This window comes from Bombina bombina, chromosome 1, assembly GCF_027579735.1.
Source record: "Bombina bombina isolate aBomBom1 chromosome 1, aBomBom1.pri, whole genome shotgun sequence".
NCBI lineage: Eukaryota > Metazoa > Chordata > Amphibia > Anura > Bombinatoridae > Bombina > Bombina bombina.
This window is the reverse complement of record NC_069499.1, coordinates 632,596,985-632,741,163: the sequence shown is the minus strand read 5'-3', so window position 1 is coordinate 632,741,163 and position 144,179 is coordinate 632,596,985.

The following is a 144,179-nucleotide window of genomic DNA, read 5'->3' as shown; positions in this document are numbered from 1 at the left end:
CCCCTAACAATATACAAACCCCCACCCCCCAAACACACACAATAAAGTAAAACCTAATCTACCCATTGCCCTGAAAAGGGGATTTGTACGGGTATTGCCCTTAAAAGGGCATTCAGCTCTTTTTCCTGCCCTTAAAAGGGCATACAGCTATTTTATGAAATGCCCAACCCTTAATCTAAAAATAAAAACCCACCCCAAAACAAAATAAAAACATTGCACAAAATAAAAAACGAATTATCAAAAATAATAAAAAATATTCTTATTCTAATACCCATTTAAAAAAAACACCCCAAAATAAAAAACCTAATCTAGAATAAACTAACAATAGCCCTTACAAGGGCCGTTTGTAGGGCATTGCCCTAAGTTAAACAGCTCTTTTACCTGAAAAAAAATTACAAAGACCCACTAACATTACAACCCCCCACCCCCCCAAACCCACAAAATAAAAAAAACTCTTAAAAAAACCTAATCTACCCATTGCCCTGAACATGACATTTGTATGGTCATTGCCCTTAAAAGGGCATTTAGGTCTTTTGCATTGCCCTGAAAAGGGCATTTAGCTCTTTTACAAAAAGCCTAAACTAAAAAAAAACCTTAAAAAATCCTAACACTAACCCCCGAAGATCCACTTACAGTTGCTGAAGTCCTGGCGGCTCCATCTTCATCCAGACGGCTCCATCTTCATCCAGGCGGCATCTTCTATCTTCATCCTGGCGGCATCTTCTATCTTCATCCCGGCGGTGCGGAGCGAGTCCATCCTGAAGACATCTGGCGTGGAGCATCCTCTTCATACGGTCGCCGCTGTATACTGAATCTTCAATGCAAGGTACGCAATTAAAAATGGCGTCCCTTGCATTCCTATTGGCTGATTTGATTTTGGAAATTCAAATCAGCCAATAGAATGAGATTTACTGAAATCCTATTGGCTGTTCAAATCAGCCAATAGGATGAGAGCTACTAAAATTCTATTGGCTGATTTGAATAGTAATGCAAAAGAGCTCACCCATACAAATGCCCTTTTCAGGGCAATGGGTATCTTAGGTTTTTGTTAGAGTAAGGTTTTTTTATTTTGGGGGGTTGGTTGGTTGGTTGGTGGGTTTTACTGTTGGGGGGTCTTTGTATTTTTTTTACAGATAAAAGAGCTGTTCAACTTTGGGCAATGCCCTACAAAAGGCCCTTTTAAGGGCTATTGGTAGTTTATTGTAGGCTAGGTTTTTTTTTTATTTTGGGAGGACTTTTTTATTTTTATAGGGCTATTAGATTAGGTGTAATTCTTTTTTAGGTTTGATAATTTCCACCTAGATTACGAGTCTTGCGTTAGCCTTTAAAAGCAGCGTTGAGAGGTCCCAACGCTGCTTTTTAACGCCCGCTGGTATTGCGAGTCTTGAAATGACAGGCTCACCGCTCACTTTTTTGGCCAGACTCGAAAATGCCGCAAATCCACTTACGTCAATTGCGTGTCCTATATTTTCAATGGGACTTGTATAGCGCCAGTATTACGAGTCTTCCAAAAAGTGAGCGGTAGACCCTCTCCTGTCAAGCCTGGTACCGCATTTAAAAGTCAGTAGTTAGTAGTTTTATGGTCTAACGCCGTAGCATAAAACTCTTAACTAAAGTGCTAAAAAGTACACTAACACCCATAAACTACCTATTAACCCCTAAACCAAGGCCCCCCCCACATCGCAAACACGAAAATAAATTTTATTAACCCCTAATCTGCCGTCCCTAACATCGCCGCCACCTACATAATACTTATTAACCCCTAATCTGACATCCCCAACGTCGCCGCCACTATATTAAATGTATTAACCCCTAAACCTAAGTCTAACCCTAACACCCCCTAACTTAAATATAATTTAAATAAATGTAAATAAAATTACTATGATTAACTAAATTATTCCTATTTAAAACTAAATACTTACCTATAAAATAAACCCTAAGCTAGCTATAATATAACTAATAGTTACATTGTAGCTAGCTTAGGGTTTATTTTTATTTTACAGGCAAGTTTGTATTTATTTTAACTAGGTAGAATAGTTATTAAATAGTTATTAACTATTTAATAACTACCTAGCTAAAATAAATACAAATTGACTTGTAAAATAAAACCTAACCTAAGTTACACTAACACTTAACACTACACTATAATTAAATAAATTAACTAAATTAAAAACAATTAAATAAATTAAATTAGCTAAATCACAAAAAACACTAAATTACAGAAAAAAAAAAAAAAATTACAGATCTTTAAACTAATTACACCTAATCTAATAGTCCTGTCAAAATAAAAAAAGCCCCCCCAAAATAAAAAAAACCCTAGCCTAAACTAAACTATCAATAGCCCTTAAAAGGGCCTTTTACGGGCATTGCCCCAAAGTAATCAGCTCTTTTACCTGTAAAAAAAATACAAACAACCCGCCCAACAGTAAAATCCACCACCCACACAACCAATCCCCCAAATAAAATACTAACTAAAAATACCTAAGCTCTCCATTGCCCTGAAAAGGGCATTTGGATGGGCATTGCCCTTAAAAGGGCATTTAGCTCTATTGCAGCCCAAAGCCCTAACCTAAAAAATAAACCCACCCAATAGACCCTTACAAAACCTAACACTAACCCCCTGAAGATCGACTTACTGTTCTGAAGACCGGACATTCATCCTCAAGGAAGCGGCAGAAGTCTTCATCCAACCGGGCCGAAGTCCTCAACGAAGCCGAGAGAAGTCTTCATCTAAGCCGGGCGAAGTGGTCCTCCAGACGGGCAGAAGTTTTCATCCAGACGGCATCTTCTATCTTCATCCATCCGACACGGAGCGGGTCCATCTTCATCCGGAGTCTTCTTACTGAATGAAGGTTCCTTTAAATGACGTCATCCAAGATGGCATCCCTTAGATTCCGATTGGCTGATAGAATTCTATCAGCCAATCGGAATTAAGGTAGAAAAAATCCTATTGGCTAATGCAATCAGCCAATAGAATGCAAGCTCAATCCTATTGGCTGATTGCATCAGCCAATAGGATTTTTCTACCTTAATTCCGATTGACTGATAGAATTCTATCAGCCAATTGGAATCTAAGGGAAGCCATCTTGGATGACGTCATTTAAAGGAACCTTCATTCAGTAAGAAGACTCCGGATGAAGAGGATGCTCCGCGTCGGATGTCTTGAAGATGGACCCGATCCGCGTCGGATGGATGAAGATAGAAGATGCCGTCTGGATGAAGACTTCTGCTCGTCTGGAGGACCACTTCGCCCCGGCTTGGATGAAGACTTCTGACTTCTTCCTAGATACAAGGTAATCACAGAGGTAAAAAGTATATTAATATAACTGTGTTGGTTATGCAAAATGAGGAATGGGTAATAAAGGGATTATCTATCTTTTAAAACAATAACAATTCTATGGTAGACTGTCCCTTTAATTGTAGTGTAGTGTTAGGTGTTAGTGTAACTTAGGTTAGGTTTTATTTTAAAAGTCAATTTGTATTTATTTTAGCTAGGTAGTTATTAAATAGTTAATAACTATTTAATAACTATTCTACCTAGTTAAAATAAATACAAACTTTCCTGTAAAATAAAAATAAACCCTAAGCTAGCTACAATGTAACTATTAGTTATATTGTAGCTATCTTAGGGTTTATTTTATAGGTACAGTAAGTATTTAGTTTTAAATAGGAATAATGTAGTTAATGATAGTAATTTTATTTATATTTATTTAAATTATATTTAAGTTAGGGGATGTTAGGGTTAGACTTAGGTTTAGGGGTTAATAAATTTAATATAGTGGCAGCGATGTTGGGGGCGGCAGATTAGGGGTTAATAAGTGTAGGTAGGTTGCGGCGACATTGGGGACGGCAGATTAGGGATTAATAAATATAATGTAGGTGGTGGCGGTATTGGGGGCAGCAGATTAGGGGTTAATAAGTATAATGTAGGTGGCGGCGGTGTCCGGAGCGGCAGATTAGGGATTAATAAGAATAATGTAGGTGGTGGCGATTAGGGGTTAATAAGTGTAAGATTATGGGTGTTTAGACTCGGGGTTCATGTTAGGGTGTTAGGTGTAAACATAACTTTAGTTTCCCCATAGGAATCAATGGGGCTGCGTTACTGAGTTTTACGCTGCTTTTTGGCAGGTGTTAGACTTTTTCTCAGCTGGCTCTCCCCATTGATGTCTATGGGGAAATCATGTACGACCAGCTCACCGCTGACTTAAGCAGCGCTGGTATTGAAGTGCGGTATGGAGCACAATTTTGCTCTACGCTCACTTTTTGACTTTTAACGCCGGGTTTGCAAAAATCTGTAATACCAGCGCTGCAGGTAAGTGAGCGGTGAGAGAAAACTGCTTGTTAGCACCGCATAGCTCCTAACGCAAAACTCGTAATCTGGCCGTATATTTCCTATTCAAACTAATTTCATTTAGGTATTCATGGAAAATAAGGAAATGTCTAAGTGACCCCAAACTTTTGAACACCAGTGTATATCTATCTATCTATGTAGTGGGTCCAAGTAGATTGTAGTAGCTGTATTAGTCCAGTAGTCAAATATTAAAATAACACGAGTGTTGCAGTAATACCTTTTTTTAATGGACTAACATTACATAGTAAAAGACAAGCTTTTGAGAGGGGAAACTGGACAAAAACTGCACCTTAGGATATATCTGCATAGACACTTGATTAAAAACCACAGAAAAGCATGTTTTTTTTCTTTTTCTTTTTTTTCTTACTTTGCTGTTGTTTATAATGTAAAATGTTACAAGACAATTCCTAAGTCATAACCCCCAGAGAAACCAACCATGAAATACCATCATCTTCTACTTATGGACTGTTATCTCAAGAAAGAAGAATTAAGACTAGCTGGGGTTAATCACCATATTATTGTTCACACTTAATTTGAGAAAACCAACCAACAACTGTAAATTATAAACCGTGGAGCTGCGATTCTTAAAGTTGTACCAACAAATTTACTAATAAAGTTGGTTAGGTTTTAAAAAAAAAAAACACACACAAAGAAAGCAAATACTGTACCCCAGTTGGACACAATTTCTTACAGAGTAGTCACTCCATTATAAACCTCACAATTTAAATACTGAAGGGGAACTTTAAAGGCACACAGGAACAGAAAAAATATGAAATGAGAATGGTGACATAGTTCAAAACAATAAAAACAGGACTGAATAAAGATTCCAGCTTTTTGTGATATTACCAAAACTTTATATAGTAAGTCCCCTAACATCTGTTTTTGGCTTGTATATATATAGTACATGTTGACATCAGTGACTGCCTGTGCATTCTATGTGAATATGTTATGTACATACAGTATATCCCAGCATGCATTTCTCTAAGTTTAGCCAGCATTTACACTGCTAGTGTGTGTTTTTCATGTCATTCTCAACCCCACTCCTGCATTTTTCACCGTCAGACTAATCTTCTGCTATTTACGACACCCTGCTTCTTCTTTCCCTCATCTCATATAAGTCCACCTTCTGTCTCCATAGTCCCCCTTTTTTCCAAGACATCATTGAGCAATTCTATCATATTGATCAAACGTGCTTCAGGCCTGAGGAAGAGAGGAAGCTACCAAAAGCTTATCTTTTACTATGTAATGTCAAATAAAAAAAGGTAGGTAATACTTCAATACTCTTGTTATATATATATATATAGTATGCACATTTATGGTAACTATCCTATTCTATCTGTACGCAAAACAGGTTTGTGTTTTTTTATCTTCTCTTTTCCATGTCTAGTACAATTATAATCCATATTAAAAGGGGGCAATTCCATCTTCCTGTTGTTTTATGCTGTAACAACTGACTTCTGTAAGTGTTAGCCACCTCCTAACAAACTTTCTCAGTATCCTTAACCCCTTGAGCCGCCACTAGCACTCTCCCACCTTAACCCCTTAGTGACCAGACCACTTTTCAATTTGTTGACCATCTGGGACCAAGGCTATTTTTACATTTCTGCGGTGTTTGTGTTTAACTGTAATTTTCCTCTTACTCATTTATTGTACCCACACATATTATATACTGTTTTTCTCGCCATTAAATGGACTTTCTAAAGATACCATTATTTTCATCATATCATCATTTACTATAAAAAATATATAAAATATGAGGAAAAAATGAAAAAAAAACGCACTTTTTCTAACTTTGAGCCCCAAAATCTCTTACACATCTACAACCACCATAAAATACCAATGCTAAACAGTTTCTAAATTTTGTCTTGAGTTTAGAAATACCCAATGTTTACATGTTCTTTGCTTTTTTTGCAAGTTATAGGGCAATAAGTACAAGTAGCACTTTGCTATTTCAAAACCATGTTTTTTCAAAATTGGCGATAGTTACATTGTAACACCAATATCTGTCAGGAATCCCTGAATAACCCTTCAAATGTATATATTTTTTAAAAGAAGACAACCTAAGGTATTAAACTTGGGGTATTTTGACTTTTTTCATGCAACCATTTTACCACCAATCTATGCCAAAGTTTGGGGGGGAAAAAAAAATAATTAGATTTTTTGACAAAATAGCAATTTAAGAATACATTTACTGATAATGTTAAGGGTTACTGCCAAATAACACCCTAATATGTCTTCAGCAGCATCTCCTGGGTACAGTGATACCACCCATGTATAGGTGTGTCGGGTTCTCGTGGGGCTAAAAGCCCTTATTTTTAGAGAGCGCATTCCAGTTTTTCAACTTGGAATTTTCACATCGGTCATCATGCACCCATGTCCTATTTGGGACATTTCTGAAGCTGGCCAATGGAATTTACCCCCATCAAACCATATATTTTTGAAAAGTAGACACCCTAGGGTATTTCAAATGGTGGTATTTTCACACTTTCCATGCACTAATTCAACCACCAGTCTTTGTCAAACTTTTGGGTAGTCATTTTTTTGTGTTATTTTTCACACACATTGTACTTTAGGCGTGGATTCTCAGTTCCTGTTATGTGTTACTGCCAAAAAACACCTCAATATGTGTTCAGCAACATCTCCTGAGTTCAGTGATACCACCCATGTATAGGTGTGTCGGGTTCTCTGGGGGCTAAAAGGCCTTAATTTTAGGAAGCGCATTCCAGTTTTTCAACTTGGAATTTTCACATCGGTCATCATGCACCCATGTCCTATTTGTGACATTTCTGAAGCTGGCCAATGGAATTTACCCCCATCAAACCATATATTTTTGAAAAGTAGACACCCTAGGGTATTTCAAATGCTGGTATTTTAACACTTTACATGCACTAATTCAACCACCAGTCTTTGTCAAACTTTTGGGTAGTCATTTTTTTGTGTTATTTTTCACACACATTGTACTTTAGGCATGGATTCTCAGTTCCTGTTATGTGTTACTGCCAAAAAACACCTCAATATGTGTTCAACAACATCTCCTGAGTTCAGTGATACCACCCATGTATAGGTGTGTCGGGTTCTCTGGGGGCTAAAAGGCCTTAATTTTAGGAAGCGCATTCCAGTTTTTCAACTTGGAATTTTCACATCGGTCATCATGCACCCATGTCCTATTTGGGACATTTCTGAAGCCGGCCAATGAAATTTACCCCCATCAAACCATATATTTTTGAGAAGTAGTCCCCCTAGGGTATTTGAAATGCTGGTATTTTCACACTTTCCATGAACTTATTTAACCACCAGTCTTTGTCAAACTTTTGGGTAGTCATTTTTTTGTGTTATTTTTCACACACATTGTACTTTAGGCGTGGATTCTCAGTTCCTGTTATGTGTTACTGCCAAAAAACACCTCAATATGTGTTCAGCAACATCTCCTGAGTACATTGATACCACCCATGTATAGGTGTGTTGGGTTCTCTGGGGGCTAAAAGGCGTTCTTTTTAGGAAGTGCATTCCAGTTTTTCAACTTGGAATTTTCACATCGGTCATCATGCACCCATGTCCTATTTGGGACATTTCTGAAGCCGGCCAATGAAATTTACCCCCATCAAACCATATATTTTTGAGAAGTAGTCCCCCTAGGGTATTTGAAATGCTGGTATTTTCACACTTTCCATGAACTTATTTAACCACCAGTCTTTGTCAAACTTTTGGGTAGTCATTTTTTTGTGTTATTTTTCACACACATTGTACTTTAGGCGTGGATTCTCAGTTCCTGTTATGTGTTACTGCCAAAAAACACCTCAATATGTGTTCAGCAACATCTCCTGAGTACAGTGATACCACCCATGTATAGGTGTGTCGGGTTCTCTGGGGGCTAAAAGGCCTTATTTTTAGGAAGCGCATTCCAGTTTTTCAACTTGGAATTTTCACATCGGTCATCATGCACCCATGTCCTATTTGGGACATTTCTGAAGCCGGCCAATTAAATTTACCCCCATCAAACCATATATTTTTGAAATGTAGACATCCTAGGGTATTTCAGATGCAGGTATTTTAAAACTTTCCATACACTAATTCAACCACTAGTCTTTGTCAAACTATTGGGCATTCATTTTTTTGTGTTATTTTTCACATACATTGTACTTTAGACATGGATTCACAGCTCCTGTTATGTGTTACTACCAAAGAAGACACCAATATGTGGTCACCAACATCTCCTGAGTTCAGTGATACCACCTATGCATAGGTTTGGTGGCTTGTTTGGGCGGTGCAATGCCAAATGTCTGACATGTGTTTATGATTTTTTTTCACATTTAACATATTTTCTTTGCCTATCGTCTTTTTTGGGGTTCTTTTAACATACCCCAATTTATTTGTTTTCCATAAATGTGATTATATTTAAAAAGTTGACACCCCAAGGTATTATACATGGAGTGGTTTGATTACTTTGATGCAACCGTTTTAGCCCAAAAAATTGGAGAAAGTATATGGTAGTAATTTTTCAATTTTCATTGTTACAGACACATTGCTTTTTTACTATGATTTAGGAGAGACTGTTGTAAGTTATTGCAAAAGAATACTTCAGGTTGTTTTCTGCAAGGCACCCTGAGTACACCTATGCCCCCCATGCATAGGTTTGCCAGGATTTTGGGAAGGTTATGTTACATGATTTTAGTTATTAAAAATGAGAGTATTTCTTCTGATAGGCCTATCTTTAGTTTGGGGCCTATCGCATACCCCACTTTTATTTATTGCATTCAAAGTGTATATTTTTTAAATGTTGACACCCCAAGGTATTGTATATGGTGTGCTTTGATGCCTTTGAAGCAACCGTTTTAGCCCAAAAAATTGGAGAAAGTGTATGGTGGTAATTTTTCAATTTTCATTTTTACAGACACATTGCTTTTTGACTATGATTTAGGAGAGACTGTTGTAAGTTATTGCAAAAGAATACTTCAGGTTGTTTTCTGCAAGGCACCCTGAGTACACCTATGCCCCCCATGCATAGGTTTGCCAGGATTTTGGGAAGGTTATGTTACATGATTTTAGTTATTAAAAATTAGAGTATTTCTTCTGATAGGCCTATCTTTAGTTTGGGGCCTATCGCATACCCCACTTTTATTTATTGCATTCAAAGTGTATATTTTTTAAATGTTGACACGCCAAGGTATTGTATATGGTGTGCTTTGATGCCTTTGAAGCAACCGTTTTAGCCCAAAAAATTGGAGAAAATGTATGGTGGTAATTTTTCAATTTTCATTTTTACAGACACATTGCTTTTTGACTATGATTTAGGAGAGACTGTTGTAAGTTATTACAAAAACATACTTCAGGTTGTTTTCTGCAAGGCACCCTGAGAACACCTATGTCCCCCATGCATAGGTTTGACAGGGGTTTTGGTTAAAAAAAAAAACCAATTTTAGAAAAAATAGAGTAGTGAAATGTAAAAATCTGGCACAGTTAAAATAAAAAAACAAAAAAACATCTAACAGTAAACATAACCAAAAAAAATATATATATATATATATATATATATATAAAACAGCAAATGTATTTATTTTTTTAAAAATTGACCATTGTATGGTACTGCTTGAAGTAGTCCCCAATGCAGAGTGCAGGCTGTCCAGGGCAATCAGGACAGTGATATATGGTGTCCCTTCTCTTCCCCCTCTTGGTACAGACTCTGCATTTTTTTGTGGTTTCTGCTTTGCGGCAGTAGGGGGGATTTTAAAAATAAAATGGGTAGCCCCAACTCTGCTCTCTCCCATCACCGCCCGGGGAGCAGGCGCATCATGGTACAAAATCCCCGTAATAATCTGGAGCAGAAACTGTAAAAAAGTCTTTTTAACTCTGGGGTTTGCTTTTTTGAACAACAAAAAAGCGTTGTGGGTTGCAATCTGCATTAGGTAAATTGCAACCTTTTTGTACCAGGCCCTTGTCTTCCGCATAATTAGGTAGGGCTGCAGCAGCTGATCAGCCAGATCAACCCCACCCATATGCCGGTTATAAGACTTGATGCACACTGGCTTCCTTATGATCTCAGCTCTGCCACGTACAGAAACTGCCACGTCCTCTCTGTGTGGATGGTGGTAAGAAGGTATACATCCTTCTTGTCTCTGTACTTAAGTGCTAACAGCTCCTCTTGGTGCAAAGCTGAGGTCTCCCCCCTTTGTAGCCGGGTGCGTACAAGCTGTCCTGGGAAACCTGCGCGGTTCTTTTTAATTGTACCGCAAGCTACTGTATCAAAGCAATACAGTAGCTTGAACAAAAGGACACTTGTATAAAAATTGTCTAAAGTACAAGTGATACCCTTTGTTCATTAGGGGTAATATCAGGTCCCAGACAATCTTGCCAGTGGTTCCCATATGTTCTGGGCAACCTGGAGGGTCAAGGTGGCTATCCTTTCCCTCATACACCCGGAAGGCCTGAGTATACCCATTCTCGCTGTCACAGAGCTTTTACACCTTTACCCCATATCTGGAGCGCTTGGAAGGAATAAACTGCTTTAATCCCAGCCTTCCCTTATACTTCATTACGGATTCATCAACGCATATATTCCTTCCAGGTGTATAAGCCTCTGCAAACCTGGCAGAAAAGTGGGTTATCAGGGGGCGGATTTTATACAGCCTGTCAAATTGGGGATGCTCCCTAGGGGGGCACAGGCTGTTGTCGCTGAAGTGCATGAAATGCAGAATCATTTCATACCTCTTCCTCGACATAGTCTGGGAGAAAATGGGGGTAGAGCAGATGGGGCTACTACTCCAGTAGGAGCGAATGGAAGGTTTCTTTATGATGCCCATCAGCATGGTCAATGCCCAGAATTTTTTTAATTCTGGCACATTGATGGGGGCCCATTGCTGCTTTGCCAAATATGTTCCAGGCTTTGCAGCATGGAACTGATGTGCATATAAATTAGTTTTTGGTGACAATGTTCCCCAATACATCATCACCCAGAGACACTTCCAGAAACTGCTGGGGGCTAAAACCTGTCACATCTATATTTATGCCAGCATTTGCTGTGAAGGGTGGGATATCTGGCCTCTGGAGATGAGGTGTTACCCACTCTTCAGCAGCAATGGCAGCAACACACCTCCTTCTGGCATGGGGGCTAGCAGGTGGGCTGGTAGGGGGGGGTAGCAGGGGGTCTAGCAGCCACAGATACATCACTATCAGTTGAGACTGCATCTAGTGATGTATCTGAGCATATGGCAGGGTCAAAATTGGGGTCTGAGTCAGACATCTGACGCAAGGATGGCATACGCCTTCTCAGCACTATATATTTTCTGTGACATTTTTGTATCTGTCACAGAAAAAAATTACTATTTTTTTTTAAATTAAATTAATTAACTAAATTAATTAACTAAATTAACTAGCAAAAAAGTACAGCTATGCTACTGCCAGTGATTTATAGCGATCACTGGCAAGCTAGGGGTTAATGGCTCTGAAAATTAAATTAAATTAACTAAATGGTTCTGAAAAGAGCCTCTGGATTTTTAAAAAATTACAACAACAAAATTAACCCCTAAAAAAATGCACAGACAGCAAAAAAGTACAGCTATGCTACTGCCAGTGATTTATAGCGATCACTGGCAAGCTAGGGGTTAATGACTCTGGAAATTAAATTAAATTAGCTAAATGGCTCTGAAAAGAGCCTTTGGGTTTTAAAATAAAAATACAACAAAAAAAAATTAACCCCTAAAAAAATGCACAGACAGCAAAAAAAGTGCAGCTATGCTACTGCCAGTGATTTATAGTGATCACTGGCAAGCTAGGGATTAATGGCTCTGAAAAGAGCCTTTGGTTCTATATTTTTTAACAAATAAAAGAATTAAATCTCTCTCTGCAAAAAAACAGGTCTCTCTCTCTCTCCAACAAAATCGCAAGTGAGGAGAGGGAGGGAGATCCAGACTGATCAGTGTCAATATTTACAAATATTGACATGATCAGAGAAATGGGGTATTTTATTTATTTTTTATTTTTTTGGGTGGGAGGCTCAGATTGGGTGACCCTAGCTTGTCCCTATGATGAGGCAGGCTAGGGACACCCCCAGAGGCCCCATGATGCACTGGGCATCGCCATATTGGATGCCTAATGAAGGGGGAGGGGGGGCTATTTAGGGCTTTTTTTTATTTTTTTTACGTTTTTTTTTTTTTATAATTTTTTATTATTATTTTATAACTAAGTGCCTCGACCCACCGAGGCACTTAGCACACAAGCAGAGCATCGGAAGCGTGTCCGATCGCTTCCGATGCTCTGAAACACTGCCGGGCTCCACGTGGAGCAAAACCGGAAGTGATCACTCGTGGGGGAGTGATCAATCTGGTCCCGGCACTCGGGAACAGTATTGCAGGATGCCTAGACATCAAGGCAAGCCTGCAATACTGTTAGAGCAGCTGGAAGCGATTTCGATCGCTTCCAGTGCTCTGTTTAACCAACGACGTATGCCATACGTCCTCGGTCGTTAAGTGCTTTTTTTTTGAGGACGTATGGCATACGTCGTCGGTCGTTAAGGGGTTAAGGGAGGTCTGGGGGCTCCTACCCGCTCCTACCCCGGCAATTGAGCCTGTATAGTGACAGGCATCGCCAGCGCTTCACGTTACGCATGGTGACGTCAAGTGCAATAACATGATGAAGTCACCACGCAACTTTATTTATGCATAACAATGTTAAGTATAGGAGCAGGGGGCATGCTGCTTAGAAGCCTGTATCTTAGACATCTAAGCAGCTACAGACCCCCAAGACCTACCATTGGAAAGGTAATCTTGGGGGTCTGAAAAAAAACTGGAAAAAAAATTGTTCAAAGAAAAAAAAAAAACTTAAAAAATCTTAGCACCCACGTGGGAAAGTGCTTAGCACTCAAAGCGTTAATGATATTACCCCTTTTGAGAAACATAGCTATTCATATCTCACCAGTGTCCCCTGTTTACAAGCACATATATCTATTCTTCTGTTTGTAAGAGTGAGAAAGGAGTCATTAAAAGTGGATGAACTATGCCTGATAATAGATCATCATTACATAGGAGGGAAGAATAAGAAAATGATAAAAACAGGCAGATTTGAGAAACCCAAAGAACAGTTGGGTAATAAGCCAAAGGTCAGCACCAAGTTAGCATTCAGGAACCAGTCGTCACAGCAAAAGGGAGTAGCAGCAGGGTTAAACAGAATACAGTTCCAGGGGTCTTTAGCCAATTAATCAGTCTGTAATTCAGGGTACAAGCAGGAGTTTAACAATAGACATGTGCCAGCAAACACGCTATGTCAGGACCAAAAGGGCAGGCCTAAATCTCCATAAGAATAACCAAACACTGAATAGGTGTCAGTGATGACCTTTTAACATCTCCCCATCAGTCTCTGTGCCAAGGAAACTGCAGCTATCATCACTTTAAACACTCATAAAGAGCTCTATCCTTAGCAGGTTTGCTTCAAATGTGCAAACACCAATCAGCAAATAGCACGCAGGTGTTGAGCCTACCTAATTATGCCTTTTAACAAAGGATACTTAAATAGAAGCAAAGTCAATAATAGAAGTAAATTGGAAAGCTGTTTAAAATGTTAGCTCTATCTGAATAATGGAAGAAAAAAAATGGGTTTCCTGTCCATTTAACCCCTTAACGACAGAGGACGTGCAGGGTACAGCCTAAAAAAAAAGACAGTTAACGCCTGAGGACGTACCCTGCATGCCTTGGTGTGGAAAGCAACTGGAAGCGATCCTGCTCGCTTCCAGCTGCTTTCCGGTTATTGCAGTGATGCCTCGATATGGAGGCATCCTGCCATAAACTTGCATGGCCATCCGATGCAGAGAGAGCCACTCTGTGGCCCTCTCTGCACTGGACATCGATGGCCGGTATCGTTGGTGGGTGGGAACCAACTTGGGAGGCGGGTGGCGGCCATCGATGGCTCTGCTGATGTGGAGGGGGGCGGGATTGTGGGCAGGGATGGCCAGGGGCGTGCACGGACGCGCACGTGCATGGGAATGTGGGTGCGGGCGTGTGCATAGGCAGGGAGCGGGAGGGAACCACTACATTACAGAAAAATGTGTAATAAAATTTGGTAAAAAGGGGGCTAAAAAGTTTTAAAAAAAGATATCAGTCAGGTGGTGGGGGTTGGTCTGTGGGAGGGGGAAGCTACACTACAGATAAACAAAACAAAAAAACAAAAAAAACACATTTTTTTTTGCAAACTGGGTACTGGCAGACAGCTGCCAGTACCCAAGATGGCCCCCAATAAGGCAGAGGGGGATGGTTAGAGAGCTGTTTTGGTGGGGATCAGGGAGGCTGGGGGCTAAGGGGGGATCCTACACAGCAGCATATGTAAATATGCTAAAAAAAATATTATTTAAAAAAAAAAAAAAAAAATTTATTTTAGTACTGGCAGACTTTCTGCCAGTACTTAAGATGACGGGGACAATTGTGGGGTGGGGGAGGGAAGGGAGCTGTTTGGGAGGGATCAGGGGGTGGGATGTGTCAGGTGGGAGACTGATCTCTACACTAAAGCTAAAATTAACCCTGCAAGCTCCCTACAAACTACCTAATTAACCCCTTCACTGCTAGCCATAATACACCTGCTGCATGCACAGCAGCATTTTGCGGCCTTCTAATTACCAAAAAGCAACGCCAAAGTCATATATGTCTGCTATTTCTGAACAAAGGGGATCCCAGAGAAGCATTTACAACCATTTGTGCCATAATTGCACAAGCTGTTTGTAAATAATTTCAGTGAGAAACCTAAAATTGTGAAAAAATGAACGTTTTTTTTTCTTTGATTGCATTTTTGTGAAATGGTGGCATGAAATATACCAAAATGGGCCTAGATCAATACTTGGGGTTGTCTACTACACTACACGAAAGCTAAAATTAACCCTAGAAGCTCCCTACATGCTCCCTAATTAACCCCTTCACTGCTGGGCATAATACACGTGTGGTGCGCAGTGGCATTTAGCAGTCTTCTAATTACCAAAAAGCAAAGCCAAAGCCATATATGTCTGCTATTTATGAACAAAGGGGATCCCAGAGAAGCATTTACAACAATTTATGCTATAATTGCATAAGTTGTTTGTGAATAATTTCAGTAAGAAACCTAAAGTTTGTGAAAAAATTTGTGAAAAAGTGAACAATTTTTTTTATTTGATCGCATTTGGTGGTTCAATGGTGGCATAAAATATAACAAAATGGGCCTAGATCAATACTTTGGGATGTCTTCTAAAAAAAAAATATATACATGTCAATGGAGATTCAGGGATTCCTGAAAGATATTAGTGTTCCAATGTAACTAGTGCTAATTTTGAAAAAAAAGTGGTTTGGAAATAGCAAAGTGCTACTTGTATTTATGGCCCTATAACTTGCAAAAAAAGCAAAGAACATGTAAACATTGGGTATTTCTAAACTCAGGACTAAATTTAGAAACTATTTAGCATGGTTTTTTTTGGTGGTTGTAGATGTGTAACAGATTTTGGGGGTCAAAGTTACAAAAACTGTGTTTTTTTCATTTTTTTCCTCATATTTTATAAAAAAAATTTATAGTAAGTTATAAGATATGATGAAAATATTGGTATCCTTTGAAAGTCCATTTAATGGCAAGAAAAACAGTATATAATATGTGTGTGTACAGTAAACGAGTAAGAGGAAAATTACAGCTAAACACAAACACCACAAAAATGTAAAAATAGCCTTGGTCCCAAACGGACAGAAAATGGAAAAGTGCTGTGGTCATTAAGGGGTTAAAGGGCCATGATACCCAAATGTTGAAACACTTGAAAGTGATGCAGCATAGCTGTAAAAAGCTGACTAGAAAATATCACCTGAACATCTCTATGTAAAAAAGAAAAATATTTTACCTAAAAAAATTCCTCAGTAGCCACATCCCATTGTAAAGGACTTCTAAGTAGCAAATCAGTATGTCTGTCCCGGGACAGCTAAGGGAGTGAGCTTACGTGCACACTCATCTTATTTCCCTGTTCAGTTTAAGGAAGTTTACTATGAAATCTCATGAGAGTTAAGTCAAATCTCATGAGATCACAGTAAAAGAGTTTATGACCTCAGCACTGCTGATGCTGATTGGGTGCTGTTCATTTCTTAATTTATTTATTTTTTACCTGCAGCTGAGCAACAGCTGAAGTATAACTTTTTACACAGAACTTACTCTGCTGAGCTGAGGAAATTGTGATGTAAAATATCATCTTTATTTTACATAGAGATGTTCAGGTGATATTTTCCTGTCAGCTTTTTACAGTTATACTGAATCAGTTTCAAGTGGTTTAGCCTATAAGTATTATGTCAATTTAAGGCTTCTAGACATATCAAACTGTTATATAATGGCTCACACTTGAATTCTTTAAATAAACTCAGAGATACTTGGTTCTTTCTTTTTTTCCAAAGTGTGAAAATCATCTGTCTACCACACAAAATTGCAGTGTTAATTGATCTCTCATCTATTACTCTAATTGCACTTTCAGCTTTTTAGTTTGTAAAATAAACTTATAATTTACTATTTTATTGAGCCAAAAATGAACTGTTTTACTCTTAGGACAGTCCCATAACGTATGAGATGAATCAGCCCCAGGAAAACTACAACAAGCACAAGAGATTTGAGACTCTGCTCCAATTTATTCATTTGAGTCAGAGTTAGATAATACTTAGTAACTAGTTTAGTATGAGATTCACGCCAAGATGCAGATAAAGAGGCGTTAGCTACTCTATAAAAGTTATGTTTAATAGAAAATGCTTCTATGTCAGTAAACTTATTGCAAAACATTTGTTAACGTCTACAGATAATTTCCCCTTCTTTCTGTAGTATATTTTTGTACCAGTAAGAAACAAGCGGCTAGATTAAGAGTTTTTGTCGGTAATGGTGTGCGGGGCTAATGAGCATTTTTTTTCTCACCGCTCACTTAAGACAACGCTGGTATTACAGGTTTTTTTTTAGCCGCAAAAAAGTGAGAGGAGAGCAAAATTTAGCTCCACATCTCACTGTAATACCAGCGCTGCTTACGGTAGCGGTGAGCTGGCTAATCGTGCTTGTGCACGATTTCCCCATAGGAATCAATGGGGCAGAGCCGGCTGAAAAAAAACCTGCAAAAAAGCAGCGTTCAGCTTCTAACGCAGCCCCATTGATTCCTATGGGGAAATACATTTTATGTCTACACCTAACACCCTAACATGAAACCCGAGTCTAAACACCCCTAATCTTACACTTATAAGTCCCTAATCTGCCGCCCCTGACATCGCCAACACCTATATTATACTTATTAACCCCTAATCTGCCACTCAGGACACTGCCGCCACCTACATTATACTTATGAACCCCTAATCTGATGCCCCCAACATCGCCGACACCTACATTATATTTCTTAACCCCTAATCTGCCACCCCCAATGTCGCCGCCACCTAACTACACTTATTAACCCCTAATCTGCCGCCGCCAACGTCACCGCCACTATATTAAAGTTATTAAACCCTAAATCTAAGTCTAACTCTAACCCTAACACCCCCTAACTTAAATATAATTTAAATACATCTAAATAAAATTACTATTATTAACTAAATTATTCCTATTTAAAACTAAATACTTACCTATAAAATAAAATAAACCCTAAGCTAGCTACAATATAACTAATAGTTATATTGTAGCTATCTCAGGGTTTATTTTTATTTTACAAGCAACTTTGTATTTATTTTAACTAGGTACAATAGTTATTAAATAGTTATTAACTATATAATAACTTCCTAGTTAAAATAACCTAAGTTACAATTACACCTAACACTACACTATCATTAAATAAATTACAATTAAATTCAATAAACTAAATTATTAAAAACGAACACTAAATTACAGAAAATAATAAAATAATTACAAATGTTTTAAACTAATTACACCTAATCTAATCCCCCTAATAAAATAAAAAGCCCCCCAAAATAAAAAAAAATCCCTACCCTACACTAAATTACAAATAGTCCTTAAAAGGGCTTTTTGCAGGGCATTGCCCCAAAGTAATCAGCTCTTTTACCTGTAAAAAAAAAAACAATACCCACCAACATTACAACCCACACACCCAACCCTACGCTAAAACCCACCCAATCCCCCCTTAATAAAACCTAACACTACTAACAATGGATGAAGATAGAAGATGCCACCTGGATGAAGACTTCTGCCCATCTGGAGGTCCTCTTCTGCCCAGATCGGATGAAGACTTCTGCTCGTCTGGAGGACCACTTCTGCCCGGTTGGGTGAAGACGTCTCAAGGTAGGGTGATCTTCAAGGGGGTAGTGTTAGGTTTTATTAAGGGGGGATTGAGTGGGTTTTAGAGTAGGGTTGGGTGTGTGGGTTGTAATGTTGGGGGGGTATTTTTTTTTACAGGTAAAAGAGCTGATTACTTTGGGGCAATGTCCCGCAAAAAGCCCTTTTAAGGGCTATTTGTAATTTAGTGTAGGGTAGGGATTTTTATTATTTTGGGGGGCTTTTTTATTTTATTAGGGGGATTAGATTAGGTGTAATTAGTTTAAAAACGTGTAATTATTTTATTATTTTCTGTAATTTAGTGTTTGTTTTTTTTGTACTTTAGTTTATTGAATTTAATTGTAATTAATTGTAGTTAATTTAGGTAATTTATTTAATGATAGTGTAGTGTTAGGTTAGGATTTATTTTACAGGTAAATTTGTACTTATTTTAACTAGGAAGTTATTAAATAGTTAATAAATATTTATTAACTATTGTACCTAGTTAAAATAAATACAAAGTTGCCTGTAAAATAAAAATAAACCCTGAGATAGCTACAATGATGTAACTATTAATTATATTGTAGCAAGCTTAGGGTTTATTTTATAGGTAAGTATTTAGTTTTAAATAGGAATAATTTAGTTAATAATAGTAATTTTATTTAGATGTATTTAAATTATATTTACTTTGGGGGGGGGTGTGTTAGGGTCAGGGTTAGTACATTTACTATAGTTGCAGCGACGTTGGAGGCGGCAGATTAGGGGTTAATAAATGCAGGTAGGTGTCGGCGCTGTTAGGGACGACAGACTAGGGGTTAATAAAATGTAACTAATGTTTGCGAGGCGGGAGTGCGGCGGTTTAAGGGTTAATATATTTATTATAGTGGCGGCGATGTCCAGTCGGCAGATTAGGGGTTAAAAAATGTATTTAAGTGTTTGCGATGTGGGGGGGGGCTCATTTTAGGGGTTAATAGGTAGTTTATGGGTGTTAGTGTACTTTTTAGCACTTTATTTAAGAGTTTTATGTTACAGCGTAAGCCCATAAAACTCTTAACTACTGACTTTTAAATGCGGTAGGAGTCTTGACAGGAGAGGCTGTACCACTCACTTTTTTCAACACTTGTAATACCGGCGTTAGGCAAATCCCATTAAAAAGATAGGATACGCAATTGATGTAAGTGGATTTGCGGTATACTCGAGTCGCGGAAAAAAAGTGAGTGGTACATCTGTACCTGCCAGACTCGTAATACCAGCGGGCTTTAAGGCTAACGCAAGACTCGTAATCTAGGCGTATTTACAGTTTTTCTCTAAATCAAAACCATGATTGCCTTTTTTATGATGCCACTGAGTCCCATGAACCTGAATTAAATTTTATACCCAGTGTTGAACTTGCAAAAAAGCATAGAAATCCCCATTTTGGGCATTTTGTCCTTTTGACAGTGTAGAAGGGCTTTCAGTTAGAAGGTACTTACTAGCTTCTCTTCTATTTTGGATATTGAAACATAATTGACTTCTGTAATCCAGTCAACCGTTATCTTATCTAGAGAAACAACATTGTATGTTAAGGGAAGAGAAAGAAAACCCCTTGAAAACTCTAGGGTAAATTACGCCTAGATTACAAGTTTTTGTCGGTAATGGTGTGCGGGGCTAATGAGCATTTTTTTCTCACCGCTCACTTAAGACAACGCTGGTATTACGGGTTTTTATAAACCCGGCGTTAGCCTCAGAAAAGTGAGCGTAGAGCAAAATTTTGCTCCACATCTCACTGTAATACCAGCGCTGCTTACGGTAGCGATGAGCTGGCTAAACGTGCTCGTGCACGATTTCCTCATAGGAATCAATGGGGGAGAGCCGGCTGAAAAAAAGTCTAACACCTGCAAAAAAGCAGCGTTCAGCTTCTAAGGCAGCCCCATTGATTCCTATGGGGAAATACATTTTATGTCTACACCTAACACCCTAACATGAACCCCGAGTCTAAACACCCCCAATCTTACACTTATTAACCCCTAATCTGCCGTCCCCGACATCGCAGACCCCTGCTTTATATTATTAACCCCTAATCTGCCGCTCCGGACACCGCCGCCACCTACATTATCCCTATGAACCCCTAATCTGCTGCCCCCAACATCGCCGACACCTACTTTTATTTATTAACCCCTACTCTGCTGCCCCAATGTTGTCACCACCTAACTACACTTATTGACCCCTAATCTGCCGCCGCCAACGTCGCTGACACTATAATAAATATATTAACCCCTAAATCTAAGTCTAACCCTAACCCTAACACCCCCCCTAAAGTAAATATAATTTAAATACATCTAAATAAAATTACTATTATTAACTAAATTATTCCTATTTAAAACTAAATACTTACCTATAAAATAAACCCTAAAATAGCTACAATATAACCAATAATTACATTGTAGCTATCTCAGGGTTTATTTTTATTTTACAGGCAACTTTGTATTTATTTTAACTAGGTACAATAGTTATTAAATAGTTATTAACTATTTAATAACTTCCTAGTTAAAATAAATACAAATATACCTGTAAAATAAATCCTAACCTAAGTTACAATTACACCTAACACTACACTATAATTAAATAAATTACCTAAACTAACTACAATTAATTACAATAAAATAAAATAAACTAAAGTACGAAAAAAAAACACTAAATTACAGAAAATAATAAAATAATTACAAGAATTTTAAACTAATTACACCTAATCTAATCCCCCTAATAAAATAAAAAAGCCCCCCAAAATAATAAAAATCCCTACCCTACACTAAATAATAAATAGCCCTTAAAAGGGCTTTTTGCTGGGCATTTCCCCAAAGTAATCAGCTCTTTTACCTGTAAAAAAAAAGACCATACCCCCCACATTACAACCCACCACCCACACACCCAACCCTACTCTAAAACCCACCCAATCTCCCCTTAATAAAAGCTAACACTAACCCCTTGAAGATCACCCTACCTTGAGACGTCTTCACCCAACCGGGCAGAAGTGGTCCTCCAGACGGCCAGAAGTCTTCATCCGATCCAGGCAGAAGAGGTCCTCCAAACGGATCAGCCAGTCAGAATTAAGGTAGAAAAAATCCTATTGGCTGATCCAATCAGCCAATAGGATTGAGCTTGCAAATCTATTGGCTGTTCCAATCAGCCAATATAATGCAAGCTCAATCCTATTGGCTGATTGGATCAACCAATAGGATTGAACTTCAATCCTATTGGCTGATTGCATCAGCCAATAGGATTTTTTCTACCTTAATTCCGATTGGCTGATCGAATTCGATCAGCCAATCAGAATTGAATGGACGCCATCTTGGATGACGTCACTTAAAGGTACCGTCATTTAGTGTTTAGTCATCGGATGGAAGAGGATGCTCCGCGTCGGATGGCTTGAAGATGGACCTGCTCCGCTCCGGATGGATGAAGATAGAAGATGCCGTCTGGAGGTCCTCTTCTGCCCGGATCGGATGAAGACTTCTGCCCGTCTGGAGGACCACTTCTGCCCGGTTGGGTGAAGACGTCTCAAGGTAGGGTGATCTTCAAGGGGGTAGTGTTAGGTTTTATTAAGGGGGGATTGGGTTGGTTTTAGAGTAGGGTTGGGTGTGTAGGTGGTGGGTTTTAATGTTGGGGGGTATTGTATTTTTTTTACAGGTAAAAGAGATGATTACATTGGGGCAATGTACTGATGGGGTAAAGCAACTAGCGCCTAGGATCGTATACCTGCTAACTATTAGGAAGACCCCCTAATAGGTCTAGATGAAGAGTACAGTTTTGGGTATATAGGAGTGCCAATGGCTAAGATATACCACAGGAAGTTAAATGCTGCTACTGAATCTGATAGTGTGTCAGAGGATTGGATATAATCCACAAGTCATGAATCATTGTAAATAACAATTCATTACATATTTATTAAAATACATATAATAAAACAAAAAAAATACAAATAGTACTAGGTGAACAGATAAAAATGAGATGAGTAAACCATTAATTGGAAAACTGTGTAAACTGAACCTGTAGCAACAGATACGCCTTCCAGCTTAGAGTGTACTTCAATGTGATTAAACACTTCAGTAAGCTTGGGGAATGAGGAATAGGCTAAATCTAACCATGGGGAACAAAATGAGTGACTAGGTTAGTCGCAGATACGTGTTCCACATATACTGACCTAGATCTTACAGAAAATACATAGGTTTTAAATGAAATGCTAAATTTCCCAAAATTGGTGGATAAAAATAGTTGCTAACAATATGTGTTCACATATATGAATAACAAATCAAAATAAATATACATAAAATAGGAAATCGTTCTAATTGAGTCAATACCGATATGTCCGTGAAAATATTGTGAATGAGATGGGGAGGAAAAAATATAAAGGTGAAAGTGTGCAATACACAAATAACACAATAGGTGGGGTGGTATAATAATATATATATATCAAAACCGAAATTGGAAAAAAAAATGCAAAAAATATCAGTGTGGTGATCAACTCAGTGAGTGATACAATGAAAACTGAGATAAAACAATGTTTGTCCCACAATCCTAATACAGTTAGACTGGTACCAGCAAATTCTTATCCAATATAACAATGTTTTTAGCAATTGGTTGACATTTCAGCAAAAAGGACTCAGAGGTCCAAGTGAAGTCCCAAACTCCACTGATTAATCACAAAAATAGGTTAAAAAAATACATATAAAACAGTCAATGAAAAGTCAATGGTAATCCCATTATAAAGTCTTAGGAACAACTGTCCTTTGGTGTGCAATAGTAATCCAGTGTCCTAGTCCGTTTTATCTCAGTTTTCATTGTATCACTCACTGAGTTGATCACCACACTGATATTTTTTGCATTTTTTTTCCAATTTCGGTTTTGAGATATATATATATATATATATATATATATATATATATATATATATATATATATATTATTATATCACCCCACCTATTGTGTTATTTGTGTATTGCACACTTTCACCTTTATATTTTTTCCTCCCCATTTCATTCACGATATTTTCACGGACATATCGGTATTGACTCAATTAGAACAATTTCCTATTTTATGTATATTTATTTTGATTTGTTATTCATATATGTGAACACATATTGTTAGCAACTATTTTTATCCACCAATTTTGGGAAATTTAGCATTTCATTTAAAACCTATGCATTTTCTGTAAGATCTAGGTCAGTATATGTGGAACACGTATCTGCGACTAACCTAGTCACTCATTTTGTTCCCCATGGTTAGATATAGCCTATTCCTCATTCCCCAAGCTTACTGAAGTGTTTAATCACATCGAAGTCCACTCTAAGGTGGAAGGTGTATCTGTTCCTACTGGTTCAGTTTACACAGTTTTCCAATTAATGGTTTACTCATCTCATTTTTATCTGTTCACCAAGTATTATTTGATTTTTTTTTGTTTTATTATATGTATTTTAATAAATATGTAATGAATTCTTATTAACTTAATGATTCGTGACTTGTGGATTATATCCAATCCTCTGACACACTATCAGATTCAGTAGCAGTATTTAACTTCCTGTGATATATCTTAGCCATTGGCGCTCCTATATACTCAAAACTGTACATTGTGGCAATGCCCCGCAAAAAGCTCTTTTAAGGGCTATTTGTAATTTAGTATAGGGTAGGGATTTTTATTATTTTGGGAGGCTTTTTTATTATTTTTAGGGGGATTAGATTAGGTGTAATTAGTTTAAAATTCTTGTAATTATTTTATTATTTTCTGTAATTTAGTGTGTTTTTTTTTCTCGTACTTTAGTTTATTTAATTTAATTGTAATTAATTGTAGTTAGTTTAAGTCATTAATTTAATTATAGTGTAGTGTTAGGTGTAATTGTAACTTAGGTTAGGGTTTATTTTACAGGTAAATTTGCACTTATTTTAACTAGGAAGTTATTAAATAGTTAATAACTATTTAATTACTATTGTACCTAGTTAAAATAAATACAAAGTTGCCTGTAAAATAAAAATAAACCATGAGATAGCTACAATGTAACTATTAGTTATATTGTAGCTAGCTTAGGGTTTATTTTATAGGTAAGAATTTAGTTTTAAATAGGAATTATTTAGTTAATTGTAGTAATTTTTTTCCGATTATTTTAAATTATATTTAAGTTAGGGGGGGTAAGGGTTAGACTTAGGTTTAGGGGTTAATACATTTAGTATAGTGGTGGCGACATTGGGGTCGGCAGATTAGGGGTTAATTAATGTAGGTAGGTGTCGGCGATGTTATGGATGGCAGATTAGGGTTTAATAAAATTAAACTAGTGTTTGCGATGCAGGAGTGCGGTGGTTTAGGGGTTAATATATTTATTACAGTGGTGGCGATGTCCGGTCGGCAGATTAGGAATTAAACAATGTATTTAAGTGTTTGCGATGTGGGGGGGGGGGGGGGGGCCTCGGTTTAGGGGTTAATGGGTGTTAGTGCACTTTTTAGCACTTTAGTTAAGAGTTTTTTGTTACGGCGTTAGCCCATAAAACTCTTAACTACTGACTTTTAAATGCGTTAGGAGTCTTGACAGGAGAGGGTCTACCGCTCACTTTTTCCAAGACTCGTAATACCGGTGTTAGGCAAATCCCATGCAAAAGATAGGATAAGCAATTGACCTTAGTGGATTTACGGTATGCTCGAGTTGCGGAAAAAAAGTGAGCGGTGAGCCTGTACCTGCCAGACTCGTAATACCAGCGGGCGTTAAAAAGCAGCGTTGGGACCTCTCAATGCTGCTTTTTAACCCTAACGCAAGACACCCATTTGAACCAAAGTAGACACAAATTCTAAACTCTATAATCTGAGATATATAAATATATATATATATATATATATATACAGATATACACTAAACAAAAATGCACAAAAAACATAACAATAGTTCCCTTTTCCGACTCAATTAAAGGGACGGTCTTGTCAAAATCAGATAGGGCTTTTATCATCAAATTTGCTTTCTGGTTACTAAAAAAAAACTAGCAAAACCTATACCCCAGCACTTAAACTTTCTATATATTAAGCAAGTATTACAGAACTAGATAGGTATCCTTATATTGCTAACTAATAAAGGAGCACATTAGTCATTTCAAATCAGTTTAAACATGAAAGTCAACAGATGCAGTAGAATAGCAGAGGAATAGAAGAAGTCCAGTAAAAGAAGAGTTAAATCAGTTGAGCAGTAAAAGACAGCAGTGTTTATATTCATAAACAAATGCCCATCAAAATAAAATGCCATCAAGCAGGATTTTATAAATGCAATCATGCAGTCAAAATAGCAAACCTTGCATGCTGTTATAAAGAAGGCATTCAGTAAATTAGGATAACCTTGCCACTCTTATGAACTTGTTGCCATAAATCAACCACCTCAGCTCACAAACACCAAAGTAATCATACAAACACTTCAAAGGAAAATACCGGCACTGTTCCTCTGGACTTGGCAACTTGATTCTAAATCCTTCTTTATCAGCACAACACTTAACACTGCTGACACTGCACACCAAAATAGTTTAGGGGGGAGTTGGACATAGTTTCTCTATGTCCAAACCTGCTTGTTAACAATACTAAAACAATAATATTGGGCTGGAAAAATTAACTCCTAATGGCAGCTCACCGTCTGTATTGATACTACAGCTCTCTGCTATGGATGAGATTTTGATTGATTTTCAGATTCTATAGTCGGCCCACCAGGTGCTGCTGTGCTGTCAGCATACCTCCCAACATTTCCAGCAAAAAAGTGTGATTTGTGGTGGACAGGAGCAGGGATGGGGTGTGGCTTTAAAAAAATCACGAGACATTAGAACAATAAAATTAAATTCTAAATATAAAAATACCCATATCATCTACATATAAAAAGATATCCTGTAAATCCTGTGTCATAAATATATATTTAAATACTGAGACTGGAAGTCTGTCCCTAAATACTGGCACACCCAGCAACACATACTACACAGCGTACACACTGTCTCAAATACACAACAACACACACATACTACAGAGCAAATAAACATGCACATACACTTACTGTACATACATACAGATGCACAGCATACACACACTACACAGCATACACATGTACATGTACGTACAGTCATTAATACACAGCAGCATACACACACACAGCAGAGCTTAGAAATCAGCATACACACACAGCATACACATATATGTGCAGACACACAACATGCACACTACACTGCAAACACACTACACAGCATACACATACATGCAGACAGACAACATACACACACCACATACATCCAGACAGACAACATACACACACCACATACATCCAGACAGACAACATACACACACCATCCATACATCCAGACAGACAACATACACACACACCACATACATCCAGACAGACAACATACACACACCACATACATCCAGACAGACAACATACACACACCACATACATCCAGACAGACAACATACACACACACACCACATACATCCAAACAGAAAACACACACACCACATACATCCAGACAGACAACATACACACACACCACATACATCCAGACAGACAACATACACACACCACATACATCTAGACAGACAACATACACACACCACATACACATACATGCAGAGAGACAACATACACAAAGCACATCCAGACATACAACATACACATACCACATAGACATACATGCAGAGAGACAACATACACACACCACATACACAATTCATCAAGGGTAGCATAGCACATTTTTAGAAACAGCATTTGTGTTAATATTTATTACTTATGTTATTTATTTGCACACAAATAAATCCTTAGCTTGTTTTTATCCATAAGGAATATTAAATATTACACAGTTTTACACTTGCGAGTACATGAGGGATTATTATCCCTGGCTCTCAGCCTCAGTGCTAGCAAGTGAAACTAAGGCCAAAGAGCTGGTAGTAAGCAAGTGAAACTAAGGCCAAAGAGCTGGTAGTAAAAACTACTCAGCTCAGTGACAGTCAATCAAGGTGGATGCTGGTGAATATGAAGTGTTGCGGTCTGCAGTGGTAATCTAATTAATCCTGCTGAGTGATTGAGCCAGAGCAGTCTTCCTGAACTACCTAACTGCTGTACCCAACTGAGCTCAGGCATGCACAGTCCTTTAGGTCACGAATCAAGCGTTGGTTTCAGCCAGTTAAAAAAGTGATTACCGGCTTCAAAGTAAACTCACACATAAAATAGCCTTGGTTTGAATGCTAAAATAATGAAAAAGGTTTGGTATGGCGTTCGATATCCTCAGAGATTCTCTCACAGCAGCATGGCTACACACACACACCGGCCGCTCAGAGAGACAGAGTGTCACTGGCTCACTCGACTCGCACCACCACAACTTAAACACTAACGATTTAGAGTTTTGTCGGTAACGACCCGCGTAGCTAACGCTGGCTTTTTTCTGGCCGCTCCTTTAAAATAACTCTGGTATTGAGGGTCCATATAATGTCAGCGTTAGGCTCCAAAAAAGGAGCGTAGAGCATATTTAACGCAAATGCAACTCTCGATACCAGAGTTGCTTACGGACGCGGCCAGCCTAAAAAACGTGCTCGTGCACGATTCCCCCATAGGAAACAATGGGGCTGTTTGAGCTGAAAAAAAACCTAACACCTGCAAAAAAGCCGCATTTAGCTCCTAACGCAGCCCCATTGTTTGCTATGGGGAAACACTTCCTACGTCTGCACCTAACACTCTAACATGTACCCCGAGTCTAAACACCCCTAACCTTACACTTATTAACCCCTATTCTGCCGCCCCCGCTATCGCTGACCCCTGTATATTATTTTTAACCCCTAATCTGCCGCTCCGTAAACCGCTGCTACTTACATTATCCCTATGTACCCCTAATCTGCTGCCCCTAACACCGCCGACCCCTATATTATATTTATTAACCCCTAATCTGCCCCCCACAACGTCGCCTCCACCTGCCTACACTTATTAACCCCTAATCTGCCGACCGGACCGCAACGCTATTATAATAAAGTTATTAACCCCTAATCCGCCTCACTAACCCTATAATAAATAGTATTAACCCCTAATCTGCCCTCCCTAACATCGCCAACACCTAACTTCAAACATTAACCCCTAAACTGCCGACTGGAGCTCACCGCTATTCTAATAAATGTATTAACCCCTAAAGCTAAGTCTAACCCTAACCCTAACACCCCCCTAAGTTAAATATAATTTAAATCTAACGAAATAAATGAACTCTTCTTAAATAAATTATTCCTATTTAAAGCTAAATACTTACCTGTAAAATAAATCCTAATATAGCTACAATATAAATTATAATGATATTATAGCTATTTTAGGATTTATATTTATTTTACAGGTAACTTTGTATTTATTTTAACCAGGTACAATAGCTATTAAATAGTTAAGAACTATTTAATAGCTAAAATAATTACAAATTTACCTGTAAAATAAATCCTAACCTAAGTTACAATTAAACCTAACACTAGACTATCAATAAATTAATTAAATAAAATACCTACAATTAAACCTAACACTACACTATCAATACATTAATTAAATACAATATTTACAAATAAATACAATGAAATAAACTAACTAAAGTACAAAAAATAAAAAAGAACTAAGTTACAAAAAATAAAAAAATATTTACAAACATTAGAAATATATTACAACAATTTTAAACTAATTACACCTACTCTAAGCCCCCTAATAAAATAACAAAGCCCCCCAAAATAAAAAAATGCCCTACCCTATTCTAAATTACTAAAGTTCAAAGCTCTTTTACCTTACCAGCCCTGAACAGGGCCCTTTGCGGGGCATGCTCCAAGAAGTTCAGCTCTTTTGCCTGTAAAAAAAAACATACAATACCCCCCCAACATTACAACCCACCACCCACATACCCCTAATCTAACCCAAACCCCCCTTAAATAAACCTAACACTAAGCCCCTGAAGATCTCCCTACCTTGAGTCGTCTTCACCCAGCCGAGCCAAATTCTTCATCCAAGCGGATCAAGAAGAGGTCCTCCATCCGGTAGAAGTCTTCATCCAAGCGGGGCAGAAGAGGTCTGCCATCCGATTGAAGTCTTCATCCAAGCGGGATCTTCTATCGTCATCCATCCGGAGCGGAGCGGCAGCATCCTGAAGACCTCCGACGCGGAACATCCATCCTGGCCGACGACTGAATGACGAATGACGGTTCCTTTAAATGACGTCATCCAAGATGGCGTCCCTCGAATTCCGATTGGCTGATAGGATTCTATCAGCCAATCGGAATTAAGGTAGGAATATTCTGATTGGCTGATGGAATCAGCCAATCAGAATCAAGTTCAATCCGATATCAGATTGAGCTCGCATTCTATTGGCTGTTCCGATCAGCCAATAGAATGCAAGCTCAATCTGATTGGCTGATTGGATCAGCCAATCTGATTGAACTTGAATCTGATTGGCTGATTCCATCAGCCAATCAGAATATTCCTACCTTAATTCCGATTGGCTGATAGAATCCTATCAGCCAATCGAAATTCGAGGGACGCCATCTTGGATGACGTCATTTAAAGGAATCGTCATTCGTCGTCTAGTCATCGGAGAAGAAGGATGGATCCGCGATGGAGGTCTTCAAGATGGAGCCGGTCCTCATCGGATGAAGATAGAAGATGCCGCTTTGAAGAAGATGGTTGCCGGTCCGGATCTACTCTTCTTCCCGGATAGGATGAAGACTTTGGACCCTCTTCTGGACTTCTTCAGCCGTCGGATGATGGATGTCTAGCCCCCGCTTGGGCTTGGATGAAGATTTTGGAGCCAGGACGGATCGGTGATACCTGGTTAGGTGAAGATAAGGTAGGAAGATCTTCAGGGGCTTAGTGTTAGGTTTATTTAAGGGGGTTTTGGGTTAGATTAGGGGTATGTGGGTGGTGGGTTGTAATGTTGGGGGGGGGGGTATTGTATGTTTTTTTTTACAGGCAAAAGAGCTGAACTTCTTAGGGTATGCCCCGCAAAGGGCCCTGTTCAGGGCTGGTAAGGTAAAAGAGCTTTGAACTTTAGTAATTTAGAATAGGGTAGGGCATTTTTTTATTTTGGGGGGCTTTGTTATTTTATTAGGGGGCTTAGAGTAGGTGTAATTAGTTTAAAATTGTTGTAATATATTTCTAATGTTTGTAAATATTTTTTTATTTTTTGTAACTTAGTTCTTTTTTATTTTTTGTACTTTAGTTAGTTTATTTCATTGTATTTATTTGTAGATATTGTATTTAATTAATGTATTGATAGTGTAGTGTTAGGTTTAATTGTAGGTAATTGTAGGTATTTTATTTAATTAATTTATTGATAGTCTAGTGTTAGGTTTAATTGTAACTTAGGTTAGGATTTATTTTACAGGTAAATTTGTAATTATTTTAACTATTTTAGCTATTAAATAGTTCTTAACTATTTAATAGCTATTGTACCTGGTTAAAATAAATACAAAGTTACCTGTAAAATAAATATAAATCCTAAAATAGCTATAATATCATTATAATTTATATTGTAGCTATATTAGGATTTATTTTACAGGTAAGTATTTAGCTTTAAATAGGAATAATTTATTTAAGAAGAGTTAATTAATTTCGTTAGATTAAAATTATATTTAACTTAGGGGGGTGTTAGGGTTAGGGTTAGACTTAGCTTTAGGGGTTAATACATTTATTAGAATAGCGGTGAGCTCCAGTCGGCAGATTAGGGGTTAATAATTGAAGTTAGGTGTCGGCGATGTTAGGGAGGGCAGATTAGGAGTTAATACTATTTATTATAGGGTTAGTGAGGCGGATTAGGGGTTAATAACTTTATTATAGTAGCGCTCAGGTCCGCTCGGCAGATTAGGGGTTAATAAGTGTAGGCAGGTGGAGGCGACGTTGAGGGGGGCAGATTAGGGGTTAATAAATATAATATAGGGGTCGGTGGTGTTAAGGGCAGCAGATTAGGGGTACATAGCTATAATGTAGGTGGCGGCTCTTTGCGGTCGGCAGATTAGGGGTTAATTATTGTAGGTAGCTGGCTGCGACGTTGTGGGGGGCAGGTTAGGGGTTAATAAATATAATATAGGGGTCGGCGGTGTTAGGGGCAGCAGATTAGGGGTACATAAGGATAACGTAGGTGGCGGTCGGCAGATTAGGGGTTAAAAAAATTTAATTGAATGGCGGCGATGTGGGGGGGCCTCAGTTTAGGGGTACATAGGTAGTTTATGGGTGTTAGTGTACTTTAGAGTACAGTAGTTAAGAGCTTTATGAACCGGCGTTAGCCCAGAAAGCTCTTAACTACTGACTTTTTTCTGCGGCTGGAGTTTTGTCGTTAGAATTCTAACGCTCACTTCAGACACGACTCTAAATACCGGAGTTAGAAAAATCCCATTGAAAAGATAGGATACACAATTGACGTAAGGGGATCTGCGGTATGGAAAAGTCGCGGCTGAAAAGTGAGCGTTAGACCCTTTTTTGACTGACTCCAAATACCGGAGGTAGCCTAAAACCAGCGTTAGGAGCCTCTAACGCTGGTTTTCACGGCTACCGCCAAACTCCAAATCTAGGCCAGAGAAAGTAGACTGACACTCAGTCACAGGGAGCACTCACAGTCACTCTGACTCACTTGAAGTTGTCAAAAGTCGTTAAGTCCTGTCTTCCTTGAGACAGCACACGAGGAATAGTAGTGCAGCACGCAGAGTTGTGGTCACGTGATAACCTATGTGACCAATTATATTGCTTAAAAAAAAATAACAAACAAAAAAAAATAAAAAAAATTGCAGAACAGCCAGGGGGATGTGGGGCAATGCGGGACAGACAAGAATCTACCCGGGACAGACCCCTAAACAGTTGGTGGGTATATGTCAGTCTGTTACATGGATCCAATCATGCCTGACTTAGAGCGGCAGGAAGAGGATATGACAAGGCGCCCTTCTAAAGACAGTTTTATAGCGTTTCTATTTAAAATCAGTGACACATTAAATTAAAGAGCGCATATTTACCGCGCCCTGGAGAGCCTCTTCTCATTGTTTCTTGTCCCTCCCTTACCTCTACTACATTTTTTTTTAAATATAATTTTTATTAGTTTCACAAGAGGAAAAAAAGGAAATACAGCATAAAAAAAGAAAAAAGAAAAATATACATACAGTATCTTCATTAAATTCAAAGAGACGAAAACAACAAAACAAACAAGCAAAACAAAAAATGTATATATAAACATCAAATCTGAGCTCATAGGCTAACGAAAATAATCATAGGCTATCTTCAACCGAAAATAAAGTCGTCATCATTCACAATGAATACATTTCATAGCCACCAGAACCTGTTAAGTATCTGCATTGGCCTTCTGCAGAGTAGTATCTGTTTGTGTTTATCAGAGAAAAAAAAAAAGGGGAATTCTCTACCCCTCCCACCCCCCACTCTCCCATCAGATATAAATATCAACAGATATTAGTTGGGAGACCAACACTCTGGGAAATATCCTGACATAATATTGGTGAGTACATATTCTGTATTACTGAGCAGGCCTACCAATTGGGTTTGGAGATTACTAGGTAAGGAGGAGATAAATGCCCATCCATTTACGAAAAAATCTTTCCAATTGCGGTATGGATGAACTCTGTACCAGATGTTCTGTTGTACATTGTGCGATGACGGCTTTTTTACACACTTCAAATTTAGGGACTTTAGGGGATTTCCAACTCTTGAGGATTAAGTATCTGGTGATTAGTATAATTGTATTAATCAAATCATTCTGTTTGTGTGCCTCCGAGTATTTCATTAGAAAAAAAACATGGAATTCTTGAATATCGTAATTTATAAATAATTTCCTCTTAAGCCAGTAATTGATTTGCAACAATAATTGACAAACTTTTGGGCACAACCAGAAATAATGTAGGATATCTTAACAACCAAATAGAGGGGGCGCTAAAAGCAGCATTTTGGGCAAGTTTGTTTAGTTCCATACAATTTATTTAGACTAGCATTAGTTATATAGGTCTTATTTATTAATTTTAGGTGTGATTCTCTCCAGCTGGTTAGAACCCAGCCTTTGTTACTTAAGAGCCTTTTGTATATCACCTATCTCTAATCTTGGAATTTTTTTCTGCCATTTACTTATAATTTCACTCAGATGGTTTACATTCTGGGATGAATTGATCAACTTATAGATTATCAAGATAGAGCAACTGCCTGCCTTATATACTCTAATCATCTCTTTCAGAGGTCCTAAATACCAGTCTGGACTGTATCTCATTTGCAGATCAGCAATATAATGTCTGATCTGCAAGAAAGCAAAGAAGTCCCTCTTAGGTAAGTCATATTTTCTGGCAATATTAGCAAATATGTCAATAGAAGAATCATCCAGTAATAATTGAACAATATGTATCAAACCTTTATTCTCCCATTAGTTAAAAACTCCCTTGGATATCCCTGGAGTGAATTCTGGATTGCCTTTAATGGTGAGTAAATCGGTACAATGAGTATTTTCACAGTGATATTGCCAAGGGTTCTAAGGCTACATTAAATAATAATGGAGAGAGGGGACATCATTTATGGGTCTCTCTCTGTAAATTAAATCTGTTTGACTTAGATCCGTTGACAATAACTGTCGATTGTGGGTTAGTGTATAAACTCTTAATGAAATTTATGAAATTGCCCTGGAAACCGAATTTGTCTAAGGTTACAAATAAGTGATCCCAACTTATATAATCAAACGTTTTTCAGCATCAACTGATATAGAAACATTTTTATTGAGAATTTGGTTCAAATATATAACAAAACATTACCAAGATATGACATACTGTATAGAGTACAAACGTACAGTTAGCAATGAAGGTTAACAGTCTTGGTTGGTCTATAAGCCAGAACCCAGTACCTCAATGGTTTTTTGTATCCAGTGAAAATTGAAAACTGTAAATGTTAGAAGCAGCTGAATCAGGTGATACATAATTAAGGGGAGAAAATGTGGGAAAGTGTACAGAGATAATGTCCTATTACAGAGAAAAATCCTATTGGCTGATGCAATCAGCCAATAGAATTGAGCTCGCATTCTATTGGCTTATTGGAACAGCCAATAGAATGCAAGCTCAATCCTATTGGCTGATTGGATCAACCAATAGGATTGAACTGCAATTCTATTGGCTGATTGCATCAGCCAATAGGATTTTCCTACCTTAATTCCGATTGGCTGATAGAACCCTATCAGCCAATCGGAATTCAAGGGACGCCATCTTGGATGACGTCATTTAAAGGAACCTTCATTCGTCGGGAGTCGTCGGAAGAAGAGGATGCTCCATGTCGGTTGGCTTGGAGATGGACCCACTCCGCTCCGGATGGATGAAGATAGAAGATGCCGTCTGGATGAAGACTTCTGCCCGTCTGGAGGTCCTCTTCTGCCTGGATAGGATGAAGATTTCGGCCCGTCTGGAGGACCACTTGTGCCTGGTTGGGTGAAGACGTCTCAAGGTAGGGTGATCTTCAAGTGGTTAGTGTTAGGTTTTATTAAGGGGGGATTGGGTGGGTTTTAGAGTAGGGTTGGGTGTGTGGGTGATGGGTTTTAATGTTGGGGGGTATTGTATTTTTTTTTTTTTTTCAGGTAAAAGAGCTGATTACTTTGGGGCAATGCCCCGCAAAAAGCCCTTTTAAGGGCTATTTGTAATTTAGTATAGGGTAGGGATTTTTATTATTTTGGGTGGATTTTTTATTTTATTAGGGTGATTAGATTAGGTGTAATTAGTTTAAAAATTTGTAATTATTTTTTTATTTTCTGTAATTTACTGTTTTTTTTGTACTTTAGTTAATTTTATTTAATTTTATTTAATTGTAGTTAATTTATTTACGCCTAGATTTAGAGTTCTGTGTTAGCCGTCAAAGCAGCGTTAAGGGGTCCTAACGCTGCTTTTGGCCGCCCCTGGCATATAGAGTCAGGCAGGAAAGGATCTAATGCTCACTTTCAAGCCACGACTTTTCCATACCGCAGATCCCCTTACGCCAATTGCGTATCCTATCTTTTCAATGGGATCTTCCTAACACTGGTATTAAGAGTCTTGGCTGAAGTGAGCGGTACATCCTCTACCAACAAGACTCCTACCGCCCATGGAAAGGCTGTAGTTAAGAGCTTCATGGGCTAACGCCGGTTTATAAAGCTCTTAACTACAGTGCTCTAAAGTACACTAACACCCATAAACTACCTATGAACCCCTAAACCAAGGTCCCCTCACATCGCCGCCACTATAATAAATTTTTTTAACCCCTAATCTGCCGACCGCACATTGCCGCCACCTACATTATCCCTATGAACCCCTAATCTGCTGCCCCTAACATCGCCGACATCTATATTATATTTATTAACCCCTAATCTGCCCCCCAACGTCGCAGCTACCTTACCCACACTTATTAACCCCTAATCTGCCGACCGGACCTCGCCCCCACTAAAATAAATGTAATAACCCCTAAATCACCACACTCCTGCCTCGCAAACACTAGAATAAATAGTATTAACCCCTAATCTGCCCTCCCTAACATCGCCACCACCTAACTTCAAGTATTAACCCCTAATCTGCCGACCGGACCTCACCGCTACTATAATAAATGTATTAACCCCTAAAGCTAAGTCTAACCCTAACACCCCCTAAGTTAAATATAATTTTAATCTAACGAAATAAATTAAATCTTATTAACTAAAGTATTCCTATTTAAAACTAAATACTTACCTGTAAAATAAACCCTAATATAGCTACAATATAACGAATAATTATATTGTAGCTATTTTAGGATTTATATTTATTTTACAGGCAACTTTGTATTTATTTTAACTAGGTACAATAGCTATTAAATAGTTATTTACTATTTAATAGCTACCTAGTTAAAATAAGTACAAAATTACCTGTAAAATAAATCCTAACCTAAGTTACAATTAAACCTAACACTACACTATCAATAAATTAATTAAATATATTACCTACAATTACATACAATTAAATAAACTAAACTAAATTACAAATAAAAACAAAAAAGAATAAACTACAAAACATAAAAAAAGGTTACAAGAATATTAGGCTAATTACACCTACTCTAAGCCCCCTAATAAAATAAAAAAGCCCCCCAAAATAATAAAGGTCCCTACCCTATTCTAAATTAAAAAGTAATCAGCTCTTTTACGAGCCCTTAAAAGGGCTTTTTGCAGGGCATGCCCCAAAGTAATCAGCTATTTTGCCTGTAAAAAAAAATACAACCCCCCCAACATTAAAACCCACCACCCACATACCCCTACTCTAACCCAAACCCCCCTTAAATAAACCTAACACTACCCCCCTGAAGATCTCCCTACCTTGAGTCGTCTTCACCCAGCCGGGCCGAAGTCTTCCTCTGATGGGGCAGAAGAGGACATCCAGACCGGCAGAAGTCTTCATCCTATCCGGGCAGAAGAGGACATCCAGACCGGCAGACATCTTCATCCAAGCTAAACAAATAAAGGTCAGAGAACATCAAGAATGGGGTTTATTAGCACTCATTCCTACTTTAAAGTAAAGATTTTAAAAAATTTAATTTTTAATTAGTCAAAGTTAAAAATTATTATTTAACATGGCGGCCTTATTTACAGATAATACCCAATAAACTTAACAAACTAAAGTCACCTTGCCCCCCTGTTTTCTGGCCGATAACTGCTCCCTCGGCTTCAGGTGACAGGGACAAGAGACAAACTATAAAGTTAAGAAGTTAAAACCAAAGACTGCACCGAGGTGCTTACATATTACACACAAACGCATTTCAGCTGTTAGTAGCAGCCTTTTTCAATGTGGCAAAGACAAGCCGAGGCCCGGGTGCCACCCCTTCTTATAGCACCTTGCTACCGGTTCACTGGCCAATCATAAGCAAGGGGCGAGAACCGCCCCGTAGAACACCAATGACTACATTGTAATTGTGGGCTTGTGCATAACAGATCATCTGATTGGTTTTTATGTCCGGAGGTGTCAGGAACCAATATATGGAGTCTTTAAGTGAGCATTTCAATGTAGTTACTAAACTCCAAGTATTGCAAAATATTGCCTTTTATTATTTCGCCATGAAACATGTAAACGAACATCCCATTATTAGTAGACTAAGCGGACTCGAAGTTTACCCGTTTCTAATCTGCATCCACGAAAACAGAGTTTATTTTTTCATTGGTTGTTTATGTCTCAATCTCTCCCAAAAGGGAAAACGAGAATTGTCATCGTCTGTTATACTTAACATCGATCCTGTATGTTTATAAGTCTCCACTGGTTCCGATGAAAGGTTCTGTTTTGACAACTGGCACTGTTGTTCGTAGATCAGATCACTAATGTCTACACTGCTAGCGTGAGCCCAAGCGTCACAGGCAATCTGACAGGTCTGCATTACACACGTTGTCAGTGATCGATACACAAATACCAGGAGATGCACACTAGGATATGATTGATTATACTTAAAGTATAGCGAGAAATCACCAGTTATTGTTCAACCTTAAAATATAGGTGCAATCATTCTTAATAAAAAAAGGTTAGATGTACACAAGCTTCTAATCTTTTAATGTAATAGCAGATTGTTTTCTATTATGCATTAAGTATTTGAGTGAAGTAGAGAATCTTTATCATCTATCAGAAAGATAAGATTTCACATCAACCCTTTATGTATATAAACTTCTAATTGCTTCTGTTATGACGGCTGTCACTAATATTCATAAATCATAAGTGAGATCAGAAGTTATACACTATGTTTATATTATCAAATATTGATGGCTATTACATTTAGGAGACATTAGCTTTCAAATAGTGGATGAACAACTGTAATTAATGATGGTCGATATGGACTCATTTATAATTTGACTTATTTCTTAGTCAAAATTATAGGAGATCATATATCTTCCCATAAATAAATAAGGCCTATTGATCTCTAATCCATACATTTTGATTTCTTAAGCAGATACTTGTATAAGCTCATATTATAAGCACTTTTATTACAAATAATTTCAGTCACAGGTCAATTACATAATGCTGATATGTTTATCCACGGTCTTGGGTATGGTCACTAATATGGGATCAGCTGAAGTAATACCACAAAATTAGTATGAAAATACATATAAGTGTGGCATAACATTTGAACAATATATATGATTCCTATATAGTGAAGTATTACAACCTAGGACCTATCTAATTATCATTATGTATTGCAGGCAGCTATGGTAGAATTAAATGTGCTATGGGCGGCACAGAGACTATAATTCCAATCTATGTATTTATTAATAATATTAAACTATACATTCGTTCTCATATGTCATTAAGTATATGGGCAGAAATTCCTAACAAATGTGATAATAATTCTATCACTTTCACACTCGAATCTAGATGCCCTTAAAATAGCATATGGATATTAATTTCCATTAGTTAAACATTATTGTAGAGTGGAATTATACTCAGGTCCAATAAGATATCATATGACATACAGAGACTCGGCCATAAATATGACCTTATAGAAATACCCAATAGTTATTGGCTTCATTCATTCCATGAGGGGTAACTGAATTTAGCCTAAAGATTCAACCTGTTTCTTTTTTTTAATAAAACATTTTCAATATTACCACCTCTTTACGTACCAGAATTACAGAACATTTAAGTAACATACGAAATGCAGAAAAAGATCAACAAGATGGGAAACAGATTACTAGTGTGGCAAAACATTTTTTGTTGAAACACGCTGGCAAGACCACCTCCTTTAAGTGCTGGGGCCTAGAAAGGGTTAAGCCAGGTATTAGAGGTGGTAATATTGAAAATGTTTTATTAAAAAAAAGAAACAGGTTGGATCTTTAGGCTAAATTCAGTTACCCCTCATGGAATGAATGAAGCCAATAACTATTGGGTATTTCTATAAGGTCATATTTATGGCCGAGTCTCTGTATGTCATATGATATCTTATTGGACCTGAGTATAATTCCACTCTACAATAATGTTTAACTAATGGAAATTAATATCCATATGCTATTTTCAGGGCATCTAGATTCGAGTGTGAATGTCACAGAATTATTATCACATTTGTTAGGAATTTCTGCCCATATACTTAATGACATATAAGAACGAATGTATAGTTTAATATTATTAATAAATACATAGATTGGAATTATAGTCTCTGTGCCGCCCATAGCACATTTAATTCTACCATAGCTGCCTGCAATACATAATGATAATTAGATAGGTCCTAGGTTGTAATTCTTCACTATATAGGAATCATATATATTGTTCAAATGTTATGCCACACTTATATGTATTTTCATACTAATTTTGTGGTATTACTTCAGCTGATCCCATATTAGTGACCATACCCAAGACCGTGGATAAACATATCAGCATTATGTAATTGACCTGTGACTGAAATTATTTGTAATAAAAGTGCTTATAATATGAGCTTATACAAGTATCTGCTTAAGAAATCAAAATGTATGGATTAGATATCAATAGGCCTTATTTATTTATGGGAAGATATATGATCTCCTATAATTTTGACTAAGAAATAAGTCAAATTATAAATGAGTCCATATCGACCATCATTAATTACAGTTGTTCATCCACTATTTGAAAGCTGTCTCCTAAATGTAATAGCCATCAATATTTGATTATATAAATATAGTGTATAACTTTTGATCTCACTTATGATTTATGAATATTAGTGACAGCCGTCATAACAAAAGCAATTAGAAGTTTATATACATAAAGGGTTGATGTGAAATCTTATCTTTCTGATAGATGATAAAGATTCTCTACTTCACTCAAATACTTAATGCATAATAGAAAACAATCTGCTATTACATTAAAAGATTAGAAGCTTGTGTACATCTAACCTTTTTTATTAAGAATGATTGCACCTATATTTTAAGGTTGAACAATAACTGGTGATTTCTCGCTATACTTTAAGTATAATCAATCATATCCTAGTGTGCATCTCCTGGTATTTGTGTATCGATCACTGACAACGTGTGTAATGCAGACCTGTCAGATTGCCTGTGATGCTTGGGCTCACGCTAGCAGTGTAGACATTAGTGATCTGATCTACGAACAACAGTGCCAGTTGTCAAAACAGAACCTTTCATCGGAACCAGTGGAGACTTATAAACATACAGGGTCGATGTTAAGTATAACAGACGATGACAATTCTCGTTTTCCCTTTTGGGAGAGATTGAGCCATAAACAACCAATGTACAAATAAACTCCGTTTTCGTGGATGCAGATTAGAAACGGGTAAACTTCAAGTCCACTTAGTCTACTAATAATGGGATGTTCGTTTACATGTTTCATGGCGAAATAATAAAAGGCAATATTTTGCAATACTTGGAGTTTAGTAAGTACATTGAAATGCTCACTTAAAGACTCCATATATTGGTTCCTGACACCTCCGGACATAAAAACCAATCAGATGATCTGTTATGCACAAGCCCACAATTACAATGTAGTCATTGGTGTTCTATGGGGCGGTTCTCGCCCCTTGCTTATGATTGGTCAGCGAACCGGTAGCAAGGTGCTATAAGAAGGGGTGGCACTCGGGCGCCTCGGCTTGTCTTTGCCACATTGAAAAAGGCTGCTACTAACAGCCAAAATGCGTTTGTGTGTAATAAGTAAGCAACTCGGTGCACTCTTTGGTTTTAACTTCTTAATTTTATAGTTTGTCTCTTGTCCCTGTCACCTGAAGCCGAGGGAGCAGTTATCGGCCAGGAAACAGGGGGACAAGGTGACTTTAGTTTGTTAAGTTTATTGGGTATTATCTGTAAATAAGGCCGTCATGTTAAATAATAATTTTTAACTTTGACTAATTAAAAATTAAATTTTTTAAAATCTTTACTTTAAAGTAGGAATGAGTGCTAATAAACCCCATTCTTGAGGTTCTCTGACCTTTATTTGTTTAGCTTATCTTGTGGGGCTAGCACCGGATTGATAATCTCCATATTCCACTATACTAAACTGTATCTAGTGCCAGTTCTCTACCCCCCTAATCTTCATCCAAGCGGTATCTTCTATCTTCATCCATCCGGAGCGGAGTAGAGCGGAGCCATCTTCTTTCCAGCCAACGCGGATCCATCCTTCTTCACCGACGCCTACTCGCCGAATGAAGGTTCCTTTAAATGACGTCATCCAAGATGGCGTCCCTCGAATTCCGATTGGCTGATAGGATTCTATCAGCCAATCGGAATTAAGGTAGGAAAAATCTGATTGGCTGATTGAATCAGCCAATCAGATTCAAGTTCAATTTGACTGGCTAATCCAATCAGCCAATCAGATTGAGCTTGCATTCTATTGGCTGTTCCGATTGGCTGCTCCGCTCCGGATGGATGAAGATAGAAGATGCCGCTTGGATGAAGATGTCTGCCGGTCCGGATGTCCTCTTCTGCCTGGATAGGATAAAGACTTCTGCTGGTCTGGATATCCTCTTCTGCCCCATTCGGCCCGGCTGGGTGAAGACGACTCAAAGTAGGGAGATCTTCAGGGCTGTAGTGTTAGGTTTATTTAAGGGGGGTTTGGGTTAGAGTAGGGGTATGTGGGTGGTGGGTTTTAATGTTGGGGGGGTTGTATATTTTTTTACAGGCAAAAGAGCTGATTACTTTGGGGCATGCCCCACAAAAAGCCCTTTTAAAGGCTGGTAAAAGAGCTGATTACTTTTTAATTTAGAATAGGGTAGGGACCTTTATTATTTTGGGGGGCTTTTTATTTTATTAGGGGGCTTAGAGTAGGTGTAATTAGCCTAATATTCTTGTAATCTTTTTTTATGTTTTGTAATTTAGTGTTTTGTTTTTTTTGTAATTTAGTTTAGTTTATTTAATTGTATGTAATTGTAGGTAATTTATTTAATTAATTTATTGATAGTGTATTGTTAGGTTTAATTGTAACTTAGGTTAGGATTTATTTTACAGGTAATTTTGTACTTATTTTAACTAGGTAGCTATTAAATAGTAAATAACTATTTAATACCTATTTTACCTAGTTAAAATAAATACAAAGTTGCCTGTAAAATAAATATAAATCCTAAAATAGCTACAACATAATTATTCGTTATATTGTAGCTATATTAGGGTTTATTTTACAGTTAAGTATTTAGTTTTAAATAGGAATACTTTAGTTAATAAAATTTAATTTATTTCGTTAGATTAAAATTATATTTAATTTAGGGGGGTGTTAGGGTTAGGGCTAGCTTTAGGGGTTAATACATTTAATATAGTAGCAGCGAGGTCCGGTTGGCAGATTAGGGGTTAATACTTGAAGTTAGGTGGCGGTGATGCTAGGGAGGGCAGATTAGGGGTTAATACTATTTATTCTAGTGTTTGCGAGGCGGGAGTGCAGCGGTTTAGGGGTTAATACATTTATTATAGTGGCGGCGAGGTCCGGTCGGCAGATTAGGGGTTAATAAGTGTAGGTAAGATAGCGGCGACGTTGGGGGGGCAGATTAGGGGGTAATAAATATAATATAAGGGTCGGCGGGCGGTGTTAGGGGCAGCAGATTAGGGGTTCATAGGGATAATGTAAGTGGCGGCAGTGTCCGGAGCGGAAGATTAGGGGTTATTAATATAATGCAGGTGTCAGCGATAGCGGGGGTGGCAGACTAGGGGTTAATAAATGTAAGGTATGGGGTGTTTAGACACGGGGTACATGTTAGGGTGTTAGGTGCAGACTTAGAAAGTGTTTCCCCATAGGAAACAATGGGGCTGCGTTGGGAGCTTAACGCTGCTTTTTTGCAGGTGTTAGGTTTTTTTTCATCTCAAACTGTCCCATTCTTTCCTATGGGGAAATCGTGCACGAGCACGTTTTGTCAGCTTACCGCTACCGTAAGCAACGCTGGTATTGAGAGTTGAAGTGGCGGTAAATTTGGCTCAACGCACCCTTTTTGAAGCCTAACGCAGCCCTTCAGACAACTCTAAATACCAGCGTTGTTTAAAGGGTGCGTTGGGAAAAAAGCTGCGTTAGCTACACGGGTCTTTACCGACAAAACTCTAAATCTAGGCGTTAATTTAATTATAGTGTAGTGTTAGGTGTAATTGTAACTTAGGTTAGGATTTATTTTACAGGTAAATTTTTATTTATTTTAGCTAAGTAGTTAGTAAATAGTTAATAACTATTTAATAACTATTGTACCTAGTTAAAATAAATACAAAGTTGCCTGTAAATTAAAAATAAATCCTAAAATAGATACAATGTAACTATTAATTATATTGTAGCTATCTTAGGCCTAGATTTGAAGTTTGGCGGTAGCCGTGAAAACCAGCGTTAGAGGCTCCTAACGCTGGTTTTAGGTTACCTCCGGTATTTGGAGTCAGTCAAAAAAGGGTCTAACGCTCACTTTTCAGCCGCAACTTTTCCATACCACAGATCCCCTTACGTCAATTGCGTATCCTATCTTTTCAATGGGATTTTTCTTACTCCGGTATTTAGAGTCGTGTCTGAAGTGAGCATTAGAATTCTAACGACAAAACTCCAGCTGCAGAAAAAAGTCAGTAGTTAAGAGCTTTCTGGGCTAACGCCGGTTCATAAAGCTCTTAACTACTGTGCTCTAAAGTACACTAACACCCATAAACTACCTATGCACCCCTAAACCGAGGCCCCCCCACATCGCCGACACTCGATTAAATTTTTGTAACCTCTAATCTGCTGACCGCCACCTACGTTATCCTTATGTACCCCTAATCTGCTGCCCCAAACACCGCCGACCCCTATATTATATTTAGTAACCCCTAACCTGCCCCCCACAACGTCGCAGCCAGCTACCTACAATAATTAACCCCTAATCTGCCGACCGCAAAGCGCCGCTACTTAAGTTATCCTTATGTACCCCTAATCTGCTGCCCCTAACACCGCCGACCCCTATATTATATTTATTAACCCCTAATCTGCCCCCCTTAACGTCGCCTCCACCTGCCTACACTTATTAACCCCTAATATGCCGAGCGGACCACACCGCTACTATAATAAAGTTATTAACCCCTAATCCGCCTCACTAACCCTATAATAAATAGTATTAAACCCTAATCTGCCCTCCCTAACATCGCCGACACCTAACTTCAATTATTAACCCCTAATCTGCCGACCGGAGCTCACCGCTATTCTAATAAATGTATTAACCCCTAAAGCTAAGTCTAACCCTAACACTAACACCCCCCTAAATTAAATATAATTTTAATCTAACGAAATTAATTAACTCTTATTAAATAAATTATTCCTATTTAAAGCTAAATACTTACCTGTAAAATAAATCCTAATATAGCTACAATATAAATTATAATTACATTGTAGCTATTTTAGGATTAATATTTATTTTACAGGCAACTTTGTAATTATTTTAACCATGTAGAATAGCTATTAAATAGTTAAGAACTATTTAATAGTTACCTAGTTAAAATAATAACAAAATTACCTGTAAAATAAATCCTAACCTAAGTTATAATTAAACCTAACACTACACTATCATTAAATTAATTAAATACAATATCTACAATTATCTACAATTAAACCTAACACTACACTATCAATACATTAATTAAATACAATATCTACAAATAACTACAATGAAATAAACTAACTAAAGTACAAAAAATAAAAAAGAACTAAGTTACAAAAAATAAAAAAATATTTACAAACATAAGAAAAATCTTACAACAATTTTAAACTAATTACACCTACTCTAAGCCCCCTAATAAAATAACAAAGCCCCCCAAAATAAAAAAATGCCCTACCCTATTCTAAATTACTAAAGTTCAAAGCTCTTTTACCTTACCAGCCCTGAACAGGGCCCTTTGCGGGGCATGCCCCAAGAAGTTCAGCTCTTTTGCCTGTAAAAAAAAACATACAATACCCCCCCCCAACATTACAACCCACCACCCACATACCCCTAATCTAACCCAAACCCCCCTTAAATAAACCTAACACTAAGCCCCTGAAGATCATCCTACCTTGTCTTCACCATACCAGGTTCACTGATCGGTCCTGGCTCCAAAATCTTCATCCAACCCAAGCGGGGGCTGGCGATCCATCATCCGGTGGCTGAAGAGGTCCAGAAGAGGCTCCAAAGTCTTCATCCTATCTGGGAAGAAGAGTAGATCCGGACCGGCAACCATCATCTTCCAAGCGGCATCTTCTATTTTCATCCGATGAGGACCGGCTCCATCCTGAATCAGCCAATCGGATTGATCTTGATTCTGATTGGCTGATTCCATCAGCCAATCAGAATATTCCTACCTTAATTCCGATTGGCTGATAGAATCCTATCAGCCAATCGGAATTCGAGGGACGCCATCTTGGATGACGTCCCTTAAAGGAACCGTCATTCTTCAGTTGGACGTCGCCGGATGAAGATGGGTCCGCGGTGGAGGTCTTCAGGATGGAGCCGGTCCTCATCGGATGAAGATAGAAGATGCCGCTTGGAAGATGATGGTTGCCGATCCGGATCTACTCTTCTTCCCGGATAGGATGAAGACTTTGGAGCCTCTTCTGGACCTCTTCAGCCACCAGATGATGGATCGCCAGCCCCCGCTTGGGTTGGATGAAGATTTTGGAGCCAGGACCGATCGGTGAACCTGGTATGGTGAAGACAAGGTAGGATGATCTTCAGGGGCTTAGTGTTAGGTTTATTTAAGGGGGGTTTGGGTTAGATTAGGGGTATGTGGCTGGTGGGTTGTAATGTTGGGGGGGGGTATTGTATGTTTTTTTTTACAGGCAAAAGAGCTGAACTTCTTGGGGCATGCCCCGCAAAGGGTCCTGTTCAGGGCTGGTAAGGTAAAAGAGCTTTGAACTTTAGTAATTTAGAATAGGGTAGGGCATTTTTTATTTTGGGTGTCTTTGTTATTTTATTAGGGGGCTTAGAGTAGGTGTAATTAGTTTAAAATTGTTGTAATATTTTTCTTATGTTTGTAAATATTTTTTTATTTTTTTGTAACTTAGTTCTTTTTTTTTTTTGTACTTTAGTTAGTTTATTTCATTGTAGTTATTTGTAGGTATTGTATTTAATTAATGTATTGATTGTGTAGTGTTAGGTTTAATTGTAGGTAATTGTAGGTATTTTATTTAATTAATTTAATGATAGTCTAGTGTTAGGTTTAATTGTAACTTAGGTTAGGATTTATTTTACAGATAATTTTGTAATTATTTTAACTATTTTAGCTATTAAATAGTTCTTAACTATTTAATAGCTATTGTACCTGGTTAAAATAAATACAAAGTTACCTGTAAAATAAATATTAATCCTAAAATAGCTATAATATAATTATATTTTATATTGTAGCTATATTAGGATTTATTTTACAGGTAAGTATTTAGCTTTAAATAGGAATAATTTATTTAATAAGAGTTAATTTATTTCGTTAGATTTAAATTATATTTAACTTAGGGGGGTGTTAGTGTTAGGGTTAGACTTAGCTTTAGGGGTTAATACATTTATTAGAATAGCGGTGAGCTCCAGTCGGCAGATTAGGGGTTAATAATTGAAGTTAGGTGTCGGCGATGTTAGGGAGGGCAGATTAGGGGTTAATTCTATTTATTATAGGGTTAGTGAGGCGGATTAGGGGTTAATAACTTTATTATAATAGCGGTGCGTCCGCTCGGCAGATTAGGGGTTAATAAGTGTAGGCAGGTGGAGGCGACGTTGTGGGGGGCAGATTAGGGGTTAATAAATATAATATAGGGGTCGGCGGTGTTAGGGGCAGCAGATTAGGGGTACATAGGGATAATGTAAGTAGCGGCAGTTTACGGAGCGGCAGATTAGGGGTTAATAATAATATGCAGGGGTCAGCGATAGCGGGGGCGGCAGATTAGGGGTTAATAAGTGTAAGGTTAGGGGTGTTTAGACTCGGGGTACATGTTAGAGTGTTAAGTGCAGACGTAGGAAGGGTTACCGCATAGCAAACAATGGGGCTGCGTTAGGAGCTGAACGCGGCTTTTTTGCAGGTGTTAGGTTTTTTTTCAGCTCAAACAGCCCCATTGTTTCCTATGGGGGAATCGTGCACGAGCACGTTTTTGAGGCTGGCCGTGTCCGTAAGCAACTCTGGTATCGAGAGTTGCATTTGCGTTAAATATGCTCTACGCTCCTTTTTTGGAGCCTAACGCTGACATTATATGGACTCTCAATACCAGAGTTATTTTAAAGGAGCGGCCAGAAAAAAGCCAGCGTTAGCTACGCGGGTCGTTACCGACAAAACTCTAAATCTAGCCGTTAGGGTTTATTTTATAGGTAAGTATTTCATTTTAAATAGGATTAATTTATTTAATTGTAGTAATTTTATTTAGATTATTTTAAATTATATTTAAATTAGGGGGTGTTTAGGGTTAGACTTAGGTTTAGGGGTTAATAACTTTGTTATAGTGGCGGCGACTTTGTGGGCAGCAGATTAGGGGCAGCAGAGTAGGGGTTAATATATATAATGTAGGGTTCAGCGATGTTGGGGTCAGCAGATTAGGGGTTCATAAGTATAATGTAGGTGGCGGCGGTGTCTGGAGTGGCAGATTAGGGGTTAATAATATAATGCAGGTGTCGGCGATGCTGGGGGCAACAGATTAGGGGTTAATAAGTGTAAGAATAGGGGTGTTTAGACTCGGGGTTCATGTTAGGGTGTTAGGTGTAGACATAAAATGTATTTTCTAATAGGAAACAATGGGGTTGCGTTAGGAGCAGAACGCTGCTTTTTTGTAGGTGTTAGGTTTTTTTCAGCCGGCTCAGCCCCATTGTTTCCTATGGGGAAATCGTGCACGAGCACGTTTAGCCATCTTACCACTACCGTAAGCAGCACTGGTATTGGGGTGAGATGTGGAGCTAAATTTTGCTTTCCACTCACTTTTCTGCGCCTAACACCGGCTTTCAGAAAACTCATAATACCAGCGTTGTTTGTAGGTGAGCGGTGAGCATAAACTGAGCATTAGCACCGCAAGCCTTACCAACAAAAACTCGTAATCTAGCCGATTGTGGCTCTGCAATTTATTTAATAGAGATCTAGGAATGTTATATGGTATGCACCTGAATAGATAAGTGAGTGGGATATGCAGTGGGATGACATTGTTAGCTGTGCTCCGGTGATGTGGGGGTGGAGTCTGATCGCCTGTGCTAAGGGTTCGATCGTTAACGCAAAAAGAAGGGGCGATAGTGGGCAGCCCTGCCTAGTGCCATTAGTGATTTGAAAAGTGTCAGATCTGAAGCCCACTCCCTTTACCCTAGCTGTGGGCGTCGTGTAAATAGCTTGAACCGCACATATAAAGGTGTCCGGAAGATTGAAGGCTCCCATCGTGAGCCAGAGATATTCCCATCCCACCCTGTCAAAGGCCTTTTCGGTGTCTAGAGACAGGGCAAGGAATGGAAAGGAATGCCTTTTCTCCATAATGGAGAGGATATTAAGGTTTATCCTGGTTGCATCTGGGCCTTCTCTCTGTGGCACAAATCCTACCTGATCTGAATGGATCAGCGGGTTAATAACTCTTGAAAGTCGATCTGCGAGTATTTTAGTATATAATTTGGTGTCTAAATTGAGTAGCGATATAGGCCGGTAACTACTACATTGATCGGGGGGCTTCCCAGGTTTCAGAATTGTAGTGATAGTTGCTTCTAGATATTCGCTATTAATAGTACCCTTATGCATAATATCATTAAATAATCTACATAGTATCGGGGCTACTACAGATTGGAAAGATTTGTAAAAACGGGCTGTATACCCGTCAGGGCCTGGAGATTTCCCTAGTTTCAGGTGCTGGATAACTTTTAGGACTTCCTCTAGTGTGATAGGGTTATTCAATATGGTGGAGCTCTCTATTGAAAGGAGAGGTAAATGGAGAGAGCTCAAGAACGTTTTTATTCTATCTGAGTCAGGTGGAGGGTTGTCTGGGTTCTCTTTTATATTGTACAAGGAGTAGTAATAAGCTTTAAAGGTTGCACCTATATCCCTAGGAGAATATACTAATTTGTTCACTGTGTTCCTAATCGACAGTATTTTGGCCTGTGCTGTGCGATGTTTGTGTTTGGCCACTAGTAATGTGGAGGCTTTGTTGCTATGATGGTAGAAGATCCTCTTAAATTTCTCCAATGTATCGTTCGTGGATCTTTTGGAGCTCTAATTCCTGAATTTGTTTGGTAATGTCAGTAATTTCTTGGGCTACCGAAATAGAGTACTCTACATTTAACATTTGTCGGAGCTTTCTAAGTCGTGTGACAAGAGTCGCTAAGGGAGCTCCCTGTCTACTACATTTATCTGTATCAAATGTGATGAAATGTCCTCTAAGATAGGCCTTAAGAGTGGCCCATAATATCTCTATCGAGGTCTGAGGTTCATCATTAATGGCTAGGAATTCTATTATCTTCTCCTGTATCTCTGTCTTAATGAGAGGTTCTGTAGCAAGGTAATCTTTGAGCTTCCACGCGGGAAGAAGGCGGCAAGTAATGTTTGGGCCCATAAAAAGTGAGACAGCGTCATGATCTGACCAGGATACTGGTATTATTTTTACATAAGATATATTGTCTAACAGTCTGGTGCTAGTGAAGAAGTAATCAATGCTGGTGAATGATCTGTGTGGGGGAGAATAGAAAGTGTATTCCCTGTCTTGTGAGTGAGTTGCTCTCCAGGGGTCATTTAGATCATATTGGCTAATGAGTTGTTGGAAGGCCCTGGAGAGGGGGAGAGTTGCTCTCTCTAGAGTAGATATCCTAGGTCCCATCCTATCAAGGTCGGGATCCCATATCAAATTAAAGTCCCCTCCTAGAATAAATTCCCGCTGCTTCACAGCCGACACCAACTTAAGTAGCTTCATCAGGAATTTAATTTGTTTGGAGTTAGGTGCATAAATATTAACTAGAGTGACAAGATGACTATTGATTTTACATGTATGTATGATGTAGCAGGCTCGGGGGTCTGTTTCCAGATAGATGGACTCATATTGAATATTTTTGCTAAGATAGAGCATCAACTGATATGTTAATGAAGTTTATGAAATTGCCCTAGAAACCAAATTTGTCTAAGGTTACAAATAAGTGATCCCAACTTATGTAATCAAACGCTTTTTCAGCATCAACTGATAGAATCGTCGCATCCAACATCTCACTTTGTTTTTTACTTTTCCTCTTCTCTCAGATATATTCCAAAATCAACATTGTTTTCCCAATGTTCTTAACAGGATTTCTACCTGGCATAAAGCCGGCTTGATTTTCATGGATAATTTCTGCTAGAAATGGCTTTAGTCGATTTGCAATTATCGAGGTTAAGATTTTATAGTCAGTATTGAGTAAAGATATTGGGCGATATGAAATGGGATTTTCCGGATCATTTTTTCAAAATGAGTGTGATGTCGGACGCAGCGAAACCAGCAGAGTATTTATAAGCCTTGATATAGTAACTATTATATACTATACTTAAACTTATATTTGTGTAATACAGGTACTATTTCTTCGGACAAAATTTTATAGAACTCCGCCGGCAACCTATCAGGACCCGGGGCTTTGTATAATTTCGAAGCTTTTATTCCATCTGTAATTTATTTTATAGTGATAGGGCTGTTTACACTTTCAGTAGCCTCTAGTGAGATTCTCCCTCCCAAAATATATCTTTTGCTTCAGAATCAATTTTCCCTGCTGCGTATACATTTTTATAAAAATCTGTGAAGGTCTTCTGAATATCAGGGCTAGAGGTATATCTATTGGACCCCTGTTTAATTGCAGCTATTTTGTTATTCATTCTTAATTTCATAATGTTCACTAGATACTTGGCAGATCTACCTCTGAAACCACTGTATAATGCTCTAATTCGTTTATCCTCTTGTAACATATTCTGTTTCAGGAACAGGTCTCTCTGATTCTTAAGATTTATGTACTTGTCCCAGTTTTTTTTTTATAGGCTGTGCTAGATATGCATTATAACTATTTTAACTGAGTTGGATAGCTGTACGTCCCATACGTCCCGTAGTTTATTTTTTTATCATACATAGATAAGCCTTAAAGGGACAGTTTACTCAAAAAATGTCTCCCCTTTAATTTGTTCCCAATGATCCACTGTACCTGCTGGAGTGTATTAAATTGTTTACAAGTAGCTCCTTTACCCTTATAGTGGCATTTGAAATTGTTGATTTAGCATGTGGTATCCCCACCTATTCTGAAAGTTTGTGGCCGCAGGTCCCAGCTATAGATAAGCTTTGTAAACACAGCCAGCAGAAGAAATTACACTTCCAGTCGGATATAGCAGAGATAAGGTAATACAATGTTGATTTTCCATTGTTCTCTCAAAGTACTGGTGATTGTTTTAAGGACAGATATAAGATAAAGAAGCAGGTATATGTGCACAATGTGATACAGTAATGATATCTGATTATACCTACAAGCTCAACCCATTTTATTAGGTTGTGGCTTCAAAACACAAAATCAGAGCTTTAATATACACAAATAAGCCTTAAAAAGCAAATCTCATACATTTTATACTCTGCAGCTGGTAAAAAAAGCAATTCTAAACACATTAAGGGAAAAACTATTTTACAGTATACTGTCCCTTTAATATCACCCCTTAAAACCGCCTTCCCCGTTTCCCAGAAAACCTCACTTTTATCTTTATGCAAATGGTTAAACTCTGCGAACTCTTGCCATCTATTTTTAGCCAATTTTGAAATGCACTATTTTGGGCCAGATACTTGGGGAAGAATAAATCATTTGTATTGGGCCATTGGCAGGCTTTGTGTTTAAGATGTAATGTAATAATTGCATGATCCGAGATAATTATCTCTTGAATGTCAGCCTTTATTTCTCTGCCAGTCAAGATATCTGAGACTAAAACATATCTATTCGAGAAAGTGTTTGGTGGGTTTTAGATACGCAAGTAAATGCTTTTAGGTCTGGTTTCTGAAGCCTCCATATGTCACGTACCCCATAGGGATATGGGAGCTCCCTGTTTCCTTTGCTCCTACCCACTGGGTTATGGGAGGTAATGGGGTCACAGTCCCTCCCACAGGGCGTATCTGATTTAGCACGCTTATTGCAAAGCAAGTTAATAATTATCCAGCAAATATAGCACCATCATATCATATATATGAGTTATCTTTGAACATTCTGTGTGGTATGGTCATCCCCTTTAGGCTATTGGGTGTACAAGTATAGTCTATAATCACAGTCATAGCGTTTAGCTTATAGGTGACAGTGAAATTTCAGTAATTAGGTATGGCTGTTAGACCTTAGCAAAAAATCAATAGAAAGTGGTACCTGCAGTGTCGGTCGAGTGGTTTCAGCAATTTCAGTGTGCCCGGGGTCACACAAACAAACTGGAGTACCTGAACTGGTCACAGGGTTTGACCACCAAACGATATCCTCCCCTTCTCCTTCCCGTTCAGTTTTCCCCCGATACAGGTTATACAGGGGGTCGGGTCATCTGCAATCCATAGAATTTTGAGTTCTTGACTCCTCCCGCAACAGCGCGACTTTGGCTGTGACCAGGGCTCCAATGTCTTAGAGCTGCAGCGTCTTACCACTTGCCGACCGACAGATCCGCTTGGTGTCTGCTGGGGTCCACTACATCTGGGAATGGAATTACTCCAGCCACGGTAGCTTCCGTTGCTCTCGAGACTTCTGTGGCGCTAAAGATGCCTCTCTTCAATCCGGGCCGGTGGGACCAACCACGGCCAAGGATAACTGCGCCCGTCGGTGTTTGTAGCCATAGCTAGGTGCAGAGGTGTGAAGTTGCAAGCGTGCTGCTTGACCCGCCTCTTGCCGGAAGTTCAGTACCAGTGTGTTAACAGCTTGTAGTAGGTCTCAAATGACCTCTACTACATTTAATTACCTCCTTTTATTAATATGTGAAACAAAAATTAAACTTTGCACTCAAAATAAATAAAAAAATAATAATTGGGGTTTCCTTAGAAGGAACATTGCTCCTGGTGGTATAGCAGTAGTGCTTCGGGCAATTACCCGCCCCTAAAAATGGTCTATTTCTCAGCTCACAGAATAAGCCAGTCTTCTGACAGAAGTGAACACCAGTCCAGCACTGCGCCGAGGAGGGGAGGAAGAGAGGAGGAGCCCATCGGCACGTGATCTGGTGAGTGGTGACATCTGACTGGCTCTCCTCTCACTCGCACAGTAAAATCTGTGTGGTTAAGCTAGGATAGGGGCTTGGGTTTTTTTAGTAAAGTTTTTTGGCTGAATAAATATAATTTTCCCAATAGGGGGGTTATTGGAAAAATTATATTTATTTAATCAAAAAATTAATTTTCTTTCTTTTTTCTCTAAAGGTTCACATGTGCCTGTGCTCCTATGGAGGAGCCTCCACTGTTAATAATACAAAACCTTTTCTAAGATTTACAGCTGGGCTTCTACCCCTCATGAATCCTGTTTAATCTTTATTGATTAAATTGTTTAATACTCAGTTGCTCTTTCACATAGTATTGAGTGTTTGGATAGTTATCAACAATTTCCATTTCCTATTAAGGCATTTTTTTATTACTATATTACGGATATGGACAAGGTACCTGTCATTAGCATACCCTTCATTAAGAACAAACAGAATGAAGTTTTTTATTTCCTTACATAACTTTGATATGGATGATAACTGTATCTGCAATTGGTATCATATAATTTGAAAATGATAGTTCTTATAATTGACCACCTCCCTCTATATTGTTGCCTCTAGCTTATATAGATGTAATATACTTTAATGTTTACCTTTTTTATATTAATCCTATATACGTGCTTAAAGTGATGGTAAATTTTCAATAATTGGGAAACATTTTATTAATCCTCAGTTCTGTCTAACCTAAATCGCTATCGGCCAGATTACGAGTTTTGCATTATAAGGGTTGCGGTGCTAACTTGCACGTTATTGTCACTGCTCACTTACCTTCAGCGCTGGTATTCCAGGTTTTTATAAACCCGGCGTTAAAAGGCAAGAAGTGAGCATAGACCAAAACTGTGCTCCATACCTCACTCCAATACCAGCGCTGCTTAAGTCAGCGGTGAGCTGGTTGTACGTGCTCGTGCACGATTTCCCCATAGACATCAATGGGGAGAGCCGGCTGAGAAAAAGTCTAACACCTGCAATAAAGCAGCGTAAAGCGCCGTAACGCAGCACCATTGATTCCTATGGAGAAACACATTTTATATTTACAACATATTAACTCCTAAACCACCGCACTCCCGCATCACAAACATTAGTTAAATATTATTAACCCCTAATCTTCCACCCCCAACATCGCCGCCACTATACTATATTTATTAACCCCATAAACCTAAGTCTAACCCTAACCCTTACACCCTCTAACTTAAATATAATTAAAATATATCTAAATAAAACCTACAATTAATAACTAAATAATTCCTATTTAAAACTAAATACTTACCTGTAAAACAAATCCTAAGCTAGCTACAATATAACTAATAGTTACATTGTAGCTAGCTTAGGTTTTATTTTTATTTTACAGGTTTGTATTTATTTTAACTAGGTAGACTAGTTACTAAATAGTTATTAACTATTTAATAACTACCTAGCTAAAATAAATATAAATTTACCTGTAAAATAAAACCTAACCTAAGTTACCCTAACACCTAACACTACACTTCAATTAAATAAATTACCTAAATTAAATACAATTAACTAAATTAAATATAATTACCTAAATTACAAAAACAAACAAACACTAAATTACACAAAATAAAAAACAAATTACAAGATATTTAAACTAATTACACCTAATCTAATAGCCCTATCAAAATAAAAAATCCCCCCCCAAAAAAACAAACCCTAGCCTAAACTAAATTACCAATAGCCCTTAAAAGGGCCTTTTGCGGGGCATTGCCCCAAATAAATCAGCTCTTTTACCTGTAAAAAAATACAAACAACCCCCCAACAGTAAAACCCACCACCCACACAACCAACTGCCCAAATAAAACCCTAACTAAAAAAAACCTAAGCTCCCCATTGCCCTGAAAAGGGAATTTGGATGGGCATTGGCCTTAAAAGGGCATTTAACTCTATTGCAGCTCAAAGCCCTAACCTAAAAATAAAACCTACCCAACAAACCCTTAAAAAAACCTAACACTAACCCCTGAAGATCCACTTACAGTTTTGAAGAGCCGACATCCATCCTTAACGAAGCCGGGAGAAGTCCTCATCGAAGCGGAAAGAAGTCCTCAACAAAGCCAGGAGAAGTCTTCATCCAAGCCGGGAGAAGTGGTCCTCCAGACAGGCAGAAGTCTTCATCCAGACGGCATGTTCTATCTTCATCCATCCGGCGCGGAGTGGGTCCATCTTCAAGACATCCAGCACGGAGCATCCTCTTCTGCCGACGACTACCCGACAAATGAAGGTTCCTTTAAGTGACGTCATCCAAGATGGCATCCCTTAGATTCCGATTGGCTGATAGAATTCTATCAGCCAATCGGAATTAAGGTTGAAAAAATCCTATTGGCTGATGCAATCCTATTGGCTGATCCAATCAGCCAATAGTATTGAGCTTGCATTCTATTGGCTGTTACAAGCAAACAGATCACAGGTGAGGATTGTTACCTTTAATAGCCAAACAAACCCCTTTGTGTCAACTTGTGTGCATGTCATCAGGCCAAAATCACCAGGGTATGTAAACTTTTGATCAGGGTCATTTAGGTAGTTTCTGTTGTCATTATGATTTAAAAAGAGTAAACACAGCTGATTGATAATAAATGGCTTCAGCCAAACACTAACCATGAGTGAAAGAAAAGTTTTTGTGTTATCATTCATATTCTCTGAAAAATGGCCAAGAAATCATAAATTCTGCCAGGGTATGTAAACTAATGAGCACAACTGTATTTAAATAGATATATAGGTATTGATATATATTTTGCATTAACATAATATATACGTATGTGCGCAAACTAAACCTGATGCGCATTAACTAAAGGACTTCTCGACTGCGTTAACCCAACACCATATTAAGCCCCCAGCACTATACCTGGTAGGAGTTATTAATATTTTACATTACAATGTTAACATCATTCATATATTTATATATACATATATGTGTGTGTGTATATATATATATATATATAGATAGATAGATAGATAGATAGATAGATAGATATATTTATTTATTTTTAAACATAAAAAAATTCTATGTGAAGAACACTGAAATGTAAAATATGAGCAACACGCTGCAGGTCTAACGTGGTGGTGGGTTATCGCACATGAAGAATTAGTTATCTTAAAGGGACAATCTAGTCAAAATTAAACTTTGATGATTCAGATAGGGCATGCAATTTTAAACAACTTTCCAATTTACTTTTATCATCAAATTTGCTTTGTTCTCTTGGTATTCTTAGTTGAAAGCCAAACCTATGCATATGCTAATTTCTTAACCCTTGAAGGACGCCTCTTATATGAATGCATTTTGACATTTTTGCACAACTAGAGGGAGTTAGTTCATGTGTGCCATATAAATAACATTGTGCCCACGCCTGTGGAGTTACCTAGGAGTCAGCACTGATTGGCGAAAATGCAAGTCTGTCAAATGAACTGAAATAAGGGGGCAGTCTGCAAAGACTTAGATACAAGGTAATCACAGAGAGAAAAAGTATATTAATATAACCGTGTTGGTTATGCAAAACTGGGGAATGGGTAATAAAGGGATTATCTATATTTTTAAACAATAACATTTCTGGTGTAGACTGTTCCTTTAAGACGCATATCTAAATATTACATATAAAATATTGAAACATGATAATAACATCTATAATAATTATTAAAGTTAAACGTTAAACCCAAACATTTTCTTTTATGATTCATACAGATCATACATATGTTAGCATTCAAATTGACTTCTATTATCAATTTTGCTTCATTCTCTTGTAATCCTTTCTCGAAGGAGCAGCAATGCTCTACTGGGAGCTAGCTGAACACAATGGTAAGCCAATCACAAGAGGCCAGGGGTGTGCCGTCATAGGAGGCAGGTGAGGCAATGCCGCACCTGCCATCTGGGGCATTTTTTATTTGAAAATCAATAAAAAATATTAAAAACAATTTTTTTTCCATTTTTTTTCTTTCCTCTATATTGCACATAAGAGAGAGGCAGCACAGAGGTCGACTTTCTCTCTATTGCACAATATTGTAGCATGCTTTGCTACCTGTAGCTGATCAGCTGCGCCACCCTGTGGTGGTTTGTGCTGCTGTGCGGCTAAAAATGTAATAAAGGAGGCATCTCTAATGCGGCCTCTTAGCCAATGAGCGTGGGTCATGTATGTTGGTGATTTACAGCACCAGGGGAACATGACCAGCGTTTTTTGACATGAGCAGAAGAGCCTGTTTTTTTTCAGAGCTGCTGCCTACTACTGTCACTTGATTGTCACTCATCGACTTGTCTCTACTACAGTACAGGTAAGTGACACTGACATAGCCCATCATGCGGCTCACAGTTCACACACACATCTCAACTTTACACTTAGACAGGGAGAGCAGGGGTGGACTTATAGGTGTTGCGGGCCTGAGGCTTTATTTTTAGGTAACTATAATTAAATGTTTAATGTTTGTTTGGGACTGTCATGAATAGTGCTGACTGAGTAGCCCTGACTTGTTCTGTCTTTGGTGCATGGATGCAGTGGGTAACAGTAAGGCGGGCATGTGTCACCACGTGACAGACAACTAGTGCACTGCATATTACTGTCAGTACAGGGGGCATAGGTACATCAGCCTAGCAACTGACATCATATAACCCAGCATTATGCAGTACAGGGGCATAGGTACATCAGCCTAGCAACTGGCATCATATAACCCAGCATTACCCAGTACAGGGGGCATAAATACATCAGCCTAGCAACTGGCATCATATAACCCAGCATTACCCAGTACAGGGGGCATAGGTACATCAGCCTAGCAACTGACATCATATAACCCAGCATTACTCAGTACAGGGGGCATAGGTACATCAGCCTAGCAACTAACATCATATAACCCAGCATTATGCAGTACAGGGGCATAGGTACATCAGCCTAGCAACTGACATCATATAACCCAGCATTATGCAGTACAGGGGCATAGGTACATCAGCCTAGCAACTGGCATCATATAACCCAGCATTATGCAGTACAGGGGGCATAGGTACATCAGCCTAGCAACTGACATCATATAACCCAGCATTATGCAGTACAGGGGCATAGGTACATCAGCCTAGCAACTGACATCATATAACCCAGCATTACCCAGTACAGGGGCATAGGTACATCAGCCTAGCAACTAACATCATATAACCCAGCATTACCTAGTACAGGGGCATAGGTACATCAGCCTAGCAACTGACATCATATAACCCAGCATTATGCAGTACAGGGGGCATAGGTACATCAGCCTAGCAACTAACATCATATAACCCAGCATTATGCAGTACAGGGGGCATAGGTACATCAGCCTAGCAACTGACATGGGGGAATAGGTACATCAGCCTAGCAACTGACATCATATAACCCAGCATTATGCAGTACAGGGGGCATAGGTACATCAGCCTAGCAACTGACATCATATAACCCAGCATTATGCAGTACAGGGGCATAGGTACATCAGCCTAGCAACTGACATCATATAACCCAGCATTATGCAGTACATAGGCATAGGTACATCATCCTAGCAACTGACATCATATAACCCAGCATTATGCAGTACAGGGGCATAGGTACATCAGCCTAGCAACTGACATCATATAACCCAGCATTATGCAGTACAGGGGCATAGGTACATCAGCCTAGCAACTGACATCATATAACCCAGCATTATGCAGTACAGGGGCATAGGTACATCAGTCTAGCAACTGACATCATATAACCCAGCATTACCCAGTACAGGGGGCATAGGTACAGCAGCCTAGCAACTGACATCATATAACCCAGCATTATGCAGTACAGGGGCATAGGTACATCAGCCTAGCAACTGACATCATATAACCCAGCATTACCTAGTACAGGGGCATAGGTACATCAGCCTAGCAACTGACATCATATAACCCAGCATTACCCAGTACAGGGGCATAGGTACATCAGCCTAGCAACTAACATCATATAACCCAGCATTATGCAGTACAGGGGCATAGGTACATCAGCCTAGCAACTGACATCATATAACCCAGCATTATGCAGTACAGGGGCATAGGTACATCAGCCTAGCAACTGGCATCATATAACCCAGCATTATGCAGTACAGGGGGCATAGGTACATCAGCCTAGCAACTGACATCATATAACCCAGCATTATGCAGTACAGGGGCATAGGTACATCAGCCTAGCAACTGACATCATATAACCCAGCATTACCCAGTACAGGGGCATAGGTACATCAGCCTAGCAACTAACATCATATAACCCAGCATTACCTAGTACAGGGGCATAGGTACATCAGCCTAGCAACTGACATCATATAACCCAGCATTATGCAGTACAGGGGGCATAGGTACATCAGCCTAGCAACTAACATCATATAACCCAGCATTATGCAGTACAGGGGGCATAGGTACATCAGCCTAGAAACTGACATGGGGGAATAGGTACATCAGCCTAGCAACTGACATAATATAATCCCAGCATTATGCAGTACAGGGGGCATAGGTACATCAGCCTAGCAACTGACATCATATAACCCAGCATTATGCAGTACAGGGGCATAGGTACATCAGCCTAGCAACTGACATCATATAACCCAGCATTATGCAGTACATAGGCATAGGTACATCATCCTAGCAACTGACATCATATAACCCAGCATTATGCAGTACAGGGGCATAGGTACATCAGCCTAGCAACTGACATCATATAACCCAGCATTATGCAGTACAGGGGCATAGGTACATCAGCCTAGCAACTGACATCATATAACCCAGCATTATGCAGTACAGGGGCATAGGTACATCAGTCTAGCAACTGACATCATATAACCCAGCATTACCCAGTACAGGGGGCATAGGTACATCAGCCTAGCAACTGACATCATATAACCCAGCATTATGCAGTACAGGGGCATAGGTACATCAGCCTAGCAACTGACATCATATAACCCAGCATTACCTAGTACAGGGGCATAGGTACATCAGCCTAGCAACTGACATCATATAACCCAGCATTATGCAGTACAGGGGCATAGGTACATCAGCCTAGCAACTGACATCATATAACCCAGCATTACCCAGTACAGGGGGCATAGGTACATCAGCCTAGCAACTAACATCATATAACCCAGCATTATGAAGTACAGGGGCATAGGTACATCAGCCTAGCAACTGGCATCATATAACCCAGCATTACCCAGTACAGGGGGCATAGGTACATCAGCCTAGCAACTGGCATCATATAACCCAGCATTATGCAGTACAGGGGGCATAGGTACATCAGCCTAGCAACTGACATCATATAACCCAGCATTATGCAGTACAGGGGGCATAGGTACATCAGCCTAGCAACTGGCATCATATAACCCAGCATTATGCAGTACAGGGGGCATAGGTACATCAGCCTAGCAACTAACATCATATAACCCAGCATTATGCAGTACAGGGGCATAGGTACATCAGCCTAGCAACTAACATCATATAACCCAGCATTACCCAGTACAGGGGGCATAGGTACATCAGCCTAGCAACTGGCATCATATAACCCAGCATTATGCAGTACAGGGGGCATAGGTACATCAGCCTAGCAACTAACATCATATAACCCAGCATTACCCAGTACAAGGGGCATAGGTACATCAGCCTAGCAACTAACATCATATAACCCAGCATTATGCAGTACAGGGAGCATAGGTACATCAGCCTAGCAACTGACATCATATAACCCAGCATTATGCAGTACAGGGGGCATAGGTACATCAGCCTAGCAACTAACATCATATAACCCAGCATTATGCAGTACAGGGGGCATAGGTACATCAGCCTAGCAACTAACATCATATAACCCAGCATTATGCAGTACAGGGAGCATAGGTACATCAGCCTAGCAACTGACATCATATAACCCAGCATTATGCAGTACAGGGGGCATAGGTACATCAGCCTAGCAACTAACATCATATAACCCAGCATTATGCAGTACAGGGGGCATAGGTACATCAGCCTAGCAACTGACATCATATAACCCAGCATTATGCAGTACAGGGGGCATAGGTACATCAGCCTAGCAACTGACATCATATAACCCAGCATTATGCAGTACAGGGAGCATAGGTACATCAGCCTAGCAACTGGCATCATATAACCCAGAATTACCTAGTACAGGGAAATATTTACACAAATTATAATGTATAATGTTGTGTTTGTTGGCAACAAAAACTATAGCAACCATACCACTTGCTTGTATGATAAACAGTGCATATGATTTAGTCTTTATTGGGGAAAAACATGCTCAGTTCAGAGAGAGGGAGGTAAGGAGAGAGATAGAGAGGGAGAGAGAGGGGGGAGAGAGAGAGACAGAATATGCATCTGCATATTATGGATATAATAGCATGGGGGATATTGGTAACAGTGATTTGTGTAACTAGAACCTCAATATAGCATTATTAATTTACCCTTAATGTATATTTAATATGGTCACTTATTAGTGAGGTTTGAATTTGTATGTGTATTATATGGTTTATACTTTGATGAAATTATCATTCACAGATATTGTAGAGGCTTAAAATTCATCTACAGAGATATTACGGTTTAGTAATGTTCATTTATGTAAAGAGACAGCGTAGTACAGCATTTTTAGTGTTTAAAAAAATAGATAATCCCTTTATGACCCATTCCCTAGTTTTGAAAATCCAACAAGGTAATATTAATACACTAATATACTTTTTACCTCTGTGATTACCTTGCATCTTAGCCTCTGCAGACTGCCCCTTATCTCAGTTCAGTTGAGAGACTTGCATTTTAGCCAATCAGTGCTGACTCATAAATAATTCCACATTAATATAACAGTGTTGGTTATGTAAAACTGGGGAATAGGTAATAAAGGGATTATCTATCTTTTTAAACAATAACAATTCAGCTAATTTTGCTGTATTTGATGTAATGATTGGCCAGAGCAGAACATGAGATTGAGCTCTCTTTAGAATAGTAGAATAACTTTCATGCAATCTGTTTACATTTTATCAAGCTTGGACCATTTTAAATATTGATGAGATGGAGATTGGAGAACCCTCTCAGGTATTTACCTCCAACCAATGGGAATGTTTGGAAGTTTAAACCCACAAATATGGCTTGAGGTTATTTAAATAATTTCAAACTAAACAGTTGTCAAAAAGATACGATATTCAAGGCAGATAATAATGTGTTTATTTCTTTTAATGGAAAAATATATACTCACGTAAAACATCTGCTGCATTAATCAAGTAGTAGAAATCTCAGAAAGAGATACTTATAGCACAGACTTCACAAGCTACTGGATTGGATTAAAGAGTTTCTTACCTGTAATACTGACTTTGCGATATACCTTCTTAAGTGCCTGTGAGGCCTTATTTATGTAGGTGAAACGACCCGTAGGGTTAGGGATAGGATCACCGAGCATAAGTCAGGTATTAGGAGAAATAACTTGATATCACCAGTAGCTACTCATTTTATGGAGGCCCAACATGGGGTTAGTCAACTGAGATTCCAAGTATTAGAGCATATCTCCCCCTGTAGGTGAGGAGGCGATAGAGAGCAGTACCTCAAGCAGAAAGAGGCATTCTGGATTTTTACTTTAAATTCATTAGCATCAACAGGTATGAATAAAGATTATGATCTGTCTGTTTTTCTGTAGAAATAAATATTCTTGATATTTGGGATGCAAAATTATCTCTAGTGAATGGATAGTGCTTTACATTAATAGTGATGTTACTAACAAATGAAAAAAGAAAAAACAAAAATAATTTTTTTAAATGTTGACAGAAGTCCTTGATATATTTTGATGTCCTCTAATAACTGTGTAATGCTTTATTTGTCTCTTTTGTATCAGAAGATTAAGTTATTAATTTGTATAAAGTAATTTTAAGAAAAAAATGTTGGGATATTTGCATATGCCATTAAGAAATAAGTGACGGTTTTGGGATATGAAGTGTTAACTGTTGTTTGGTGGGTGTGCACCATGTTGGGTATATAAGGAGGAAGTGGAAGTGATGTAGGTATAGCATGATGGACATTGCTGCTTCTCTTGTGCTTTTGGCTACAATAAAGGATTGGTAATTATCACTTTGGAGTGCTGCTATTCTTTTTGAATCTTGGATATGGACACAGGGTTGTGCAGTGCCCTGTTATAGCTTGCACCCAATATCTCTACAGTGTTTGCTGGACTTTCTTGTTATATTGTTCACAAGCTACTGCCCAGTGGAATTTCCCAATAAAATAACTGGAATGTGAATGGGTGCCTGTATATAGCCATCAGTTGTCATCAGCCTGCAATATATGTCATCATTGCTGCAAATTATAGGTAAGACTGATACCTCAATTCAAGGAGCCTTATAAAAGGCCTGACTTATGTGCTAACGCTGGTTTCTGCAAGCTTATATGTCTGACCATATGAAAACATGAAATTAATTTTATCTAACTAAAAAGAATAAAGTAAAGGATACACATTAAAATGGACATGGAAATCAGTAGGTAGATTGGACTTTCACTTTGCACTGCAAAATGTATTGAAATATTGCACATACATGGGCACAGATTGATAGGCATACATCCTGTCCAGAGCGCAGAGTGTCTTTAGCAATAAAACATCATTCACACACACACACATATATATATATATATATATATATATATATATATATATATATATATATATATATATATATATATAGGTTTGCGTGTATGTGTTTCTCGGGTGTATCATAGCCAGTGCCTCACCAGCCTCTGACCTTAACGCACATAACTGCAAGAGGCATATATGTGCAGCCACCAATCAGTAGCTTACTCCGAGCTTCTGGGCCTATCTAGAGATGCTTTTTTAGAAAGCATAACAAGAGAACGAAGCAAATTAGGTAAAATAAATACATTGGATAGTTGTTTAAATCTGTGTGCTCTGTCTGAAAAAACGTTTGGGTTTCATGTCCCTTTAATAATAATTATTAATATTTTTCAGTATTTATATGTAATATTTAAGTAACACACCTTAAGATAACTAATTCTTCATGTGCGCTAACCCGACACTGCGTTAGACCTACACTATGAAACTGAAGCACGGTGTGCATATTTTCAAATGTTCTTCACAAATAATTTTTTTTCTTTTTATTTGTAAATATATTCCTCCAAAGCACAGAACATGGTACTGGATAATTATGAGACACCGGCCTCTATTAATCAAGCTGTCAACTTACCTGCATTCAACGGCACCAATACGCTCGACTAAGTTCGCCTAACATCGCTGCCTTGGTCCTGAATACGTTCTCCAAAATTATCAAAAAAGCTTTCAAAAAGCTGTGCACCAGGTACGGGGCGATGAGCAGCGGACTGTTGTTAACTAACAGTCATCGATCTCGCTGCTCTTCGGCTTTTTCACAGCTTTTTTGCTACCCTGTCACTAAACACCCACACTATACTATACTGTTTTACCCCTATACCGCCGCTCCCGGAGCCCACCGCAACTCTAATAAATGTATTAACCCCTATACCGCCGCTCCCGGGGCTTATCGCAACTCTAATAAATGTATTAACCCCTAAACCGCCACTCCCGGAGCCTACCGCCACCTACATTATATGTATTAATCCCTAAACCGCCACTCCCGGAGCCCACCGCAACTCTAATAAATGTATTAACCCCTAAAACCGCCGCTCACGGACCCCGCCACCACCTACATTATTAACATCTAATCTGCCCCCCCTACACCGCCGCCACTATATTAAATTTATTAACCCCTAAACCTAAGTCTAACCCTAACCCTAACACCCCCTAACTTAAATATAATTTAAATAAATCTAAATAAATTATTCCTATTTAAAACTAAATACTTACCTATAAAATTAACCCTAAGATAGCTACAATATAACTAATAGTTACATTGTATCTATCTTAGGATTTATTTTTATTTTACAGGCAAGTTTGTATTTATTTTAACTAGGTACAATAGTTATTAAATAGGTATTAACTATTTAATAACTACCTAGTTAAAATAAATACAAAAGTACCTGTAAAATAAAACCTAACCTAAGTTACAATTACACCTAACACTACACTATAATTAAATTAATTACCTACATTAACTACAATTAACTATAATTAAATAAAATTATCTAAAGTACAAAAAAACAAACACTAAATTACAGAAAATAATAAAATAATTACAAGATTTTTAAACTAATTGCACCTAATCTAATCCCCTTAACAAAATTTAAAAAAGCCCTACCCTACACTAAATTACAAATAGCCCTTAAAAGGGCTTTTTGTGGGGCATTGCCCCAAAGTAATCAGCTCTTTTACCTGAAAAAAAGTGCAATACCCCGCAACATTAAAACCCACCACCCACACACCCAACCCTACTCTAAAACCCACCCAATCCCCCCTTAAAAAAACCTAACACTAACCCCTTGAAGATCACCCTACCTTGAGAAGTCTTCACCCAACCGGGCCGAAGTCCTCAACAAAGCCGGCAGAAGTGGTCCTCCAGACGGGCAGAAGTCTTCATCCATGCCGGGCAGAAGTGGTTCTCCAGACGGGCAGAAGTCTTCATCCAGATGGCATCTTCTATCTTCATCCATCCTGCGCGGAGCAGCTCCATCTTCAAGACATCCGACATGGAGCATCCTTCCTGGCCAACGACTACCCGACGAATGAAGGTTCCTTTAAGTGACGTCATCCAAGATGGCGTCCCTTCAATTCCTATTGGCTGATAGAATTCTATCAGCCAATCGGAATTAAGGTAGGAAAAATCCTATTGGTTGATCCAATCAGCCAATAGGATTGAGCTTGCATTCTATTGGCTGTTCCAATCAATACTACCGCTGCTATTACGAGTCTTGCAGATTTAGAGGCACCGCACACTTTTTTGGCCTTACCGCAAATCATCTTACGCAATTTGCGTATAGTCTATTTTCAATGGGACTTTCATAGCTCCGGTATTACAAGCTTGTCCTGGGAGGCCAGAAAGTGAGCGGTACAGCCTATCCCGCAAGATTCGTGACACATTCTAAAGTCAGTAGTTATGAGTTTTACACTACAATGCTGTAGCATAAAACTCATGACTAAAGTGCTAAAAAGTACACTAACACCCATAAACTACCTATTAACCCCTAAACCGAGGCCCTCCCACATCGCAAACATTAAAATTAAATTATTAACCCCTAATCTGCCGCTCTGGACATCGCCGCCACTAAAATAAAGATATTAACCCCTAAACCGCCGCACTCCCGCATCACAAACACTAGTTAAATATTATTAACCCCTAATCTGCCGCCCCTAACATCGCCGCCACCTATCTGCATTTATCAACCCCTAATCTGCCACCACTATATTTAATTTGTTAACCCCTAAATCTAAGTCTAACCCTAACCCTAACACCCCCTTGCATCAGCCAATAGGATTTTTTCAACCTTAATTCCGATTGGCTGATAGAATTCTATCAGCCAATCGGAATCTAAGGGATGCCATCTTGGATGACGTCATTTAAAGGAACCTTCATTCCAGAAGATGCCGTCGATTGAAGAGGATGCTCCTCGCCGGATGTCTTAAGGATGGAGCCGATCCGTCGGAAGGATGAAGATAGAAGATGCCGTCTGGGTGAAGACTTCTGCCCGTCTGGAGAACCACTTCTGCTGGTTTCGTTGAGGACATCTTGCCGCTTGGATGAAGACTTTTCCCGGCTTTGTTGAGGATGGATGTCGGCTCTTCAAAACTGTAAGTGGATCTTCGGGGGTTAGTGTTAGGATTTTTTAAGGGTGTATTGGGTGGGTTTTATTTTTAGATTAGGGGTTTGGGCTGCAATAGAGCTAAATGCCCTTTTAAGGGCAATGCCCATCCAAATGCCCTTTTCAGGGCAATGGGGCGCTTAGGTTTTTTTAGTTAGGGTTTTATTTGGGGGGTTGGTTGTGTGGGTGGTGGGTTTTACTGTTGGGGGGGTTGTTTGTATTTTTTTTTACAGGTAAAAGAGCTGATTTCTTTGCGCCAATGCCCTGCAAAAGGCCCTTTTAAGGGTTATTGGTAGTTTAGTTTAAGCTAGGTTTTTTTTTTTTATTTTGCGTGGGTTTTTTTTTATTTTGATAGGGCTATTAGATTAGGTGTAATTAGTTTAAAGATTTTGTAATTTTGCCTTTTATTTTCTGTAATTTAGTGGTTTTTTTGTAATTTAGCTAATTGTTTTGAATTTAGTTAATTGTATTTAATTTAGGGAATTTATTTAATTGTAGGGTTAGGTTAGGTGTTAGGTTAGGTTTTATTTTACAGGTCAATTTGTATTTATTTTAGCTAGGTAGTTATTAAATAGTTAATAACTATTTAGTAACTATTCTACCTAGTTAAAATAATTACAAACTTGCCTGTAAAATAAAAATAAACCCTAAGCTAGATACAATGTAACTATTAGTTATATTGTAGCTAGCTTAGGGTTTATTTTATAGTTAAGTATTTCGTTTTAAATAGGAATTATTTAGTTATTAATAGTAGGTTTTATTTAGATTTATTTTAATTATATTTAAGTTAGGGGGTGTTAGGGTTAGGGTTAGACTTAGGTTTAGGGGTTAATAAATTTAATATAGTGGTGGCGACGTTAGGGCCGGCAGATTAGGGGTTAATAATATTTAACTAGTGTTTGTGATGCGGGAGGGCGGCGGTTTAGGGGTTAATATGTTTATTATAGAGGCGGCGATGTTGGGGGCGGCAGATTAGGGGTTAATAAGTATAATGTAGGTGTCAGCAATGTCCAGAGCGGCAGATTAGGGGTTAATAAATATAATGTAGGTGTTGGCGATGTTGGGGGCAGCAGATTAGGGGGTTAATAAGTATAATGTAGGTGGTGGCGGTGTCGGGAGCGGCAGATTAGGGGTTAATAAATATAATGTAGGTGTCAGCGATGTCGGGGCGGCAGATTAGGGGTGTTTAGACTCAGGGTTCATGTTATGGTGTTAGGTGTAAACATAAAATTTGTTTCCCCATAGGAATCAATGGGACTGCGTTACGGAGATTTACGCTGCTTTATTGCAGGTGTTAGGCTTTTTTTCAGCCGGCTCTACCCATTGATGTCTATGGGGAAATCATGCACGAGCACGTACAACCAGCTCACCGCTGACTTAAGCAGCGCTGGTATTGGAGTGCGGTATGGAGCACAATTTTGCTCTACGCTCATTTTTTGCCTTTTAACGGCGGGTTTAGAAAAACCTGTAATACCAGCGCTGAAGGGAAGTGAGCGGTGAGAATAACGTGCAATTTAGTACCGAACCCCTCATAACGCAAAACTCGTAATCTAGCCATTAATTATTTAATTCACGTAAGGAATTGGATATTTGTTGATTATTTGACAAATCAAGTACTTGTTTTGTTTTTTGTCTGTCAAATAATTGCTTCTTAATAAATCCTGTCTATACAGTTACAAAACATCCCCAAATGCTCTATCAACACGTTGTATGGAATACGCTCTAGAGAGCAATCTGTTTCTTCATCTGTCACTCTCTCTAGAAAACAATGTATTAACTGATCTTTTGCAATCCCACCCATAACTTGCTGCTACATGTGCAAATACTGTATTCCCATAATCAGTTTACAGAAAATACTAGATGAAACTCTACTCTATGTTTCACTCTCTGTTAACCACAAAATGTTACATATTCAGTATGAAACTTATAGTTAAAACATATAACTACTTTAACACATATATGGTTACTGTAAAAACTACTTTTAAAAAAAAAACAAGTCTAAAAATATCTAATAACATTTTCTAAAGATGTATTAAAGCACTAAAGTAATTATTATCATCAAAAATGTAAACACCCTTCAACCACCCATAGAAAGATAGGATGGGGTAAACTTGCCCCCCATTGCTGTACCACATTTTGTAGAGATCATAAACTTTATTAAACTCATAATTGTGTGGAAGAAGAAATCTATTAACTTAAATAAAAAAGCCTGTACATCCATATTAAAGTTACTTCTCATTTCCATAAAAAGTATATCACCATTAAACCATACTTTCTTGGAACTAGGGTACACAATAATGTTAAACCAATTGCATGCCATCAAAATGATTTCTTACATTCTAAGTCATCTAAAACAGATAGGGCTCGATTACAAGTGGAGCACAATATTGCGCTTACGCAAGTACGATATTTACGTTCCACTCATTAATACCAGTGCACGTAAATGTGCGCTGATATTACAAGTGTGGTGTCTGACCTCTGGTTAATTACGCTAAGTGCAAATTGAAAGCACAAACTCATGGTCACAATAACCAGCTACTTGTAATGGCTGGTTATTTAACGTGCACCCTTAAAGGGGCAAATTTGCCCCTTTACAGGCGCACGTTAAGATAGCGCTCCACTCGTAATCTCACCCATAGTATCTAAAAACACTCAAAACTCAAACCAGGGGCTGCAGAAGGAAGTGCAACTAAGCATAAGCAAATAGCTTATTCCTGAAATAATAGGACAAACTGGAATAACAGCACCTTTGATATATAAACATTTAAACCCAGACAAATCAATAAATCTACTTTCATCTAAAAGCTGTCTAAAATGAACCTGAAAATATTTTCTGGAATTAGATCTTAATATATGTGTTTGTAATTGACAACTTGATTCATTAACGTATGAACAATTTTAAATGCCTACTCTGCCCTTGTCCATCTGTTTAATGATGATAAATTCCCTCTTCTGCAGACCTAAGAGCCTCATGCCCTGTACTTCATAAATTATGAGCTTATTGCATGATCACATTTGATTAAATTGATTAATTCACCTTTTACTATGTCTTAGCTTATCTTGAACAAGGGTGTCTGTAAGCAGATAGTTGCTTGCCTATACCATTCATATTCTGCATGTCCTACTCCCCTATGTCATATTTATACAGGTATACAGACTATAATTCTGAGTAAGGGGGTTATCGTTCAACCAAGGAGAGCAAATGCAGAGTCCACATTAAGGCAAATTTCTGGGGGAAAAAAAAATAAGATTACAAGTGGAGCAATATTTAACACTGTAGCTTGAGCGGTAATTGCGCTAGAAGTAAACTTTTTTTGCGTGCGTCAGGTAGTGCGCATTTTACAATTTGAAAGTAAACTGTTTTCGTTTGGATGAGCGTAAAAAGCCAAACTTAGTATATTGCACACACGATAACCTATTCACCCATAGAATGCAATGGAGCAGAAAAAGTGGAAACTTAACACCCTACCAGAGCCCTAACCCGATGTTAGGGATTCATCCTGCTTTGTTTGCTCTTTGCTGCTGGGTGCCATTTTACTCACCTCTCTCACTGAATCTGCTGCAGAGTGTGTAACACTGCTCACTCACCTAGGCGCCCTCTTATGGCCAAACTGGTGAACATTATCAGTGTGAGACAGGTTGCAGTCCCAGAATTATGTCATCACTTATTATTTAAAGGGCCCCTGTTCAGCATGCTTTTGCCCTTGTGTTTGCTAAGACTTTTTGTGAGTTCCTGTGTTCCAGTTCCTGTGTATTACCTGGCTTGGCTGACGTCCCTTCTGGTTCTTGATCTCTGGCTTGTTCCTGATTCTGCTGTTCTCTTTGTTCCTGACTCTGGCTCGTCTACTCGTTTTGGCTCCTGACCCGGCTCGTCTGACTACCAGCTCTGGTTTTGACTCCTGGCTTGTCGTTTTGCTTTTGGACTCTTTATTATTTTTTTGTTATTGTTAATAAAGGTGTGATTATTTTTAAATTCCACGTCTCAGTCTGATTCCTTGTACCCTGATATTACGCAAGGGCCATGAATCCTGACGGTGCTAATAATCCACCTTTACCCACAATCATTTCCAGGATGGATAAACAGGATTACCGCTTGGATCAATTTGCACTAGCCCTGCAAACCCTTCTGACTCGCACTGCACATTTGGATCAGAGTGTCCCACAAGTTATTGCTGCTCCTGTTTCCACTGCTGCACCTAGTCCTACCAGGAGCATGTCTGGTTCTGCACCTCTACCTCAGTGTAAGTATATACTAGGGTTATAATACAATATATTTAATAATTATTCTTTAAAACAAACCCCCAATAAAATGCATATACAAAACTATTAAAATTAATATAAATTCCTAAATTCTTTATATTAGTCAAAGTTATAAACACATTGAATTATATTTATAGAAAACCAGATTATGAATCAGATGATACACACTTATGCTGTTATAATATCCTTACATAGCAAACCAAATGTATCTTTAGAATTAACCTTATTCACAATTGAATTGCATTACATCACCACAATGAAATACCAAAGTAAGGGCCACTAACTTTCAGACCAGTACAATTAAGCTACTTAGCCACAATTGATCCTATATAACTCCAATTATATACATCAGGAATTATATATATTATTAATGCAAACAATCAAATTATATGAGCTGAAATAAATTACTTACAAAAGACTAGCTTAAAACTACACAGGACTGTGAATATGAGTTTAAAATACAAAGTGCCTTTTTAAATTTTCTAACTGTAATTAGTCTGTAGCAGCAATGAATGCATTTGCTTTAAAATATTTAAAATATAGAACAGTCATAGATTACCACATGAGCCAATTCAGTATTCCAGTCTTTTCCAAATAGATTCAGATCACCTCATATAAAGAAAGGTTATTGCATAGATCAAGAAGGGAGTCCCAGATTTTGCTTAAAGTGATTGTGTCCCAAATATGGCAGCTAGTTATTCAATCACAAGTTTCAGCAGACAAAAGACCTCTCTATCTCCTTTTGCATGAGGTTATATCATGTGATATACCACACACTTTTTATTCTTATCTTAATCATTGGTGATTATTTGGAAATGCCCCACGGTGCTTATCTTTTGGGATTGGCCCTTCGGATAATTAGCATTGATTGGTTATTTGGGAGACGCCTCCCTGATTGGCTCATCTGGTTCTGCATGTGTTCCAATAGTTAATTTATTTGGCTGTCATACCAGTTTTAATCCCCTAGGGGGCAGTAGACAATCGCAAATGCAGTTTCACCATCAATTATTGCCATAGTTCAATACATCCTTATAAAGTGATTATTTAAACTACTTTAATTTCTTGAATTAATCATTTACAATTTTAATTATAGATGGGATAATATAATGTCATTTTTCTGACAATAACAATACCAAATACAAGCATGTTTCTAGGGATCATACCAATAAGCAATTATACTTTCAATCATTTGCTCTCCACAGAATTATAGCATTTATCATCCTGGCATTATATTCATACAAACACAGCATATTTCGCATTCCTAATAATTTTTGAGTACACAGATCCATGTTTATGGCTAATATTCATAGGACATCTTGCTGTCTGTAAAATAAAGAAACAAATGTTACCATTTTGAAACAAACATCCCGTACGGGGCTGTGAGCTTCAAAGCTAAACCTTTTGTTGTCAGATGCTATGTTAATCAGGAGTAAGGTATCTTATGTCTGATCTAAGATTTGCAATACACAGCCATATAGAGGACCATCTCTTTGAAATAAATTGCCTGAACTAATGACCAAATTAGATTCTATGATACATCTGTAGTTTATTTAATGTTACTCACAGATACCCTGACATAATTCCCCCTTCCAATTTTCAATGGATGCAGGACACATTTTGGAATTGGCTTACAGTCAGTGGTATTTGGTGAGTGTATTGACAGTATGCATCATAGACAGCCTTCTATGAAGAGAGTTTGTTATTTTTGATCCCTTATGCTCATTAGCTAGGCATCTTTAAACTGCAATATTTCATTAGTGCATCTGGGGATATGACACTTCATTCTCCCTCTATGACTTGTAGTTAGGATCTAGGATGGCACACTCACAACTGATTAATATGGACCCATTTATCCATAAAAGTATAATTTTTGGGTATCCTAATTTTATAAGCAACTGGAAAAAAAAATTCTGTAACGACAAAAGGACTCTTCCATGATGGAAGAAATTTCTTCTCCTTAACCTGATCTCTCCCAAAGTTATAAAGATAAACATTATCATTTATTTCATATTCTTTTTTGGATGTTTTGAGATCATAATAGGTTTTAGTGGCAGTTGCAGCTTTCTCTAAGTTGCTTTGAGCAAATGCAAAGGCATATTGCAGGTGCTTTCTTAGGTTCTACACATATTGATGCGTATTGGCAGCATTTATCAAGTTCTGGCCTGGTGTACGGTACAGTAGATGCTGAGGTAGAACCATTCTTCTACCAGTCATCAATTCAAAAGGTGACATCTTTGTAGCACTACTTGGAGTTGCTCTTAATGCCATTAGGACTAGAGGTCATTTTACATCCCAGTCTTTACCCGTTTCACTCACAAACGTTTTGAGGATTTTCACAATGGACTGGTTGTAACGCTCTACACCACTACTTGAAGCAGCTCTATATGCAATACGGAGCTTTCTTTTGACCCCTAGTATTTTCCACATCTTGGTCATCACTTTGCTAGGGAAGTGGGTCCCCCGATCGGATTCGATTTGTTTTGGTAAACCAAATCTGGAAAAAACGTGGTTGATGAGCAATGCTGTGCATGTTTCAGCACTATTGTTAGGTGCACTGATGCACTCTACCCATTTAGTGAACAGGCATGTCACTCTGAACATGTATTTGTTACCTCTTGATGATCTAGTTACTGGACATTTAAAATCAATTTGTATATCTGACCATGGCATTACCATCCCCCTTTTCTGCAATGGCGCTCTATGCGTTGGTGTAGTGGGTTGGAATTGTGGACAGATTAAACAACCTTGACAGTACGTTTGAACATCTTTCAACATGTGTGGCCAAAAGGCGTAATCATGCAATATTTCATATGTTAATTTGGCTCCATGATGACCAGATGTGGGGGCATCATGGGCATGTTGAACATTATACCTCTGAACTTGGTGGGTACCACCCATTGCTGGATGCCAGTTTTGGAGGTTCTAATTAACAAACCATCCTGTAACTTGAATTGTGATTTGGATTTCATTAAGATTCTAAGATCTTCCTTGCCAATACCGTCCTCTTCAGAGATGGGGTTGCTTTCAGGATCTTCTGTGTGTTTATAGAAGATGCCTACAATGGGGTCTTATTTTTGACTCCATTGTACCAGGTTAGGCTCACTCTGTTGTTTAGCCTGGTTTCTGGTAATGGCTTCTACCTGGACTGCACCCATTAAGTGGTCAATATTGAGGAGTTCTCCAGTTATGGCTCCTTGTTTGGCTAATGAATCCGCAAGATCATTGCCTTCCTTATCAGGACCTAGAACCCTGGAATGACCCTTGGTATTTTTCCAGTGTATGGTTAAATCATTTGACACCACTAGATTATCAATCTCGCAGAACAACTTGCCATGTTTGACTGGTTTGTTGTTAGTTTTCTGCATGCCATTTCTTTTCCAAGTTGGCAGGTAATCAACAAAACTGTCACGCACATAATTTGAGTCAGTAATGATCACAAATTCATGAATACCGTGTTCAATAGCCAACTCAATGGTTTTTAGAACAGCAGTTAGTTCTGCAACCTGACTGGATCTTGGTCCAATGTTGAAACCTACAGAAATATTTGGCAATCCACTTGCCCAAGTTATACCAATTCTGGCGACCAATCTGTGCTCATTATCAATAGTGGCATGGTAAAAACAACCATCAACATATACCCAAGGTAATGTCTGACAATTGTCCTCATTGTATATCTTATACGGGGAAAGCAATTGTTCCTCCAGGAAATCAACTTCTAATAACTCTTCCCCATTATCCTTAGCAGTACAGTCATGGAGCTCAGCAAGCCCTTGTGCGACTGGATTCTTTTTATTTTGCTTATAGCGAATTTCTAAAGGCCGGCCTTGTAAGGAAAGAGTCCAAGTGGTTATGCGTCTGTTAGACAAATTACCATCTCTTATTCTCTCACTTTGCAGATATAGCAAAGGCTAGTGACCCGTTTCCACAATAATTTTCTTGCCCTGTATATAGCTGCGGAAATTTTGTAGAGCCCATGCAGTAGATAAGAGGGCTTTTTCACAATCGCTAAATTTTATTTCTACTGGGGAGTTTTGGTATAAAACAGCACTCATGCTTATATTTGTGTAATCTGTCTGTAGGTAGAAAGGTTTACCCCCTTCAGGTTACACTAAGCAAGGTGCTTGAGTGAGTTTTCTCTTCAGCTCCTTGATGGCTGTCTCTTGAGTCTCACTCCAGTGCAATTTCATATCCTTCTTTAGAAGAAGTATTAGTGGTTTAGCTAATTCTGCATAATTATCAATAAATTTGTGAGAATAATTCGTCATACCCAGGAATGATCTCAATTCCTTTAAGTTAGTTGTTTTTTTAGAATTTATTATAGCTTCCACCTTTTTCTTCTGAGGATTTAACCCTTCAGAAGTAACTTCATGTCCTAAGAAGTTTACACGAGTGCGGCACCATTGAGTGTGGCACCATTGAGTGCGGCACCATTGAGTGCGGCACCATTTGTAGGGATAGTTTGACACCTTCCCTTTTAAGTTGGCTGTGGACATGTTTAAGTTCTGCGATGTGTTTTTCAAAGTCTGTGCTTTTGATTAAAACATCATCAACATGGGGGTGGAGCCTACAGCTATTGCGGAAGGACGTGTATATGAAGAGCTTCTGACTCTTACTTGGATTTAACTATAATTTTCTCTTTAAAAGATATAACTTTTGTGTCTGGTACCTTAATTAAGGTGCCCTGAAATTTCCCCAGTGGAGTTGGTGAGATAATATTGTATAGACTGATCTTCCTATGCTCTTCAGCTAGACCGCATAGAAGCTGACCGTATGACAAGCAGGCGTACTTTGTGACTCAGTCAATCTGTGCTGTCGAGGTTACTGCACTTATGACTCCCCCCGGGATCCTATTGATTCTGGGTTAATAGCAGCATAAAATTGTTGCCCTCACTCTATCTTTTCCCTTACCTTATCTTTAAACACCACCTCAGCATTTTAAATTAGGAGCGTGAAAACAGAACTAGCTTCAGCAATGGGGACGACGGAGGCAGTCACACAGGAACTCAGCATACTCCTTGAATCTCACCAGGTAGCCTTCATAGAAATGCTTCATGAAGCCTGCAGCTCAATCTGGAAAGCTATATATAAAGGGTGCAACAGAGACGCTTTGGATGGGGAAAATTACAAACCTAAAGTTTTGTTGTGGTGAGCATTTATTGCCATTGAGTGATACCTTTGTCAGAGCGGAGCTGAATGTAAATTAATCAGCTGTTTTCTTTTCTATATATATGACGACTGTGTCTGAGACATAATCAATGGTTATAGAACATTTCGATCAATCTGCTCCTTAATGTTACTTAAGCCTCTTGGATTTGGGGCTGCTGATGCCACCCACTTGATCTCCATTTTTGCTAGGGTCCTTTTTTGGACTCCCCTAACTCCTGTGTTACCTATTTAATCAGGGCTTGGGCTGTTCTGTTCCATATGTTAAAGTATTATATGATTCTTGCTCCCACTGTTTATGACTAGACTTATTAACTCATTATCAAGTTACTAGATGCCTGTTGCACCAACATAGATGATTGAGTATCCATGTGTGCAAACTGTCAAAATGTTAGCTTGTAATAGGCACTATGTATAATGCTTTTACTTTCTTTAAATGTATGCTTTCATTGGACTACTGCAGGTCAATTTGACAAATACCCCAATGCGCTGTTAGATGGACCCTCACCATTAAAACCTGTCCTCCCTAATTGAGTCTGATAATATGCAGCACCTTATGGCACGTCATTTTAATACTTTTTTTAATACAGACTAGTAGAAAAGATTGCAGCAGTTAAAAGCTTAAGCCACAATTGTATACACACAGGACACCTCACTCTGTCTAATATTAGGTCCTTGATTGTCTGGCTGTGTGGAGACAACTACTCAAAGGGTCGCCCTAACTCATTGTGTTTTGATGGTGAGCTGCCCTCGGCCGGAGCAGTGTGCCACAAAAATATTTAAATTATCACTAAGTCCTAATATAAGTAGGCAACAGCCCCTTTATAAATCTAAACTATACTCAGATTTTCCCCACTGCTAATACAAGGGTATCTACACATATAGACGTAGAAAATCCATATGCCCTAGTCTATTTGTACCAATGACTGCCCAATAAGATGGTGCTGTTTTCTATCCCTAGTGATGTTTGCATCTGAATTCCGCCTTGCTGCTCCTTCTAGAATATTAATAATTATGGCTTCCATATTATTGTTTTATTCAATTTTAAGAATATGGGTCCAAAAGTGGCCCGTTTACTTTTTATCCCTTATAATCCCTGTCTCAATTTCTTAAGCTGGTCTGCAGTCCAAGAGTGGCCATTATTTTACAAATATGGGGTAATCACCCACTATTAAGATTTACTATAAAAAGGGATATAATCTGGTATTATACTAAAAATGAGGATCTTTAAAAAGACTTACATACTATACATCTCCATGATAATCTTGTTTATGTAAGATAACTTTGACTTGCTCTAATCTGTTTTTGATTCTGTACATTTTAACTGCATGAAGTCTGTATATGTCTCATCTAATCTTCAATAAAAATATTAAATAATAAAAAAAAAAACACATCATCAACATAAGATAAAGTCCCCCTTTCCAGTGCATCAGGCATAGCCTTATGCATGAATACAGCAAATTCATGTCCTGAATTTATGTATCCAAATGGGAGCCTTTGGAATACATACTGGACCATTTGGAACAAGAATGCAAGTTTATGCTGGTCCTCCTCATGTACATTTATGGTCCAATATCCCTGTGCACAATCACTGGCAGTGAATATTTTAGATCCCTGCATCTGTGCTAGGCATTGGTCAATATATGGCATGGGCCAGCCAGACATGTACACTCATTAGTTTAGCTGTCTTAAGTCAGCACACAAACGCCATTGTCGATTGGGCTTAAAGGGAAAGTCTACCATAGAATTGTTATTGTTTTAAAAGATAGATAATCCCTTTATTACCATTCCCCGGTTTTACATAACCAACACAGTTATATTAATATACTTTTTACCTCTGTGATTACCTTGTATCTAGGAACCATCTTCCAGCCCCCTGATCACATGACTGTGACTGTTTATTATCTTAAATTTAGCATTGTTTTGTGCTGAATCTTAAATAACCCCATGTGCCTGAACACAGTGTTATCTATATGGCCCACGTGTACTTTCTGTCTCTTGGTGTTGAAAAGAGATTTAAAAAGCATGTGATAAGAGGCAGCCCTCAAAGGCTTAGCAATTAGCATATGAGCCTACCTATGTTTAGTTTAAACTAAGAATACCAAGAGAAAAAAGCAAATTTGATGATAAAAGTAAATTGGAAAGTTGATTAAAATTAAAAGTCCTATCTGAATAATGAAAGTTTAATTTATACTAGACTGTCCCTTTAATAACACCTAGAATAGGATTGTTATAAGAACTATGTCTGATAATACCTATTTCTTCCAAGTTCTTTATGATTTCTGCCAGAGAATCATATGAAGCTAAAGGAAGTCTGTATTGTTTAACAAAGACAGGTGATGCATTGGGATCTGTTTGGATTCTTCCAATGTGCAAGTCTGTAGTCCCACAGTCATAAGAATCTGTAGCAAAAATATCCTTGTACTCCATCAGGAGTTCTCGTAGCTGTCGGCGTTCATCATCACTGGAACAGCCATTAGCTAAATATATTTGCTCTTCAACTATTTGCTGAAATCCTGGAATTATTTCAGGCTGTCCTATTTCATAGGCTTCTTCCAACCTACTAGTGAGATCCCCTTGATTAAAATTTACATTGCCCCCATGACTCTGGGTATCGGGGTATTCTTGCTATTTGATCGGCTGATCAAATACTAGAGAGGCTTCTTCAATTTTACAGATGCCTTTCTCTGAGCTGAAGGGATAAATAGACTGAATTGTAAATAGTCCCCTAGATGCAAAGGATTGTTCTATTAATTGTTCTTCAGTTAAGTATCCTTCAGGTATTAGCCCAATTACATTATTCTGGAATCCAAAAGTGTAATAACTTGATTCCAGCGCATATCCTATGGTAGTTCCCTTGGATAAGGTTATATCCTGTGGGGTCATGTTATGTACAATAACAAGTATTGGAATAGTTCCAATATTTACCATAGGAGTATGGGTCATTGTTATACCCAGATGTTGCATTCTGTAGGAGAGGCAAATTAGTGTTTCAGAAGTTTTTAATTTCTGACCTCTCTTTACCTGTAAGGATAAGAGGAATTTATCAGCCCCAGCATGAATTACAACATCGTTAGACACCTGCATATTTACAGCATATGGCATTTGCTGGTTTGATTTCAGGGCTGCATTTTCATCCTGAAATACTTCAGGGTCCCCCTTTAACCTGCTCCAGAGGCAAGAGTTAATCAAATCTATTTGTATGGCATATCTATGTAAAAGATCATTGCCAACGTATATTTGATTATGGGGAGTATTTAAAACTAAAAACAGATGCTTCGCTGATTTATTACCTATGGATATAGATAATAAACACTTACCTGTGATATTATAGCTTTCAGACCTGTCATCCAGGCCATGGACACAGTGGTCTTGGGGAGAAAGATATTTAATCACCTTAGGTTCAGCAATCTGCGCTATGTAGCTAGCTTCCTGTTTTAAGTTCAGTTTAGCATATTTGGTTTTACCAAGGTCATGTACTTGCATAGGGATAAATAGATCATCCTTAACTCTCTCAATTCCTGCAAGGTATTGAGTGTGGCCTCCCCCTTTAGGGGATTTAGGGTCCCCCTTGTGGAGAGATATGGTTAATACATCGCTTTCTAAGGAGATATTTGCTATTTTTCCAGGCAAAATTTTAAAAGTATTACCATCAGAGCCACTTAAAGGAGTCTGATCATCTATTTGTAGGATAGTGATTTCAGGTATAGAGTCATTTCTGAAATGAATCTCCACAACATCTGGCTTCTCTTCCGCCACGTGACAGTTATGTTGAGTGTGAGATATACTGGATCGCTCATAATTAATAGGCCTTTTTACTTGTGACCAAATTACATTATTTATGCAATCAATTATGGTGCTTAATCGCTTCAGGAGATCACTACCAATAATTAAACGATCAGTTGGCAGATCCCCTATAATGACAGGGTGTCTTATTACCCTTTTTCCCAGTTTCAATTTTAACCATGCCATACCGTAGACTTTGAGAGAGTCACCCTCAACTCCTATTAGTGAACCATCAAATTCTTTTATTTTAAGTTTGTGGGGTGTTAGCTCATATAGCTGTGTGTAGTACCTGTGGGATAAAATAGTTGCCTGAGATCCAGTATCAGTTAATCCCATGATAAGGTTGGACAATGAATCCTTGAGCTCAGCTAATACATAATATCTCCCTGCAGTTTCTACCATTTCACACATAAAATTGGCATTATCACACATCTGTGGGCTTCGCCACGTGTTATCTGATTCTGCCACATTACCTGATGCAGAAGAAACTTCATCTTATTAGTCCATACCTCTGTAATAGGATCGACAGGGTTCCTGTGTACTGCATCTGTGGAAATAAAGTTAAGAGAATACTGCAAAGGAAGAGATTTGTTAGTGCTTTAAGGTTGAGGTTGCTCGTCATCACATCTAAATCGTCTGTTTCCGGTCTGTAGGGAGAGAATATGATTAGTACCATTATTGACATTTATAATTTTATTTGGTATATCTCTCCCCTCTCTCTTAGGTGATACTGCAGTATTTATGATTGTGCCTGTGGCCCACTGCTGGCCACTGGCTGTACCCCTAAAAAAGGATTATTAGGGTTCTGAGCCATTAAAGCTTGACTCATATTAGCAACTAGTGTACATAATTGACTAACTTGCGTACTGAGTTGGCCCACTTGAATGGACAAGCTATCTTTACCCATGGACCAATTTTTTGATGTCCCAGGGTATTGATTCCTGGATCCTTGGGATCCCTCAGAATCATAGCTATTGTTCCTATTTTGATGTTGTTGTCTTTGGGGTTCAACTTGTTCAGCATTAATATTTTGGGGAGCACTATTTACTTGTGTCTGGTTACCCTGAGAGTATTTTCGCCACTTTTGGTATTAACTTTTACGGGGATACCAATAACCTTGTGGGTTTTCATCTCTTTGGGGATAATTATTTAGCTGGGTATGCCCCCCATTTTGAGTATAGTCTCTCTGTGCTTCAGCCCGTGTTGGGGGATGGGCAGAGTTAAAACTTTGTGGGCATGCCCTGTTTTCTCAGGCCACCTCCGCATAGGTTTTCTTGTTAGACTCCAAATTGAGGGGGCTAGGTGACACCCTAGTTTCTACCACAATTTTGGGACTGGGTTTTGTTTCCCTTTTAACCCCGTGTTCACCGGACTGCTGAATAGAGTATAACTTTGTACTCTCTTTGATCAGCCAGTCCAATGAGCAGTGCTCATCAAAATCTCTAGCTAATTTAAATTTTGATATGTGCGGGCAATGCATCGAAAAATAAATTCACAAATTCTGAGCTTTTTAAATATGGGGTAGTCTTCGGCCATACTTTACGCACTTTTCAGTACAGAAAGGAATTTAATTGGGCTTTGATTTGCACCACATTTCAAACCATATACAGCTATGTTCTCAGCGGTTTTAGTGCAATATTGCCCAAATTCTTTTCTGCACTGATTTTTCTTTTCACTACAGGAATAAATATTCATATCCTTTAGTGAAGCAAAGAATTTGTGATGTTTACCCTCAAATACCCAGGGCAAAAATTCAATTTTTGAATGCTCACTAGTAACATTTATAATGGATAAAGCATTTTCATAAGTCACTAAGTGGTCAATTATATAATTGGTTCCCTTGTTGGAAAGATTAGGTACTGCATCCCTTAAGAAAGTAATTATTTTAGGGGTGTCATATATCTTATTAGATGTATCTCAGGCTTTCCTAGGGACCTTATCTTTGGGACTGGAGCGTTCCTTATCTGCCCTTTTACTATGGGGAGAACCCTTACGCATATTAGTATTATGGGGGCTATTTGGGTAGCTAGCTCCACCCTCTGACTTACTATAATCACTGTCCTCCCCTCTTGAAGTGTAGCAGTTCTCTGAATTTAAAACACAAGGTGATTGTCTATGTGGGAAGTTTATCTCTGAGCCAATAGGGGTCCTTTGTTTAAATTCTTCCCTAAATTTCTGCAGTTCATTTGATATATATTTCTGGTTATATTTTTGTAAGGTGGCCATGTTTTGGGCAAACTCATAAATTATATCCTGGATTCGTTCTGCCTCTTCCTCATCTAACCTTAATGAATAATTTTCACCCCTCAGTTGCTCCAATTGTGAATTTTGTACTTCTATTTTATAGTACATTTCATTGTTCACATAAAGGAGCAGGCCCCAAGTTTTGAAAATTATTTAATCGCATTTTCCCCGCTTTTGAGGTTGGCCCAATTTTAACAGCCCTTGAAATATTTCACTTTCGCCACACCATATATTATCTGCAATATTTTTGGCCTTAGTCTTCAGCATCTTAATGTAAGCGCCTAATTCTCCCTTAATATTTAATTTATTTTTAAGGTTAGAAATGGCTTCTGTTTTAAGCGTTTCTGCCTGACTAACGGGCGATTTTGGGGAACATATTTCAACACTATGTATATAATTAACTGATTCACTTCTAGTTACAGACATTACTATATTGGCTTAGTATTTGGTTAAATTAACACGCTAATACAATTTTGACCAATAAGAAGAAAAAAATATTTTCAAAAATATTAATATTAATTTTGAAATATGAAAAAAAAAATTCGAATTATGAAACTTTTTATTTTTTTTGAAATATGAAAAATTCTATCTTTTTTGAAATCTCTATTTACTACAAATATATTATATCTATGTTATAAATTTAATAATATCTACTGCAGTGCCTCCAAATAATATGTCAGTATATACTAGGGTTATAATACAATGTATTTAATAATTATTCTTTAAAACAAACCCCCAATAAAATGCATATACGAAACTATTAAAATTAATATAAATTCCTAAATTCTTTATATTTGTCAAAGTTATAAACACATTGAATTATATTTATAGAAAACCAGATTATGAATCAGATGATACACACGTATGCTGTTATAATATCCTTAAAAAGCAAACTAAATGTATCTTTAGAATTATTTTTATTCACAATTGAATTGCATTACATCACCACAATGAAATACCAAAGTATGGGCCACTAACTTTCAGACCAGTACAATTAAGCTACTTAGCCACAATTGATCCTATTTAACTCCAATTATGTACATCAGGAATTATATATATTATTAATGCAAACAACCAAATTATATGTCAATTTATCTGAGCTGTAATAAATTACTTAGCATACAAATGACTAGCTTAAAACTACACAGGACTGTGAATATGAGTTTAAATACAAAGTGCCCTTTTAAATTTACTAACTTTAATTAGACTGTAGCAACAATTAATGTATTTTGCTTAAAGTGATTGTGTCCCAAATATGGCAGCTAGTTATTCAATCACAAGTTTCAGCAGACAAAATACCTCTCTATCTCCTTTTGCATGAGGTTATATCATGTGATATACCACACCCTTTTAATTCTTATCCTAATTATTGGTGATTATTTGGAAATGCCCCACGGTGCTTGTCTTTTGGGATTGGCCCTTCAGATGCTTAGCATTGATTGGTTATTTGGGAGACGCCTCTCTGATTGGCTCATCTGGCTCTGCATGTGTTCCAATAGTAAATTTATTTGGCTGTCATATCAGTTTTAATCCCCTAGGGGGCAGTAGACAACAGCAAATGCAGTTTTACCATCAATTATTGCCACAGTTCAATACATCCTTATAAAGTGCTTATTTAAACTACTTTAATTTCTTATATTAATCATTTACAATTTTAATTATAGATGGGATAATATAATAAGGCCTATTTATCATATGTCTGTCGGACCTGATCCGACAGTGCGGATAAGGTCTGACAGACATTGCTGAATGCAGAGAGCAATACGCTCTCCGTATTCAGCATTGAACCAGCAGCTCACAAGACAGGCCCCTTCAGCCCTCAATTGTTACTCACGAAACCGCTCTGTTATCCATGGCTGTTGGGGCTCTCCATTTTGAAACCCTCCAGTTCCAGGTGATAAACTCTCCGCATTTTCCGGTTGATCTGGGTTATCCCTGGCTCCAAAAGCACAATCCCATTCTCGACTGGCATAGGTCCAAAATATTTTCATAGTCTCCGTAATGTTTTTCCACTTATCTTTGGAAACCAGTCAAAACCCTATGCATTTCTTCGGTATCTCAATTGCCAGAGGAGTACCAAGTGTTCCAATGACATTTTTGACAAGATGCGTGTTGGTATGTTGCCTCCTCACTGGTCTTACGAGTGTGCCATAGACCTGCAACCCAGAGCCATTCCGCCTTGGGTCCAGGTTTACCCTCTGTCTGTTGCGGAGAATTGTGCTATGGAGGAGTATGTTGCTGATGCTCTGTCATGGGTGATCATCTGCAAATCCTGCTCTCCTGCAGGGGCTGGCTTCTTCTTCATGAAGATAAAGGGTGGCGAGTTAAGACCATGCATCGATTATAGGGGTCTTAATCATCTTACCATTAAGAATGCTTACCTTATTCCACTCATTACGGAACTCTTTGACTGCCTCAAGGGAGCTACAGTCTTTTCTAAACTTGAGAAGAGCAAACAATCTCATTAGGATTAAGGAGGGCCATGAATGGAAAACAGCATTTAACACCAAGAGCGGGCATTATGAATATCTTGTAATGCCCTTTGGCCTATCTAATGCTCCTGCTGCTTTCCATGAATTTATTAATGATGTCCTACAAGATACGTTGCAACAGTGTGTTGTGGTCTACTAAGACAACATCCTCATGCACTTACCCACACTTGAGGCTTATCATTCTGATGTCATACGGGTACTTCAGAGACTACGTGAGTACGGCCTGTTTTGTAAATGTGAGTTCCATCAGACTCAAGTAACCTTCCTAGGTTATGTAATCTCCATTGCAGGGTTCTCCATGGTTGTCTGCCATTCTTCAGTGGCCTCGCACAGTTGGTCTTCATTCTATTCAATGTTTTTTGGGCTTCGCTAATTACTTTAGAAAGTTTATTAAACACTTTTCTTCCTTGGTCAAACCTATCACAGACATGGCCCATAAAGAAATGATCCACTCCATTGGTCACTGCCATTAAATGGACAGTATACACTAATTTTCATATAACTGCATGTAATAGACACTTCTATAAAGAATACGATGCACAGATACCGATACAAAAATCATGTAAAAAACTGTTTAAAAACTGACTTAGAAGCTCTCAGTTTAGCTCTGTTGAAAAGGTAGTTGGAAAGCCCACTGCAAGTGGAAAATAAGATGCCCCCCCCTTCTTTTGCATATGAAAAGACCCTTTACACAAACAGGAGCAAGCTGGAGTAGGTATCTGACGGAATTCTCATTAAACTTGGGGCTTGGTCTAAATGGAGTCTGAAAATCAGCGCAATGTTATTTAAAAATAAGCAAAACTATAGTTTAAAAAAACCAAAAAACTTTATGGGCTATATATGTAGATCATCTACAAAACATTTCTGCAAAGAAATAATTAGTGTATAATGTCCCTTTAAGGCCTTTGAGAGTCTTAACACTGCTTTTGCTGTCGCTCCAGTTCTGGCTCATCCTAACCCTGTCCTGCCTTTCGTTCTTGAGGTCGATGCGTCTGAGACTGGAGTAGGTGCCATCTTGTCTCAACGTCCTACACCTTATGGTTTCTTGCATCCGTGCGGTTTCTTCTCTAAGAAATTGTCCCCAGCGGAGTGCAATTATGAAATTGGCGACAGGGAATTACTGGCCATAATTTTGGCACTCAAGGAATGGAGGCACTTTCTCAAGGGTACTAGCGTGCCAGTGCTCATTCTTACTGACCATAAGAATTTGACTTATCTATCCAAAGCAAAACGTTTGTTGTCCCAACAGGCCAGATGGATGCTATTTTTGTCTCGGTTTAATTATGTGGTCTCCTACCTGCCTGGTAGTAAGAATCTTAGGGATGATGCCCTCTCTCTGCAATTTTTGCCATTGTCCAAGAAAGAGTCTGCACCTACTCCAGTTATACCTCCTGACCATATTTTGGAAACCATACATACTAATTTGACTTCTCTCTTGGGAGATGAGATCCTGGCTGCACAAACCAATGCACTTCCTGAGAAACCTAGTGGTAAGTGCTTTGTACCTGAAAATCTTCAAACTAAACCATTGCACACTTACCACTATCCTAAAGCCACAGGTCACCCGGGCAAGAACCAAATGATTTGGTCTCTCACTCGACAATTCTGGTGGCCAGGTCTTCGTTCTGATGTTGCTGCGTATGTTGCCATCTGCTCATTTTGTGCACAGAATAAGAGTCCGACGTCTTCCTGTGGGTCTTCTCCAACCTATTACTAATGGTGAGTGTCCTTGGACACATCTTTCCATGGACTTCATTGTTGAGCTCCCTGTTTCCAATGGCAATACTAATCCTTGACTGTTTTTCTAAAATGTCACATTGCATTCCCTTGAAGAAGCTGCCTACCGCTCAAGAGCTTGCTTTAATTTTTGCTCGGGTGGTCTTCCATTTACATTGGTTACCCAAGGAGATAGTCTCAGACCGGGGTAGTCAGTGTGTCTCCAGATTTTGGTGCTCCTTTTGTGCTCAAATAGGAATCCAGCTTTCCTTCTCCTCGGCATAACGGTCCTCTGGAACAGTTCCTCCATTGCTATGTCTCAGATCACCACATTAATTTGTCTGAACTGTTACCTTGGGCAGAGTTTGTTTGTAATAGTGTTAATAATGCTTCCTCCCAGTTATCGCCATTTATAGCTAATTATGGGTTTCAACCATCCTTGTTGCCCGATTCATACATGTCTCAGGGTATTCCAGCTTTGGAGGAGCATCTCCGGCAACTCCGTTCCACGTGGGTGCAGATTCAGGATTGCCTTCATCGGTCTAGGCAGTGCCAAAAATTCCATGCTGATCGTAGGCATCTGCCCGCGCCTTCCTACCAGGTTGGTGAGAGGGTTTGGCTTTCCTCCCGTAACTTGAACCTTCGTGTGCCTTCCAATAAACTGGCTCCCCATTATGTTCATCCTTTTTCGAAATACTCCGACGGGTCAATCCTGTTGCCTACGCTCTTGACCTTCCTCCTGCAATGCGCATCTCCAATGTTTTTCATGGCTCCCTCTTGAAACCATTGGTTTGTAATCGGTTTACCACTGTGTTGCCTCATCCCCGTACTATCTCTGTTGACAACCTTGAAGAATATGAGGTCAGCAGCATTATTAACTCTTGTATGTCCAGGGGCCGCGTACAGTATTTGGTTCACTGGAGGAGTTACGGTCTGGAGGAGCATTCATGGGTTCCCTCCTCTGATGTTCATGCTCCCGCCCTCCTATGTTCCTTCCATGCCCATTTCCTCAATAAGCCTTTTGTCCTCCCGTGGGGGAGGGGTTGTTGAGGGGAGGATACTGTTAGGGTTTCGCCCTGCTATGTTTGCTACTAGCTGCCATTTTACTCATCTCTCTCACTGAATCTGCTGCAGAGTGTGTAACGCTGCTCACTCACCTAGACGCCCTCTTATGGCCAAACTGGTGAACATCATCAGTTTGAGACAGGTTGCAGTCCCAGAATTATGATGTCATCACTTATTATTTAAAAGGCATCTGTTCAGTATGCTTTTGCCCTTGCATTTGCTTAGACTTATTTGTGAGTTCCTGTGTTCCAGTTCCTGTGTATTACCTGGCTTGGCTGACGTCACTTCTGGTTCCTGATTCTGCTGTTCTCTTTGTTCCTGACTCCTGCTCATCAGACTACTCGCTTTGGCTCCAGACTCTGAACTTCGAATATGGTAACCGTGAAAAGAGGAAAATAAAACAACATATATACAAAGCCAATTGCATTTTCTCAAGTGCACTAACCTGAAACACCCACGATAAAGCCCTTTTCACTTGTGTGTAACTGTTAGCACTCATCTCATAATCTAGCCCTATATTTATTCTGAGGGGAATTTCTACACCACTACACATACAGTATACATATATATATTTCCAGAGTTGTCTCGAGGAATCAAATATGAGGGGCACACAGATCATACAGTCAAAAGTAGAGAGGTCACAGTTTGGGGACACATGGAAGTGCAGCCATTATGAAGTGGGTGGTGCATGAAGGTGAGCTGGGGCCACCCTCGCCCCAAGATACCTTTGTATATTTTAGTTACTTCAGAGTGTATTTCATTTGTATCATGCTACATTTCCTTCCACCTTGTGAAATAAATGTGTCAACTTGTGCCTGGTCACCTGCCCACAGAAGGAGGACATGAGATGGCGAAAGGAGCAGGTAAGATGTCTGTCAGGAGAAGGATAAAATCAAGGAGAACAAGGATGGGGTGTTTTTCTTGCTGGAGGAAAGGGAGGCAAGGTAAGTGGGAAATATGAATGTCAGGTTGCTATATAGCTAATTTATGATTGTTTAATATTGTTTGCATGGTGTTTGCATATACTGTATATACAGTATATATATATATATATATATATATATATATATATATATATATATATATATATATACATACACAAAAGACTGAGTGTCATCACCTTCCTTATGCGACAACTATGGACAAAAAGGTGTATAGACTATTATGGGGTAAAGAGTCCACTATCACCACACACTTACTTCTAAAAACCTCAATTCATATGAGGTAAGTAGCCACCATTTGTAAAAAAACGCGAAAAATTGCTAAGCAGCAGCTGAATTATAACTTTTTACACCAAACTTACTCTGCCGAGCTGAGGAAATTGGGAGACGAACCAGGGAGGCATACCGTGGATATCTTGATTAATCACTTCAGACTCTGCACAGCTGAGTAACCTTTCCGGTTTGCATTTTTCTCTGCACTACAGACCTGGAGACACAAGTAATTTGTGGGGTTTTTTTTTTACAAACGGTGGCTATTTACCTCATATGAATTGAGGTTTTTAGAAGTAAGTGTGTGGTGATAGGGGACTCGTTACCCCATAATAGTCTATACACCTTTTTGTCCATAGTTGTCGTCACAGAAGGAAGGCGCTGACACTCAGTCTTTTGTTTATATTGTTATTGAAGTTTGCCAGGGAATCTTCACTTACCTTTTGGTCCTGCTGCCTTCTTTTGGATACAATATTTCCTGTGGACTTTTGGACATTTCACTAATACAATTTGTATATGTAATTTTATTGTCATATAGGATAGCGCGGTTTTACATAGTCTTTTGTGCATAAATATATATATATATATATATATATATATATATATATATATATATATATATATACATATATATATATATATATATATATATATATATATATATATATATATATTTGTGTAAATTGAATGCATCAAAGACCTATCGAGAAATATATAATAGTAATAAAAATCCATAATAAAGTCCTACTTTTGTTTGAATGCCAATCACCAATACTACTAGGAAAAAATCCCTATAGCAGATAGGGGGCGCAAAACTCAATATACCATATGTGATACACAATGAGGTTTATAAAAAAAAATAAAAAAGTTAAAAGTGATAATAGTTCAGATTAGATGACATTTTTACCACACAGTTAAAAAACAGTGCTCCTTTAACAGGAAAAGCATTGTTATTAGGGGACACTGAGATTGAATGGTTGCAGGGGCAGCTCTCAGGTTTCCATTTAAAAGGTTTCTGCTTTGTGTGCAGTCGCTCTTTTTGTGTAGGTGCCGGTTATCTAAAACATTAATAGGTTACTATGGTAACCCGACCTTACACTACACTCAATCGTATATACGTCTCCGCATACAAGTGCGGCGCATATATTTTCCCCGTTGCTCGCTGTGAAAATAAAATCAAACACCTAACGCATGCACAATATATGCAACCTGCAAACCCCCACCCGCAATAACTAATGTATTAACCCTAATCCGCCATGCCCCCATATCGCAATTAACGTAATAAATCTATTAAGCCCTTAACCGCCAACCCCCCACAACACAATTAACTTAATTAAGCTATTAACCCCTATACCGCCATGCCCCACTACACAATATAGCCATTTAAACTATTAACCCCTAAACCACATGCCCCCATATCGCAAATAATTAATCACTAAGTCCCCTAACCTAACACCCCTTAAATTAACCCCATTACATCAATTAAAATAATCCTAAATTAAAATTAAAATAAAAAAAAACAACATTAATTTAAAAATAAAAAAACTAAGTTTAAATTAATCTAAAATTACAAAAAATAAAAAAGTCTAACATTACATAAAATAATAAACCAAATTATCAAAAATAAAAAAATTATACTTAATGCCCCCAAAATAACCCCCCACTAATATAATACTAAACTACCCATAGCCCTTAAAAGGGCCTTTTGTAGGGCATTGCCCTAAGTTAAACAGCTCTTTTACCTTTAAAAAAAAACAACTAAGTTCCCCCTAACAGTAAAAACCCCCACTCACCAAACCCCCAAAATAAAAAACCTAACACTAAGAAAATCCTAAACTACCCATTGCCCCTAAAGGGGCATTTGTATGGACATTGCCCTTAAAAGGACATTCAGCTCATTTACAATCGCCCAAAATCCCTAATCTAAATTTTTTTTTTTTAAAACAAAACCTGTCTAACCCCCAGATAGATACTCACAATTCCTGACATTAGGCGTTGAAGTTTTCTTCCAAGCGGCAACCTCTTCTATCTTCATCCAGGACCGCGTAACTGAAGACCGGCCACCGAGGAACTGCAGACCAGCGACCGTGGAGCCATGGAGAGTGAAGGATCCTCTGCGTGCAATCACCGCCGTACACTGAATATTGAATGCAAGTTACGCGTTTAAATATGGCGTACTTTGCATTCCTATTGGCTGATTTGATTCTTCAAATTCATATCAGCCAATAGGATGAGAGCTACTGAAATTATATTGGCTAATTTGAACAGGCAATAGAATTTCAGTAGCTCTCATCCTGTTGGCTGATATAAAATTGAAGAATCAAATCAGCCAATAGGAATGCAAAGTACGCCATATTTAAACGTGTAACATGCATTCAATATTCAGTGTACGGCGGTGATCGTACAAAGAGGAACCTCCACATTCTTTGGCTCCGCGGTCGCCGGACTTCAGTTCCTCAGTTGCCGGTCTTCAGTTCCGCGATAGCTGGTCTTCAGTTCCACAGTCGTCCCTTGGAAGAAGACTTCACCGCCGGACTTCAGGAACCGTGAGTAAATATCTGGGGGTTAGACTGGGGGATTTTGGGCAATTGTAAAAGAGCTGAATGCCCTTTTAAGGGCAATGCCCATAAAATGCCCCTTTAGGGGCAATGGGTAGTTTAGGATTTTTTAGTGTTAGTTTTTTTTGTATTTTGGCGGGTTTAGTGGGTGGGGGGTTTTACTGTTAGGGGGAACTTAACTTAGGGAAATACCTTACAAAAGGCAATTTTAAGGGCTATTGGTAGTTTAGTATTAGATTAGGGGGTGTTTTTATTTTCATAGGGATTAGGTATAATTTTTTTATTTTTTATAATTTGGTTTATTATTTTATGTAATGTTAGACTTTATTTATTTTTTGTAATTTTAGATTAATTTAAACTTTTTTATTTTGAAAGTAATGGGGTTAATTTAGAGGGTGTTAGGTTAGGGGGCTTAGTGATTAGTTATTTGCAATATGGGGGCATGGCGGTTTAGGGGTTAATAGCTTAAATAGCTAGATTGCGTTGTGGGGCATGGCGGATTAGGGGTTAATAGTTTAACTGGCTAGATTGCGTTGTGGGGCATGGCGGATTAGGGGCTAAGGGTTTTAATATATACTTTGCGACATGTCAGTATAGGGGTTAATATATTTATTATAAGTTGCAATGAGGGGAGGATGGCGGATAGAGTGGTTTTGACGTGTCAGGTTAGATTTCAATGGGAAAACGGTCTCAAAAAGCACCTTTTCCCTGTTTTACACCTAGTTGAGCTGGGTGTAATTTTTATTACTGTATCGGCAATCTCTGACAGTGTATTAACGGTTTGCACGGGCATTGGAAACCATGTAATATTTAAAGATTAGCGGCTTCTGATACTATCAGCTAGATTTAGAGTTCTGCGGCCAAAGGGGTGCATTAGCTACGCATGCTTTTTTCCCCCCTGCACCTTTTAAATACCGCTGGTATTTAGAGTTCACAGAAGGGCTGCGTTAGGCTCCAAAAAGGGAGTGTAGAGCATATTTACCGCCACTGCAACTCTAAATACCAGCGTTGCTTATGGACGCGGCCAGCTTCAAAAACGTGCTCGTGCACGATTCCCCCATAGAAAACAATGGGGCAGTTTGAGCTGAAAAAAAAACACCTGCAAAAAAGCAGCGTTCAGCTCCTAACGCAGCCCCATTGTTTACTATGGGGAAACACTTCCTATGTCTGCACCTAACACCCTAACATGTACCCCGAGTCTAAACACCCCTAACCTTACACTTATTAACCCCTAATCTGCTGCCCCCGCTATCGCTGACCCCTGCATATTATTATTAACCCCTAATCTGCCGTTCCATACACCGCCGCAAACTACATTATACCTATGTACCCCTAATCTGCTGCTAACACCGCCGACCCCTATATTATATTTATTAACCCCTAATCTGCCGCCCCCGCTATCGCTGACACCTGCAAATTATTATTAACCCCTAATCTGCCGCTCCGTACACCGCCGCAACCTACGTTATCCCTAAGTACCCCTAATCTGCCGCCCCCAACGTCGCCTCCACCTACCTATAATAATTAACCCCTAATCTGCCGACCGGATCTCACCGCTACTATAATAAATGTATTAACCCCTAAAGCTAAGTCTAACCCTAACACTAACACCCCCCTAAATTAAATATAATTTAAATCTAACAAAATAAATTAACTCTTATTAAATAAATTAATCCTATTTAAAGCTAAATACTTACCTGTAAAATAAACCCTAATATAGCTACAATATAAATTATAATTATATTGTAGCTATTTTAGGATTAATATTTATTTTACAGGTAACTTTGTAATTATTTTAACCAGGTACAATAGCTATTAAATAGTTAATAACTATTTCATAGTTACCTAGTTAAAATAATTACAAAATTACCTGTAAAATAAATCCTAACCTAAGTTAAAATTAAACCTAACACTACACTATCAATAAATTAATTAAATAAAATACCTACAATTATCTACAATTAAACCTAACACTACACTATCAATAAATTAATTAAATAAAATACCTACAATTAAACTAACTAAAGAACAAAAAATAAAAAAGAACTAAGTTACAAAAAATAAAAAAATATTTACAAACATTAGAAAAATATTACAACAATTTTAAACTAATTACACCTACTCTAAGCCCCCTAATAAAATAACAAAGACCCCCAAAATAAAAAAAATGCCCTACCCTATTCTAAAATTAAAATAGAAAAGCTCTTTTACCTTACCAGCCCTTAAAAGGGCCCTTTGCGGGGCATGCCCCAAAGAATTCAGCTCTTTTGCCTGTAAAAAAAACATAAAATACCCCCCCCCCCCAACATTACAACCCACCACCCACATACCCCTAATCTAACCCAAACCCCCCTTAAATAAACATAACACTAAGCCCCTGAAGATCTCCCTACCTTGTCTTCACCTCGCCGGGTTCACCGATCCGTCCACCGAAGTCTTGATCCAAGCCTCCAAAGTCTTGATCCAAGCCCAAGCGGGGGCTGAAGAGTGACGTCCATCCTCCGGCTGAAGTCTTGATCCAAGCGGGCAGAAGAGGACATCCGGACCGGCAAACATCTTCTTCCAAGCCGCATCTTCTATGTTCTTCAATCCGATGACGACCGGCTGATCTTCAAGACCTCCAGCGCGGATCCATCTATCTTCACCGATGACTTCCCGACGAATGACGGTTCCTTTAAGGGACGTCATCCAAGATGGCATCCCTCGAATTCCGATTGGCTGATAGGATCCTATCAGCCAATCGGAATTAAGGTAGGAAAATTCTGATTGGCTGATGGAATCAGCCAATCAGATTCAAGTTCAATCCGATTGGCTGATCCAATCAGCCAATCAGATTGAGATCACATTCTATTGGCTGATCGGAACAGGATTGGATCAAGACTTCGGTGGACGGATCAGTGAACCCGGCGAGGTGAAGACAAGGTAGGGAGATCTTCAGGGGCTTAGTGTTAGGTTTATTTAAGGGGGGTTTGGGTTAGATTTGGGGTATGTGGGTGGTGGGTTGTAATGTTGGGGGGGGTATTGTATGTTTTTTTTACAGGCAAAAGAGGTGAATTCTTTGGGGCATGCCCCGCAAAGGGCCCTTTTAAGGGCTGGTAAGGTAAAAGAGCTTTTCTATTTTAATTTTAGAATAGGGTAGGGCATTTTTTTTATTTTGGGGGTCTTTGTTATTTTATTAGGGGGCTTAGAGTAGGTGTAATTAGTTTAAAATTGTAATATTTTTCTAATGTTTGTAAATATTTTTTTATTTTTTTGTAACTTAGTTCTTTTTTATTTTTTGTACTTTAGTTAGTTTATTTAATTGTATTTAATTGTAGGTATTTTATTTAATTAATTTATTGATAGTGTAGTGTTAGGTTTAATTGTAACTTAGGTTATGATTTATTTTACAGGTAATTTTGTAATTATTTTAACTAGGTAGCTATTACATAGTTATTAACTATTTAATAGCTATTGTACCTGGTTAAAATAATTACAAAGTTACCTGTAAAATAAATATTAATCCTAAAATAGCTACAATATAATTATAATTTATATTGTAGCTATATTAGGGTTTATTTTACAGGTAAGTATTTAGCTTTAAATAGGATTAATTTATTTAATAAGAGTTAATTTATTTTGTTAGATTTAAATTATATTTAACTTAGGGGGTGTTAGTGTTAGGGTTAGACTTAGCTTTAGGGGTTAATACATTTATTATAGTAGCGGTGAGATCCGGTCGGCAGATTAGGGGTTAATTATTGTAGGTAGGTGGAGGCGACGTTGGGGGCGGCAGATTAGGGGTTAATAAATATAATATAGGGGTCGGCGGTGTTAGGGGCAGCAGATTAGGGGTACATAGGGATAACGTAGGTTGCGGCGGTGTACGGAGCGGCAGATTAGGGGTTAATAATAATATGCAGGTGTCAGCGATAGCGGGGGCGGCAGATTAGGTGTTTATAAATATAATATAGGTTGCGGCGGTGTACGGAGCGGCAGATTAGGGGTTAAAAATTTTTAATAGAGTGGCGGCGATGTGGGGGGGCCTCAGTTTAGGGGTACATAGGTAGTTTATGGGTGTTAGTGTACTTTAGAGCACAGTAGTTAAGAGCTTTATAAACCAGCGTTAGCCCAGAAAGCTCTTAACTACTGACTTTTTTCTGCGGCTGGAGTTTTGTCGTTAGATTTCTAACGCTCACTTCAGCCACGACTCTAAATACCGGCGTTAGAAAGATCCCATTGAAAAGATAGGATACGCAAATGGCGTAGGGGGATCTGCGGTATGGAAAAGTTGCGGCTCCAAAGTGAGCGTTAGACCCTTTCCTGACTGACTCCAAATACCAGCGGGCGGTAAAAACCAGCGTTAGGAGCCTCTAACGCTGGTTTTGACGGCTACCGCCAAACTCTAAATCTAGGCCTATGTATGGAACATGATAATGTTTTCGGCAGCCAGAGACCGGTTGCCGAAATTGAGTTATAAAGGGCCGTTGGAAGCAGTCGATAAATGATATTGCTTCCGACAGCTTATTTAACGGTTTGTGAGTGCACGCAAAAAGAATTACGGCTCAATAGATACGAGCTCTGAGTTGGAAATAAAACATACAAAAAAGGCGCCTCCTAGTGCAACTCCATTAGAATTTCTGAATTATATAAAATAATAGAATTTACAATGAGGTAGATTACAAGTTTCACGCTCGTGTTTTAACACTGACAAAATGGTAATTTCAGCATTAAAACAGCAACGCAGCCATTACGAGTCTTGTCGGTATAGCTGGACCGCAATCCTTTTAGCCTATAAAGCAATGTCAATCACGCACTAGAAAAAATTACGTTTTTTCATGGGATTCCCATAGCGCTGCCATTACAAGTTGTGCGGTGAGGCTAAAAAGCTTGCGTTAAACCCACAACAAGTTCCGTACCGCCATCTGAGACCAGTAGTTATGAGTTTTACGCAACAAAACTGTTACATAAAACTCAGAACTAAAGTGTTACAAAGTACACTAAACACCCATAAACTACCTATTAACCCCTAATCCTAGGCCCTCCCACATCGCAAACACTATATTAAAACTTATTAACCCCTAATTTGCCGCTCCCAACATCGCCGCCACTAATAAAATTTATTAACCCCTTTTCCACCGCTCCTTGACATTGTTGCCACTATACTAAAGTTATTAACCCCTATTCCCCCACACCCCAACATTGCCCATACTATAATAAATATATTAACCCCTATTCCACCGCTCTCGAAATTGCTGCCACTAAATAAAGTAATTAACTCCTAAACCTCTGGGCTCCCACATCACTACCACTAAATAAACCTATTAACCCCTAAACCGACAGCCCCCCACATCACAACAACCTAAATTAAATTATATTAACCCCTAAACCTAACCGTAACCCTAAACCTAACCGTTACCCTAAACCTTACCGTAACCCTAAACCTAACAATTATTAACTAAATAATACCTATTTAAAACTAAATACATACTTACCTGTGAAATAAAACCTAAGATAGCTACAATATAACTAATAGTATTTATTTTAACTAGGTAGACTAGTTAGTAAATAGTTATTAACTATTTACTAACTACCTAATTAAAATAAATACAAAATTACCTGTGAAATAAAACCAAAGCTGCCTTACACCAAAACCTAACATTACAAAAATAAAAACCTACCATTACAAAAAATAACAAACAAAATGATCCAAAACAATAAAAATTATTCCTATTCTAATACCCTGTTTATAAAAAATAAAAAAAACACCCCAAAATAAAAAACCCTAATCTATAATAAACTACCAAGGGTCCTTAAAAGGGCCTTTTGTAGGCCCTTAAAAGGGCCTTTTGTAAGGCATTGCCCTAAAGAAATCAGCTCTTTTTCTACAAAAGAAAAATATACACCCCCTAACAGTATACAAACCCCCACCCCCCAAACCTACAAAATGTGCTGCCCATTAAAAATAAAAAATGGCTATTCTAAAAAAAGCAAACAGCCCAAATGAAAAAAAAAACATTACCCAAAATAACAAACAAATTATCCAAAATAATACCAATTATTCCTATTCTTATACCCATTTTAAAAAAAAACACCCCAAAATAAAAGAAACCTAATCTATAATAAACTACCAATAGCCCTTAAAAGGGACTTATGTAGGGCATTGCCCTAAAGAAATCAGCTCTTTTTCTAAACAAAAATACAAAGACCCACTAACATTACAAACCCCACATTACAAACCCACAAAATAAAATATATTGCAGCTCTTTAAACGCATCGGATGTAGCTTGCATATTATAATTTGAAAGTGAATACGTTCGCTTAAATGCAATTGAATTTACAGAGCGTCAGGATAGCTTGACTTCAAAGCTCTGGTTAAATGTTATGCAAGTCAAAAAATGTTGCACAAAACACTTCAAAAATACATTTAAAAGTACAGTTACGCTCATAACAACACTGTATGATACAAATTATTGTAAAACAAAACTGCATAAAATTGTTTTAAGGGCTCAAAGATATGAGGTCTCAGGTGGCTTTAACATAGAGATACATACATACACATGTCTAAATATGTACAGTATATGTATGTGTGTGTGTATATACAGTATATATATATATGAAAATAAAAATGAAATAGAAACAGACAGAGATATGGAAATATGGGAGGAAATTAATACTCCAGAACAAATATCATCCAATGGTAAATCTATTTATCCTAAAAATGCCAGAGAAAGGGAAAGCCTTACCAGTAATTACCACTCAAAAACATACTATGGTAATAAAAAAACCTTATACACACACACAAAAAACGAATACTACTGAACACTATAATAGAACTTTTTCACGTAGTTCAGAAACCTCACAGGGAGGAAATTCTAATAGAAATAAAAATAATAATAAAAATACGCACTGGCATAATAAAAATAAGAAAGGAGAAACACATAATTATGCACAGAAACAAGTCTCCTGGGATAGAAGCAAGAACTAGGCTAACAAATGCAAAATAGACAATAAGGATTCAAGATATAATTCTACAACACATGTAGGTAACCACTATACAGGGAATAATCATTCATATTATAATAGAAATTAAACTTTTTCCCATGGTCCCCATAGATACTATCAAAAGCAAAATAGAAATGAAGAATTTAAGTAGCCCTCATAGAGTTCAAACAGAATGTTACAGGCAAAAAAGGGCCAACTAAACAAAATAAACATCATTTTTTATAAAGGGGCTGGGTAGGAAACCATCTCCCACAAATATTCCAAATTCTATAGGGACAGAACCATACAGAAACGAACAAAGAGAAGATCCAAATATAAATTTGAGACCACAATGGTCTGTGGAAAACCCCCAAAAAAGAAAGGGACTGGAAGAGGAAGAATGGGAGGAAGATTGGTGGAAAATAGAAGAAGATCTAGAGGAACCAAGAACCCCAAATAGGGGCAAACAGGAGAGCCACTACTAAAAATATTTAATCTATTCTCCCACAGCTTTACAGATACTGAACTGGGTGTCCTTTCTAAGGGCCTTAACTTTACACCTACCTCCTTTTAATTTGTTCATTGACTTTAATAAGTTCATTAGAAAACTAACACTTTGTAGACATTTTGAAAAACTTAATGCAAAGGATAATATCGAATTTTTAAAGAACATCTCAGACACTGATCTAGAACTACTGAATACACTAGAGGAGTTATACAATGAAAATTAAACACCTATGCAAACACAGACTAGTAAACATTCTAATCTAAAACCATCCATATTTTTTTCCCAACTCAGTCAAAAGGGAATGCTATTCCAACGTTTAGTGAACTAGTACAGAGGGAATTACAAACACTATGTGAAAACTACTATATCAAAAAAGATAATTTGAAAAGAAATGAAAAAACAGCACTGGAATCAATCAAAGAAATGAAAGATATTGTACTTCGAGAGGCTGACAAGGGAGGTTTAGTTATACAAAATAAAACAGACTACCTCCTTGAGGCCATCAGATTACTAAATGATTTAAATCCTTTTAAAAATTACAAGGAGATCCAACCATATCTTTTCAAAAACAATACAATTCACTTATAGATACAGCCAATCACCTGAATCTATTAAACAAAAAATTAATATAAATATCTTGTACATGAATTTCCAAAAAGAGCGATTTTTTACCACTTACCTAAGATTCATAAAAACCAAGAAAATCCACCTGGACGTCCAATAGTTTCAGGGATTGATTCACTCACTACAAGAATTTCTGAATATGCTGACTATTTTTTAAAACCATTAGTACCCAACCTAAAATCGTACCTTAGGGACTCTACAGATACTATATGTAAAATAACTAAAATACAATGGAAAGATACTTACAAATGGTTGACATTAGATGTCTCTTCCCTGTACACCGGCATACCCCATGAATTGGGAATTGCAGCCATGAAACAAACTTTAACAAAAACTGATTTATCCATTGAACATCAGGGATTTATTTTAGATTGCATCAGATTTGTCCTGGAAAAAAACTACTGAGTTTAATAATCATTTTTACTTACAAACTAGCGGAACAGCCATGGGTACAACCATGGCACCTAGTTAGGCCAATCTATATATGGAGTTATGGGAAGAAAGTTATATCTATTCCAATAACCCCTTCCAGGAAAATATCATTTGGTGGGGCAGATACATCGATGATATTATACTCATTTGGGAAGGAAATGAGTCTGCTACAACCAAATTCTTGCAACACATTAACAACAATTCATTTATGTCAGGGTGCCAGGAATCACACTGAGACGAGAAGTGCAAAAATAATCACACCTTTATAAATAACAAAAAATAATAAAAAGTCCACAAGTCAAATAACAAGCCAGGAGTCAAAACCAGAGCTGGTAGTCAAAAAAACAGAGTCAGGAGCCAAAGTGAATAGTCAGACGAGCCGAAATCAGGAACCAGGAAAACAGCAGTGTCAGGAACAAGCCAGGGATCAGGAACCAGGAAGGATGTCAGGGAGCCAGGTAATACACAGGAACTCTCACAAACAGGTCTCAGACAACGCAAAGGCAAAGCATACTGAACAGAGGCCCTTTAAATAATAAGTGATGACATCACAATTCTGAGACTGCATCCTGTCTCACATGGATGATGCACACCAGTCTGGCCATAAAAGGAAGTGCAGGAAGTGAGCAGCATCCCCCACAATGCACCATAGTCAGGAAGAGAGGTGAGTAAAATGGCTGCCAGCAGCACATGGCAAACACAACAGGGAAAAAACCCTGACAGTACCCTCCCCTCAACGACCCCTCCCCGCGGGAGGACAAAAGGCTTATTGGGGAAATGGGCATGGAAGGCACGGAGGAGGGTGGGAGCATGAACATCAGAGGAGGGAACCCAAGAACGCTCCTCCAGACCGTAGCCCCTCCAGTGAACCAAATACTGTTCACGGCCCCTGGACCTACGAGAGTCAATAATGCTGCTGACCTCATACTCTTCATGGTTGTCAACAAATATAGGATGGGGACGAGGCAACACAGTGGTAAACCGATTACAAACCAATGGCTTCAAGAGGGAGACATGAAAAACATTGGAGATGCGCATAGCAGGAGGAAGGTCAAGAGCGTAGGCCACAGGATTAACCCGTCGGAGTATTCGAAAAGGACCAACATAACGGGGAGCCAATTTATTGGAAGGCACACGAAGGTTCAAGTTGCGGGAGGACATCCAAACTCTCTCACCAACCTTGTAGGAAGGTGCGGGCAGACGCCTACGATCAGCCTGGAACTTTTGGCGCTGCATAGAACGATGAAGGCAATCCTGAATCTGACTCTTGAGAAAGCCGGGTTGTCACCGGCAAAACGCGTTGAGGTCTTTTGGTCTTCGTGTGGATCCGTAGCATCAGTTGCAAGGACGTTTTGTGAAGTAGCCTGTGACGTATCTTGCCAGTCACACCCCACTAAGAACAGCCGGGAACTTTTTGTATTGTGTGAACGCTGGAAGCCTATTTGGATTGTCACGAATGCTGCCACATCTACTTTTCTGGACTACAACTACCTGTCATTTTATACTGAGGCCTGTTTTTAACTTCGTTCTAGTAAGTTACTTTACTAGTGTGTGTCATCTTCTATCTATTAAAGTTATAACTTGAGTCAGAGGTGCGCTGTCTTCTTCTTGTTGCAATCCTGAATCTGCACCCACGTGGAACGGAGTTGCCGGAGATGCTCCTCCAAAGCCCGAATACCCTGAGGGCAACAAGGATGGTTGAAACCCATAATTCGCCATGAACGGGGATAACTTGGAGGTAGCATTAATAGCACTATTACGAGCAAACTCTGCCCAAGGTAAAAGTTCAGACCAATTATTGTGGTGATCTGAGACATAGCAATGGAGGAACTGTTCCAGAGCTTGATTAGACCGTTCCGCAGCCCCATTGGATTGAGGGTGATATGCCAAGGAGAAGGAAAGCTGGATCCCCATTTGAGCACAAAAGGAACGCCAAAATCTGGAGACAAACTGGCTACCCCGGTCCAACACTATCTCGTTGGGTAACCCATGTAAACGGAAGACCTCCCGGACAAAAATTGAAGCAAGCTCCTGAGCGGTAGGCAGCTTTATCAAGGGAATCCAATGTGACATTTTAGAAAAACGGTCAACCACCATAAGGATAACAGTATTGCCATTGGAAACAGGGAGCTTGACAATGAAGTCCATGGAAAGATGTGTCCAAGGATGCTCACCATTAGCAATAGGTTGAAGAAGACCCACAGGAAGACGTTGAGGAGTCTTCTTCTGTGCACAAACTGAGCAGAAGGCAACATACGCAGCAACATCAAAACGAAGACCTGGCCACCAGAATTGTCGAGTGACTGACCAAATCATTTGGTTCTTGCCTGGGTGACCTGCGGCTTTAGGATAGTGGTAAGTGTACAAAAGTTTAGTTTGAAGATTCTCAGGAACAAAACACTTACCAATAGGTTTCTCAGGAGGTGCATTGGTTTGTGCAGCCAGGATCTCCTCCCCCAAGGGAGAAGTCAAATTAGTATGTATGGTAGCCAAAATATGGTCAGGAGGTATAACAGGAGAAGGTACAGACTCCTCCTTGGACAGAGGTGAAAATTGTCGAGAGAGGGCATCAGCCCTAACATTCTTACTACCAGGCAGGTAGGAGACCACATAATTAAACCGAGACAAAAATAGCACCCATCTGGCCTGTTGGGGCGACAAACGTTTTGCTTCAGATAGATAAGTTAAATTCTTGTGGTCAGTAAGAATGAGCACTGGCACGCTAGTACCCTCGAGAAGATGCCTCCATTCCTTAAGTGCCAAAATTATGGCCAGTAATTCCCTGTTGCCAATTTCATAATTGCACTCCGCTGGAGACAATTTCTTAGAGAAGAAACCACACGGATGCAAGGAACCATCAGGCGTGGGACATTGAGACAAGAGGGCACCTACTCCAGTCTCAGACGCAACGAGCTCAAGAACAAAATGCAGGACAGGGTTAGGATGAGCCAGAACTGGAGTGGCATCAAAGGCAGTCTTAAGACTATCAAAGGCCTTAATGGCAGTAGGTGACCAATGGAGTGGATTATTCTCTTTACGGTTCATGTCTGTGATAGGTTTGACCAAGGAAGAAAAGTTTTTAATAAACTTTTAATAGTAATTGGCGAACCCCAAAAAACATTGAATAGACCGAAGACCAACTGGGCGAGGCCACTGCAGAACTGCAGATAACTTGTCAGGATCCATGGAGAACCCTGCAATGAAGATAACATAACCTAGGAAGGTTACTTGAGTCTCATGGAACTCACATTTCTTGAGTTTACAAAACAGGCCGTTCTCACGTAGTCTCTGAAGAACCCGTGTAACATCAGAACGATGAGCCTCAAGTGTGGGTGAGTGTATGAGGATGTCGTCTAAGTAAACCACAACACACTGTTGCAACATATCTCGTAGGACATCATTAATAAGTTCCTGAAAAACAGCAGGAGCATTACATAGGCCAAAGGGCATTACAAGATACTCATAATGCCCTCTCCTGGTGTTAAATGCTGTTTTGCATTTGTGGCCCTCCTTAATCCTAACAAGATTGTACGCTCCTCTCAAATCAAGTTTAGTAAAGACCGTAGCTCCCTTGAGGCGGTCAAAGAGTTCCGTAATGAGCGGAATAGGGTAAGCATTCTTAATGGTAAGATGATTAAGACCCCTATAATCGATACATGGTCTTAACTCGCCACCCTTTTTCTTCACAAAGAAGAAGCCAGCCTCTGCAGGAGAGCAGGATTTGTGGATGATCCCCCGCGACAGAGCATCGACAACATACTCCTCCATAGCACAATTTTCTGCAACAGACAGAGGGTACACCCGGCCTCGAGGAGGAATGGCTCCGGGTTGTAGGTCTATGGCACAATCGTAAGACCGGTGAGGAGGCAATGTACCGGCACGCACCTTGTCAAACATGTCTAGGAATTCTCGGTACTCCTCTGGCAATTGAGATACCAAAGAAGTGTACAAGACTTTAACTGGTTTCCGAAGATAAGTGGAAATACATTGAGGGGACCACAACAAAATTTCAGACCTGTGCCAGTCGAGACTGGGATTGTGCTTTTGGAGCCAGGGATAATCCAGAACAACTAGAAAATGCGGAGAGTTTATCACCTGGAACTGGAGGGTTTCAAAATGGAGAGCCCCAACAGCCATGGACAACGGAGCAGTTTCGTGAGTAATGAGTGCGGGCTGAAGGGGCCTGCCATTAATGGCCTCAATAGCAAGAGGTACGGACCGAGGCAAAACAGGAATGGAGTGCTTTGATACAAAAGTACTGTCAATGAAATAGCCCGCAGCACCGGAGTCAACAAGAGCCTGTCAGGGTTTTTTCACTGTTGTGTTTGCCATGTGCTGCTGGCAGCCATTTTACTCACTTCTCTTCCTGACTATGGTGCATTGTGGGGGATGCTGCTCAATTCCTGCACTTCCTTTTATGGCCAAACGGCTGTGCATCATCCATGTGAGACAGGATGCAGTCTCAGAATTGTGATGTCATCACTTATTATTTAAAGGGCCTCTGTTCAGTATGCTTTGCCTTTGCGTTGTCTGAGACCTGTTTGTGAGAGTTCCTGTGTATTACATGGCTTCCTGACGTCCTTTCTGGTTCCTGATCTCTGGCTTGTTCCCGACTCTTCTGTTTTCCTTGTTCCTGATTCCGGCTCGTCTGACTATTCGCTTTGGCTCCTGACTCGGCTCGTCTTACTACCAGTTCTGGTTTTGATTCCTGGCTTGTTATTTGACTTGTGGACTTTTTATTATTTTTTCTTTTAATAAAGGTGTGATTATTTTTGCACTCAGTCTGATTCCTGGCACCCTGACATTACGCAAAGGCCATGAATCCTGATAGTGCTAATAATCCACCTTTTCCTGCCATCATTTCCAGGATGGATGAACAGGATCACTGCTTGGATCAATTTGCACTAGCCCTGCAAACCCTGCTGACTCGCACTGCACATTTGGACCAAAGTGTCCCGCAAGTTATGGCTGCTCCTGTTTCCGCTGCTGCACCTATGCCTACCAGGAGCATGTCCGGTTCTGCACCTCTACCTCAGCGATATGGAGGCGATCCTATTCAGTGCAGAGGGTTTTTGAACCAGGTGGGCATTTACTTTGAGATGTTACCTCAGGCGTTTCCCTCTGACAGAGCTAAGGTGGGATTTCTCATCTCGTTACTCTCTGACACAGCTCTTGCCTGGGCTAATCCCTTGTGGGAGACTAATAAACCTGTGATTTTAAACTACCCTGAATTTGTAGCCTCCTTTCGAAGGGTATTTAATGTTCCGGCTCGCTCCTCCGCTGCTAAACAACTCATGTCCATTCAGCAAGGTACAAGATCTGTTGCTCAGTATGCTATTGAGTTCCGTACGCTTGTCGCAGAGGTAGGTTGGAACAATGAAGCCCTTGTTGCTGCCTTCTTTCATGGGCTCTCGGATGCAATTAAAGACGAAGTTGCTGCCAGAGATTTACCAGAGGATCTTGAGGCATTGGTGTCTTTTTTGATCCTAATTGACATCAGACTCAGAGAGAGGCCCTCTTTCAAGGAGCGCTTGCGGAAGCCTCCTGTTCCATTGTCTCCTACGTGTTCGTTCCCACCCATACCTCCCTCTCCTCCTATGCCTCCTGGTCCCGAGTCACCAGGTACTGCTGAGCCAATGCAGCTGGGATGCTGGGATCTTGAGGCATTGGTGTCATATAGGATAGCGTGGTTTTACATAGTCTTTTGTGCATAAATATATATATATATATTTGTGTAAATTGAATGCATCAAAGGCCTATAGAGAAATATATAATAGTAATAAAAATCCATAATAAAGTCCTACTTTTGTTTGAATGCCAATCACCAATACTACTGGGAAAAAATCCATATAGCAGATAGGGGGCGCAAAACTCAATATACCATATGTGATATACAATGAGGTTTATAAAAAAATAAAAAAGTTAAAAGTGATAATAGTTCAGATTAGATGACATTTTTACCCCACAGTTAAAAAACAGTGCTCCTTTAACAGGAAAAGCGTTGTTCTTAGGGGACACTGAGATTGAATGGTTGCAGGGGCAGCTCTAAGTTTTCCATTTAAAAGGTTTCCGCTTTGTGTTCAGTCGCCCTTTTTATGTAGGTGCCGGTTATCTAAAACATTAATAGGTTACTATGGTAACCCGACCTTACACTACACTAGATCGTATATACGTCTTCGCATACAAGTGCGGCGCATATATTTTCTCCGTTGCTCGCTGTGAAAATAAAATCAAACACCTAACGCATGCACAATATATGCAACCTGCAAACCCCCACCCGCAATAACTAATGTATTAACCCTAATCCGCCATGCCCCCATATCGCAATTAACGTAATAAATCTATTAACCCCTTAACTGCCAACCCCCCACCACGCAATTAACCTAATTAAGCTATTAACCCCTATACCGCCATGCCCCACAACACAATATAGCCATTTAAACTATTAACCCCTAAACCACATGCCCCCATATCGCAAATAATTAATCACTAATCCCCCTAACCTAACACCCCTTAAATTAACCCCATTACATCAATTAAAATAATCCTAAATTACAATTAAAATAAAAAAAAACATTACTTTAAAAATAAAAAAACTAAGTTTAAATTAATCTAAAATTACAAAATATATAAAAGTCTAACATTACATAAAATAATAAACCAAATTATCAAAAAAAAAAAATTAACCTAATCCCTATGAAAATAAAAAAGCCCCCCAAAATAACCCCCACTAATATAATACTAAACTACCCATAGCCCTTAAAAGGGCCTTTTGTAGGGCATTGCCCTAAGTTAAACAGCTCTTTTACTGTTAGGGGGAACTTAACTTAGGGCAATACCTTACAAAAGGCCATTTTAAGGGCTATTGGTAGTTTAGTATTAGATTAGGGGGTGTTTTTATTTTGGGGAGGCTTTTTTATTTTCATAGGGATTAGGTATAATTTTTTTATTTTTTTATAATTTGGTTTATGTAATGTTAGACTTTATTTATTTTTTGTAATTTTAGATTAATTTAAACTTTTTTATTTTTAAAGTAATGGGGTTAATTTAGGGGGTGTTAGGCTAGGGGGCTTAGGGATTAGTTATTTGCAATATGGGGGCATGGCAGTTTAGGGGTTAATAGCTTAAATAGCTAGATTGCGTTGTGGGGCATGGCGGATTAGGGGCTAAGGGTTTTAATATATACTTTGCGACATGGCAGTTTAGGGGTTAATATATTTATTATAAGTTGTAATGAGGGGAGGATGGCGGATAGAGTGGTTTTGACGTGTCGGGTTAGATTTCAATGGGAAAAAGGTCTCAAAAAGCACCTTTTTCCTGCTTTACACCTAGTTGAGCTGGGTGTAATTTTTGTTACTGTATCGGCAGCCTCTGACAGTGTATTAACGGTTTGCACGGGCATTGGAAACCATGTAATATTTAAAGATTAGCGGCTTCTGATACTATGTATGGAACACGATAATGTTTTCGGCAGCCGGAGACCGGTTGCCGAAATTGAGTTATAAAGAGCCGTTGGAAGCAGTCGATAAACGATATTGCTTCTGACAGCTTATTTAATGGTTTGTGAGTGCACGCAAAAAGAATTACGGCTCAATAGAAACAAGCTCTGAGTTGGAAATAAAACATACAAAAAAGGCGCCTCCTAGTGCAACTCCATTAGAATTTCTGAATTATCTAAAATAATAGAATTTACTATGAGGTAGATTACAAGTTTCACGCTCGTGTTTTAACACTGAAAAAATGGTAATTTCAGCATTAAAACAGCAACGCAGCCATTACGAGTCTTGTCGGTATAGCTGGACCACAATCCTTTTAGCCTGTAAAGCAATGTCAATCCCGCACTAGAAAAAATTACGTTTTTTCATGGGATTCCCATAGCGCTGCCATTACAAGTTGTGCGGTGAGGCTAAAAAGCTTGCGTTAAACCCACAACAACTTCCGTACCGCCATCTGAGACCAGTAGTTATGAGTTTTACGCAACAAAACTGTTACATAAAACTCAGAACTAAAGTGTTACAAAGTACACTAAACACCCATAAACTACCTATTAACCCCTAATCCTAGGCCCTCCCACATCGCAAACACTATATTAAAACTTATTAACCCCTAATTTGCCGCTCCCAACATCGTCGCCACTAATAAAATTTATTAACCCCTTTTCCGCCACTCCCCGACATTGTTGCCACTATACTTAAGTTATCAACCCCTATTCCCCCACACCCCAACATTGCCCACACTATAATAAATATATTAACCCTATTCCACCGCTCTTGACATCGCTGCCACTAAATAAAGTAATTAACCCCTAAACCTCTGGGCTCCCACATCACTACCACTAAATAAACCTATCAACCCCTAAACCGACAGCCCCCCACATCGCAACAACCTAAATTAAATTATATTAACCCCTAAACCTAACCATAACCCTAAACATAACCGTTACCCTAAACCTTACCGTAACCCTAAACCTAACAATTATTAACTAAATAATACCTATTTAAAACTAAATACATACTTACCTGTGAAATAAAACCTAAGCTAGCTACAATATAACTAATAGTATTTATTTTAACTAGGTAGACTAGTTAGTAAATAGTTATTAACTATTTACTAACTACCTAGTTAAAATAAATCCAAAATTACCTGTGAAATAAAACCAAAGCTGCCTTACACCAAAACCTAACATTACAAAAATAAAAACCTACCATTACAAAAAATAACAAACAAAATGATCCAAAGCAATAAAAATTATTCCTATTCTAATACCCTGTTTATAAAAAATAAAAAAAACACCCCAAAATAAAAACCCCTAATCTATAATAAACTACCAAGGGTCTTTAAAAGGGCCTTTCGTAGCGCATTGCCCTAAAGAAATCAGCTCTTTTTCGACAAAAGAAAAACATACACCCCCTACCCCGATCCCCCAAACCTACAAAATGTGTTGCCCATTAAAAATAAAAAATAGCTATTCTAAAAAAAACAAAAAACACCCAAATGAAAAAAAAAAAATTACACAAAATACCAAACGAATTCTATTCTTATACCCATTTAAAAAAAAAAAAAACACACCAAAATAAAAGAAACCTTATTTATAATAAACTACCAATAGCCCTTAAAAGAAACTTATGTAGGGCATTGCCCTAAAGAAATCAGCTCTTTTTCTTAACAAAAATACAAAGACCCACTAACATTACAAACCCCACATTACAAACCCACAAAATAAAAAATATCGCAGCACTTTATGCGCATCAGATGTAGCTTGCATATTATAATTTGAAAGTGAATACGTTCGCTTAAATGCAATTGAATTTACAGAGCGTCAGGATAGCTTGACTTCAAAGCTCTGGTTAACTGTTATGCGAGTCAAAAAATGTTGCACAAAACACTTCAAAAATACATTTAAAAGTACAGTTACACTCATAACAACACTGTATGATACAAATTATTGTAAAACAAAACTGCATAAAATTGTTTTAAGGGCTCAAAGATATGAGGTCTCAGGTGGCTTTAACATAGAGATACATACATACACATGTCTAAATATGTACAGTATATGTATGTGTGTGTGTATATACAGTATATATATATATATATATATATATATATATATATATATATATATATATATATATATATATATATATATATATATAAAAATAAAAATGAAATAGAAACAGACAGATATATGGAAATATGGGAGGAAGTTAATACTCCAGAACAAATATCATCCAATGGTAAATTTATTTATCCTAAAAATACCAGAGAAAGGGAAAGCCTTACCAGTAATTACCACTCAAAAACATACTATGGTAATAAAAAACCTTATACACACACACAAAAAAAGAATACTACTGAACACTATAATAGAACTTTTTCACATAGTTCAGAAACCTCACAGGGAGGAAATTCTATTAGAAATAAAAATAATAATAAAAATACGCACTGGCATAATAAAAATAAGAAAGGAGAAACACATAATTATGCACAGAAACAAGTCTCCTGGGATAGAAGCAAGAACGGGGCTAACAAATGCAAAATAGACAATAAGGATTCAATATATAATTCTACAACACATGTAGGTAACCACTATACAGGGAATAATCATTCATATTATAATAGAAATTAAACTTTTTCCCATGGTCCCCATAGATATTATCAAAAGCAAAATAGAAATTAAGAATTTGAGTAGCCCTCATAGAGTTCAAACAGAATGTTACAGGCCAAAAAAGGGCCAACTAAACAAAATAAACATAATTTTTTATAAAGGGGCTGGGTAGGAAACCATCTCCCACAAAATATTCCAAATTCTATAGGGACAGAACCATACAGAAACGAACAAAGAGAAGATCCAAATATAAATTTGAGACCACAATGGTCTGTGGAAAACCCCAAAAAAAGAAAGGGACTAGAAGAAGAAGAATGGGAGGAAGATTGGTGGAAAATAGAAGAAGATCTAGAGGAACCAAGAACCCTAGACACTGATCTAGAACTACTGAATACACTAGAGGAGTTATACAATGAAAATTAAACACCTATGCAAACACAAACTAGTAAACATTCTAATCTAAAACCATCCTCTATTTTTTTCCCGACTCAGTCAAGGGAATGCTATTCCAACGTTTAGTGAACTAGTACAGAGGGAACTACAAACACTATGTGAAAACTACTATATCAAAAAAGATAATTTGAAAAGAAATGAAAAAACAGCACTGGAATCAATCAAAAAAATGAAAGATATTGTACTTCGAGAGGCCGACAAGGGAGGGGGTTTAGTTATACAAAATAAAACAGACTACCTCCTTGAGGCCAACAGATTACTAAATGATTTAAATACATATAAAAAATTACAAGGAGATCCAACCATATCTTTTCAAAAACAATACAATTCACTTATAGATACAGCCAATCACCTGAATCTATTAAACAAAAAATGAATATAAATATATTGTAAATGAATTTCCAAAAAGAGCGATTTTTTACCACTTACCTAAGATTCATAAAAACCAAGAAAATCCACCTGGACGTCCAATAGTTTCAGGGATTGATTCACTCACTGCAAGAATTTCTGAATATGCTGACTATTTTTTAAAACCATTAGTACCCAACCTAAAATCGTATTTTAGGGACTCTATAGATACCATATGTAAAATAACTAAAATACAATGGAAAGATACTTACAAATGGATGACATTAGAGGTCTCTTCCCTGTACACCAGCATACCCCATGAATTGGGAATTGCAGTCATGAAACAAACTTTAACAAAAACTGATTTATCCATTGAACATCAGGGATTTATTTTAGATTGCATCAGATTTGTCCTGGAAAAAAACTACTGAGTTTAATAATCATTTTTACTTACAAACTAGCGGAACAGCCATGGGTACAACCATGGCACCTAGTTACGCCAATCTATATATTGGGTTATGGGAAGAAAGTTACATCTATTCCAATAACCCCTTCCAGGAAAATATCATTTGGTGGGGCAGATACATTGATGATATTATACTCATTTGGGAAGGAAATGAGTCTGCTACGACCAAATTCTTGCAACACATTAACAACAATTCATTTATGTCAGGGTGCCAGGAATCAGACTGAGATGAGAAGTGCAAAAATAATCACACCTCTATTAATAACAAAAAATAATAAAAAGTCCACAAGTCAAATAACAAGCCAGGAGTCAAAACCAGAGCTGGTAGTCAGACAAGCCGAGTCAGGAGCCAAAGTGAATAGTCAGACGAGCCGGAATCAGGAACCAGGAAAACAGCAGTGTCAGGAACAAGCCAGGGATCAGGAACCAGGAAGGATGTCAGGGAGCCAGGTAATACACAGGAACTCTCACAAACAGGTCTGAGACAACGGAAAGGCAAAGCATACTGAACAGAGGGCCTTTAAATAATAAGTGATGATATCACAATTCTGAGACTGCATCCTGTCTCACATGGATGATGCACATCAGTCTGGCCATAAAAGGAAGTGCAGGAAGTGAGCAGCATCCCCCACAATGCACCATAGTCAGGAAGAGAGGTGAGTAAAATGGCTGCCAGCAGCACATGGCAAACACAATAGGGAAAAAACCCTGACAGTACCCTCCCCTCAACGACCCCTCCCCCGTGGGAGGACAAAAGGCTTATTGGGGAAATGGGCATGGAAGGCACGGAGGAGGGTGGGAGCATGAACATCAGAGGAGGGAACCCAGGAACGCTCCTCCAGACCGTAGCCCCTCCAGTGAACCAAATACTGTTCACGGCCCCTGGACCTACGAGAGTCAATAATGCTGCTGACCTCATACTCCTCATGGTTGTCAACAAAGATAGGATGGGGACGAGGCAACACAGTGGTAAACCGATTACAAACCAATGGCTTCAAGAGGGAGACATGAAAAACATTGGAGATGCGCATAGCAGGAGGAAGGTCAAGAGCGTAGGCCATAGGATTAACCCGTCGGAGTATTCGAAAAGGACCAACATAACAGGGAGCCAATTTATTGGAAGGCACACAAAGGTTCAACAGCCAAACTCTCTCACCAACCTGGTAGGAAGGTGCGGGCAGACGCCTACGATCAGCCTGGAACTTTTGGCGCTGCATAGAACGATGAAGGCAATCCTGAATCTGACTCTTGAGAAAGCCGGGTTGCCACCGGTGAAACGCGTTGAGGTCTTTTGGTCTTCGTGTGGATCCGTAGCATCAGTTGCAAGGACGTTTTGTGAAGCAGCCTGTATCGTATCTTGCCGGTCACACCCCACTAAGAACAGCCGGGAACTTTTTGTATTGTGTGAACGCTGGAAGCCTATTTGGATTGTCACGAACGCTGCCACATCTACTATTCTGGACTACAACTACCTGTCATTTTATGCTGAGGCCTGTTTTTAACTTCGTTCCAGTAAGTTACTTTATTAGTGTGTGTCATCTTCTATCTATTAAAGTTATACCTTGAGTCGGAGGTGCGCTGTCTTCTTCTTGTTGCAATCCTGAATCTGCACCCACGTGGAACGGAGTTGCCGGGGATGCTCCTCCAAAGCCAGAATACCCTGAGACATGAATGAATTGGGCAACAAGGATGTTTGAAACCCTAGCATTATTACGAGCAAACTCTGCCCAAGGTAACAGTTCAGACCAATTATTATGGTGATCTGAGACATAGCAATGGAGTAACTGTTCCAGAGCTTGATTAGACCGTTCGGCAGCCCTATTGGATTGAGGGTGATATGCCAAGGAGAAGGAAAGCTGGATCCCCATTTGAGCACAAAAGGAACGCCAAAATCTGGAGAAAAACTGGCTACCCCAGTCCGACACTATCTCCTTGGGTAACCCATGTAAACGGAAGACCTCCTGGACAAAAATTGAAGCAAGCTCCTGAGCGGTAGGCAGCTTTATCAAGGGAATGCAATGTGACATTTTAGAAAAACGGTCAACCACCATAAGGATAACAGTATTGCCATTGGAAACAAGGAGCTTGACAATGAAGTCCATGGAAAGATGTGTCCAAGGACGCTCACCATTAGCAATAGGTTGAAGAAGACCCACAGGAAGATGTTGAGGAGTCTTATTCTGTGCACAAACTGAGCAGGAGGCAACATACGCAGCAACATCAAAACGAAGACCTGGCCACCAGAATTGTCGAGTGACTGACCAAATCATTTGGTTCTTGCCTGGGTGACCTGCGGCTTTAGGATAGTGGTAAGTGTGCAAAAGTTTAGTTTGAAGATTCTCAGGAACAAAACACTTACCACTTGGTTTCTCAGGAGGTGCATTGGTTTGTGCAGCCAGGATCTCCTCCCCCAAGGGAGAAGTCAAATTAGTACGTATGGTAGCCAAAATATGGTCAGGAGGTATAACAGGAGTAGGTACAGACTCCTCCTTGGACAGAGGCGAAAATTGTCTTACTACCAGGCAGGAAGGAGACCACATAATTAAACCGAGACAAAAATAGCGCCCATCTGGCCTGTTGGGGCGACAAACGTTTTGCTTCAGATAGATAAGTTAAATTCTTGTGGTCAGTAAGAATGAGCACTGGCACGCTAGTACCCTCGAGAAGATGCCTCCATTCCTTAAGTGCCAAAATTCTGGCCAGTAATTCCATCGCCAATTTCATAATTGCACTCCGCTGGAGACAATTTCTTAGAGAAGAAACCACACGGATGCAAGGAACCATCAGGCGTGGGACGTTGAGACAAGAGGGCACCTACTCCAGTCTCAGACGCATCGACCTCAAGAACGAAAGGCAGGACAGGGTTAGGATGAGCCAGAACTGGAGTGGCAGCAAAGGCAGTTTTAAGACTATCAAAGGCCTTAATAGCAGTAGGTGACCAATGGAGTGGATTATTCTCTTTGCGGGTCATGTCTGTGATAGGTTTGACCAAGGAAGAAAAGTTTTTAATAAACTTTTTATAGTAATTGGCGAACCCGAAAAAACATTCAACAGACCAAAGACCAACTGGACGAGGCCACTGCAGAACTGCAGATAACTTGTCAGGATCCATGGAGAACCCTGCAATGGAGATAACATAACCTAGGAAGGTTACTTGAGTCTGATGGAACTCACATTTCTCGAGTTTACAAAACAGGTCGTTCTCACGTAGTCTCTGAAGAACCCGTGTAACATCAGAACGATGAGCCTCAAGTGTGGGTGAGTGTATGAGGATGTCGTCTAAGTACACCACAACACACTGTTGCAACATATCTCGTAGGACATCATTAATAAGTTCCTGAAAAACAGCAGGAGCATTACATAGGCCAAAGGGCATTACAAGATACTCATAATGCCCGCTCCTGGTGTTAAATGCTGTTTTCCATTCGTGTCCCTCCTTAATCCTAACAAGATTGTACGCTCCTCTCAAATCAAGTTTAGTAAAGACCGTAGCTCCCTTGAGGCGGTCAAAGAGTTCCGTAATGAGCGGAATAGGGTAAGCATTCTTAATGGTAAGATGATTAAGACCCCTATAATCGATATATGGTCTTAACTCGCCACCCTTTTTCTTCACAAAGAAGAAGCCAGCCTCTGCAGGAGAGCAGGATTTGTGGATGATCCCCCGCGACAGAGCATCAGCAACATATTCCTCCATAGCACAATTCTCTGCAACAGACAGAGTGTACACCCGGCCCCGAGGAGGAATGGCTCCGGGTTGTAGGTCTATGGCACAATCGTAAGACCGGTGAGGAGGCAACGTACCGGCATGCACCTTGTCAAACACGTCTAGGAATTCTTGGTACTCCTCTGGCAATTGAGATACCAAAGAAGTATACAAGACTTTAACTGGTTTCCGAAGATAAGTGGAAATACATTGCGGGGACCACAACAAAATTTCAGACCTGTGCCAGTCGAGACTGGGATTGTGCTTTTGGAGCCAGGGATAACCCAGAACAAATGGAAAATGCGGAGAGTTTATCACCTGGAACTGGAGGGTTTCAAAATGGAGAGCCCCAACAGCCATGGACAACGGAGCAGTTTCGTGAGTATCGATTGCGGGCTGAAGGGGCCTGCCATCAATGGCCTCAATAGCAAGCGGTACGGACCGAGGCAAAACAGAAATGGAGTGCTTTGATACAAAAGCACTGTCAATGAAATAGCCCGCAGCACCGGAGTCAACAAGAGCCTGTCAGGGTTTTTTGCCTGTTGTGTTTGCCATGTGCTGCTGGCAGCCATTTTACTCATCTCTCTTCCTGACTATGGTGCATTGTGGGGGATGCTGCTCAATTCCTGCACTTCCTTTTATGGCCAAACTGCTGTGCATCATCCATGTGAGACAGGATGCAGTCTCAGAATTGTGATGTCATCACTTATTATTTAAAGGGCATATGTTCAGTATGCTTTGCCTTTGCGTTGTCTGAGACCTGTTTGTGAGAGTTCCTGTGTATTACCTGACGTCCTTTCTGGTTCCTGATCTCTGGCTTGTTCCCGACTCTGCTGTTTTCCTTGTTCCTGATTCCGGCTCATCTGACTATTCGCTTTGGCTCCTGACTCGGCTCGTCTGACTACCAATTCTGGTTTCAAATTCTGGCTTGTTATTTGACTTGTGGACTTTTTATTTTTGCACAGGTGTCATTATTTTTGCACTTCTCTTCTCAGTCTGATTCCTGGCACCCTGACATTACGCAAAGGCCATGAATCCTGATAGTGCTAATAATCCACCTTTTCCTGCCATCATTTCCAGGATGGATGAACAGGATCACTGCTTGGATCAATTTGCACTAGCCCTGCAAACCCTGCTGACTCACACTGCACATTTGGACCAAAGTGTCCCGCAAGTTATGGCTGCTCCTGTTTCCGCTGCTGCACCTATGCCTACCAGGAGCATGTCCGGTTCTGCACCTCTACCTCAGCGATATGGAGGCGATCCTATTCAGTGCAGAGGGTGTTTGAACCAGGTGGGCATTTACTTTGAGATGTTACCTCAGGCGTTTCCCTCTGACAGAGCTAAGGTGGGATTTCTCATCTCGTTACTCTCTGACACAGCTCTTGCCTGGGCTAATCCCTTGTGGGAGACTAATAAACCTGTGATTTCAAATTACCCTGAATTTGTAGCCTCTTTTCGAAGGGTATTTGATGTTCCGGCTCGCTCCTCCTCTGCTGCTAAACAACTCATGTCCATTCAGCAAGGTACAAGATCTGTTGCTCAGTATGCTATTGAGTTCCGTACGCTTGCCGCAGAGGTAGGTTGGAACAATGAAGCCCTTGTTGCTGCCTTCTTTCATGGGCTCTCTGATGCAATTAAAGACGAAGTTGCTGCCAGAGATTTACCAGAGGATCTTGAGGCATTGGTGTCTTTTTTGATCCTAATTGACATCAGACTCAGAGAGAGGCCCTCTTTCAAGGAGCGCTTGCGGAAGCCTCCTGTTCCATTGTCTCCTACGTGTTCGTTCCCACCCATACCTCCCTCTCCTCCTATGCCTCCTGGTCCCGAGTCACCAGGTACTGCTGAGCCAATGCAGCTGGGATGCCTTTAGGAGGAGGGAGGGACTCTGCCTCTATTGTGGGTTACAGGGCCACCTTTTGAAGTCTTGTCCTACATGGCCGGGAAACGCTCACACCTAAGGTCTTGTCGGGGGCAGACCTTGGGTGGTTTATCCTCGTCCCCGGAACCGCTTAAGGAGAAACCTTTGGTCACGGTTGTCCTTTCCTGGGTGGATTCCTCCATAGTCATCCAGGCTCTTGTTGACTCCGGTGCTGCGGGCTATTTCATTGACAGTGCTTTTGTATCAAAGCACTCCATTCCTGTTTTGCCTCGGTCCGTTCTGCTTGCTATTGAGGCCATTGATGGTAGGCCCCTTCAGCCCGCACTCGTTACTCATGAAACTGCTCCGTTGTCCATTCCTGTAGGGGCTCTCCATTTTGAAACCCTCCAGTTTCAGGTGATAAACTCTCTGCATTTTCCGGTTGTTCTGGGTTATCCCTGGCTCCAAAAGCACAATCCCAGTCTCGACTGGCACAGGTCCGAAATTTTGTTATAACCATTATAGTCTATGTCGCAGATACTAAATTAGATGTGTTGTACAAGCTGTATACTTTTATGCTCTGCAATAAAATAGCATTGTACCTTCAAAAAAAACAAAAACAAAACAAAACAAACAAGGGCTTCATTGTTCCAACCTACCTCTGTGGCAAACATACGGAACTCAATAGCATACTGAGCAACAGATCTTGTACCTTGCTGAATGGACATGAGTCGTTTAGCAGCAGAGGAGGAAGGAGCCGGAACATCAAATACCCTTCAAAAGGAGGCCTCAAATTCAGGGTAATTTGAAATCACAGGTTTATTAGTCTCCCACAAGGGATTAGCCCAGGCAAGATCTGTGTCAGAGAGTAACGAGATGAGAAATCCCACCTTAGCTCTGTCAGAGGGAAACGCCTGAGGTCACATCTTAAAGTAAATGCCCACCTGGTTTAAAAACCCTCTGCACTGAATAGGATTGCCTCCATATCGCTGAGATAGAGGTGCAGTACCAGATATGCTCCTGGTAGGCATAGGTGTAGCAGCGGAAACAGGAGCAGCCATAACTTGCGGGACACTTTGGTCCAAATGTGCAGTGTGAGTCAGCAGGGTTTGCAGGGCTAGTGCAAATTGATCCAAGCGGTGATCCTGTTCATCCATCCTGGAAATGATGGCAGGTAAAGGTGGATTATTAGCACCATCAGGATTCATGGCCTTTGCGTGATGTCAGGGTGCCAGGAATCAGACTGAGACGAGAAGTGCAAAAATAATCACACCTTTATTAATAACAAAAAATAATAAAAAGTCCACAAGTCAAATAACAAGCCAGGAGTCAAAACCAGAGCTGGTAGTCAGACAAGCCGAGTCAGGAGCCAAAGCGAATAGTCAGACGAGTCGGAATCAGGAACAAGGAAAACAGCAATGTCAGGAACAAGCCAGGGATCAGGAACCAGGAAGGATGTCAGGGAGCCAAGTAATACACAGGATCTCTCACAAACAGGTCTGAGACAACGCAAAGGCAAAGCATACTGAACAGAGGCCCTTTAAATAATAAGTGATGACATCACAATTCTGAGACTGCATCCTGTCTCACATTGATGATGCACACCAGTCTGGCCATAAAAGGAAGTGCAGGAAGTGAGCAGCATCCCCCACAATGCACCATAGTCAGAAAGAGAGGTGAGTAAAATGGCTGCCAGCAGCACATGGCAAACACAACAGGGAAAAAAACCCTGACAATTTAATCTCCAGTTTACATCAAAAATTGCAATTGACTTTATTGAATTCTTAGATTTGATTCTATATAATGAAAATACCAAAATATATACTAAATTATATTGTAAAAGTACAGATTGTAATGGATACTTGGGAGCAGACAGTGGTCATTACAAACCATGGATCCACAATATACCATATGGGCAATTTCAACGCCTTAAAAGGAACTGTACAAAAGACAGTGACTATAACAGGGAAGCCCAACTGTTAAAAGAAAAATTATCACAGAAGAAATATCCAAAAAAACTAATAGACAATTCACTAAGAAAGGTTAATAACCTAGATAGGAATCAATTACTTGCTCCCAATAAAGAAAAAGGACAACATACTAAAAAGGGCACTAGCATAGGAATGGTCACCACATATAATGAGGCGGCTTCTGAAATTAAAAAAATTCTTAAAAAATATTGGCCCATATTAGAGCAAGACAAATTCTTAAAAAACTGCATCGGTTCAGCACCAAAAATTACGTTCAGAAAAAATAGATGTCTGAAACAAATTTTAGCGCCAAATAAATTAAGAGAATCCATTCCAAAGATGAATTGGCTAACCTCTAACACCAAAGGCTTTTTTAAATGCAACAGGGCCAATTGTAAAGGATGTGAACATGCCTATGATGCAAAAAAAACAACAAAAATGATTTACTCAAAGGCTTTTCCCCTTAAAAACTGTCAAATTAAAAATTTAACTAATTGTAAGAGTACCTTCGTAGTGTACCTATTAGAGTGCACCTGTAACTTACAGTATATTGGACGTACCAAACGCCCGTACCAAAAGAGATTACTTGAACACATAAAAAACATAGAAGCAGGATATAAAGGATATAGTGTTTCAAGGCATTTAAAAAAATACACAATAAAGATCCAAAAGTCCTTAAGGGTACTATTCTAGAGCAAGTATCAGTTCCCGCAAGGGGTGGTGATAGGTTTCTAAAGTTACGTCAGCGGGAAACATTCTGGATTCACTACATGGGGACCATGAATCCTATGGGACTTAACGAGGACATTGACCTAGCAGACTTTCTGTAAAGAAAAAAGACCAGGATAACTATATATACCCCTAAGCCCTTGAAGTCAGTAATGATATAGAATGATAGCTATTTAAATATTAATTATATATAGGCTAAATCAAGACACCTATCTAACAAACCTATGAGACATAAGGGTTCGTCACAACAAAACTAATACCATCTTATTTAGAATAAATAGAGAAGATGTGTAAATTGCAAATTATCACGTACAAGTAGAAGTTGTTACAAGCTACAACTTTAATATGACTAAGTTTAACATATTCACATACTTACTCTTTCTCTTTATATACGATGTATATGTCCTAAGGTTCTTGCACTATACACGTAACAAAATCAGCACTAACAGAGAGTAATCAAAATACAACAATTGCCAATCATATCTATTGAATTTACTTATGACAAATAATAATGCCACAGATTTAGTTTTGATAAAGTCATGTTTAGAAATAAGCGGGTAAAAAAACGAAGACTCTAGTTTCTAACAGAAACAAGTTGCTTACACAGTTACTATAGCAACACTCTCGGAGACCGCCTTTAGAGCGCACGTAGCATTATGACATCCCACGTCAGCTGCAGTAATTGAATAGGCGGAAAAAACACACCCACTTCCTTACCTTTAAAACGGAACATGCCGAATCTTGTCCATTCACTTTTTTCCTCTGCTGAAGAAGTTGCTAAAGACTTTGAAACGCGTAAGGACACTTTGTAAGTGGGCGGACAAGCCCTATTCCATTCGGCATTCTTTTATTTGGAACTATATTGTTTTACACTGTTTGGCATTTTATTGCTTTGTATACTAATACGTTTTTAAGCCACTACTTCCTCTGAATCTAGGACTTTACCCTTTTTACCTATGAATTTTGAACAAATATCTTAAAGGTACCCTAGAGAGGAAAAAATTGCTTGACTGACTAATCATTATATACGGGAATTACATATAGATATCCCGCAAAACATCATCTGTCTAGTAAAACAGCTACAAACTCTTTCCAGCTATACTATTGACTCAAATAAGGAAAACTACAGCACAAAGTTCTTTGACCCAGTTTGATTCACTACTACATGCTGTTATCTTACCTCATATCTGATTGAGGTTTTAAAATGTAAGCACATTTTGTATATATATAATAAATTTGTCTTTTATATATACAGTATCACGCTATGTGTATATATTTCTTTTTTCCATCCACAACCCACACGATCGCCTGAGGCGACCAGGTTTCTCACCACCAGTGGAAAGAAAAGAAAGAAAATAAGAGAGTCCATGATTTGCATTGCAATTATATCTACAAACAAAACTTCACTAACTGACCAGGATACTCCTTTGCAAGGGACAAGGGATCATCTTTATTTCCTAAGGGTTGACACCTTACCTCATACGATTGAGGTACAAGTTGGTAAGCGGGATATACTTACCTTAAACAAAGAATTGTTGAAAATTAAAGGACAAACCACTTGTATAAGAACATCTCTGAATATTTTTATACACACTCTCTTTGAAAACAAGATTCACATTTTAGTTATAACCAACTTCTACTGCTGTGCGCCTTCACATTAGTATTGATTATCCTCTTTTTTTTACCTACTTACAACAGTGACAGGGGTAAACTGTGTCAACACGTATTCAGCACGCTATTTCCTCAAACGATACTGACACTCACTAAAGAAATCTAGAACTGCTTGTATTATACACTCATTTACTTTTGTATCATACACTTATTTGCTTACATTGGGGTATTCTTACTGATATCCCCACACACTACCCTCTCTGTTCAAGTGTATAGGATACATTAGCCTCTAGATCCTACTAATATTATTGTTCTAGTTTTAGCGCTGGTGTCCCTTCTTGATTTAAAAACATATATATATATAAGACGACTTGCTGAAGTTCAAACCAAGCATCAGAATGGGGAAGATAGGGGATTCAAGTGACTTTGAATGTGGCATGGTTGTTGGTGCCAGAGGGGCTGGTCTGAGTATTTCAAAAACTGCTGATCTACTGGGATTTTTATGCACAACCATCTCTAGGGTTTACAGAGAATGGTCCAAAAAAGAGAAAACTGCCATGAGTGGCAGTTGTCTGGACGAAAATACCTTGTTGATGTCAGAGGTCAGAGGAGAATGGGCAGACTGGTTAAAGTCTATGGAGTATTGTGTTAACATATTTAATATTTGAAGTTCTGCTTTTTGCTTGTGTCGGGTTAGCACTTGAATGAAAACATTTTATTTTCCACTTGTAATAGGCACTCTACTCACCTTTTTCCTGTTTTACACCTAGTTGAGCTGGGTGTAATTTTTGTTACTGTATCGGCAGCCTCCGACAGTGTATTAACGGTTTGCACGGGCATTGGAAACCATGTATTATTTAAAGATTAGTGGCTTCTGATACTATGGCCTCTATTTAACAAGGTCTGGCGGACCTGATCCGACAGTGTGGATCAGGTCCGTCAGACCTTGCTGAATATGGAGAGCAAAACGCTCTCCGTATTTAGCATTGCATCAGCAGCTCACAAGAGCTGCTGGTGCAACACCGCCCCCTGCCGACTCGTGGCCAATCGGCCGCCAGCAGGGGGTGTCAATCAACCCGATTGTACTCGATCAGGTTGAATTCTGGCGATGTCTGTCCACCTGCTCAGAGCAGGTGGACAGGGTTATGAAGCAGCAGTCTTTGTTACTGCTGCATTCTCGCCAGAATCACGGGGCATCAAGCTCCATTCTGAGCTTGATAGATAGGCCCCTATGTATGGAACACGATAATGTTTTCGGCAGCCGGAGACCGGTTGCCGAAATTGAGTTATAACGGGCCGTTGGAAGCAGTCGATAAACGATATTGCTTCTGACAGCTTATTTAATGGTTTGTGAGTGCACGCAAAAAGAATTACGGCTCAATAGAAACAAGCTCTGAGTTGGAAATAAAACATACAAAAAAGGCGCCTCCTAGTGCAACTCCATTAGTCTTTCTGAATTATCTAAAATAATAGAATTTACTATCAGGTAGATTACAAGTTTCACGCTCGTGTTTTAACACTGAAAAATTGTAATTTCAGCATTAAAATAGCAACGCAGCCATTACGAGTCTTGTCGGTATAGCTGGACCGCAATCCTTTTAGCCTGTAAAGCAATGTCAATCACGCACTAGAAAAAATTACGTTTTTTCATGGGATTCCCATAGCGCTGCCAATACAAGTTGTGCGGTGAGGCTAAAAAGCTTGCGTTAAACCCACAACAAGTTCCGTACCGCCATCTGAGACCAGTAGTTATGAGTTTTACGCAACAAAACTGTTACATAAAACTCAGAACTAAAGTGTTACAAAGTACACTAAACACCCATAAACTACCTATTAACTCCTAAACCTAGGCCCTCTTGCATCGCAAGAACTATATTAAAACTTATTGACCCCTAATTTGCCGTTTCCAACATCGCCGCCACTAATAAAATGTATTAACCCCTTTTCCGCCGCTCCCCCACATTGTTGCCACTATACTAAAGTTATTAACCCCTATTCCCTCACACCCCAACATTGCCCACACTATAATAAATATATTAACCCTATTCCACCTCTCCCCGACATCGCCGCCACTAAATAAAGTTATTAACCCCTAAATGTCTGGGCTCCCACATCACTACCACTAAATAAACCTATTAACCCCTAAACCGACATCCCCCCACATCGCAACAACCTAAATTAAATTATATTAACCCCTAAACCAAACCATAACCCTAAACCTTACCGTAACCCTAAACCTAACAATTATTAACTAAATACATACTTACTTGTGAAATAAAACCTAAACTAGCTACAATATAACTAATAGTATTTATTTTAACTAGGTAGACTAGTTAGTAAATAGTTATTAACTATTTACTAACTACCTAGTTAAAATAAATACAAAATTACCTGTGAAATAAAACCTAAGCTGCCTTACACTAAAACCTAACATTACAAAAATAAAAAACCTACCATTACAAAAAATAACAAACGAAAGGATCCAAAACAATAAAAAGTATTCCTATTCTAATACCCTGTTTATAAAAAATTAAAAAAAAAAACAAAATAAAAACCCCTAATCTATAATAAACTACCAAGGGTCCTTAAAAGGGCCTTTCGTAGCGCATTGCCCTAAAGAAATCAGCTCTTTTTCGACAAAAGAAAAACATACACCCCCTACCCCGATCCCCCAAACCTACAAAATGTGTTGCCCATTAAAAATAAAAAATAGCTATTCTAAAAAAAACAAAAAACACCCAAATGAAAAAAAAAAAATTACACAAAATACCAAACGAATTCTATTCTTATACCCATTTAAAAAAAAAAAAACACACCAAAATAAAAGAAACCTTATTTATAATAAACTACCAATAGCCCTTAAAAGAAACTTATGTAGGGCATTGCCCTAAAGAAATTAGCTCTTTTTCTAAACAAAAATACAAAGACCCACTAACATTACAAACCCCACATTACAAACCCACAAAATAAAAAATATCGCAGCACTTTATGCGCATCAGATGTAGCTTGCATATTATAATTTGAAAGTGAATACGTTCGCTTAAATACAATTGAATTTACTGAGCGTCAGGATAGCTTGACTTCAAAGCTCTGGTTAACTGTTATGCGAGTCAAAAAATGTTGCACAAAACACTTCAAAAATACATTTAAAAGTACAGTTACACTCATAACAACACTGTATGATACAAATTATTGTAAAACAAAACTGCATAAAATTGTTTTAAGGGCTCAAAGATATGAGGTCTCAGGTGGCTTTAACATAGAGATAAATATAGAGATAAATATGTACAGTATATGTATGTGTGTGTGTGTATATACAGTATATATATATATATATATATATATATATATATATATATATGTACATACAGTATACACTCACTGGCCAATATATTAGGTACACCTGTTGCTTGGTAACACAAATTGCTAATCAGCCAATCACATGGCATTTAGGCATCTAGACGTGGTGAAGATGACTTGCTGAAGTTCAAACCAAGCATCAGAATGTGGAAGAAAGGAGTTACAAGTGACTTTGAATGTGGCATGGTTGTTTGTGCCAGAGGGGCTGGTCTGAGTATTTAAAAAACTGCTGATCTACTGGGATTTTTATGCACAACCACCTCTAGGGTTTACAGAGAATGGCCCAAAAAAGAGAAAATATCCAGTGAGTGGCAGTTGTGTGGACGAAAATACCTTGTTAATGTCAGAGGTCAGAGGAGAATGGGCAGACTGATTAAAGTCTATGGAGTATTGTGTTAACATATTTAATATTTGAAGTTCTGCTTTTTGCTTATGTCGGGTTAGCACTTGTATGAAAACGTTTTATTTTCCACTTGTAATAGGCACTCTACTCAACCGGCGCAAAAAGCTTACTTCTTATGCAAACAGGTGCGATAAATATTGCTCCATTCTTAATTTAGCCCTTTAGGGGTTAAAGAACCTAAGGAAGCTGAGGATAAATCTACTTGAAACAAACAAAGCAAAGTTCCCTGGTAAAAAGTCCTTCACTGAAAGGTGATGCAAAACCTTGATGCATAAACTGATAAAGTCAATGAAAACATAAAAGTCTCTAAACTGAAACTTCCAATTATAAAGGTGGGTCCACACAGAGAAGGAGCATAACGGCAAAAAGCTATAGAGATCCTACACACTCTTACCCCACTCCGGTCAAACTTGTCAATACTCTCGGAACCGCTGCAACTTGAATCGTGCCCTATAGGAATCCAGGTGAGATGCATTAACCACAGCTCCGGTGTGGAATTATTCACTTTGTATACCTTGGTTCCTTACATTTGCTTTCAGTGTTGGTATCCGATGTCAGTATCCTAAGCGTAGTGTGTGACGTCACCAGTCACGTAGGGGGTGTGTGAGGGTTGAGCTCCAATCCGCTCCCGTTATTAGCTCTGTTGCTTGTCTGCTCAAACAACAATTGCTGTGGGTTGCACTCTTAGTAAAGGCTCAAATGCATCAGGTGAGGTAAATGAGATCATAGAAAAGGATTTCTTGTAATCCCATAACGAATATATCAAAAAAATTGGTCGGATCTCTCTTCATATGATAGAACAAAACAGCTTTATTGAAACAAAATTAAAAATTTCAGTACCACCAGCACAAAAATACAGAGAACAGCTGGTCTAACTAGTTTCAGCTTCTTGCTGTTATCATAGACCTACTGGGTACTTGGAAATTGCAGTCTTAAAAGTACACCCTTACACAGTCATTAGTTAAACAGAGAACTCCAAAGTCCTCCCATTTTAACCCCTAACATTGCTGGAATATTTAAGCAGAACCTATTTACATAAAGGGAAGGTCTGGAGGAATAATATACTTTGACATTATGTTAAATTATATACAATCAGAATGTTATACCATAGTGTTAAACTGTAATTATGGTGTCATCAAGAATCAGAACGTCCAGTAAAGGATATGTATATACTATATATATATATATATATATATATATATATATATATATATATATATATATATATATATATATATATATATATGATATGATAAGGAAATCCATGGCCATGGAGGTAACAAGTTTTAACAAAAAATCTTATTTGCAATGTTTATGATCAATATTATTGCAATATATCACAATCACATATCAATGACTGCAACAATAAAATCAACAACAACAACAACAAAATATGACAGCGAACTACATCAGCAAATATAGAGACTGTTTAACTTTAAATAAGGAAACACATATGCACTCATACATAAAACACTACATTACTGGTATGGAGTGTAATAATTATTTGCTCAATATGGTAATCCGCTGAAATATTTATATGCAGAACAGTTGACTTGTGAGATGTCCACTAAGATGATCAATGTCAAGAAGCCTATAGGAAAAGATAGTGTCTAATATGGTGTCCAGTATCATAGGGTGTCATATGTATAATATATATAGAGTGCAACCAGTTAAAGAACGGGCACAGATACTCTTCTGTGAGAGATTATATATTTACCCTGAGAATATTGAAGAAACATATTGAATATATGTATATACATACACAGGGATATAGTTGAATAGTAATACTATTACCTATGTCCTTAGTGACACAATGTAATTAGCACCAATGGTTAATTAAGTCAAACTCAGATTTGAAGCCATTAGGCACCTGAGTGCCAAGCTTGAAAATCAAAAAGGCTTCCTGACGTGCTAAAACAGCGTACATCTCTTGTAGTCATGCCTACAGATTTTTTAGAAGAAAGCCATGCCATTGGTGAGAGGTTAAAAGAGAGAGGGTATTCCCCCAAATTTGTGAGAAATGTGTCTAGAGAAATACGTAGTTAGAACACCCAGATCTGACACACTACTACATCAACCACGCACAAACACAGATAACAGAACTCTGTTTACTACACAATATTCGTATGATTTTTATGATATCTGTGATATCTTGAAAAAGTATTTTCCAATTTTATATGGAGATAAATTGCTTAAATCCTCTGTAGAACAGGGTTTTAAATGTGTGTACTCTAGGAACAAAACACTAGGTAACATTCTTTCACCTAGCCAACTACCACAGAAACAGAGAGCCTCTACCTGGCTAAATGTTGATGACACATATAAATGTGGAGTGACTAGGTGCAAGGCTTGTGACTATCTTATAGAAGGAAAGAACTTCTACTCTTGTAATACCAGGAGCACCTACATAACTAAAGGTTGCATTAAGTGCTCTACACAATATGTAATATATCTTAGACATGTGCGATTCAGTTCGGTTCGATTTGGAAATTCTGAAAATTCTGCAAATTCGGAAATTCGAATCGAACTGAATCTCCGAATTAAAATAGTGCCGAATCTACTGAATAAATCCGAATTACTTCGGATTTATTCGGTAGATTCGGATGGCCATGGATTACACTAGTATTGTACAGTATATTAGGTTATATCACTCTGCTATGGGTTACACCTAATGTACAGTACATAATACTAGTCTAATCCCACCTAACACTTACCGAAATTCCGAATTTCCGAACCGAACCGAATTGAACCGAATCCAGCCGAATTTATTAGAATCCGAATGAATCCGAAACAAATCCGAACTGAATTTATTCGAATCTGAATGAATCCGAAACAAATCCAACCGAATTGATTCAAATTTTTCCGAATTCGAATCGCTCCGAACCGAAATTCGAAAAAATCTGAATCGATCCGAACTGAACCAAATTTTTTCGCCATGCACATGTCTAATATATCTTATTGAATGTACAGAACACTGTTGCCAATATATAGGCATGACTACAAGAGATGTACGTAAAAAAACAAGTGATTTATTTGGTTACAATATGATTTTAAAAAATATAGAGACGTCTCTAGTACAATTCAATTAAAAACAATAATGAAATATAGCATAAAAAATGATAAAAAGTGGTACTGATTAGTACTTCATGAGAAATTTAGATTACTGTTTAATAGTGTAGTCACAAAGAAAATTCTATTGGGGTGTGACTAAACAGTTAGCCAAGATTTCTCGTGAGTTATTAAGTTTGTATACAGTTATACATAAAAATATATTTAAAATACCAATATCGACTTGATAAAACTTCTGCAAAGGCTATATATTGCACAAAAAATTATAATGGAGCTTAAAGAGGAGCTGTGCATAGGAGGAAAATTATATAGGGTTATGCTCTAGCTCGAATTAGGTCAATCCTTATACCTGTATTCTCAGCGAACTAATTGACATGTCCATACGTATGAACCAAGAGAAATGTCCAGTAATATTATACTGCTAGTAGTTTAGGATTACAGTTCGCAATCTTTCATGCAGATGGTACCTTATAGTAAGCTTGAATAGCAGCAGGGAATCCTGTGCGTCCTGCGGCTCAGTTCTTCTGACAGTGTCCTCGTGTTGTTGGCGTCTGACGTCACACCCGATGTGCGGGGGCTTGTCTTGCGTCTGCCAATCACTGCTTAGACAGTTGTGAGTATCCGAAATGCCTTTTTACGTCCGATATTGTGTATTCACAATTCTTCTTGTATCTGATACCTGTACTTATTTAGGCACCGATCAGCAAAAAAGTATCCGTTGAGAGTAAGTTCACCTGCACTTAGTGCTGTTAGCACGCAGGTTCCGATGAAATTTCTCCTTAGTGTCCTTTGTTGACAGTCAACCCGGGTTGGTTCAAACAGCTGATAGGATAGTGGAGTCAAGAAAACAGTCTTTAGCTTCTACGCGTTTCACTCCCTCCAGGAGCTTTATCAAGAATGATTTGGACTGTTAGACTCCTCTCTTTAATAGGTGTATCCTGAATCCCATTGGTTCATGGTAATCCCATAGTTTAGGTGGTATAATTTCTTTGCACTTGCTCCTAATACATTGCTCCATTCTATTGTTGATCATGGATCAGCTAATCATATATACCAAACAAATTTAGACCTTTGGGGAATAGCTAATCATATATACCAAACATATTTAAGATCCTGAAAGAGCCATGGCTCTTTCAGGATCTTAAATATGTTTGGTATATATGATTAGCTATTCCCCAAAGGTCTAAATTCAGAACTGGACATCTCACCATTTCTTCTCGATTAGGGAATATATATATATATTTTTATGCATGACAAACATAATTAATCTAATTTCCCCATAACCTGTACCCTTTAGGCATTCAGATTCAATTTAAAGACATTTGGTCTATTTTAACTATATTTCTTTTATCGGTCTTATAGAAAAATGGTTTATGGCTCTTTCAGGATCTTAAATATGTTTGGTATATATGATTAGCTGATCCTTGATCAACAATAGAATGGAGCAATGTATTAGGAGCAAGTGCAAAGAAATTATACCACCTAAACTATGGGATTACCATGAACCAATGGGATTCAGGATACACCTATTAAAGAGAGGAGTCTAACAGTCCAAATCATTCTTGATAAAGCTCCTGGAGGGAGTGAAACGCGTAGAAGCTAAAGACTGTTTTCTTGACTCCACTATCCTATCAGCTGTTTGAACCAACCCGGGTTGACTGTCAACAAAGGACACTAAGGAGAAATTTCATCGGAACCTGCGTGCTAACAGCACTAAGTGCAGGTGAACTTACTCTCAACGGATACTTTTTTGCTGATCGGTGCCTAAATAAGTACAGGTATCAGATACAAGAAGAATTGTGAATACACAATATCGGACGTAAAAAGGCATTTCGGATACTCACAACTGTCTAAGCAGTGATTGGCAGACGCAAGACAAGCCCCCGCACATCGGGTGTGACGTCAGACGCCAACAACACGAGGACACTGTCAGAAGAACTGAGCCGCAGGACGCACAGGATTCCCTGCTGCTATTCAAGCTTACTATAAGGTACCATCTGCATGAAAGATTGCGAACTGTAATCCTAAACTACTAGCAGTATAATATTACTGGACATTTCTCTTGGTTCATACGTATGGACATGTCAATTAGTTCGCTGAGAATACAGATATAAGGATTGACCTAATCCGAGCTAGAGCATAACCCTATATAATTTTCCTCCTATGCACAGCTCCTCTTTAAGCTCCATTATAATTTTTTGTGCAATATATAGCCTTTGCAGAAGTTTTATCAAGCCGATATTGGTATTTTAAATATATTTTTATGTATAACTGTATACAAACTTAATAACTCACGAGAAATCTTGGCTAACTGTTTAGTCACACCCCAATAGAATTTTCTTTGTGACTACACTATTAAACAGTAATCTAAATTTCTCATGAAGTACTAATCAGTACCACTTTTTATCATTTTTTATGCTATATTTCATTATTGTTTTTAATTGAATTGTACTAGAGACGTCTCTAAATTTTTTCAAATCATATTGTAACCAAATAAATCACTTGTTTTTTAGATACTGTTCCTATTTTGATTTCATTATATTACAAATATTTATCACAGATAATATTAATAATTTCACATAAGTATCTTCAGCTATTAGCGCCCTTACAAGACCTCCCCTTTCTTTCACTATACACTATTTTTAGATTGAAGGATCTAAAAAACACTGTAAGCGGTCTGATACTCTATATACTAGCGCACTATTTTCCCACAATCTTTTACAAGAGATGTACGCTCAAGAATTAGGGAATATTTAGGTTACATCAAAAATAAAAAACCCTGCTCTCCAGACACTTTCTGGAAATACACAATAGTGATGTTAGGGCATTTAAATGGCGAGCTATTGAAGCCATCAGGCGACCACCAAGAGGAGGCGATAAGAGTGCTGTTTTAGCACGTCAGAAAGCCTTTTGGATTTTCAAGCTTGGCACTCAGGTGCCTAATGGCTTCAACTCTGAGTTTGACTTAATTAACCATTGGTGCTAATTACATTGTGTCACTAAGGACATAGGTAATAGTATTACTATTCAACTACATCCCTGTGTATGTATATACATATATTCAATATGTTTCTTCGATAATCTCGGGATGAATATTGTATAATATATTTGTTATAATCTCTCACAGAAGAGTATCTGTGCCTGTTCTTTAACTGGTTGAACTCTACTATATATATTATATATATGACACCCCATGATACTGGACACCATATTAGACACTATCTTTTCCTATAGGCTTCTTGACATTGATCATCTTAGTGGACATCTCACAAGTCAACTGTTCTGCATATAAATATTTCAGAGGATTACCATATTGAGCAAATAATTATTACACTCCGTACCAGTAATGTAGTGTTTTATGTATGAGACAGTGCATATGTGTTTCCTTATTTAAAGTTAAACAGTCTCTATATTTGCTGATGTAGTTCGCTGTCATATTTTGTTGTTGTTGTTGTTGTTTTTATTGTTGTAGTTACTGATATGTGATTGTGATATGTTGCAATAATATTGGTCATAAACATTGCAAATAAGATTTTTTGTTAAAACTTGTTACCTCCATGGATTACCATATCATATATATATATATATATATATATATATATATATATATATATATATATATATATATATATATATATATATATATATATATATATATATATACATATCCTTTACATGATGTTCTGATTCTTGATGACATCATAATTACAGTTTAACACTATGGTATAACATTCTGAATGTATAGAATTTAACATAATGTCAATGTATATTATTCCTCCAGACCTTCCCTTTATGTAAATAGGTTCTGCTTAAATATTCCAGCAATGTTAGGGGTTAAAATGGGAGGACTTTGGAGTTCTCTGTTTAACTAATGACTGTGTAAGGGTGTACTTTTAAGACTGCAATTTCCGAGTACCCAGCAGGTCTATGATTACGGCAAGAAGCCGAAACTAGTTAGACCAGCTGTTCTCTGTATTTTTGTGCTGGTGGTTGTGAAATTTTTAATTTTGTTTCAATAAAGCTGTTTTGTTCTATCATATGAAGAGAGATCAAACCATCTTTTTTTATATATTCGTTATGGGATTACAAGGAGTTCTTTTCTATAATCTCATTTACCTCACCTGATGCATTTGAGCCTTTACTAAGAGTGCAACCCACGGTAATTGTTGTTTGAGCAGACAGCCAACAGAGCTAATAATGGGAGCGGATTGGAGCTCAACCCTCACACACCCCCTACGTGACCGGTGACGTCACACACTACGCTTAGGATACTGACATCGGATACCGACACTGAAAGCAACTGTAAGGAACCAAGGTATACAAAGTGAATAATTCCACACCGGAGCTGTGGTTCACGCATCTCACCTGGATTCCTATAGGGCACGTTTCAAGTTGCAGCGGTTTCCGAGAGTATTGGCAAGTTTGACAGGAGTGGGGTAAGAGTGTGTAGGATCTCTTTAGCCTTTTGCAGTTATGCTCCTTCTCTGTGTGGACACACCTTTATCATTGGAAGTTTCAGTTTAGAGACTTTTATGTTTTCATTGGCTTTCACAGTTTTTGCATCACCTTTCAGTGAAGGACTTTTTACCAGGGAATTTTGTTTTGTTTGTTTCTTATGATCCTTGATCCTTGGGATTCGTCTATACTTTGGTACTGAGGTTTTCTTAATATAGAAAATGACGTGCTTGGGGCGGGCCTGGTGTCCTGGAAGAGATACATAGATGACATTCTGTGTATATGGAATGATAGTGAAAGTGAAGTTAGTGCTTTTGTTTCTTATTTAAATAATAACAATATGAATATCATTTTAACACCTGAAACAAGTAAAACAGAAATCACCTTTTTGGATTTAACCATATATACATTAGAAGGTAATATACACACAAAAACCTACTTCAAAAAATGCGACACTAACACTTATATTATGAAGGATAGTGACCATCATCCAATATGGCTGAAAGCAGTCCCCAAAGGACAATTTCTTCGAATGAGAAGAAATTGTGACACTATAACTGACTTTGAAATACAATCAAAAATCATTAAAAAAAGATTTGAAGAAAAGAGATATGAAACTAATCAATTAGAAGATGTTAGAAAGGAAGTGGCCAATAAGGATAGAACAACATTTATTTCAAACACAATTCAAAAACAAGAAACATACAAGACTCATTTTCCAAGATTCACCACTACTTTCAATTGTGGGCATAGACAAATCAAACACATTATAAACAAACATTGGAAAGTTTTAAAAAATGATGAATATTTAAAAACCACCATTCCTAACAGACCTCAAATCACTTTTAAAAAAGGCATGAACTTTAAGCAAAAACTAGCCCCATCTCTTATAAAAGGAATGAATCCACCTAAACCTATCAAGATTTCAAACCTGACAGGCTTTTACACCTGTGGGCACTGTAAAGCGTGCAACCACACAATAAAGACATACAGAACTTTTAATTCAACAGTAACCGGTAAAACATATCCAATAAAAGACTTCATTAGCTGCAAAACTAAAAATGTAATTTATCTACTACAATGCGAATGCAAAATTCAATATTTGGGTCAGACCTCAAGATTTATAAAAACTAGAATACTTAAACATATGTACAAAATAGAAAAAAAGAAGGATGACCATGGTGTCCCTATTCATTTTAACAACTGTCAATGCTATAAAAACAAAAATCATCTATTCTGGATAGGTATTGAAAAGGTTTCTCTACATTGGAGAGGAGGAGAGATGGATAAATCATTAAACAAGAGAGAACTTTGGTGGATACATACACTAAAGACCTATGGCCACTATGGACTGAACAAGAACATAAGAGTAGCAGCCTTTATTTAATAACATAACAGGATAGGATCCCCACATATAATAAATACATTATCTAATTATTTATATTTTTGCACCCATATTAACACTATAGTATTATTCTATTTTAGAAACAGTTTACATTCTCATTTTTTATCCTTTTATTATTTAAATTTTATTTTTATTTGATTTTTATTTTTATTTTTATTATTTTCTAATTTATGCTAATTATAAAGTTCTAATACTGTATGTAAAAAATATTTTTAAGCTATAGAAAGTATTGTAAGGAAGTAATCCTCAAATGGATCACTTTTGATTTTAGTTTATTTTATTTCATTTTATTTAAGTATGCTTCAGTTTTATAAAGTTATATTTGGCTTATTTATTTAACCGAACCCCTAGTGATCTGCACTATTATTTTCAGATTGTAACCCAATATTGGACTCTTTATAACATTGGACAAATTGATAAAGACTCCCTTTTCACACCGGATGAAAATCCCTTCACATCGGAACGAAAACAAAATGGAAACAAAACACCCAGGATTGGTCCTCTCACCTAACACGTGATCATAACACAGAAGCGGACTTGATATAGAACTAATGTCCTACATGAACTCGAAAGGGAACTTTTGTTTAACTGATTCTGATTGGTTCTAAGAATAAGGTAAAAATGTTTGAATATTGCCATCCGATTTATACAATTATAACTGATTTTGCACACTAATCACGATCTAAACATGAATCGGCTGACAATATCGATAATCTTGTAAATTTATTGTAAGTCCGGCTCTGGTTAGACCGGAAAAGGAATAATAAATTACCTCTGTATACAGACATCTATATAAATCCAAAGGTAGAAGCGGACCTGATTTAGAATTTATGTCCAATATGTACTCGAAAGGGAACTATTGTCTAACTGACTTTGATTGGTCCTAGGAACAAAGTGAAAATCTGCGAATATCGCCATCCGATTTATACAATTATTAAATAGATCTTTGCAATTTTTGCACATTAATAATGGTCTAATCAGAAATCGGCTGACAATATTGACATTTTAAGTAAATCTTGAAAAATTATTTTGTGAGTCTGGCTCCGGTTAGACCAGAAAAGGAACACCATTTACTCCTGTATAAAAGCACCTGTGTTAATCCAAAGGCAGCACTTTACCTGTTTACAGCTCTTGAGAAAGACGAGACATCGTTGAAACGCTTAGAGCCTCTTAATATGAGCTTTTATCTTTCTGTCCATAGTGACATTTTAAAATAAATTTGTATTTTTACGAAACTTTTGCTTGCTGCCTCTTTGGATTTCTACCAACCACATCAGCGGGAGTGCTGTATAGGGAGCCGGATTCCAATTTTATCGGAGTAAGTATACTGCACATTTTGTATCATTTACATACTGCTTTTTGAAGTACGACACTTTGTATCCACAGTTACAGTGGATTGGGGGAATACCTTATCATTCAGACTAACTTATAAAGAAGAAGCTGGACTCTGAATTTTTCAGAGTAAGTATACTGCACAATTATATGGTGTTGATCTACACACACAGAAATAATGTAAAGTCTATTTCAACTATGTAAGTGGAACGCAACTGCAGATCAATTATTGTTTTGTATCACCAGGGTTTTTGGGCTATTTAGGTGAGCATAGACCAGTAAACTGCTTCTAATTTAAAGAACTTGAGAGAACAAAAATTATTTTTTAAGCTTACATTAAATAAACATGTAATGCAGGAGAGAGTTGGTTAATCCTTGTAAGAAGTAAGCTTGGTTTGCAAGAGATATACTTTTAACAAGTCACAGAGAATGCTTCAGTTGTCTTGTAGTTGCTACTTTGTAACTGTGTTTATTGAGAGCAGCTGCTGCAGAGTAAGAGAGGAATTTGGCAAGATGCCCAGACTTGCAGTTGCAAAACCAAGTAACAGTTTTTATTTTGAAATAGTTAAATCCTCTTCAGTTCAAGCTTGTAAACTTAGAGCTCAACGTCTTGTTCTTAAAGCAGCATATATATTATGAAGTGAGAAAGGAGACAGTGATTGCCCAGTATGAAATAGTGTGCAGAGTAATTTAGAAAACTGCAGTGCCTGTCAGCTCCAGTTAAACTAAGAGTGATGCTGTAAGTGTACAATAACAATTCAGCAGTTAAGTTCTCAAATAGTATGCAAGGAATAAAATTAAGAGGTAACTTAGCTGTAAGTCCAAGGATGCAAACAGGATATTTCAGGGGATGTAATCCTTGTAGAAAATAGTCCAGATTAATCCAAGCAAACAGTCCTTTGTGAAAGCAGTTGGTTTGAGAAAAACAATGCAGCTCAGAGACTGTGTGTAAGCTGTTACTCCTGCTAATGAAAATAACTAAGAACCTGTTTGCTGACAGGTGGAGCCTTAAGTAACATGAAAGTGAGAGAACCATGTGATGAGAAGTGAGAGAAGTAAAACATCTAATGGAATCCTGACATAAGCCCCCCTTCAAGGAAGCTGATCCTCGGCTTGATGCCTGGGTCTATGTGGATAGCGTCTATGGAAGCGAGAGAGCAACTGAGGGGCATTGATGTGGGTGTGCGGTTCCCAACTGTCGTCATCTGGCGAGAAACCCTTCCACCTCACAAGGTATTGCAACTGACCATTGTAGTATCTAGAGTCCAATAGGTCTTGGACCTCAAATATGTCAACATCCAAGGTCACCGGATCAGGGGGAAGAATAGTTTTAGTCGTTGAGGTAGAGGAAGCCGGTTTCAGGAGTGAGACATGGAAGGTGGGGTGAATAGGTAATGATGATGGAAGATCAAGAGTAACTGCATTGGCATTAACAATATTACTTACTGTAAAGGGTCCAATAAATAAGCCAGCTATTTTTTTACTGGGAACAGGTATTTTGATATTTTTGGTTGAAAGCCAGACTTTATCTCCTACTGCATAGACAGGAGAAGGTCTTCTACGGAGATCATAGTACTTCTTTTGTATAGCTTGTGCGTTCTGGATGTTTAGACGCAAGGAATGAAAATTCTCCGCTATCTTTTGTAGAAGGTCATCAACCGGTTGAGAAGTTGGGGCAATTGAGTCATGGATGAAGAATTTAGGGTGGAAAGCGTAATTCGCAAAGAATGGAGACAAATTGGTTGAACTGTTTTTACTATTATTATATGCAAATTCTGCCATGTATAGGTACCAGGCCCACTCTGTTTGTTGGTATGAGCAGTAACAGCGGATGTACTGTTCAAGCCATTGGTTTAACCTTTCAGTTTGACCATTGGTCTGCGGATGGAAGGCTGTACTAAGTCGATGATCAATCTGTAGATGTTGGGCGAGGGATTTCCAGAATTTTGAAGTAAATTGAGCTCCTCTGTCGGTTGTTATGATGTTCGGGATCCCATGGAAGCGTACAACCGAATTCAGGAAAAGTTGAGCAGTCTCCGTGGATGTGGGTACCTTGTGATACAGAATGAATAAAGCCATCTTTGTGAGAATATATGTAACAACAAGAATAGTATTAAATCCAGAACTTAAAGGAAGTTCAACAATAAAGTCCATACCTATATGAGCCCAAGGTCTTTCAGGGATATCCATAGGTATTAGGTGACCATAAGGTTTATTTCTATCCTTTTTAGAAGTGATACAGATATCACAGTGTTGTATATAATTATGGACGGAATCAGACATGTTTGGCCACCAATAAAGTCTTGATAAGAGATCTAATGTCCTTTTGATACCAGGGTGTCCAAGCAAAGGAGGATCATGATGTTGTTTAATCAAGTCATTCCTGAGAGATTCTGGGATATATAGCTTGGAGTCGTGATAATAGAAATCAGCATTTTGAGTCAGATGTAGACGGGATCTCTGATTATCTGACTGTAGAGCAGTAAGGAGTTGAGTTTTAAATGTAGGCATCAGGCCCAAGAATTTGTCTGCAGGTATGATGGAAGTAACTTCTTGAGAATTTGGTGGTCTGGGATCTCTCCTGGAGAGAGAGTCAGCCTTCCCATTTTTAGATCCAGGTCTGTATACTATAAGATAGTTAAACCTGCTAAAGTACAGGCTCCATCTTACTTGTCTACTGGACAGAGTTTTATTTTTCTGCAGGAATTCCAGGTTGCGATGATCTGTATAGATTATAATAGGTTGTACTGTGCCCTCTAGAAGATGTCTCCATGTATCGAAAGCATGTTTAATTGCGATAAGTTCTTTTTCTCCGATGGAGTAGTTAATCTCGGCTGGAGAGAGAAGCTTAGAATAGAAAGCTACTGGATGAAGTGGTTGTGTAAGACTTTTCCTTTGGGAGAGAATAGCGCCAAGAGCAAAATCTGAAGAGTCGACCTCGAGGACGAATTGGAGGGAAGGATCTGGAAATTGTAGTATAGGTGCAGTAGTGAATGAGGTCTTCAGGTTGCGAAAGGCCTCATCGGCATCTTTATCCCAACGGAATGGCACACAGGTGCTGGTGAGTCTAGAAAGAGGTTTTATCTTTTGGGAGACGTTCCTAATAAATTTGCGGTAATAATTACTGAAACCTAGAAAGCGTGGTAATTCTTTTCTGTTAGTGGGTTGTGGCCAGTTTCTCACGGCTTCTACCTTATTTTCTTGCATTTGAATGCCATTGGGTCCTATACTGTAACCCAGGAAATCAATTTCAGTAACATGGAAAAGTCACTTCTCAAGTTTAGCGTAAAGTCTATGCACTTTCAGTCTTGACAAGACCCAGCTAACATGCTTCACGTGATCTTCTAAAGTTTTGGAATAAATAAGGATGTCGTCCAGGTATACCACAACGCAGATGTCAAGAAGGTCATGGAAAACATCATTCACGAAAAACTGAAATGTGGCCGGAGCATTAGTAATCCTTCTAAGCACAATATTTCCAATACTGTTAGACTGGCACAGTATGGAAAAAATAATGAAAAAATTATAGAAGAAAAATATGCTTCTAATTTAAAGAACTTGAGAGAACAAAAATTATTTTTTAAGCTTACATTAAATAAACATGTAATGCAGGAGAGAGTTGGTTAATCCTTGTAAGAAGTAAGCTTGGTTTGCAAGAGATATACTTTTAACAAGTCACAGAGAATGCTTCAGTTGTCTTGTAGCTGCTACTTTGTAACTGTGTTTATTGAGAGCAGCTTCTGCAGAGTAAGAGAGGAATTTGGCAAGATGCCCAGACTTGCAGTTGCAAAACCAAGTAACAGTTTTTATTTTGAAATAGTTAAATCCTCTTCAGTTCAAGCTTGTAAACTTAGAGTTCAAAGTCTTGTTCTTAAAGGAGCATATATATTATGAAGTGAGAAAAGAGACAGTGATTCCCCAGTATGAAATAGTGTGCAGAGTAATTTAGAAAACTGCAGTGCCTGTCAGCTCCAGTTAAACTAAGAGTGATGCTGTAAGTGTACAATAACAATTCAGCAGTTAAGTTCTCAAATATTATGCAAGGAATAAAATTAAGAGGTAACTTAGCTGTAAGTCCAAGGATGCAAACAGGATATTTGTAGAAAATAGTCCAGAGTAATCCAAGCAAACAGTCCTTTGTGAAAGCAGTTGGTTTGAGAAAAACAATGCAGCTCAGAGACTGTGTGTAAGCTGTTACTCCTGCTAATGAAAATAACTAAGCACCTGTTTGCTGACAGATGGAGCCTTAAGTAACATGAAAGTGAGAGAACCATGTGATGAGAAGTGAGAGAAGTAAAACATGAAATGGAATCCTGACAAATAAAGTCCTCTCATTCTCAGGCAATTTTGGAGCATAATCAAGAAAACACCTGCGCCTCTATACTACAAACCATTACATTACTTACCACCCTAGGTCCAAATGGAAGCACAAAAATCTACACAGTTTTATTCACTATTACCCCCTAATCACTGTGACTTTGAAGGGTTGGAGCTGGAGGATTTCTTTCAGAATGAATCTAATGATATCAAACTGGGGGACATGTTTTATACTCTGGAAATCCTCAGATTAAAAGAGATTCATCTTAAATTGGACACTTGGCTCATTAATAAATATTTAATGCCAAAATGATACCTAGAGGTTTGAGGGTGAAAAAATTCCCTAATTTTGTTATTACTGGAATGGAACAATATTTTGGCTGATTGTTCTTTGCGCCTTATGTGTATGTTGGCTAAATATAAGTCAGAACAGCTTCAATTAGTCAGGAATGACATAGTGATCTTTATAAATGCAAAGAGGTGAAGGAATACAGTGCCTTTGATAACATGTTGGCTGAAGTAGTTGAAACTTCTAGAAGAAGTTTGATCTCAACTAAGCATAAGAAATTTTTACGAGATCAAAGGGATTATCAGGAAGGCAAAGTATTCATTTGGCAGAAACCGGGCAGATTTAGGGGTAGGAATCCCAGAAACCATAATAACAAAATTAATAAAAGCAATGTCAATAATGTAGACACCAATGAAAGTAGTGACAACTCAACTAGTGACATGCCTAATAATTCTTACCGTAAACAGAGAAAGAATAAACACAAGAAAAAGGTCAGCTTTGTAGACACTAATGTATCAGAAACTGAACAATCATCTTTTGCAGCTTCTACCTCTGGTGAGGAATATTCAGGTTCAGGCTCAGAATATGAAACTATTTTCACAGCCCCCACTATAGATATACCAATACAAGTGAGCCAACCCATCACTCATAGCAATGTTATTATAAGTGAGAACCTGGGGGCAAGACCGAAAACCTCAGGCAATATACTAAAGGATACAATGACAAATCCACTAATTAACAAAGACAAATCCTCCACTGGTATGGCAGTGAGTAGTGGGAATACAGATAATACACAGGTTTTTCGGTCTGCCCTGAAGCAACCTACAGGGGGGGGCAGACAATGCAAACAAACACAGATACTCACTGAGGGAGATAAAAAAATGGGAAACGTCAAACTTAGGCAGCATAATCAATTTTTCACCACATGCACTAACATCTGCTGAAATAAAAGTTTTAAATTATGGTTTAGGATTTAGCCCAAATAGTAGCTTTAACTTATTTAATACCATAATTGATGTGAACAGATTTATTACAAAGCTGACATTGCAAAAACACTTTAAGACACTTGAATACCAGGAAAAGACAGATGACTCTTTGTCAGTCACCCCAAATGAGCCCAGTGACAATGTTAACTTCCAAGATGCTTGTGATATTGCTGCACTAGAGAGTTTATATATTGAGTCAAATCCCCAAGTAATGTTAATACCACTATCCTTCCTAAATTTAAACAGGCATCTAAATTCTATCCGATACATACCAGAGGAAAATCCCTGGAGTTGTTTCATAGGAGAGTATTGGAGGACCTGTCCCTTTTACATGACTCCAGGAGACCACGCAATCACAACTTGTCAATCAAAGAGAAAGAGGCTTTAAGCACTCTTAAGAATGATGACTCTTTAGTTATAAGAAATTCTGACAAGGGTGGGAGCGTGGTTCTCCGGGATAAAGAAGCTTATGTTATGGAAGCTAAAAGACAATTGGGGGATACCAATACATACTGCATTTTACCGACTAATCCAACCAATCGATTTCAGAGAAAATTGTTTGATTTATTGGATGATGGTAAGCACTTGGGCATTTTGGATGAAGAAACTTTTAAGTTGCTATATGTGATTAATCCCATAATCCCTATTTTCCATCACTAGTCCAAAGTGCATAAAAGCATCCAAGAAGTAAAGGGACAACCAATCGTCACTTTTTGAGCCTCTGTCTGAATGGTTGGACTCAATCCTCCAACCAATTGTAACCTCATTACCTAGTCATGTTAAAGACACCACACACATACTCTGTCCAGGATGTCACTTGGTCAGCTAACAGCAGCTGGCTGACTATAGATGTGGTATCGCTATATTCCAGCATACCACATGATTATGGTATCACAGCAGTTAAATATTTTTTAGAATCCTGTTGCAACATGGATGAACAGACACAGTATGTGGTAAGGGTGACTCATTTTTTGCTTAAACACAACTATTTTCTTTTGAGGGAGTTTACTATTTGCAGAGACAAGGTACAGCCATGGAGGCAAAGTTTGCCCCCTCATATGCTAATATCTTTATGGGATGGCTTGAAGCCAACTTTGTCTATGCAAATAGTAATCCCTTCATTTCATGCATTCAATTCTATAAACGGTTTATAGATGATTTGCTTATAGTTTGGTCCTCTAGTGAAACATCTGAAGATGTTCATCAATTATCTGAATGAGAGCAATAATGGGGTGAATTTCACTCATGAATAGCGAAAATCAGAAACCAGTTTTCTGGATATCACTCTCATAGGTGATCAGGTGTCAGGGAATATCCCTTCATTTCATGCATTCAATTCTATAAACGGTTTATAGATGATTTGCTTATAGTTTGGTCCTCTAGTGAAACATCTGCAGAGATGTTCATCAATTATCTGAATGAGAGCAATAATGGGGTGAATTTCACCCATGAATGGCGAAAATCAGAAACCAGTTTTCTGGATATCACTCTCATAGGTGATCTGGTGTCAGGGAATATTGTCATATTACCACCCCTTATGGCTGGTAATTCTGATACCCTATAAATACTGACCTGTGTCTTCCTGTCATTGCTTGTTATTTTGAATTCCTCAGTCTTCTATTGCTCTGATGTGCTGTGAAATCTGACAGGCCTTCTACTGAGACACTTCTGACATCATCAGCTGCAGCCGGGTGTGGCTTCTCTCCCTCAGCTCTGTGAACACACTTCCTGCTCACTCCTGCTCTGCAAACTTTGAGAGTAATCCCTGCTCTCTCATTTTTTCTTAAGTTCTACTTGCTGTGATAACGGACCTGCAAACTCAGTGATATTCTACTCAAAGGTATTTTTTGTGCATAACTTTGTTTATTCTATTAAGGATTATTTTGCATCACATTAGAGCTCTTACTTTTTCTATTATGCATATTTATTTTTACTATATCAGAGTACTCAGTTTTGTTATGTTATATAAAGGGTTTAAACAATTGCATTGAGAATTAAGACTTTTACTCATTTGTTTAGCAAATCCTTTATTAAAATAAACACAGTGCTTAAATACTATGACCTAAGTTGTGGTTAATGGTTAAAAGCTGCTGTTACACACCTTTTTTACTTCAGCCTGAGTTTGTTCAGCAGCTGAGTAGTCTGCATCTCCTTTTTTCAGAAAATAATCTACTTGGATTATTACATAATAACAAGCCTAAAAAAATGCAAGTGGACCCAGCTGAACTCGCTCAAGCAGTTTATACATTATCCCAAAGAGTTGATAATATAAGCCAAGGTCTCAGAGAGACTCAATTAGATATACAAAATCTAAGAGCCTTTATTTCTCAGGAAATTGCAGTTAAAATGTCAGCTACTACACCTGAACCACAGGTGTCACACCCTGAAATTTTCACTGGTAATAGATCAAAGTATAGGGAGTTTAAAAACGCCTGTCTACTCCTTTTTTCCCTAAAACCAAAAACATATAGTACTGACAAACAGAAGGTTTCAACTATCATAACTTATTTAAGGGGAGAACCCCGTGCGTGGGCTGATAGTTATTTTGAATCACAAGATCCAATACTAAATAATTTTCAGGTCTTTTTTGATGCATTGTCAGCATTGTATGAGGATCCTTATAGACAGGCAACAGCTGAAAAAGACCTAAGAAATTTAAAACAAGCTAAAAGACCTGTGGAGGACTTTATTACTGAGTTCAAACGGTATGCCAGGGATTCCGAATGGAACGAAGTTTCTTTAAGAAATCAATTTCGCTTGGGCTTAAATGAATCCCTAAAAGATGAACTTGCTAGATTAGACTTACCTGTATCCTTAGATGCCCTATATGATTTAGCAATAAAATTAGATAGGAGATATAGGGAAAGAAGGGTTGAGAAACTTTCTTATGAGTCATCTAGCAAAAGATACAACAGTATTCCTAACCCTGCTCCAGCCACATCTACTGAAACACCTATGGATTTA